General features: G+C 35.5%; 15 protein-coding genes and 1 pseudogene across 27 annotated transcripts in view; 8 read left to right on the forward strand and 8 right to left on the reverse strand.

Moving 5' to 3' along the window:
• The first annotated feature begins 1,214 nt into the window (after positions 1-1,214).
• On the forward strand, positions 1,215-10,753 carry LOC109017411 (LOB domain-containing protein 22-like). 3 transcript variants are annotated; one of them, XM_035683684.1, is made up of 3 exons: positions 1,273-2,125; positions 2,732-2,838; positions 10,112-10,753. In XM_035683684.1, the coding sequence occupies exons 1-3, from the start codon at positions 1,377-1,379 to the stop codon at positions 10,123-10,125; spliced, it is 870 nt and encodes a 289-aa protein (XP_035539577.1). In that variant the 5' UTR covers positions 1,273-1,376; the 3' UTR covers positions 10,126-10,753. The 3 variants fall into 3 exon arrangements, with proteins under 3 accessions (XP_035539576.1, XP_035539578.1, XP_035539577.1); XM_035683683.1 differs by lacking the exon at positions 10,112-10,753 and having other exon boundaries at positions 1,215-2,125; positions 2,732-3,086; XM_035683685.1 differs by lacking the exon at positions 10,112-10,753 and having other exon boundaries at positions 1,241-2,125; positions 2,692-2,990.
• A 1,248-nt stretch (positions 10,754-12,001) lies between these two features.
• Positions 12,002-13,353, reverse strand: LOC109011741 (NDR1/HIN1-like protein 6). The gene has a single exon (XM_035683251.1). The coding sequence runs from the start codon at positions 12,972-12,974 to the stop codon at positions 12,210-12,212; it is 765 nt and encodes a 254-aa protein (XP_035539144.1). The 5' UTR covers positions 12,975-13,353; the 3' UTR covers positions 12,002-12,209.
• Positions 13,354-18,728: 5,375 nt separating this feature from the next.
• Positions 18,729-25,010, reverse strand: LOC109011743. 5 transcript variants are annotated; one of them, XR_004797733.1, is made up of 7 exons: positions 24,559-25,010; positions 23,397-23,799; positions 21,219-21,323; positions 21,016-21,119; positions 20,862-20,918; positions 19,738-20,149; positions 18,729-19,206 (listed from the first exon to the last, which is right to left on the reverse strand). XR_004797733.1 is itself a non-coding variant. In XM_035683272.1 (7 exons), the coding sequence occupies exons 4-7, from the start codon at positions 21,098-21,100 to the stop codon at positions 18,967-18,969; spliced, it is 534 nt and encodes a 177-aa protein (XP_035539165.1). In that variant the 5' UTR covers positions 21,101-21,119; positions 21,219-21,323; positions 23,397-23,799; positions 24,559-25,010; the 3' UTR covers positions 18,729-18,966. The 5 variants fall into 5 exon arrangements, 2 of the variants coding, with proteins under 2 accessions (XP_035539165.1, XP_035539164.1); XM_035683272.1 differs by having other exon boundaries at positions 19,998-20,149; XR_004797734.1 differs by having other exon boundaries at positions 18,729-19,203; positions 21,016-21,323.
• Positions 25,011-27,704: 2,694 nt separating this feature from the next.
• On the reverse strand, positions 27,705-32,494 carry LOC109011744 (protein HOTHEAD-like). The gene is made up of 6 exons (XM_018993055.2): positions 32,318-32,494; positions 31,644-32,040; positions 29,732-30,042; positions 29,261-29,646; positions 28,277-28,845; positions 27,705-28,167 (listed from the first exon to the last, which is right to left on the reverse strand). The coding sequence occupies exons 1-6, from the start codon at positions 32,391-32,393 to the stop codon at positions 28,113-28,115; spliced, it is 1,794 nt and encodes a 597-aa protein (XP_018848600.2). The 5' UTR covers positions 32,394-32,494; the 3' UTR covers positions 27,705-28,112.
• A 3,104-nt stretch (positions 32,495-35,598) lies between these two features.
• LOC109007925 (protein ROOT HAIR DEFECTIVE 3-like) lies at positions 35,599-50,336 on the reverse strand. The gene is made up of 23 exons (XM_035683395.1): positions 50,155-50,336; positions 49,054-49,203; positions 48,320-48,386; positions 48,133-48,235; positions 47,381-47,451; positions 47,195-47,258; positions 47,042-47,107; positions 46,828-46,875; positions 46,668-46,730; positions 46,537-46,593; positions 46,140-46,298; positions 45,993-46,061; positions 45,811-45,902; positions 44,863-44,941; positions 40,141-40,306; positions 39,706-39,830; positions 38,765-39,027; positions 38,584-38,680; positions 38,342-38,506; positions 37,561-37,665; positions 37,270-37,364; positions 37,040-37,136; positions 35,599-36,284 (listed from the first exon to the last, which is right to left on the reverse strand). Exons 1-23 carry the CDS (start codon positions 50,156-50,158, stop codon positions 36,057-36,059), a joined length of 2,433 nt encoding a protein of 810 aa, XP_035539288.1. The 5' UTR covers positions 50,159-50,336; the 3' UTR covers positions 35,599-36,056.
• A 4,919-nt stretch (positions 50,337-55,255) lies between these two features.
• Positions 55,256-61,712, forward strand: LOC109007921 (WD-40 repeat-containing protein MSI4-like). Its single transcript, XM_018987830.2, has 15 exons — positions 55,256-55,578; positions 56,435-56,498; positions 57,074-57,160; positions 57,287-57,349; positions 57,465-57,530; positions 57,709-57,783; positions 58,065-58,140; positions 58,473-58,698; positions 59,022-59,103; positions 59,372-59,445; positions 59,576-59,687; positions 59,770-59,844; positions 60,549-60,628; positions 60,807-60,906; positions 61,310-61,712. Exons 1-15 carry the CDS (start codon positions 55,451-55,453, stop codon positions 61,403-61,405), a joined length of 1,404 nt encoding a protein of 467 aa, XP_018843375.1. The 5' UTR covers positions 55,256-55,450; the 3' UTR covers positions 61,406-61,712.
• A 1,117-nt stretch (positions 61,713-62,829) lies between these two features.
• On the forward strand, positions 62,830-73,683 carry LOC109007829 (transmembrane 9 superfamily member 7). 2 transcript variants are annotated; one of them, XM_035683594.1, is made up of 7 exons: positions 62,830-63,146; positions 64,306-64,470; positions 64,593-64,702; positions 64,873-64,981; positions 65,055-65,167; positions 71,953-72,103; positions 72,204-73,683. In XM_035683594.1, the coding sequence occupies exons 1-7, from the start codon at positions 63,033-63,035 to the stop codon at positions 73,359-73,361; spliced, it is 1,920 nt and encodes a 639-aa protein (XP_035539487.1). In that variant the 5' UTR covers positions 62,830-63,032; the 3' UTR covers positions 73,362-73,683. The 2 variants fall into 2 exon arrangements, with proteins under 2 accessions (XP_035539487.1, XP_035539488.1); XM_035683595.1 differs by having other exon boundaries at positions 62,864-63,146; positions 64,306-64,441.
• A 1,040-nt stretch (positions 73,684-74,723) lies between these two features.
• On the reverse strand, positions 74,724-76,352 carry LOC109007828 (annotated as a pseudogene).
• A 142-nt stretch (positions 76,353-76,494) lies between these two features.
• Positions 76,495-77,584, forward strand: LOC109007827. The gene is made up of 2 exons (XM_018987680.2): positions 76,495-76,887; positions 77,012-77,584. Exons 1-2 carry the CDS (start codon positions 76,495-76,497, stop codon positions 77,582-77,584), a joined length of 966 nt encoding a protein of 321 aa, XP_018843225.2.
• A 1,724-nt stretch (positions 77,585-79,308) lies between these two features.
• On the reverse strand, positions 79,309-82,318 carry LOC109007923. The gene is made up of 6 exons (XM_018987832.2): positions 81,502-82,318; positions 80,862-80,914; positions 80,430-80,517; positions 80,240-80,338; positions 79,917-80,044; positions 79,309-79,831 (listed from the first exon to the last, which is right to left on the reverse strand). Exons 1-6 carry the CDS (start codon positions 82,177-82,179, stop codon positions 79,780-79,782), a joined length of 1,098 nt encoding a protein of 365 aa, XP_018843377.1. The 5' UTR covers positions 82,180-82,318; the 3' UTR covers positions 79,309-79,779.
• Positions 82,319-83,187: 869 nt separating this feature from the next.
• LOC109007920 (beta-galactosidase 1-like) lies at positions 83,188-90,843 on the reverse strand. Its single transcript, XM_018987829.2, has 19 exons — positions 90,266-90,843; positions 89,961-90,056; positions 89,758-89,870; positions 89,589-89,655; positions 89,377-89,469; positions 89,078-89,221; positions 88,618-88,706; positions 88,372-88,477; positions 88,189-88,276; positions 87,148-87,266; positions 86,845-87,009; positions 86,459-86,637; positions 86,244-86,353; positions 85,926-86,035; positions 85,683-85,793; positions 85,496-85,606; positions 84,901-85,106; positions 84,388-84,724; positions 83,188-83,794 (listed from the first exon to the last, which is right to left on the reverse strand). Exons 1-19 carry the CDS (start codon positions 90,431-90,433, stop codon positions 83,684-83,686), a joined length of 2,523 nt encoding a protein of 840 aa, XP_018843374.1. The 5' UTR covers positions 90,434-90,843; the 3' UTR covers positions 83,188-83,683.
• Positions 90,844-102,106: 11,263 nt separating this feature from the next.
• On the reverse strand, positions 102,107-107,147 carry LOC109007826. The gene is made up of 7 exons (XM_035683214.1): positions 106,885-107,147; positions 106,378-106,508; positions 106,109-106,198; positions 105,538-105,590; positions 104,120-104,222; positions 103,630-103,735; positions 102,107-102,451 (listed from the first exon to the last, which is right to left on the reverse strand). Exons 1-7 carry the CDS (start codon positions 107,099-107,101, stop codon positions 102,435-102,437), a joined length of 717 nt encoding a protein of 238 aa, XP_035539107.1. The 5' UTR covers positions 107,102-107,147; the 3' UTR covers positions 102,107-102,434.
• Positions 107,148-111,529: 4,382 nt separating this feature from the next.
• Positions 111,530-117,350, forward strand: LOC109007912 (DEAD-box ATP-dependent RNA helicase 20). The gene is made up of 10 exons (XM_018987813.2): positions 111,530-111,803; positions 112,581-112,846; positions 113,697-113,876; positions 113,990-114,151; positions 114,351-114,505; positions 114,727-114,819; positions 115,330-115,415; positions 115,516-115,742; positions 116,575-116,805; positions 116,949-117,350. The coding sequence occupies exons 1-10, from the start codon at positions 111,748-111,750 to the stop codon at positions 117,005-117,007; spliced, it is 1,515 nt and encodes a 504-aa protein (XP_018843358.2). The 5' UTR covers positions 111,530-111,747; the 3' UTR covers positions 117,008-117,350.
• Positions 117,351-118,014: 664 nt separating this feature from the next.
• On the forward strand, positions 118,015-122,576 carry LOC109007919. The gene is made up of 3 exons (XM_018987828.2): positions 118,015-118,142; positions 118,304-118,486; positions 122,120-122,576. Exons 1-3 carry the CDS (start codon positions 118,100-118,102, stop codon positions 122,425-122,427), a joined length of 534 nt encoding a protein of 177 aa, XP_018843373.1. The 5' UTR covers positions 118,015-118,099; the 3' UTR covers positions 122,428-122,576.
• Positions 122,577-124,851: 2,275 nt separating this feature from the next.
• Positions 124,852-130,471, forward strand: LOC109007914 (3-epi-6-deoxocathasterone 23-monooxygenase CYP90D1-like). Of its 2 annotated transcripts, XM_018987814.2 has the most exons (8): positions 124,852-125,253; positions 125,515-125,839; positions 126,300-126,449; positions 126,550-126,798; positions 127,509-127,598; positions 127,712-127,897; positions 128,175-128,302; positions 129,945-130,471. In XM_018987814.2, the coding sequence occupies exons 1-8, from the start codon at positions 125,042-125,044 to the stop codon at positions 130,042-130,044; spliced, it is 1,440 nt and encodes a 479-aa protein (XP_018843359.2). In that variant the 5' UTR covers positions 124,852-125,041; the 3' UTR covers positions 130,045-130,471. The 2 variants fall into 2 exon arrangements, with proteins under 2 accessions (XP_018843359.2, XP_018843360.2); XM_018987815.2 differs by lacking the exon at positions 129,945-130,471 and having other exon boundaries at positions 128,138-128,290.
• Positions 130,472-132,332: 1,861 nt separating this feature from the next.
• LOC109007915 (protein FLX-like 3) overlaps positions 132,333-140,144 on the forward strand; it is an 8,491-nt gene continuing 679 nt past the window's right edge. The window contains exons 1-6 of one of the 5 annotated variants that reach the window (XR_001998870.2): positions 132,333-132,549; positions 132,873-133,425; positions 133,530-133,675; positions 135,492-135,571; positions 135,688-135,856; positions 140,056-140,144. The exon at positions 140,056-140,144 is cut by the window's right edge and continues 675 nt beyond it. Coding sequence is in view for 3 of the 5 variants with exons in the window: in XM_018987819.2 (XP_018843364.1) it covers positions 132,884-133,425; positions 133,530-133,675; positions 135,492-135,571; positions 135,688-135,771 (852 nt within the window). In the remaining 2 variants the exon portion in view is untranslated. Of the gene's footprint in view, positions 132,550-132,703; positions 132,766-132,862; positions 133,426-133,529; positions 133,676-135,491; positions 135,572-135,687; positions 136,060-140,055 lie in introns of those variants that run through there. The other 4 variants (XR_001998869.2, XM_018987819.2, XM_018987818.2 and 1 more) reach the window with 4 other exon arrangements.

The raw sequence follows: 140,144 nt of genomic DNA on the forward strand, positions 1-140,144 counted from the left end.
ACGTACGAGCTTCGTCACTACGTACTAGGGCTGTAAAATTTTTGGTCTAGACTGGCAAAACCGATTGAATCGTAGGCCATTATTAATAATTATGATTTATGAATTCTAAAGTTCAGCTATAACTATCAACATCATAAATATAATTTTAATTAAATATTTTTTTAATTACATAATCTACATTAAGAATTAACTTAATTTTAATTTTAGTAATTTAAATCATTTTTTTATTAATTTATCTACTAAAATAATTTATTTATTTGCTATTGATCCGGAACAATAATTAATCGTCTTGTCCGGTCTATATATGGGTATTCGGTCCGGTCTATAATAGGAAAATCTTGGACTAAAGGGGCTATGTTTCAAAAACTCTCTATGGATCCACTAGATCGGACTGAATTCACCCCTGTTACTTACGTTAATTACGTTAATTGTGGAACGCTACAATTTGTAATAATAATATATATCATGTACATGCCTTTATATATATATATATATATATATAATTATAAGCTCATGTGACAAATTAAGTTTTGTGCTCATGATTATGACTGTATCAATCCGAGTTACTAGCTTTTTGTTAGATCCTCCAATGCATTATATATAAATGTTCTTGACCATATCAAAGCAGATCAAAGCTTACAGTACTCATGATCTGGCTAAATTTTATCTTTCATTTGGAAAAGGTCAAAAACTCCTCCGCGTTTTGCGATTTTCTGTTTGATTAATTACCATTTTCTTAATTATTATTTGAAAGAAGAAAATGAATTCTGAAAACAAAGAGCATGCATGATCATGATCAGCATCCAAATTAATTAAGCTAATACACGAATATTGAATCATCCAGTTAGATATAAATTTATATATTTGACTTAATTCATTTTGTTTTTACTCAAGATCATCGCACGAAAAAATAACGTGGAACTTTTTTTTTTAGTTTCTTTTATTTCCTGCATGGTCAAATGAGAGAACATTTACAATCATAGGGCTAGTGGTAATACAAATGGCATTAATCCGAGTGACTTTCCCTTTGCAAATTAAGGGAAATAAATTTGAGCCAATTACGACAAATTAATTTAATTATTTTTCACATCCTATTTTCAGTTGACATTGTCAAGAGACATCTAAAACACAACTCTTTCATGCACACAATATTTTCGTAATTAGGATATAAATATATAAATATATATATTCTCTCTTTGATAATATATATTAATTTGTTTTACCTTCTCCTCTCATTTCTCCCCGTCTCACATTTGAGAGAAAAGAACCAGATCGAAAACCAAGCCCCATCATCAAGCCAAAAAAGCTGCAATTCGATCCATACCCGCCGGAAACGCAGCCGATATCTCCACCACTCCCAATACGTAGGACCCAACATGTACAACAAGAAACAAACGTACAGCCTACAAGGCATGAACCTTCGTCCAAGACATGGTAACGGCACCACCCAAGCTTGCGCTGCGTGTAGGTACCAACGCAGGAAGTGCGCTCCCGACTGCATTCTCGCCCCTTATTTTCCTCACGATCGCCAAAAACAGTTCCTCAACGCACATAAATTGTTTGGAGTCAGCAACATCATCAAGATCATCAAGAATCTTGACCAACCCGACAAGGAAGAGGCTATGCGCACCATCATTTTCCAGTCCAACGTCCGTGCCAATGATCCTGTCGGTGGATGTTGCAGAATGATACGGGATTTGCAGCGTTTGATCGATTACAACAAGGCCGAGCTCGATATTGTTCTTCACCAACTTGCCATATGCCGAGCTCAGGCTCATGATCAACAGCCTGATCACTCCCAAATTCCAAACGTATTAGATGCTGCATTCAACTCCGAGAATGATTATATTAATATTAGTGCAGATCCGACTCTGGGTTCATGCAACGCATCAGTACTGCAATATCATTATCTTGGACAGCATCAAGAACCATACTTTGTTATTAATAATGATAGTTTGCAAGAAGATGTTAATGCATGGGCCGTGCAAGATTCTTTGTCGATGTCATCTTTGCACATTAAGCATGGCGCAGACGATGAATGCGATGATACCAAACCAGTTTTTGAGAGATCTTGTGAAAGAAACGAGATGAAGTTCGAGGCTGAAGATCAAAGAGTCGAAAGGAGGTTTGTACCATTGACCATAGTACTCTAGCTAGAATATAATGAATCGATATACATATAGTTAAAGATCGTGAGTATTAAGTGTCGTGCAGTTATTTTGAAAAAAATGAATAAATATAAGAGTCACGTAGAAATAAATTAATTTTTTATAAGTGAACTTCACTCTTTTTCAAAACGACTATATAACATTTACACATTTCACAACTGTATGTAGTATTATTCATAATTAAATACAACAGATTTTCACTGCCAATAGCTTAATTTGCATGCATGCATGATCATCTTCTTATTGATCGTTTGACATAAACAAGTACTGATCTTAAGAGTCGATAAATGGTGGCCTCTGCTCGATCGGAAATTATATTTAGATGCTACGTACTAGAAAGATCTAGCTAGGCAGACGCCCTCAATTCCCCCTATATAGCTCTAGGATGATCTTCTTCAAGATTTGAATTAAATATTACTCCTGGTTTTATTAATGTAATTGCCTTGAAGGAGACACCTTTTTTTTTTCAATAAAAAAAAAAGGATTATTTTCAGATCATAACTCATGACTTTGTCGCTTTCAGTTCTTATTAGAACTCAAGAATCCGAAAAAATTGGTTGCAGTTACGAGGGCATGTTAAGGATAGGCAATGCAGAAGATGGCTCCTGCATCCAGCAAGCTCATGATCACGATGATATTAATGATGATGATCAGGACCATGATCTAAAAGGTGCAGCTACTTTATTTACCCTCACAAATTAATGTAATAGTTTAGAAATTAGTAAGTCGTACGTACGTGTATTAATTAAATAATACGCGTATATATACAATATAGCATGCAGGATATATATATGGTAATGTTAGAGAGAAATTATTAAAGCAGTGCATATTTTACATTTATTATATGCATAGTTATTTTTAATTGATTGTTTCTAATACTCATTTGAGAAGATATATGATCTAGATAATGTCACATCATATATATAAAATAGATATATTTAATAGTAATTTTTATCTATATTTATTCATAAATCAGAGAGCAATAGTAACAATTAAACCCCATATATAATCATTTTGTTATCAGTACGTAGAGCATCATGACTACTAGCTAGCTAGAATATTGATGAACAGTATGTATGTACGTTCGTTCGTTCGTTCGTATACAGTACTTTTTTGTGATATAATTAATTTGACCAAATAACTAGTGCATATATATAATTGGATGATTTTTTTTTTTGAAATAAGATCACTTTCATTAAACAACATCAGAGATTACAACATCCAAACTATCTGGACTAACAACCAATTCAACAACCTCCGCAGGAATTGAAAGTGCAGCTTTTGCAAGTTGATGAGCAAAAACATTAGCTGCACGTTTAACAAAATTAACTTCCCAACTAGCTAGACCTGAAAGATTAGACTTAATATCATTTAGAATCATCCCCACCCGATCCCATCTATCCACTGGTTGTGCTAAGTATTTGACAACTGATAGAGAATCACCCTCCAGAATGATTGAACTGCATCCCAACTCTATTGCTAGATCAGCTGCATACAAAGCCCCTTGAGCTTCAGCAAGTAGAGGATCAAATAAGCTTGGCCTAGAAAATTTTTTGGACACTATCACATTTCCTTGAGAATCACGAGCTACTAAACCAAAACCAGCTCTGCCTTGTCCTTCATTTAATCCTGCATCCCAGTTGATCTTAGTAACCCCTGGTGGAGGAGGTTTCCAATGCCAATCCTCTATTATCGTCCTTTGAGAAGGTGAAGGAAGCTTTGTTTGAGCAGCTTTGAATTCAACCAGAGATTTCTTGGCTGTCTGCATAACTTCACGTGGATGAATAAAAGAATTCTCAAAGATAACCATGTTCCTCCTATGCCAAATGTTCCTAGCTGCAACAGCAAATAATTCAATGGTATCTCGATCACAGATTGAGATTAGAGCCTTTACCAGATCACCAAAAGTTCCAGTCTAATAGAGCATTTCTGCAAAACAGCTGGGCCTTGACTCCATACGTCCATAGCAGATGGGCAGTTCCATAAGATATGGATCACAGTTTCAGCTTCATTCAAGCAAATAGGGCACTTAGAAGATTCACAAATTTGCTTCTTAACAAGATTAGATCTTGTAGGTAATGACTCAAGACAAGCTCTCCATAAAAATGTTTTGACAGCATTTGGAATTAGAAACTTCCAACATTCAGTCCACTCAATTTTGTTTGTAATAGCAGAAGAGGATTGTCCATACCTTAGTGCATTTAGCTCCTTTTGGAGGTGATATGCACTCTTTACTGTAAAACCTCCATCTTTGGTAGCTGCCCATATTAATTTATCCTCTGCACCAGTGGAACTGATTGGGATTTTAAGGATTGTATCAGCTTCAGCTTCTCTAAATATCTCCCTTACCAAATCCTGCTTCCATTCTTTCACTGTATGGTTGATAATAGAAGCTACCTTAGCTTCTCCTTGAAGAATTTGTGGAGCAGATTGGACTTTATAACTAGTGGGAATAGGTAACCACCTATCTTGCCAAATAAGAGTATTCTGACCATTACCAATTCTCCAAATGGACCCCTTTTCAATTAATTGTCTTGCTGAACAAATGCTTCTCCAGATGTATGATGGAGTGCCACCAACCTTTGCCTTCATGAATTCTGTTGTAGGAAAATATTTCACTTTAAGAACTTGAGATGCTAGGGACAAAGGTTTTTGTATAATTCTCCAAGCTTGTTTAGCTAATAGGGCAGTGTTGAAGCTTTCAAATTCTCTGAAACCCAGCCCTCCAACAGATTTTGCTTTTCCCATTTGTTGCCAGGAAACCCAATGAGTCTTCCTCTCCCTTTCTTGTTGTCCCCACCAGAAATTGTGCATGATTCTATTAAGTTCACTGATTAGAGCCTTAGGCAGTTTAAAAACTCCCATACAGTAGGTAGGGAGTGCTTGAATAATAGATTTAAGTAAGATCTCTTTTCCAGCTTGAGAAAGAAGCCTATTCTTCCAATTGCTAGCTCTAGCTCTTACTCTATCCAAGATCCCTTTAAAGGCTTGTATCCTTGATCTGCCAATGAGAACAGGTAGACCAAGATACTTCTCATAGCTTGAGGTAGCTCTAATCCCAGCCATAGACATGATGTACTCTCTAGTTTCCCTCCTAGTATTGGCACTGAAAAAGATAGAAGTTTTATCTTTGTTTAGTTTCTGACCAGAGCCCCTTTCATACAAATCAAGAAGAGAAATAAGCTTAGCCCATTCTACACCATTTGCACGACAAAAGAGCAAGCTATCATCTGCAAAAAGCAGATGGTTAATACTCAAATTGCTTCTGCCAAATTGGAATCCATGTATTTGCTTAGAATCTTCAGCATGGAATAATATTGAGCTCAAGACTTCAGAAACAAGGATAAAAAGGTAGGGAGACAAAGGGTCTCCCTGCCTCAGTCCCCTAGTGGGTTGAAACCAAGGTTGAGGAACACCATTGATGAGGATAGAATAAGAAACAGTAGAAATACACCCCATCACCAATTCAATCCATCTAGAGTTGAATCCCATCTTCTCCATAGTTGCTCTCAAAAAAATCCATTCAACCCTATCGTAGGCTTTACTCATGTCAAGCTTCAAAGACATATATCCTTGCCTCCCTTTGGTCTTACTACTCATGGAATGCATAGCCTCAAAAGCCACAATAACATTATCAAGAATTAATCTACCTGGTACAAAAGCACTTTGTGTAGGAGATATGATCTGAGGCAATATGAGTTTGAGTCTGTTAGCTAGAGCTTTAGAGATAATCTTGTAAATAACATTGCAAAGAGAAATAGGTCTGAAATCAGTCAATAATTGAGCCTTTTTCACCTTGGGAATCAGAACTATATAAGTCTGATTTATGCATGACATGTCCCCATTAGAATTAAGGATCTCTAGAACAGCTCGAGTGATATCTTCTCCCACAATATCCCAATGATTATGGTAAAAAACAGCTGGAAATCCATCAGGACCCGGAGATCCTAATGGATTCATTTGAAATAAAGCTGTCCTAACCTCAGCAGCAGTGAATGCCTTTGATAGCAGATTGTTCATGTGCTCATCCACCCTCTTCTCTACATACATCAAGCACTCATTAATCTTATCTGGTTGAGAGGAAGAAAACAGGTTATTATAATGTATTTTGAAGATATCTGAAATGTCTTCTCTGCTGCAAGTCAAACTGCCATCTTCCTTCACAATATTAAGAATTTCATTAGTCCTTCTTCTCTGATTAGCAACTCTGTGGAAAAATTTGGTGTTTTTGTCTCCCTCTCTAAGCCATTTCTGCTTCGCCCTTTGCATCCACCTTACATTGTCTTCTTTTGATTGCATATCCATCGCCCTTTGCACTTGTTTTACTTCCTTGGTCATGGTACCAGTATTAGCATTCTGCAGGTTAGAAAGTAACTTGATTTTGTCTTGGGCCTGTCTCTTACATTTATCAATAGAAAGATACTTCCACCTGAGTAAAGAGTCCTTGCAGAATATAAGTTTATTGTGAATACCCCTCAGAAGAGATCCCTGCCATGAATCAGACTTAGACCAACTGTTTTGAATAATACCATTACAGTCTTCCCTTAAATCCCAGCTTGCCTCGTATCTGAAGATCTTTGTTCTTCCACCTCTACCATTTCTACTTCTTTCCCTCTCATTTTCCATGGAAAACACTAACAGGCAATGGTCTGAAGAATGTGCTGGAAGAGTTGTGACACAAGGATCAGAAAATTGGTTAATCCATTTGACATTTCCAAAAACTCGATCCAATCTTTCCTTAATGAAGTAGACTCCCTCCCTGCCATTATTCCAAGAATACTTAGTCCCATCATACCCTAAGTCACTCAAACCACTAGAATCCACTGCCTCCCTAAATCTTTCCATCTGGTTGTAAGGCCTTAGAGCAGCCCCTTGCTTCTCATGTTGATGCATCACTTCATTAAAATCCCCAAAATAAATCCAAGATTTATCTGAGTTAGGCTTAAGCACTTTCAATAACTGCCAAGTACTCTCCCTTTGTGCAGTGGAAGGATGTCCATAGAAACCAGTAACCAACATGTCCTCTTTGGTCTCCTCATTTTTAAAATTCAAAGATATGTGGTTATTTGAGTAGGTATCTAAAGAGAAATCATCAGTATTATTCCACAAAAAAGCTAGCCCTCCACTAAATCCTCTACTCTCCACTACAAAACTTCTATCAAAACCCACTAATTTCCTTACCTCTTCCACTTTCTTCCTCACACACTTAGTTTCCATTAGAAAGACCACCTTGGGACACTTAGACCTTACCCAAAATTGAAGTTCTCGAACTGTACTAGGGTTTCCAAGCCCTCTACAGTTCCAGCTAAGGCCTATCATTGCTGTTGGTGGAGCTGCAAAGCAGCCTCCACCAACCCAGTATCAAAACTGCAATTTTCCATTAAATCACTAATTTTCTGTTTTTTGCCAGTTATAAACTGATCACTATGCTGAATATTCCTACCTCTCTTATTACAACTTTGAGACTCATTTTCAAAATCCATAGACTGGTTACCTCTTGGTGCTCTGGCTCTTCTTTTCCAAGTGGACCCTTTAGCAGGAGTCCCCTTCACAGCAAGGCTTGTCTGATCTGAATCCTCTGTGACTCGAGATATGGTGAATGAAGACAAACCTGGATGAGAATCTTCCATATCCATAATCCCCTCATGACTGTCTTGTAGTAACTCTTCTGACTCATTGAACAAAGAGCATCCTTTTTTGTCCTTTACATGAAGTAAATTAACTAAGGCATCTCCCCTGCTATCCTTAAGGTTACTGATCATAGGGTTGTTCTCTTTCTCAGCAGCAAATTGTACTTCAGTTCTCACTGAATTCTCATGTTTAATGGCCTGTTTTTGAGCAGTCTCTAAATTTTCCTCTTGAGAACCTCCCATCCCATCAAAGATGTTTGCCTTAGCCTCATCTCTTTTACCAGTTCTTACCTCTGTCTCTGGCCTTGACTGAAACTTATTTGAACCTATTGTATCACCATATTTCCTTAGATCAAAAATATTTGTGTTCATTGGTTGAGCACGAAGCCAAGGACCAAATTGTTGTTTATACACTTCTTCTCTCATATGTTCACTCATGGGCCTATTACAACTCTTGCCTTGATGATTTAAAATACCACAGATGAAACAAAATGATTGTAATCTCTAATACTTGAAAGAAATCCAGTAATGATGCCCATTAAAATTCAGCCAACGACCTCTGAGTAAGGGCTTATGGATATCAATTGCTACTCTAACTCTAAGACATCTTCCCCATGCTGACCCATCAGAATCAGCATCTACCTTGATAATATGTCCAAGAGTTGCACCAAATTGAATACCTAATTCTTCAGACATGGCTGCTAACGGCAGGTTATGTAATTGAACCCAAAAAGGTTCAAATTTGAACTGTATAGAGTTTAGAACATCAGAGTCATCCACTTCTTGAACTGTCAGTAACTTTCTGTCAAAAAACCAAGGCCTACCACTTAGCACCTTATTTTTATCAATTAAGAACTGAAATTCAATAAGGAATTGATGATCCCCCAACTCCTTAAACCTAACCCACCCCTCCAGTCTCCACACTTGGGCCATAGTTTTCCTAAAGGCTTCATTGTTCAATCCTTTCTCAGTCAGCACTTTGCCTATGATACAATGTTTTCCATGAACTCCATGCTCCTGATCATTAGAAGCATGAAAAACTTCACTTTCTTCATTAGTAAGATTGAGATTTTCTCAATGTTTTGATAGACTTATCTCTTCCACCGCCATATTTTGTAAAGAAAACTACACTCTCTGCACAGAGAGACTAAACCCTTTGCCGAAGGGAAGGGAACCGCCTTACTTTTCTAGAGAGAAAAGAAGGACTCTGTCACTTGTATTTATATATAATTGGATGATCACAGCTCGTACTAGTGCTGCCAATCAATATATTAAAAAATTCGTTTTATTGGTCATTTTTTATTACTTTACATATAAAAAACATTTCATATTTTATAAAAAAAAATTATAAATATAAAATATAAAAATATCTCTATACTTAATATATAATACAGCACATCAACGGCATCTCTAAATTGTCCAATATATGGCCGGCAGATTGAAAAGTGGAATAATGACGTCCGCCATCTCATTAGTAGTGTATTCGATAGTACGAAGACACGTGTAAACCACGTATTCATATTCATCCTCAACTCATTTACTTTAAATGCAACTGTTAATATAAATATCAACTCACAAATTAATTGTTATGATTTGTAGGAAATAATAATGCTATATATAAGTTTCATATATACAATTTTTTTTATAAAAATTGTGAGCTCTATTAAGAAAAAATGAATTTTTTATATTTTTTTATTATGTGATCTATTTTTTTATAAAGAGATTGTGTAATTTATATATTTAAAATTTATATATTATTTATTTTTTGTATGATATATTAAATTTATTTTATAATAAAATTTAATTTATAAATAAGCGTGATGTAAATTTATAATTCGATAATTATCAGATCAAATAATGATGGAATAATTAGACCTATCAATCTTGATCTTATTAAGATTTGTGGACCGATGTGATTTGTAGCTTTTGATTTCCAAATTAAAAAGAATAATTATGGCTTCATCTTATTTTTTAAATACATATAATTTTTACTTACAAAAAAAAAAAATATTATCCTGGGGCCCTAGTGGCTAGTACTGCATGCAGTATATACGCAGTACTGCAATATTCACACCGGCCAACAACAATAATTCAAGCCTGCCGAATAAAAATCCCCACCGACGAAACTTACGCACTTCGATCCTTCTCTCTCCTAGTTCTCTTTCTCGGAAGCTTCTTGAAACTTACCGATCTTTCACGGGGCGGAGGGGGTTCGGAGTTTAGGCTCCGACCACCTCCTCCCTTAGCCAGCCTTAGAGACTTTTTAATGTCTATAGTTTATTTTCTATATTTTTTTTCTAACTTCTTTCTTAGGTTTTTCTCCTTAGCGCCGCTCCTCCCTGATCTACTGCTTTCTGATAACTTCCGACCAACATGCGACGCCGATTCAGCCTCTCTGGTCGTTAATCTTCAGGCTCATAGAAGAAGAATTCAATTCTGCCTGGTGAGTTTGATGCACGCGCGACCTCAACTATGCTGGTTTTTTAGTCACAGCTGCGTACCAAATGAGATTCGGCCGCCACGTGTGGCCCCATTGGACTCAGAGGCCTCAGATCTACTCGTTTGTTCACCTCCTCAGGTGACGCGTGTCATACACGCACCGCCACAGCCTGTGTTGGTCTATTGCCGCCGACTTGGCTTGGATTCCGACTGCTCTATATTACTGTTTTTCCTAACCGGTGATCTTGAAAGAGGGATAGTAAACATTTTCAAAAATCTATTCCAGACAATATATGACAGTGCACTCGCCACCATCACCACTTCTAGTATAGGAACTATAGTTCTATTATTCATTTTTTTGCAAACATTTTTCGTCTTTATGTAAGACGGCGTCTTCTTATAAGACAGGGATAATGACCAAAATATTAGTTCTAAATAAATCACACCCCCTCTCTATGTATTTAGCACTGTTTTCTATTACTTTAGAGTGGATGTTGAGAAATTTCACCCCCTCTTCATGTTTATGTTTAATGAAATTAACTTGTTTAAAAAAAAAATCCCCACCGACACAAAAAGATGAGATCATGCACACCATGCATGCACCAAGAAATGAGACCCACTAAACAATATTAAATAATTAAAGACTTTTGCAAGCTTTCGATCACAGCGACTTAATTAAAAGCCTATCAACCAGATCATGATCACCACCATTATTGCTAGCTACCGATATTATTAATATCAAAGATGAAGCTGGTGCCAGTTAATTATTTCTTTCTTCTTTTTTTCTCTGAAGAATTTTGGATTAATTAATTAGTTATTATATCACAATAAAATTGGTAGCTACCTCCATATAATATATGCAAGTTTAATTCGCTTCTATATATCTTCGAATCAGTCAAACTTTTTCCATCCACAAGAAAACGAATCATTTTTTTTTTTATATAAGTAAACAAGAAAACGAATCTTCTTGAATACAAACATTATTTGATTGTTTCTACCAATTTTTCTAATATTCTCTTTCGTTTTTTTCTATTTATGTAAAGAGAAATACTATAATTACAAAGAAATTTTATAAAAATAAATTTACAAACTTACGTAATGGTTTGATGTTATACATTAGATTATAAAACCATTTTTATTAAAAATTAAGTAAATCTAATATATTATATAAACTTTTTATATAAATCTTTATTAGTTTATTTTTATAAAATTTATTTATAATCGCTTGTATAACGTAATTTTATAATCTAACATATCTCATTAAATTATATAAATTTATAAATTTATTTTCATAAAATCTCTTTATAACCGTAATTACTTCTCGTGTTAAAATTTGGTTTATATTCATGTTCACGTCACCGTACTTACTTGCATGCAGTAACTGACCATTGGACCAAATTACATGTCATAGACAAATTAAATAGTTAAACCGACAACCATTACGTCAGTTTTCAGAAATTAATTTCCAATTATGTTATCCACGATATTTTTGTATACTCTTTATACATTTTATTAATATGACAAAACTCAAAATTTATTTTATATTAAAAAAAATATGATACAATCAATTATATTAATAAAATATAAAAAAATATATAAAAATACTGCAGATAAAATTTTTGATTAATTTGACACAAAAGTACGACTGTGCTGCTAAGTGCTAACAATACTATGCCCAGATTATATTAATAAATAAACTAAGTATATGTAGCCCAAAAGTGGCAATTAGTATGAGAAACATGAAAAGAAATTCTCCGGGCACTATTGTAAAGGCAAAATTAACAGACTTTGAAAAATAAGAAATTTCTGTCTCCTAATTATACAATCAACCCACCATTTTTTCTTCCATTTACTTGACCACAAAAAAAGAGGTAAGACTAAAGAATAATAGAAAATTATAAAAAAAGAAGAAGTAAAGAAAAAGAAAAGAAAATTAATTCACACCTAATTTCACTTTTCCGTTTACTGTCCCTCAGAAAGTCCATTTCCAGATCTTAATTCTGATATCAACCTTACACTTGGCGTTCGAAGTAGAAGCAGTCACCGCCGTCTTACCAGAAGGAACGGTAGCTTTAATGCCATCACAAGAAACCCTAATTCCAATCTTTGGGGTCTTGATTCCTCCCATCTTGGCCTTCACTTTTGTCTCGAGCTTTATCTTCAATGGCAGACCCTTGTTGCTCTTCATGCCCCTCTTCAAAGTAGCAACAGACTCGCTGTCCAGCTCTCTGCCACTGCTCGTAATAGTAGCCTTCAAAAGGGTTGTGTTCTTTTTGCCATGCACGAAGGAGGGAACAGTTCCGTCGCCAATATCGATATCGTTGGAGAGTATAGAGATGGTGACGGGGTTATAGATGAAAACGAGCTTCTTGTTCGGGTTCTTTGCGTTGATGTTGAGGTCGAGCTTGGAGTTGAGAGTAGAAGAGGAGGTGACGTTGAGGTAGGAGACTTTGAGGCTGGTGACCGAGAAAGACGGGCGGTGGGGGCGGTAAACAACGTAGAATATGGCGCCAGTGATGGCGACTAGGAGAAGGAGAAAAATGATGGTGAGGGTGAACCAGAGGCAGCAGGAGCACCAGCAGCTACGGCTGTGGCGACGGCGGTGGTGGGGTTGGGGGCGGTAGGCGGGGCGTGTGGCGCCGTATACTTGTGACTTGGTGGCCGGGAAGGTTTCGTTGGCAGCGGGGGCGGTGCCGTTGGTGGCGGGCTTGGAAGAGGGAAAGACCCTGTCTGTCATATTGGTGTCTGTACGGGCTTGGGAGAGGGAGAGAGAAGAGAGAGGGGAAGAAAAAGGTTGTAATGTTGGGTACCGTAAAAGGGAAGAGTATTTAAAGCTGCTTGCTTTGGTTGGTATAGAGATAAGAGAGAGAGAGAGAGAGAGAAAGAGAGAGAGAGGTCCTTCCTTTGGAGTTCGGAAAATAAAGACAACTACAGGTGTCTGGTTTTGTTCGGAGTATGTAAATAAAGGAAGGATCAGGGAGAGCCAGAGAGGTGAGACTGTGAGAGCTCTTTGTTTTGGTTCAGAGATGAGAGTAAGAGAGCTTGTTTTGGAGCCCAAATGGCCAAAAGGTGTTTGTTTTGACTAGAGAGATAGAGAGAGAGAGAGAGAGTGGAATTAAGTGTGTGAAGTGATGAAAGGGGTGGAATATGAAATGGTGAGTCGGTGACAGAGAGACAACAACATGATAACAACAACCAAGGACGACCATCCCACGTTCTTACGGCAGCTTTAATTTGCAACTTGCACACAACCTCATCGGTAAAAATTAATTATAAATAAAGAAATATTCTATTTACAATCTTATAATTTAGATGTATAAATCTATCACCTCAACTATTAATATAAATCTTATTATTTATACACAATTAATGAAAAGAACAGCTAGCGTCACACAAATGAAAATTCGTACCCAAAAAACAATTTTTACATGAAAATTCGAAAGTTTATCTGAATTTATCTAATTATTATAATTTTTTTAAAATTTTTACATAAAATAGAATAAATGATTTAACTTTTTTAAATCATAAAATAATAATAATATTAAAAAATATATATTTAAATAATATTTTATTTAATTTTAAATTTTTATATCAATTTAAAGAAAAAATTATTTTAAAATTTAAATTTAAATTAAAAAAAATAAATTATTTATTATATTTTATATAATAATTTAAAAAAATTATAATAATAAGATAAGATTCTCTTTCAATCCAATTATTTAATTTTGGGTTTTCCCGATGTTTGGTAAATGACCTAATTCCCAGGTGAACGTGGATCTATACCGACCCTCAACAAACTCAGATGTCTCCATCTCACCAGCTTTGGGCTCACTCTCGCTCGCTCGCTCTCTCTCTCTCTACGGTACGTCAAACACGCGGAATAATTTAATTAGGAAGTGGAGGCCCATGTTTTTCATGACCCTAAATTCTTAAGGTCTTGTTCAAATAAATACAGGTTTTAAATATCTTGAAAAATAATAAAGAAATATATAGATCCAGTAGTTTATAAGTTTTGAGAATATATATAATATATATATATAGTTGTTGTAATGTCGATCATATAAGGTTGACAACAAATTAAGAAAGACTAATTAAAGTCGTGTATAAATAAAATCCCAGCAGTACTACTACTCTATTTAATTTAATTTCTCTCCATTAATTAATGAAAGTGGGAAAAAAAAAACCAGCAAATTGATTCCTTGCTAAGTGTTAAGAGATATTCTTGGATTGATGGAGATGCGACGAGAGAGACATGAGCCAAATGAAATAACGACCATGCTTGGTGTTTTGTCTGAGATCAAATGGTTCAAATTAAGCAGTACTATGGCTAGCTAGCGCTCATCTATATCGATATATCTTCTGGGAGTGGGGAGGGCTGGGTGCTTGGGATGAAGCTCATCATCATGAGCAGTTGATTGAGATCAGTATGCCTCACATGAAGGTTAACGCGGGATATTAATTAATCTCGAGTTCTTTTCTGCTCGCATATTGTGGATGCATGCATGCTTGCTTGCTTGCTAGCTAGCTCTACCGATGTTATGAGGGCCGAGAGAGTACTAATTAATAAATTAATTAAGCAGTCAAAGTGGAACCACAAAATGATGGAAATTTTTTTTTTTTTTTTTTTTTTTTTTTCTAATCAAGCATTTTATAAATAACAAATTACAAAAGTTTAAGGTGGATCTTTTCCACTGTCAAGATACAAAAAACAGCTAGGAATGATGGAAATTAAGTATACATGTCATGTTGAGAAATTTCATGTATGCCATAGATGAAAGGTGGAGAGATCATTGCGCATTCATTTGATCCTCTCATTAATTTTCTCCTAAGCCCACGTGTATGCGTTACTAATTTACCATAACCATAAGCATGCAGGCATATTGTACGTGTTTGGAAAATGGAACGAGGCAAAAGTGTAGAATTATGCAGAATAAAGAGAAACGAAATTTGACAATATGCTGACACTCCCATGAGGATATTTGTCATACAAGTTGGTGATGAACAAAATAAACTGAGTGAATTGATTTGTGTATCAATGACTCCTATTTATAGGTCATCATGCATTGATTGGCAAAGTACACAATCATTGGTAACCCAATAGTTAGCAAATAACACGACCTTAAGAAGTGACATAACCTTTTGACTCAATCAAAAGGTTGTGTCTTTTGATACTTCACTAGTCACACACAATCTTTTGATTTAGTTAAAAAATTGTGTCTCCTAACACTTCCTTAACCATCACCCCTCATGAGAACTAGCATCATATAGAGGGTGACATTCTAAGGAGTACACCATTTGGTGATCACACCCCTTAGAATTACAAAAAGATCATTAGTTAGAGAGGTTGAAAGTGCTCCTCGATCTTATCGAGGGTGTGTCAATCCTAGCAAAGGATTGAGGCAAACACAAATGATGCTCACTGGAATAGTAACAACATAGCTTCCAATAGCCGTGGCTGGAAAGAGATCAGCCAGAGAGAATGTGAAGGGAAAGGAAAAAGAAAATGGGTGGCTTCGAAGAATATTTGTCGTCCTATTGAAGAAGGTGGGTTGGGCATTAGGAATTTTGGAGATGTTCAGAAGGCTTTACACGTGAAACTAGCTTGGCATTTGATTTTGGGTCACTCCTTATAGGCATATTTTTTTAGAGGCAAGTATATTAGGGGCAATCATTTATCTCTTTTGGCGCCGAATAAGGGTACTCGTTTTTTGAGATCTATAGTCAATAGCATTCCCGATGTTCTTAATAACTCAAAATGGCTTGTGAGAAAGGATAATATCTCATTCTGACATGATAATTGGGAGGAGGGTGGTCCTCTTAATGTCCAATTTTCGATGATTGAACATCCTTTGATTAAGATTAAAGAGTGTCGCATTGAAAATGGTTGGGATGTTCCTCTCTTGGAAAGGCTTGTGGGTTAACAAAAAGCTACTAAATTATATTAGTTATTAGCTAGGCAGAAAGACTGGCATGATGTTTTAGTTTGGATGAAGGAGAATGATGTAACTTTTAGTACTAAAGTGCCTGAGATTGTATTAGGGTTCTGGCGTCTCCTTTACCTTGGGTCCATTAGATTTGGCACAATAACCTTCTTAAAAAAAATTCCATTATTAATTGGAATGCCTCTAATAATTGCTTGAATGTGGATAAAAAGGTTAGAATGTCTAGGATCCTTATGGTGTCTAAATGTAATTGTTGTTCTTTGGGCCAGATTGAGGATCTTAATCATGTCCTTTGCACGTGATTTTGCTAAATAAATTTGACGTATGACTTCTATTGAACTTGGTGTCTATATGGGTGAATTTTGTACTTGGAATGAGCAAATAGATTTTTGGTTTCATCGTGCTGGTAAATCATCTCAGGTTCGGACTATTTTTGGCCTCCTACCTTCTATTGTCTCAAGCTAAGGGTGATACAGTTGAGTCTGTTTGGCATGTTATCAAGCTTTGGATTCACTAAATTATGCAATTGAATATGATTATGAATACTTTGAGACTTCCTAGCCAAGATGTTGTCATTCTTAAGAGGTTGGATATTTTGATTTCGATTCCTAAAGCGAAGAAGGTTTCTATGTTGAAATGGACCTCGCCCCTGTAGAACTGGGTTAAACTTAATACTGATGGAAGCAGCTTGGGAAATCCTGGTTCGGCTGGAGCTGAGAGTGTCATTCGGGATGCCGGTAGTAAGATGTGTGCAACTTTTTTCGTTTCTTTAGGTCAATGTTCTAATAATTTTGCTAAGTTGAGAAGCTTGCTAGAAAGATTCTGGAGGTGCTATTAGCTGGGTATTTTTCGGGTTCATATTGAGATAGATTCTCAAATACTTGTTAATTGGATCAATAAGAGAGAGTGAAATATTTGGTATCTTGAGGATTATTGGGATGAGTTCAAATTTGCCTTGAATGCTTGGAATATAGAATGAGTCATGTCTTTCATGAAGGAAATGTTGTGACTGATTTTCTTGCGAAACAGGGAGTTAAGGGTCTTAATATGGATTGGATTGAAGATAGAGTTCCTTTACCAGTAAGTTAAGAGGTATTATTCGGATGGATAGAATTGATCTTTCTTATTTACAGATATCTTCGTGAGGTACTTATTATTTACAGTTGCTTTCTTTGTTATCTTATTATCTACATGTGCTGACTTTTTCTTGCAGGTTGTTGTGAAGGTTTATTTTCCTTGTCTTTATGTTGGTTATGACATCTTGTAATTTTGGTTTGGTGATTAGGATTTTTTAGAGCTTGGATTTTGGTCTTTCTTGAATATTCGTAACATCCAGGTTTCTGAAAAAAAAAACTACAAATGATAAAGACCATTCCCATTTGTCTTCTTTGTACGCAGGATCATCTCTGTTAATTTCTGAAATAACCTCAAGCAGTACCAAGTCTAACTGAGTTATTTTCGCACTTCTTAAATGCACAGCAGCTAAAATTGTTCAAAGATTTCGGGGCGTGTTATCTCATAATCAAAAGTAATAAAATGATTTGAATAAAAGTATTTTATTGAATTTTTTTTTTAAAAAAAAAAGAGAAAAAAGTTAAGAGTAAAAATATCATAAAGTTAACAAATTATTTTATTATATTTTTAAATGTTATTTCTATTTTAAAATTTATAAAAGTTGTATTAATATTTATGTTAGAAGGCTGAATCACGTCAAGACGAATGATAATTATTCCATTCTATCCCTTAGGCCTCCTCTTTGGATACACAATTGGTCTCATTCCATCACAATTATTCCACGATTGTATTCTGTATGTAACATTACTCATATCTAAATAAGAAATGATACTTGCAGTCGTGAGTGTGCAATGGCCGTGCAGTCGCTTTGAAAAAAGTGAATAAATATGAGATCCACATGAAAAAAAAAATTTAATTTTTTAATAATAGATTTCACTCTTTTTCAAAACGACTACACGGCATTTACGCATTCCACAACTGTATGTAGCATTACTAATATCTAAATACTACTCAAACACAAACACTTTTCAACTTCTCTTTCATACTTTTTCATCTAATCATTACAACTTTCACAAACTTTCACATAAAACATAAAAAATAATTCAACATTTTCAAATTTCAAAACAAAAATAATATTTTAATAATATTTTAACTTTATAATATTTTTATTTAATTTTTTTTCTTTTATTTTTCAAAATCTAATAAAAATATGAACTCAAATGATTTTATTATTATTCACAGATTTTTCATCTCTTCTTATTGACTATCCAAACGAAGCTTTAAAAGTCTCGGAGATCGAAGTTTAAAAGCTTGACGGAATCATGAGAGATCGGATAACCAAAAACTTGCAAGGGGCAGGGCAGGGGCATCTTGACATCCCAAAAATAATTTCACGGTGAACTTTATTTTACAAGGCATCTAAACAGAGTGGTAAGGGGGATACGAAAGCATCGGGTTAGTCCTACAGATATTCCAAACTGCCCTCAAGATATCCACCAAAAAGTTCAAAAAACACGTAAACTTGGCAACAAGAGTTCAAATCCAAACAGATTAATAGTGCTTACATTATATTTGAAATCAATGCTACAAGAGAGAGGGAGAAGATATACAGTAAAACTGCAAAATAAGCAGCATATACGAATTCTGAAGAGCAACGGAGGCTGTTGACATCCTTTTTGAATATTTTGGTTTTTCATCCCTAGAACAAATAAGAAAAAAACTATATTGGCTTGTAAAATCCAGCTAACCTAAAGATCTCCTGCTCCACCTCTTTCAGCCAGCTTTTCTCCGCCCCCGTCTTCTTGTGTGCCGAGGGAAACTTGACTTGGAAGGGGAACGTGATTTTACATTAGATTGAACCTTGGGTATCGCTGTCTCTGCGGGCAGGTCTTGAGGAATGGTTGTCTGCTCTTCCAGCGGTACCTGAGGCTTCTCTATGAGCCAACCTCTGACTTCACCAAAATCATCCAACTCTTCCTTGGCAGCCTGATTATGTATCAGAATTCCTTCCTTCTACAGGCATAAAGAACAAATTAGTTGCGACATATAATAAAATGTTCAAGCAACTTTGGTGGTTCAATCAATATACAATTCACAGTCACAAATAACGGGTTCATTCGGGATCTGTAACTACCAAATGAACAGAGGTGCACCCACAGGATACCAGTGTCCCCACAGGTGCATGGATGAGTTACATTACAGGAAAACTCCAAAGACGAGAAACACCAGCAGCTAAATCACCGAAACTGTAACAACTTGAATAGCTTTCATGTACAGCAAAAATTGAACTTGTTCTATTTCACTGAGTGGCTGATAAAATGGGACAACTTTGAATAGTTTTATGGCACAAGATTATAACAAGTGAACTAATAACCAAAACCTCTTCTCATCCTCAGTTTGCTATCCATGGGCTACCCCAATGACAGGCAGAAAAGAAGTCTTATATGATCATAGTTACAACAATATTCTACAAACAAAAATTAAGCAGATACCTGTAAATCATGCCACAAAATAAACACTTGCATTTTCATATAAACCCCTCACCTGAGACTGGTCAATGCTTTCAATTATATTAGAAAGAGGGTTTGCCTCCCCAAGACTGAAAACTGCACTTTCAAACATAGGTACATCTCCCATGCTACCCTCAGATATAAGCCGAGAAGTAAATGGAGATTTAGCTGGCAATCTATGTCCATTATCAGGAGGAGAGGCAGGACTTTGATCAGAACGGGTCAAGCTTCAGATGGTACAGGTAAGCTCAACTTATTTATGGAACAGAACTTTCCAGGATTTTCAATGATCACCTTGTCAATTTGGGTCTTCAGCTTGCGAACTTGAGAATGTGCCACTTCAATCTTCCAGAGAATCTGTTCCAATGAATTATCACCATTTCCAAATTCATGAGATGACCATCCATCATTTATCCCAAACTCATTACTGCCATTAGCAATCTTATCTGCAGAAATCAGCATGAGAAAATTAGTGGTGATAAGTATTGGTGGAGAGAAAGTCTAAACAAAACGTTTTCAAAAGAACTCATGCTCACAAGGATTTTAGGTATATTTCCTCAAGGAAAATGGCTAGTGCAAGTCTAGGACATTCATGCCCCACCCAAGCCTTTTGAAAAAATATGGGACCTAGTGGGTCTCACTTTTTTCCCAAAGGACGTGAGACTTGCACACCATAGGATTGTATTTAGTGCTACTCAATAATAGATATGAATTTGTACAAGCTCATTCAAACAGGACCGAGCTTATACAAACCGAGCTCCTTTAATAAATGATTCAAAATATTAAAGCTCAGTTATTTTACCTAAGTGTACTGAAAGGTAGTTGATTTTATAAAAAACAAGCTAAATATTTTCATGGATGGTGCGGTTCATTTACAGCTATAATCAAAGATATATCTTTCATTAATTTGTTGCTCACACACACACCCGGGGACACACAATTCTATAGTTGCAAAATGCCACATAAAAGGCCATCTCTTCTTGTCTCATTAATATTTTGACCATCAAATGGTTTCAACTAATTAGATCGACCCTACCACATATACTAAACACAAGCAAATGCACATTTTTTTGTCAGTGACTAACGGAGCAAATGGACATTGATACAACATTCACAGCCTAACTAGTAGTCTATTAAATCGACTTTAGTACTTCTTACCTAGATTACCACAATAACCTTCTATAGGAGCACCATCAGCAATAGACCTCTTACTTTCTGGGGAAAAAAGAGAGAGAAGTTTAACAAAGAAACATGAATTATACTTATATGAGGTAAAATATTGCAGCAAACGTCAAAATTTTAAACTTCATACCATAGTAGGAGAACAGGTTATGTTGTGATATATATGGCGTGACATCAGCCGTCTCTTCAACTCTCTTTCTTTTCTTCCTCGTCATGACCTTATTTCTAAGTTGTCTGGAAAAGGGTAGAGACTTTGCATCAAAACCTTCTAAGGTGAAGTTTTCAAATTCAAACTGCTTTCTTTGATCATATACCACAAGTTCTCTATCATACTTTAGTGCCTGGGACTGAAGCTCCTTAATTTGAAGTTCTATTCATTTACAGCGCCACATAAGAGGATGTATAAACTTCCTCCAATGAACAGTTAACTTTTTCTTCCTGTTAGAAGCACAAATAAACCATGTGAATGTGAGAGAATTTTCAGTTAATAGAGGCAACAATATGTTCTCATGCATGGAAAGATAAATAATAAGAAAGAATAGGTATCCCATTCCCACTAGCTTTACGTGAACAGAGAAGAAGCAAGTACATTGTATCAGTCTAATTTGGCTGAGAAGGTTTTTGTGTTACTGTGGTCTGCAAACACTATGTTGGTTTGCGGCATGTAGTAGATGACATCGCAGTGGATGTAACAGGCCAAGGGCAGGAGAAATGGGATTGAGAAGAATAGAATAAAGAGATCTCACTTTGAGGGATTTTGAGAAGGTATCTCTTGAGATTTGACTATATTAACAGTTTAAATAACATCAGAAATCCCAGGAGATTTAAAAAAGAGAAGATTCGCATAAAATATGAAATTCATTAGTATGTACATGACCCTAAATACTCTTCACGCTAGTAATGGCAGAACGGTTCAAGGTGATGCATGAAAGTATGATGCCAGCCTATGGTTGACTTCTTTATAATAGTAATCATCAACCACAACCTTAATGAAATTAGAAATTATGAATATTGTGCATGAACATTCTGTCTTATTTTTAAAGGTCTTTGGGCACTAAATATTCATCATCCAAACTATATATCCCAGTTAGCTTAGTGGAATTGAGAAAGCTTGATCAACTGGGCTTGCCAGCTTAGTTAAAGTTCAGTTAGGGTGTATTTGCATGATCACAATGAACAATCCCATGAATGTAAAAAAATTGCGTTGGCATATTCAATGACAAAACTTGGTCTCATTCAATTGTAAATATGTTAAAGACATTCTAGACTGAAATTAGATCAGAAATTACAAAAATTGAGAGTTCACTAGACTCTCATTAGACACTCACTTGCCACATCGGACCTGCTTGTTGAGCCCAATTCCAACAAGTTCGCTAGATGTTTCGTGGGACCAGAAGTGAGAAAATTTTGCTATTTTGGGCTTGCTAGACGCATGTCAAGCACACATATTAGAATCCGAACATTTTTTTTATAAGTAGAATCCGAATGTTAGAAGCCAATTTTATAAAGTGGGTTTTTTTTTTAAACCTAAAACTTGGCAGACCAATTCGAGTTACTTGAACTACCTCGAACCAACCCAGATTCAACCAAACAACTTGGGAAAAACCATAAAGATCCATATCCATCCAAGAAAATTACAGAGCAGAAAAAAAAACATTTCACTGGAGGCACCCAGTGAGGTAAGGTTCTTAATGGTATCCATTCATTCGATTAAGTTTTCCTTTCCCCTCCCCAAGAGAGAAGATAAATTCAAAAAAAAAAGAATGTAATGACTACAGTTAAATAACATCATTCTCTTCTAAGAAAGCAAGGAAATTTGCAAGAATCTCATCAGATTAGTTTATGATACCCAATTACAAAGAGTTTTGCTATAAATCTAAGACCAGCCAGAAAGACTCTGGCTCAAGTCCTGAAGTTGAAGATATCAAAGCGAACAAGCCCAGACAGGATAAAATGATATGGGTAGGCATGGAAGAAAACCACCATTTCACAAACCTTTTAGTTTTAGCACAAAAGTATCACTTTCCTTAAAAACTTGAAAGTATTACTCAACAACCGACATGAAAAGGGTTAATTACAATTCTCACCCCTAAACTACCACATCTTTCGCTTTGCACCCTACAGTATAAAAAGTTTCATTTTGCACCCAAACTATATATTTTTTTCCATTTGCACCATGAATACGATTTGGCCATTAAGATGAACGAAAAAATTGGTCACATGGCACAATCTTAACAGTTAGGTTTGAATGGAGGGGGCAAAGGGAAATATATTGGTAGCCTAGGGTGCTAATTGAAACTTTTCCAGCTCATAATGCACAATGAGAAAAGGGTGGTAATCTGTGGGTGAAAAGTGTGATTTCACCTCCAAAAATAAATAAAGTGGAAAAGGAAAAAACATCTCTCTAACTTTATATGGATACCATGATTTAAGCTCATGGACTCTATAACTGCTACTCAATAGATAAGAAATAAGCAATACATACAATAAATAATTCAGACCAGCAAGTACCTTATTTGAAAGGCATCAAAGTATCCATCATATAGTGATGCATTACTTGCACACACGTGTGACTCAATTTCGTCATCAGTCAACATCAAGCCACTCTCTGTCCTGGATTCTCTACCACCAAAAGAACTTGAATGCTCAGTCACATCTTCGCATTCACCTTTAACCGGTATAGCATCAATTGTATCAATAATGTCAGTTATATTAAGCTCCATATTCTCAATTCCATCATGTTCACCAGCTCGCTCGACTAATAATTCTTCCACGCCAAAGGTGTTGTCCTCACAATTACTTGCACATTGCAGAAGTTTTTCTTCTGAGCCTTCAGGGGCGATTACGTTGTCCTTACTAACTGAAAATTATAGCAGCTTTCGACTTTCCTTGGAGCTCTAAATCAGGGCCCATACTGCAACATGATACAAACTCAGTTCATTATTTTTGGCAGTCAAGATCTTACAATATACCAGCAGCACAATAAAAAACAATTATGTCAAAACTGAATTTACATGAATTCCAAATTAACTCAAAATGACCTATTAAAATGCTGAAAATTGTTGATAGCCCCACATATAATTCAAATGCTGAAAGTTGCAAGCTTTGTGACAACCTATCTTTATCAAACCAAATTCGGATTTCTTATGTTTCTTAATTTGGAATTTTTTTTTCCTCCCATTTAAATAGGCCTGGATCCCATTATTCTTGCTTAGGCATATCCTTGTTCTGTCGCGGGAGTAAAGCCAATGTTGTATCCCAACAAGCCCCATTCTGAGTTGTTATACATTTATTAATGATACATTTATATTGATTGATTGTAGGGTAGGTCATAGAATAGGCAAGTGTATCGTTGCACACAAAGAAAAGAGAAAGGAGCCAGGCAATATTGTCATCACTACAACTCTAATCCATACATGATAAAGTCCATCTGACTGACCAAGAGCCAGCAAAAAAATTAACAACCAACAAAAAAGCCAGTACAAAGATTGACAGATTCACAACCAGCAAAAAAATTACCACCCAATCACAGATTCAAGTAGCCAAAAAAAAAAAAAAATAATCGGTACACAGATTCAAGTGGCAAAGAAATTACCGAAGCCTTAAATCACAACCACCATATCAAAGATTCAGCAAAAAACCAAACATGGCGAGGGGCAGTGGAGGGACTTACTGTGGAGAATAAATTTCCAAAAATCTGGAAGCAAACTTGGGCGCGCAACACTGCAAGAAAACCCCAAGTCTGGAAGCAAAATAATGATATTCGTCTAGAAACGAAAATGGATTTCTTCACGGGTTAATTTACAGAGGCCCAAATCTGGAAGCAGATCGGCAGATGCGGAGCTTACGTGGTGAATGTCGCAGCAGATCGGAAGATTAGCTGTTCCCGTCCTTAGATGTTCACCAACTCAGGTAATGAGGAGAGAGAGGAGGCTAGTTCGGAGGAAGGGAGAGAATGAGGAGAGAAAAGAGGAACTTAGGATTAGAAGAGAAAAGTAGGGTTAGAGAGAGAATCCGACGATGAGGTGGGTGGAGGCCGACCAAGGGCTGGGTGGTGGCCGAGGACAACGGGCAGGGGCAGTGACGGCGACGGCAGAAGAGGAGGAATTTTGAGAGCCAGAGGGAATGACATGAGGTAGACGGTGTAACCACGTAAAACGGCGCCGTCTTACTCTCTAAAAACGGCGCCGTCTGACCCACTAAAACGACGCCGTTTTTCTGAGTTGTGCCTCTTTGTTGTGAGGATTTTGATCAAACGACGCCGTTTTAAACCTTTTGGGCTGCTGCCAGGATTTTGGGCATTTTTTTCTAAACCCTAAACCAATTTTCATTTTTGTTTCAAGCATAAGTTCTTTTATTTATAGATTTTATAATTTTTTTTCACCACTCTATTTAATTTTTAATATTGATTATTAATTATTATTATTTAACTTGTGTCTAATTACATGTTATTATATTATAATATTACATGTTATTAACTCATTATAATATTCTATACTGATGTCTAACTTATTCCTATTATAGACTTATACTATAGGGTATAATGTTTAATTATATGTTGTTATACTATAATATTACATGTTATTATACTAGTATGTAACTTATTTATAATCTAACTCTATGCTAGACATATTTATAGCATCTAATTACATGTTATTATACTATGGTATTACATGTTATTACAATATATTATTGTCTAACTTATTTATATACTAGATTTATTTCTAATGTCTAATTAGATATTATTATACATTAGTATTACACTTTATTATACTATAGTTAAACTATATTCTAACTTATTTATAACTTAATTATATACGAATAATGTTTGACCGACAGCCAGTTCATACGGAGAAAATGTCAGCTGTTGGAAGGGTAGTTGGAGTTGGCGCTTTGTTTCCAGATTCTCGAGCTAACGATCTCTCTCTTTCTCTGCGCATAGTTCTAACTTCTAACACATGAACCCGGAAATCCTATATCCCCAAAACTCGGGAACCAAAACCTCAAAAAACTTCGGACAAGATCCTGATGCTGGTGTAACTAAAAACCAGACACCCTCTTAACACCAATGGCTTGATCTCTACCACTACCAGCCATCCTTTTAGCCTAATCTGGGTATCAAGAAAAGAATTTACTTTGGGTTCTGATTCCTTTTAGCCTTATCTGGGTATCAAGAAACAGAAATCCGTATATAAGAAACTTATTTGACTTACTTTGTTGATTGATTGCTTATTGGTCAGAAAACAAAGCACAACAAAGACCTCGAGACTCTATTCTACCAAATTTATTTTCCTTCTTGGTGTAGCAAGTGACTGGAAAAGCAGTACGATTGTATGAAAAATAAAATTCTTTCATAGATAAGATAACCATTTCATCACACCAAGCTCGGTCTCTGTTCTCAAACATGACAGAAATTGCTCTTGGACTCACTCAAGTTAATTAATGGGTCCTAAATTAAAGCCAGATTTTGTGATATTATTGTTTTTGCTGTTTGCACAAACAATGGGTTTGTTGCACTCAACCAGAAATTAAGCTTTTGAGCAACACTACACACTAACACATTGAGCGGAACTCTATGCCAAGTCTGCAGTTAGTCACTTCTCCCTTTCAGCTCAAAACAAGTTGACCGGCCACTAGAGAAGCTAAAGGCGATATCCATCTAGATATCAGAAAGGATATGTGGATACCAAAAAGTTTAGAATCCTTGAAAACCTTTTCTGCTATACTGACATTTTATATTCATTTTGGGGCAGGCATTGGGGGTCACAAAATTCAGACCTTTTGAGCAATTAGTCTGGCTCTCAAGGATATTGCATGTATGGTAACCCCTGGGAGGGGAAGCCTAGGCGGGCTTCACTCGTTGCAACATATTCGGATTGAGCCATTAGTACTAACCCCTGGGAGGGGCAGCCTGTCACCGCAACCCCACTAAAGTGCCAGCATGCAAAGGTCCCAAAAACTGTAGTTCACTAGTTTTGTTAAGGCAAACCGTTTCGAAGTTATAACATCGGACAAGAGAGGAAAGAAGGATAGCCTAGCCTTTGCCAACTAGCTAGGCTACCACCTTGGTGGTGTATGGTATTATTTTTTAGTATATTATGTTTATGATTTATTCTCTGTTTGATAATAGATAAAAACTTTGAGCCCAATGTCTAGGCCATACATCTATGTCGACTTCTTTTTCCTTATCTGCAAATGGCACATAAGACTATATTCAGGGGACTGATCCCTCCAGGTGTAGACAGCTGCCTAGCTACCTCTCTGGGCATAAGATGATCTATATTATGTACCATGCACCATCTACTTCTACTTCCTAACCCTGAATATTCCAGTTTCGAATACCACCACCAATCTTCTATATATCAAAAGTCGACATAGTACTCTTCAATTTGCAATAGAAAAAAAATTGGAACCCACCAATAAAATAAGCTCTATTACGACTTATAGAACCACATCACTCCCTTTCATTGCCGCAATAGCATGTGATTAACAACAATAACAAATCCAACAAGCATTTAATGGTTAAGCAACAAATTGATGAAACTCAGTAGCATGTAGTAGATAGCCAAACTCATCATGTGGAAAATGTGGACCTGTCCTGCCTGGAGTACCCAGGGGGAGGAGGAATACAGGAGGAAACAAGTGGATTCGAACCTATATTTTTCCCCTGAATGCTATAAGCTTGCGATGAGCTTAGTTGAGACGTAGTTTTCGTTTCTTTTATATATTTTTCCCTTTTTATTTTACAAAACGAAGTCATATATATATATATATATATATATATTTATATAATAGCTCTTTCCCACAGTTTTCTCAGCATGCAACCAAAGGGACTGATCATGATCATGATAATGATATCAAAAGTTGTACAGAATACATAATAAAATCAAACATTTTTATTTTTCTCATCTTAAGTCACACGCCATTTAATGTGATGTATTTTAAGTGACTTTACAAATCATTAATCACTTAAATAAAAAAAGTCACTTAAAATATAACACATCAACTTATATGGTATGATTGAAGATAAGAAAATTTCAGATGAAGAACGATACTTAGGAACATTACAAAAGGCTAGCTAGCTAGGATGGATGCATTTCCTACATATATAGTACTACGGCTGCTTGCAAAGTACTAAAAAATACTAGATACATTAATTCCACCATTACCAGCCAACACTTGTCTCATCGGCCTCCTAGCTACCTGAACTACTTCCAAGCTGCTTCCTCATATGCCAGCTTCTCTTCCTAACCTGTCCCTTAAAATCTTCATTCCCATGTACCTGAATATCACCAAAAAAGCACGTTGAGAAAATTAAAATATATATATATATATAGCAGAAGACATTAGTACTATAAATACGTTGTGTTCTTTCTTGTAATTAATCTTACCTGCCCATCATCATGACAGTGGCTTGAGGATTTGTGCCTGGTGATTCGTTAAAGATTGAGCCATCAACAACGCGGAGCCCGTGAATGCCAAGGACATTGTACTCAGGGCTAACCACCTTACCCACGCGGCACCCACCATGGTAATGCCAAATTGTGATAACAGTATCCTTGCAGAACTGTTCTATGGACTTGGTGTCATTGGCATGTCTAGGGACGAGGTTAACATTAGCCCTGGCACTCATACCGAGTATCTTCTCCAGAGTTTCCTTGTTGCATTTTGTGTAGTTTGTGACGTGTTGAGACTGCACAATCCTCGTGGCCAGCCGAATCCCAGCAACGCAGCGTTGAAGATCGTAAGGATGCTTGAAGTAGTTGAAGGTGACAAAGGGGTTATCATCCACATTAGTGTTGTTCAATCTTAGCTTGCCTGTTGAAATGGGGTTTGCAATTTTTTCTAGAATGAAGCCTCCCCTGAATGCTTCATGGGGTAAATTTTTCTTGCTTTTGATGTAAGCTCGAATGGCCTCTGGTGTTCTTTGCTTTGGGGGAATCGTGGAGAGTTGTCCAATCTGGTCATGCAGTTCAGGAGGAGTATTAGATCAAGTTCCTAGACAATATTATAGCTCAAGTAGTACTTGATCAACAGCCCCATTGTTTTTGTTTTCCGTACTTAATGCTTTAGTTGTTTATGCGTTGCATTTTCATCATCCCATGATGTCATATTAGATAATTGGAGTCTAATGTCATATAATGCATGAATCAATCATTTATTAGTGTCACATCATAAGATGATGAGAAAAATGATGATAAATATATTTGTTGATAAAAATATAACTAGCAAGTTATTATGCCTTGTTGTTCGAATACATTAGATTATAAAATATTTTTATTATAAACTATATCTAATGTGTATAGACGTAGCAAGTCACCTCAGCTTGTGATTTTTATTCTTTTGTGAACCAAACATTTTTCTATGTTTCTTACCTCGGCAGACATGATGCCATGGTGGCAGTGAATGCTGTCGTTGGACTGTCCAAATCCACTGCTAGTTTCAATGTACACACCCTTCTTTGTAATCCCTACAGTTTGGATGAGAGACTGCTCAACTGGCCTATTAGTGGGAACGAAAATAGCGTTCATGGGATTGTCCGCCATGCCCTTCCCTACAAACTTGTTATCAAGCACTACAGGAATGTTCAACTTTTCAAGCTCAGCTTTTGGTCCAATACCACTCAGCAATAGCATTTGAGGGGTCCCGATTGCTCCGCAAGATAATATGATTTCACTCCCTGGCCTATTAACAAGAAGTGCCTGATGCTGGTCACCCTTCTCGTCTTTGAAAATGACCCCCACAGCCTTGGGTTGCTTTCCTGCATGTATCAGACATTACCGGTCTCATGAAATTAACTCTTAGCACAACTTGAACATATAGTAACATGAAATGCTTTAACGTACGTGTTTTTTGAAAAACAATATTCTGGACAGTCGCATGGACCAAGACAGTGAGCTTCTGAGGGTTGGCGGAAGCAAGGAGTTCGGCAGCGGTATGGCGGCGGCCAAACCTGTCGAAAATGGTGCCGCCAATCTTGGTTCCATATATGTGATCGTATGTGAATCCATTAAAAGGAGACACCCCAACGTCGAGAAGGCTGTCCCTTACTGCTCTCTGCCATGGCGCAAGCTTAGGGCGATGGACAATTTGCTTCTCGACCCAAGGGTATGACTCCTCAACTAGCTTCGCATCCCAGCCCATTTTCTCTATAAAACTGCGTATATAACACTACAATTGCTTAATCGAGCTGTATGTAATGTATGACCAAAAATGCATTATGTCTTCAAACGCCTTTTTTTTATCACATCAAGATGGCTAGATAAGCAGAAAGTTTCAGATGCCCAGTAATTTTTCAATTAAAAAACGTTATGCGCAGTCCGTTTTACGTATTTTTTTCTGTGTACTTCGTTAATGTAATTGATTGTATCACTTTTTTTTAATATAAAATAATTATTTTAATTAATCACACATTAATAAAGTGTACACCCAAAAATGACTAGAGGTAACAGAACTTTTTTCAATTTTACTCGTTATAAAATTTAAATTACATCAATCTTTGAATAGGATTCTATGGTTTGGGCCCATGTCACTTTTGAAGCACATGGCAAACGGCCCAATTCTGTCATTGTCAAACTTATGAACTTCATATAACTCAACCTTAATCTTTGGGCTCTGGTTCCCGGAATGTGAACGGACTTTACAAACCCCTTTTTGGGCTAAGCTTTTACACCGGGCTCGGCCTACCTCTTTAACACAAGGTCCGAGAACCCTCAACCCGGCCCAACACTAATATCGGAATTGAACTCTCTTATGCCTAGGTGTCAAAAAATTTAAAAGAATATTGCTACAGTTATAAAAAGATTATATAAAAATAATCTTATAAATTGACATAATTTTATATAGTCTATTAGATCTATTTTATAATAAAATTAATTTTATTATTTAATAAATCACATCAATTTATGAAATTATTTTTGTGTACTTCATTTGTAATTAGAATATTTTTTAATTTAAAATACCGTAGAAAATAAGTTTCATTAGCGGTTGAAATGGGTAGGTGCATAGAAAAAAGATAAAATAGGTAAGTGGATTGGTAGCAAAAAAAAAATTAAAAGTAGAGTTGAGTTGTAATATCCCAGGGACCACGTATCCAATAGGTCATGTTAAAAATTTATGACTGCCTTAAATGTTCAGTGTCCTCCTAGATCTAAAAAATAAACATTGCTGGAAAAATTGAGTGGAAAGGGACCATGACTAGCATCATAAATATTCTGTCACATGATACAGTGACATTGTCACGTATCTCAAAAAAAGAAAAATAGCATTGTCATGACCATATTCCAAACCATCAATACTTTTAGAAAATAATAATAACTATATTATTCCGAATTAGGCAATAAATTTTAATAATAAATACAATAGTTGGCTTGAGATCTAAAAATTTTTCTGTATGTATTATATCACGGATGTAACTTTTTTTTTATAAATGAATGAAGTCAATTTCTCATAAAAAAAAAAAAAAAAAAAAAGAGCCTCTCTAGTCTCCACCCACACCTACTTTCTTTTTGTGAGCCTTGCAACTACGGATAATTAATTTTTCCAGAGTCTAGTTGTAGACGCAGAGTTTCTAGTCACTGGGATCGGAATGCTAATTTCTCTATTTATAAAATAAAATTTATAAATTGACGTGATATATTATACGCAAATTATTTAAAAAAGAGATTTACGATACGATATAGTCACGTTAATTCATAAAATTATTTATTATGAGATGTGTTTGAGAATCATATATGTCCAGTAAAAAAACATATATACCTTGAGCTTGCTCTGGTGTAGAAGCCGGCATTGATGCAAGAACCACCACCCAAAACTCTAGCTCTAGCATTAATGACCCCATCTGTGGAAACAAAGGCTTGGGAAGCAGAAGTTGGAGAAGTGTCTGCTAGGGCAATGTGGAAGTTCCTTAGAAATGAGACATTGGCATTAGAGAAAGGAACACCCCCTCTTTCAAGCAACAGAACACTGAAGTTTTGAGACAGGGTGGCAGCCAAAGGACACCCGGCTGTGCCACCTCCCACGATTATGTAGTCATATGCTGCATTATTGTTGCCTCCACTCGGCGGCGATGATGATGATGATGGTGGTGATGATGATGAGAAAGAGCTCGCTCGTTTGATAAATGGATATCTGAATTCCAAGATATCCTCCTTACCTGCATTATAATTTCCATGCATTTCATATTTTCACTCAGGAAAATTTTCAGCTTCACTGCATTTTCAGTACAGCAGCTAGAACTTCATAATTAAAGGCAAAGAAAAGATACCCAGTAGTACTAAAGGAGATTTTGCTAGATAGTTATGAACAGAAAAAACAAAGAAGTATATATATATATATATATAATACTTTGAACACAGAGACATGGAAAACAGTATGGCCATAAGAAATTATATAGCTTGAGATGCTGAAAGAAATGTGAGCAAGCAGAAAACCTTGAGAATGAGAGTGTGAGCTCAAGAGACATAGAACCAAACAGAAAAAGAGCTTCCCTGCCCCAACTAAAGCCATTGAAACCGCAGACAAAGGTGACAAAGGCTCCCAGAATTAACTCTTACAGAAAGAAGGCTTTTGGTCTTTATGGCCTCAATGTGGCTGTCTCTGGTTGGCCTGTGTTTTATGAGTGTACACGGTATATATATATATATATATATATATATATATATATATATATATATATATATGTGTGTGTGTGTGTGACATGTCCGACCATATATATATACGTAAAAAAATATACAAAATTCAGCTGTCATTTCATGTAAGATGACCGAAATGAATGCCACAGTTGGAGTACTTATGAATTCGTAGCCGTTGGATAAACTCCTTTTGTAATGAGTAATGTGATCATGTCCGACCATGCATGTGACAGCTCACTCACCAGCCTACATTATGAGAAATATTGTATGTATTAATTTAGGCAGATAGATATATTTCTTGAAGAAGACTGGAGTAGGGAAAAATTATTATTAGGTACGTAATCCATAATTAAAATGATTTATATAAATTTTAATTTTAATTGATATGATATGATATGATATCTTGTGATAAAATGAAAATTCGTATATCATTTTGATTTTGCAGGGTTTGGAAAAAGGTTGATTAGTCAGAAAAGAATAGCTTAGAATTACCTCCAACTTTCTGCCATTGCCCCACTCATAGGCCCTGCTACAATTTTCAACTGTTTGTTTCTTCTGGCTCCGTAATACATTTATTGTAAAGTGACTTTTTATGGTTTAGTTTCTCAAGGTAATGCATAAGCGAGAATGTTAGAAACGATTGTGTAAGTATTATGTATTTTTTTTAAAAAAGAATTGAATCTATTCCTAAAATATTAACTTTTTCCGTGGTGTTTGCACATTTTATAGCTGTAAATATCATTTTTTGATGCCTAGATCTGTTAATTTATCAAAATTTTCAGAAATCGAGAGAAAATGCGAATTTAATATTTGATTTATATCTACAATTAGTAATTTTTTTTTGAAGTTATCTACAATTAGTAATTGAAATGTGGGAGTGAATTATTGGAATTCAAATGTTTCGTTTCAGATACTATGTTATGTTAAAGTCATTAATTGTCTCAAATGCTAAAACTGATGGAGATGGAAAAATGTGCCATTGTTATTATGTTGTCAACCTTTTGATATTTATATATATATATATATATATATATATATATATATAGGTTTGGTTCTGCATGGGATGGGTGGCATTTTCCGAAGCATTTGTTGTGTTACAGATCATTGCAGCAAAGCAATATATAGGATATCCATGAATTATCTACTGGTTGATGAAGTGTTCTTGGTGACTTTGACGCATGCATGAGTGAGTCTTTCAGATTGCAGCTTTGGAAACAGTGTTTTTCTTGTCTTTCAATCAGATTTTATTTTTTCACATCTTTATTCGTGGAGTGTTAGGATATTTTGGATTTATTATTTTTATCATTTATATTTTGCCGATTGTGTCAGTATATTATTTTTACGCTTTTTCTCGATATGCTTTTTCTCTTCTGCAGATTGTATATTTTGTCTTTTTAATAAAAAGTTAACAGAAAACAAGAATTTCCGTTTAATGGTCATTTGATAGCCACTTATATAATAGTAATAGATAAATATATATATATATATATATATATATATATATATATATATATATACTGACATTCACCATGCACATTCACATGCCGCTTGATGATATATCTAAATAAGCATTTGGAATTGGGAAATGCTAGGTTGCCCTCCAAATGTACCTCTTAGTGCATTTGTTTTTTTGCTTTTTTTTTTTAAATGTTAAAACAACACACATACACAAATTTACTAGTAGTTACTTTTTTAAACATTTAAAAAAATAAAAATAAAAATAAAATACACTAAGGGCACTTTTGGGAACACTTTTAGAGGGCAACCAGGCATTTTCTTTTGGAATTCTTGCATTTTCTACGTTTTTATTCATGTGTAAATCCCAATGCTCAGTGCAAAAGTCAAAGCTGATCTCTTTTGGTGTTTTAAGATCGTTCCCTCATCAAATAGAGAAGTTTGCAGTTCGTGCCTGCAGGTTCATTTATTTCATCCAATGCCTGGACCCAAACTTGACACCAATATTGCAGTTAACAATTTTGACAGCAAAAAGGGACCCTGTCTCATTGATGTACAGAGCAATCTGTAAATAGGACTGATCATTGTGGGGGGCTGTATGAAAAATGATGAGTGTCTCTAGATGAACATGAATTTCCCTTAACTTAAAGAGTATTTCTATTTGAAAATTGGTGTGTTTTACTCGTACAAATGTTACACCGTTGACACAACAAGATTTGATTTACGGATCAAATCAAATCATGTCATGTCAGTAACACGGAGTATGTAGCATCATCCATCCACACTGGCTTGCAAATATAATTATTCTTTACTATGAGCTTGTCAAAATCATTAGCTAAAATTTTAACATAGCAACACTACATTTGGACATGGTAGAAATTGTGGACCTGTATGCATCCAGAGCATGCATACAATCCTCAGCTACCTCCAGCTTACATATTTTTCTCACAAGAACAAGACAACATTGCCACGAATAGAGGTGCAGCAGCAAATTTATGAAATATCATGCTGGAAAATATATTTCATTTTATAGGTTTATTATCTATGCTGAAAGTGAAAGCCCCTGTTAAAACCACAAGGTCCCTACCTCACTTACCTTTCAGAAAATAATAAATTTTGTCTTGAATATGTCCTGGAAACAATAATATCAGAGCTCATGTTTTCATTTTTTTTATTTTTTATTTTTTATTTTTTATTTTGGTGTGTCACGTGGTGACATTGAAGAGATAAAAATTGGTACAAAATAGTATTTTCACCCCTACTTAATTTAATTTATTTTTTCAGAAAATTATGTTTTGATATTAATTTTGATTTATTTCAAATGCTCATCCCATTGTAAAGCAATCTTAATCCGAAAACAGGACTCTATTCCTTTTTCTTTTTTTTTTAATAAATATTTTTTTGGATAGTGAGAATTTTGCTGTATTCTGAAGAGTTCAAAGTTCAAACTAGTTGCAGAAGACTCAAAACTCTTTAACATTATCTTAACGGTCAAATGATGTAATATTATCATCATATGAAGATACAAAGCAATGTATACTGCTTAATTCAAGAGTTAAACAACATAGTAGTTGAATTAGAATTCCAGCCTTGAGGCCTGGAGTTTCAATTACACAGCTGTGAAGTTTATCAATAACTGATCTTTCTTGCATAATTATACTGCCAAATTTGTTTCCAGCTGGCTTCTGAATGAAGGAGAACAATACATAAGAGTATCATCATTTAACCAATTTCGGTAAATTACAATCACACAACATTACAACTCAGTACAAAATTGAATACAAACCAGCATAATGAACTACCATCAGCATGTGACAGAAGAGACCTGTTGCTTACCCAACAAATAAAAAATCATAATAGAGCACCTAACTTTTATGTAAAAACTAATAATGGGGCTTCCTTGCGGCAAACCCGCCCCCCCCTTCCGGCACATCAACAAAAATCAATGCCTTCAAAACCTATTCCTCTCGCTCTCACAGGCTCGTGAGAGTTGAACTTCATGGACCATACAGATGCAACAACCTGCCAAGGAGTAGGTAGAATGCCGAAGAAAATTGCTCCTTAATCAAAAGGATTAGTTCCCTTAGTCTTCTTTTGAGTTGCTGGAGTATTCAGATGAAGTTACTTCAGATGAAGCACTGGATGACGTATCACCGCTGGAGCTAACTCCATTCCTAAAGCTCTTTGATGCTAGTGCAGGGTTTCTTTGTGGATCATTAGCTGCAGGCACTTGCCCCTCCTCTGCTAATCTTTTAAGAAGATTCATTACCGTGGGAAGGAACTTTGAAGACAAGGAGATAAGACCAGGAAGCTGTTGAGTTACACAGTCACAGGTGAAACTTGTTAGAATCTTTTGCAAAAACACAAAATGAATTGTCAAAGACACAAAACTATACTCAAAAAGGCGTTTTTGTGATAATTGGAAGAAAAACGACTTCAACTTAATTGATATTCATGGCGCTTGCTTTTTGGTGTTGCTCTTGTATACGACGTGTATACAGGTGCTCCTTTCTGCGATTTCCTTAATGAAATATTATTACTTAATACTGGTTGCCTATAAACAGACTTTGTTGGTTAAAATCTCACTAAATCATTCAGAAACGGTCAACTAACCAGCAGAATCAACTTACGAAGGTATGTTCCATCAAATGATTTTTCTAAACCCTAATCTTCAGAGTAACAAACAGAAAAATGAGAGGAAAAATAAAATGACAACTACAAGCTGCTCATTCAAAACTGGTTTGAGTAAGAATTTCAATTATGTGATTTGCGCTTATCAGGTCTGAACTTTAATTCAAGAGCCTATTAGTATATGAAACAGAAATTAGTTGAATTAGAATTTGAGTCTCAAGTTCTTCCCTCTTTTTAATGATAGGTAAAATAAAATTTTATTGAATCAAGTAAATAGGCAAAAGCCAAGTACACAGGACTCGAGTTTTATTTTCCTGGTGCACTTTTAAGCAATTAACCAGCTTTAGAGCTTTCAAAAAACCAACATTGCTGGAACCAACCACAGATTAACAATAAAATGGGGCTTAAACAGTCACAGTAGAACATGATACTCACCGCACCATTACGGAATTCACCCGAAATATCCAGTTGCACCCATAAGGCTTTCATGAGTAGAAAAGCAACAAATATCACTCCCAAATACAAAGGATTTCTGCCATTAAAAAAAAATATCTCTATAAGTTAAATCATTTCCTTTTATAAGTAGTATGAATTAAATCATTGAACATAAGGATACAACATTAACCCGAACAATATAAAATTTCATAATACGTGAAAATATGTACCTTAGAAGCGTCATAAATTCATTGAATCCCAAGACTATCAAAGCAGCAATTGCCCATGGTGGCGGCAACCAGTTGTTACTGCGCTTGTTGGCTTCCTGAAAGAACCAATAAGAGTGAAACAGATTTATGATTGTTACCAACTTAAGCGAGAATGATTGATAAATTCGTCAGAAATTCATGTACACCTTCAACTAGCTGTCACACAGAGAGAGAGAGAGAGAGAGAGAGAGAGAGAGAGAACAGAATCAATATTTAAAATAAGAATCTCGGTTAATATGTAAAGTATCATGCCTGTGCAGCAATGGCCTGAGAGACACTATATTCAGTCTCTGCCTTGAATTGCCTCCACAAAGATTTGCACTGGACAGGTGTAATCAATGTTTTTGCGGGTGAAACCTGTATGGAAAAGAGCAATCACATTAACTAATTAGAGTTTTAAGGGTAAACCAATGGTATCAAACAATGAGATAAAGAAAAATGAGATAGAGAAATGGAATCATAATAAACCCTCAAGTCCACTCTCGTAGCTTGGTGGCCTTAAGTAATCAGTTTCCGAAATCAAGACCATATTTGTTTTTATTACTACAATTATCTTTATTTTATTTTATTTTCTGATAAGCAAGCATTTAAGTGTTATGTACTCAGCTCTCAACTCAAACTAAGCTTCAAACCCAATTTAATTGGGGTTGGCTACATAGATCCTTATCAACCAATTAGGGACAACCACATCTACTTTTTACTGTCATTCTATCCTATCCTTTGTGTAGACATACTGTGTACTAGGTTCATGCCCCTTATGATGATTCTTTAATGAATTATATTACTTAAAGAAAATACAAGTCGAAATTTGTGCTGAACTAGATTAACCCACTTGGCAGCATGGACCTGTTGACTTCAGCTGGAGCTAAAAGCACCAAAAATAGAGTCGTTTACAAATTTTCATAAGATTTTAGTCAAAAAAAGCTTTTAGAGTCAATTATATCTGTTTTATACCATCAAGGTTCAAGAATTAACTTGTCAGCACAGAATTATATAGTTTGGAAATAAGAACTTCAGCATAACCAAAAGTCACCTCTTCCCAAGTGCTTGACGCCAGTGGATCAAATGTTGTGGCACTCCTATCTTTAAGGGTAGCATTTGCAGAATCCACCAAAGCAACAGACAGAGTGTTCTCGATACTATCGTTATCATCATCATCCAAACGGATGACAGCCATAACAGACAGCAATTTTAAGGACTGGACAAGTTAATAGAAATAATTAACAAAAATACAATACAGATTCAAAAAAAAAAACTATATAAACTGTGGCATACTGCAGAGCGAGCAGTTTTGGTGATTGCACGAATGTCTTCCTTCCCAGTCCAAACCCGTGGCATTGAATCAGAATCATGACTAAACAATGTCGAAAACCTGTTTGCAACTTAAAGTCAGTCCCCACAAAATAATCTGAGAGAGAACAAACAATTGGATTTGGATGTTGCTAGGAGCTGCTACCTGTCCTTCATATGGATCAAGACCCTTCCAGCTTCTTCTCTCGCTTTTGCTTCAACCACCCCTCTTGCATAGTTTTCTATACTTCCAAGCATTTTATCCTTCGATTGTCCATCCATGTCAAAACCAGAAAGTGCACCAGAAAGCCCAGAGACAGCAGCTTCAGTCTCACGCCTAAAAAGTTTTCTTATTGCTGGCCAGGTGTCACTACTAGCTCCATCTAAAAGAGCTTCGACAGGTCCAGATAATGCCTCTTTCAATTTTGCCTGCAAATTTGAAAGGATCATCAGCAAGGCTTATAACGGCCTATTTTGCTAACTTTATATATCAATAGACTGAAGACCACTAAAACAAAGTTCACCATATGAAATGGTCATTAATCACAAAGGCACAACCAGTTGTGTGCAAGGACAGTGGCCTATTGAAATTCAAAAGGTAAAATTTGAAAGGGACTTGTTTGGCTTTAATCAAATTGATTACCAATGATGTTACTAGTAACTTATTGATTGGGCTAAAAACTTTCTAGCTCGTAGTTATTGAGTCAATACAAAAACGAATCTTCTTTTTTATAAGTAATCAAAATTCATTAAAACCCAAAGGGTGTACACAAGCACAGAGAATTTTATTTTTGATAGGTGAAATAAAATTTAAATAATAGAAGAGAGAAGGCGTTGCCCAGCATATACTTTTTGTCAGCAATAGAGACATTATCATGTCATAGTCATTAGTCTTTTCCAAGTGCTTTTTTCTTTTTCTTTGTTGGTCTAATGAACATTCTGGCTTAAACTTATAATTTACACTAGTGACCATACTATTTTAATATATTTTCCATCAACTGTAAATGTTACCAATTCACCAAATTCTGGAATCTTAGCATTGTCACTTAGCTTGACGACAGTCAGTTGAGTAAAAAAGGGTGAGTAAAAAAGGATAATGTAAACTACCTCATAGTGAGCAGTAATTTCAGCAAGCTTGGCAGTACGGACAGAAGTGATATGTGCATCTATATCGCGATGAAGTTTATCCCTGACTTTAGATGTGTCCCACTTCGCTTGTTCAATAACAACATCTGCAAGGCTAATGTGTTAATATACACATCGTTCACAAATAACTTATCCATAAAACCATCCAGAATACTAAACCTCTCTAGTCTCCAGATTTTATCACTTTCCTATAATTGATTCATAGAAATGAACCAAAGACCAAACTGTTTTGTTCAAAAACATGTTTCAAGGACTACAATGAATATTTCAACTTCTTTTGTCCTCATAGTTTTGTAATTTAAAAGCCTCGTAATTTTTTGCTTCTTTTGACCTTTGCTTTTGTGTTGATTCCAATCGATTTTAAATATGGAACAGAAGTTTCAAATTAAACCATACCTGCACATCCTTCATCAAATCGAGCCATACAAAACTGTGTGCAGTTACGAGATGCTGAAGAAAACCCTTCCCCCCCATTCAGAGCTTTGTCAAATACTTCCTTAAATTTTTCTAAAGTTTCCGACCTTAGGTGTCCAAGCATGGATTGGAATGCCGGTTGGATAAGCTAACAAATTAGGAAGTACAAGCAATGAGAAAATAGAACAAACTAAGTAATTAAATTAAGTAAATCTTGAATTAGAAGTATTATTGACCAAATCGGCCATGGGGTGGTTCCCCCGTCATAAAAAATAAATAAATAAATAAAAAGAAGTATTATTGACCAAAAAAAGAAGCATATAAACATTTTGTGCTCAATCAAAAGAAAATCATGCAACAGCAACTCACTTGCTCTTAAAAGACCAAGAAACTTCTTTTTTATAAGTAAATCTCTGCCATGAGTTGTCTTCGTAATCCAGTTGTTCAGTGATATTTGTCAAGATTGCTTGTTTTCTTATTGGTTGGTTGCAATGGGGTCATGTCAGAAGTTCCTTATTGATCAAAAGTTATTTGAGATGAAAAAGGAGAATGAGACATGGTGAAGAATTACGGAGAGCAGTCACCAAGTTGTGAAATTTATTTCCATTGATGTTGAAGCAATGGTGTGGTTGGTTTCAGCAGTGAGGGACTGTGCAGCCTCAATGGGTTATTCTGAGTTTCTTAGAACTCGAAGGAAAAGGAATCGCGTGCTGGGGGCGCAGAGGTGTCATAATAACTATGGTCGGTTTCTGTCGTTATCGAAGTTTGGTCACGAGAAAAGGCAATGCCTGATTGTGGTGCCGAAAGGGGAGAAGGGGGAGGGATGGAGGAAGTTCGGTGGAACTTTGAAGGAGGTGATATCGCCACCCTCTGTTTCGAGTGAGAAAAACAGAGTTATAGAAAGGTTAGTAGTTGTTTCAAGGGCGGTAGATGGACGGAAGGGTTTATATGCGGAGTCACTGAGAAAACCATCATCGTCGGGGCTGGTGACTAATAGGGAGGAGCGTGGGGGATGCAAGGGTAACTCGGTGAAGTTTCCTCAGAATTTAATGCAAGAGCCCGTTCGTATTCCTAAAGGAGATGAACAGTCTTTAACGAGTGTGTTGACTGGGGAAGGGGAGGTGATGTCGTGGAGGGCCATGCAGGAGGTGTTATTGGACTTGAATCATAAAGTGGATTGTTTGTTAAATTGGATGGACCTGGGTATGGGTATGGGTATGGGCTTCTCGGGCCATGAGAATTTGAGTAAGGCCCAAGTGGGTAGTATGAATGGAGAGAAGGGTTATGGGCTGGTCTCTGGTGTGGGCCGTAAGGAAGCGGTTGGAGTGAAAGGTAATTCAAAAGAAATTGGGTTGGGTTCCAATAAAGGCCCAAAGTGGGTATGGAAGGAGAAAGGCCGAGTTTCATCCGATATTTCGGTATCGGGTGTATCGGCTAAGGTTTTTATTTCTTCCTCATCAGAGCCGACACGTGAGTTGCCGGTTCCAGCTCTGACGGAGATAGTTTCGCCAATCGTCGTTGAACCTCATGGTGGGTTGGTGCAGCACTCTCGGCCGGAGGAAGTAGAAGATGGGGGGAGTTGGTAGAGTATTGTGACAGTGGGGAAGAGATAGATGGGGGGGGTTCCTTAAACCCAATAGTGATTACAAACCCTTTGTCTGATAGAGTTCATACAAGGGATCTATTTCCAAGTTTGGTAAAGTAGATTTCGCCAAAGGAGGAGGGGATTCGGCATCTAGAAATGGTTGGGGAGGTTGATGGAGTTCTCGGCGTATCATCAGCGGAATTGAATGGTGCTTTGCAGATGGCTAGTCCTTCACAACATGTGGTGACAAAAGCTAGCTTTCAGATGGTAGTCAGTGAGAAAGAGGGCGACAAGCTGGTTGGAGAGGCTGTTTGAAAAATTTGAGGTGTATCAAGTTGTGAGAGAAATGTGTAAAAGATAAAACTCCAGGTCTGGATGGTTTTTCTACGGCTTTTTCTCAAGAGTGTTGGGATATAGTGAGAGAAGAATTGATGTGGGTTTTCTAAGAATTTTCTTCTTGTCATAAGTTAGAGAAGTCTATAAATGCTATATTTATTGCCCTCATTCCGAAGATAGCTGGTGTCTATGAGTTGAAGGATTTCCGTCTTATTAGTTTGGTGGGCGGGATTTATAAAATTATATCAAAGGTGTTAGCTAACCGCATGAGTACGGTAATGGATAAAATCATTTCTAAACTTCAAAATGCTTTCGTTCGGGAATGGAAAATATTGGATTCAATTCTAATTACGAATAAATGTTTGGACAGCCGAATGAGGGAAGGTATCCCGAGGATTCTTTGCAAGCTTGACATGGAAAAGGCATATGACCACGTGTTGGGACTTTCTTTTTTATTTGCTAAGAAGATGTAGCTTTGGGAATAGGTGGTGTGGATGGGTTGAACAATGTGTTTCAACCGCTCGGTTTTCTGTTTTAGTAAATGGCAACTCTTGTGGCTTTTTTTAGAGTTCGAGGGGTTTGAGACAAGGGGATCCGTTATCCCCTTTTCTTTTTATTATAGTTATGGAGACGTTGAATCGTATGGTGGAGGCTGCAATAAGGGGTTTTTCTCTCTAGTTTCTCGGTGGGAAACAATAATAACGGTGTTATTTCAATTTCCCATTTACTATTTGCGGATGACACTCTTATTTTTTATAATGCTGATAGTGGACAGATTCAAGCTTTAAGGGTTGTATTATTATGTTTTGAAGCTGTCTTGGGCCTTAAGGTGAACTTGGGTAAGTCGGAATTGGTACCGGTGGGAGAAGTGAGGAATATTAACTACTTAGCGAATTTGTTGGGCTACAAAGTTGCTTTTCTTCCAATGAAATATCTTGAGCTTCAGTTGGGGGCATCTCTCAAAGCAAAGAATATTTGGGATGGTGTTGTAGAGAAGGTTGATTAAAGATTTTCGCGTTGGAAGAGGCTATATCTATCAAAAGGGGGGAGATTAACGCTTATTAAAAGCCTCTTTCCAATCTTCCTACATATTATCTTTCTTTATTCTCATTACCGCTTGGTGTGGCAAACCGGATTGCGAAATTGTTTAGAGCATTTTTGTGGGGTGGCATGAGAGAGGAGAATAAATTTCATCTTGTGAGTTGGCATAGGGTGTGCTATCCGATTGTGAATGGAGGTTTGGGGGTGAGAAATTTGAGTAATTTTAAAAAGGCACTACTAGGGAAGTGGTTGTGGAGGTATCAAATGGAAGGAGATTCATTGTGGAGAAAGGTTATTGATTGGAGTATGGATGTAATTGGGGGAGGGGGTGTTCTAAGGAGGGCAAGGGGTATTATGGTGTGTGCCTATGGAAATTTATCAAAAAGGGGTGGAATAGTTTTGAAAAACATAAAGTTAGAGGTTAAAAAGGGTGCAAGAATCCGTTTTTGGTTTGACGAATGGTGTGGTGAGAGAGCTCTTTTTACTGTTTTTCTGGTTGTTTTCAGCTTTGTTAAAATTCAGCAGGCTACGGTTTCAGAGGTGTTGTGTCATGCTAATGGGACTGTGCATTAGCATGTTATTTTCACTAGAAATGCTCTGGATTGGGAACTTGATGAGATTGCAGATTTTTTCAATTTCTTGTATTCTCTGAATATAAGAGGAGATGGGAGGGATCAAATGATGTGGATACACACGGGGAGCAAAAATTTTTCAGTTAAATCATATTATAAGGTGTTGGTTGTATAACAGCATATCTCTTTTCTGTGGAATAGTATTTGGAGGGTTTTTGTGCCGTCTAAAGTCACATTTTTTACTTGGACAGCTACACTTGAGAAGATCTTGACGGTTGACAATTTGGGAAAACGAGGTAATTGGTATGACTGTTATGAAGTGGTGCTTCATGTGTAAGAATAATGATGAATTGATTGATCATTTACTCTTACATTGTGAGGTGGCTAGGGCTGGTTGGTGTTCTTAGTAGAGCTGGGTTGAGTTAGGTTATGCCAAAGAGAGTGGTGGATCTACTTGCATGTTGGAATAGGCATCATAGTAGCTCTCAATTGGCAGCGGCATGGAGGACGATTCCTTTGTGCATAATGTGGTGTATATGGATGGAAAGGAACGAGAGGTGCTTTAACAACAAGGAGCGAGTTGTTGAGGATATCTAGAAATTTTTTGTGTCTTCTCTGCTTCAGTGGTTTTTTACTATTGTACTTGAGGGAGGGAATGTTCATGAGTTTTTGTTTTCTTTTCAGGTTTCTAGAATGTAATTAGGTGTTTCTTTTGTATACTACACGTGTACATGGGCTTCGCCTAGTTTCATTCGTTCAATAAAGTTTCTTACTAATAAAAAAAAAGGTAAAACAAAAGAGCTTTTTTAATAAAAAATAATAATAATAATAATCTATATAACAAAAGAGGGTGCAACCCTGGTACAAAGTATACAAGAGATCCACTTAACAATATCTGCTGCACAGGGTTTTCATTTGTATCAATTTAATAAATAAGCAATTATAAGTCACCAGCTCATGGGCAAATACAAGTCAATTTACCAACTCGAGTGAAATGTACTGCTAATAATCCAATATCCTAAATTCTCAGTTTCACTTTGATACTCCAGTCATCTACTGAACTTGACAGAATCAAGATCTAATCACAACTAATGGCGGCAGAAACACAAATGCCCAAAGCAGGTGGGAAACTGCCAAAGACTGCACAAGACTACAGCAGAGATGAATTACCTGTAGCAATTTTTCTTCCAGTTGCTTCCGCTTTGCAGATCTGACACCTTCATCAAAATATGCAGCTTCCGCATCATACCTAGAATGACAGGAATAATGTGCTCAATACTTAAAAAGAAAACCATATTTAACAATATTTCTACAGACACGAAAGAAGAGGGGGAAAGATGATTTTAAAGGATAGTTTTCAAACCTCAGTTTATAACTTGAAGATGGCATGAACAGATATAGTCATCGTGGTGGTATTAGGCAAGGTAACAAGACAGTCAACTCCACTCAAACCAACTAACCATAAGCACACTTAAGTAGGGGGTCAGCTATGGAACCTCATTAATTAATTGGAATCTTCTACCATGTATTCTTTTCCATCATTCCCTCCCATATAATGAACATATCCTTTTTCATACATTCAACCCATGTATTCTAATTCTTCCTCTACCACTTTTCACTCCATCATCTTGAATTAAATCAAACTTTCTCAATGGTAATTTACTTGGTCTCCTTCACACATGACCAAACAACCTGAATATCTACCATATGCCACCACCCTCGCTAATAATGCTTTAAGCCATATATCAGTTATACTTGAATATCAATTATCAATCTATATGAGTATATGAAAACATAGAAATAAACAAACAAAAGAGAACATGACCCATCAAAGTCAAAAGATAATTCAGTCAAGCATGTTAATTTGCTTTCTTCTTTGGGGGGTCCCTTTATGAATGACGAATACTCTTCTCCAAAGTTGACCACTTCACATTAGTGTTGGGAATGGTGAACACCAATTAGACAACACGCATTAACATACAACCACACAAATCCGTCAAATGTTCATGAGCACTGACCAGAAAGCCTCATCTATCATAAAATCTCATAACTCCTTTGCTATGGTGCTAAACCACCAATAACGTACATGAGATGATTAGGTACATGAGATACACTTACTTTGATAGAAAGTCATCAAGAATTGAACTGAGCTTTTTCCCAAAGCCAGGAATAAGACCAGATTGCACAGCCTCTTCCAAGTGGCACCAGTCCTGTGGTCATTTAAAGCAATTTGGATGTTGGTGGTTCACAATATTGACCAGGATTGTTTAAAAACATTGGATTATATGAACTGCAGGTACCTCATTTGCAGCAAAAGATGAATACTTTTCATTAGCGATCTCTTCACAGCGTACAGTAGCCACCATAACCTAAAAATGGATGGATCTTGCATGACATAAACAAGATAACAAACATGCACCAATGGGCCTCTGTTGAACAAATTTTACCTTGTGAGCGGGAAGGTCAAGGTCCTTGTTTTCCTTAATAACTTTCCAAATTTGCTGTGCACTAAAGGAAAACCCTGAAGCAGGAACTACACCACGTCGATCTCCCGCAAGCCCACCAGGCGCAATGGAATGAAAGAATCGTTGTCTTAAGTTAGCAACCTACATTACATGAGTGTATAAACAAAACACACACACATGAAGTTTTTAGATAAGTTCATCTGGCCAAAGTCTTTGCACAATGCTCCAGACTGACCCCAAGTTCTATACAGTAGGCAAAGAATATTTCTATTAGAATTCAACAACCAGACACTGGGAGAAAATCAAAAATAAATTATTTTATTTCAATAACTGAAAAAAAAAATATTAATCAGGGCAGTCTCAATAAGTGGATGCATACCTGCTCTTTAAATTGCTCTTCTTTTTCTTCATAACTAGAAAGAGCAACAACTTCAACCTGAAAATTCAATCATTAATAATATACACCATAAATGCATGAGAACCTATCTAAGCTAGACCATGACATCTTACATTGAAAAACTCATTTAGTGGAGTTTCCTTGTGCGCGTGGGGTTTAGAAACAGAGTCCCATATCTGCAGTTAAAGAGAATAAAGATAAAAATAGTGGTAATAGTAGCTTAAAGAGTCATCAAAGATCAACAAAATAAGAAAAAATGCACAAATCTCTTACCTTCTGAACATCTTCTCTTAGAACAGGTTCTAAATTTTCCAGTGGTGTCTAAAAAACACAAGGTTAAACACAATTAAAAACTCATCTCAACTAAACAGAGAAGCCTTGAACGCCTTAACCCAAAAATGACAGCACTAAAACATGAATGAGAGACCAAAAAAGAAAGATCTCCCTCGAGCTTCAGCATGAATTACACCAGAAGAGAGGAACACACCCTTGTTTTATCACGTATTACAAACATCAGAGTTGTTTTGCGTGGACTGAACAATCGCATCATGACCTGTAAGCAGATACCAGCATAAAGTTGTTTGAATGAGACTTTCAAAATTCTGAATAGCTGCTTATATTCGCAGGTCGACAGAGATACCTGGAATACAGTCTTTAGAAGAGGCTTATTTGCAGCTTGCTCACGACCGATATCATGACACCACCTGCATTAAAAAAAAAAAAGGCTCAAGAAAATAATTTATAAACTACAGAAGCCACCACGCAAAACACTTAACTAAACAGAAATAATCATAAGTTTTAGTAACTCTACACCAGAACAACTTACATGTTTATGAGCACTATATCTGAAACAGCAAGAGCGAAAAGGGCACTCTGCTTCTCGAATGCAGTATCATCCTGAAAAGAAGATAAAATATAATTAAACAGATGCACAAAGTTACTGCTATCCATATCTCTTCCCCTTTTGAGAATTACCTTCTCTTAACTTCAACGGAACAAAAATCAGGTAAGGATCAGTAAGCATCCATATACACACTCCTCAATTCAAACTCTATAATTATAATGTATTGAGAATGATCTCTACTTCCTTGTAAGAAAATTTGACAGATATTGAAGAATTCAGAAGTTCCTTACAAAAAACTACCAGGTCAGATACTTAAGAAATTTAAAATGTAATGTCAAATGGTGGATGGTAAAATAACTAAGTAAAAACTTAGTCCCAAATAAAGATTGCATGTAACAGTTTTAAAAACCTGCAACGAGTCTTACAACTTAATTATTAAATTGAAGAATTTATCGCCAAATGAAAACAAAATATGACTATATAAGCTTGATAAATTAAGGACACAATTGCTCCATAATTTAAGATGTTTTCTTGTTAAACTGCATGTATAGGGACAGGGGATGCACAGGGAATGCAAAATTAATTACTTACAAATGAGAGCGCATTCAAAAAGTGAATAGTGCATTTGTGAACAACCACTAATAAAAGAACTGCAAAGACAATAGGATGCATGCCATGATAGAAGCATTCGGAAATTGAAAGATTTATTTGGAAAATCAGGGACAAAAAGGCACCTCTCCACGTTCTCTTCCATCTGTACCCTCCAAATCCATAACAAGGGTGCAAGGCTCTATACCAGCACAATTTGCCAACCAAATACCTTTAGTTGTTTGGGACCTAAAAAAGCAGCAGATCCAGTCAGTCTAAGTTCTCCGATCAAAGTCTAAAGTAATACATATTAAGAAAACCGTGAAAGCATGCCTTCCTCTAAAAGCATCCATCTCCCTGAAGTTGGTACCAAACAAATGATTTAGTAGAGTGCTCTTCCCTGTTCAGATCATGGAAAATAGTGTGAAAATACTAATGTTCCGTGTGCTAAGACAGATGTAGGATGTGATTTACAGTTACAAATGAAGAAACAAATTAAATTTCCATCACAGCAAAAAGGTGAAATCCTAATATCTAAAAGCAAAAGACAAAAAGAAACTAAACCGTATTCAGTAACAGCTTGACAAAATCCGATAAGAAGAGATGTAACATTCAGGTGCCATTTGGATAGTAAGTTAAGATGAGATGAGTTGAAATGAAAGTTGAATAAAATATTGTTAGAATATTATTTTTTTAATATTATTATTGTTTTGGGAATTGAAAAAGTTAAATTATTTATTATATTTTATGTGAAAATTTAGAAAAGTTGTAATGATAAGATGAGATGAGATGAAACACTTTCACTATCCAAACGGAGCCTATTTCAGCATGGCAGCCATGCCTCAGATTCTGCAAGATTAAAGTAAACCCACTTCCAACTTATCATGCTTTATGAACGCACAAAGTCTCGTCCAAAAAACCCATTTCAATCACAAGAACAGCATTCTTAAAGCTCAAAAGATTAAAAGGAAAAAGCATTTTATTGCATGTAAATACATCCCTAAAAAGCATGACTGGTAAACGATAAAACTAAAGATCAATGGGCTTATAAAGAAAAGAATGCATACCGCTACTTTGTGGGCCCATGATTGAGACTACGGCATATGATAGTCCACATTCACCTAATCTCACCTCCTTGATAAAGCTTTCAATTCCAGTGGCATTGAATATGCCATCTCCATCAATAAGTTGAGTTGAATAACACTCGTCACTCCTTGCTGTATAACAAAATGGTTCATGTATCAGAGAAAAAAGTAAAAGTAAAGGTTCTGAAGCTTCAAATTAATCATACAAATGACTTGGCAGAAAATAAGTAAATTAAACGCATATAAACTATCCACCATCATCACAAGTATTGTTGTGATTCGTGAATTGAATTCATGAAGATTTTTTTATATAAGTAATTGAATTCATGAAGATTAGGCTGGCAAAACACTCCTGCCATCCTTTTCAATTCAAAAAGTGCAGCCATCTGATTATACAAGCCAATGATAACTACATCATTGCCTTCCCAGAATAGACAAGATAACCATGTCTATGTGCTAGGCCTTAAATCATTGCCATCTTCTGGCACCAACTAAATAAACAGGGCAATTACAATCACAGTATTTTCCACTTGACCCTATATTGAGTTGTGGAGAAAACTTAGAAACCCCCAGAACCCAGAATAAATTCAAATTTCAGCCAGTAGTTTGGTTCCTCGCTGATCCAAATAAATCATATTAGGAATTAGCCTTGCAATACCATACATGTAGTTCCACGACCTAAAAAGCAACAAATATTAAAACTCACTAACCCAGTTTCTTTTCCTACATTTTCTCAGTAACCAAACAAATAGAAATGCAAGAGTCTGTACGGCGACCCACAAGCAAATAATTAAAACTGCTCAAAAACCTTAAACCTATATTAAATTTTCCAAAAATTAATACCATCAATAACTAATCGGACCCATTAAATGAACCGGCTTCAAAACACCAACCAGACACTAAACCCAAATAAAACTTGACAAGCCCAAAGCGTATAGGTATTGTATTGTAACTTCAATTTTCCGTTACATTCGAAAGAAAATCCAATCGATCGGATGCACGGGAAACGTATAATTAATGAAAACTAGTCATAATTATGGGATTGTAGCATAAATCAGATGGATCAAAGACTCAGAAATTTACCCATGTCGTAGAGGTTGATTGAGCCTAGATTCCGAGCTCGGAAATGCGGGAGACAGAGATCGATTTAATTTACGGAGAGAGAAGGGGGGGTTGGACAGGGACCGATCCCAGAGGGAAATTGATCGCTTTTCTTCTCTGAAAAGAGTGGGCTTGACTGTCTTTGTCAAATTGTTCCTGGCTTCGTGCGATCAAATCACTAAAGTGGGATACAATAATTTCATTTCAATCGTATCGTTATTACAATTTTTAAAATTTTTTAAATAAAATATAATAAATAATTTAAATTTTTAAATTTAAAACGATAATAATATTTTATTTAATTTTTATCTAAAATCATTTTATTTTATCTTACTATTCAAAACATACCTAAAACATGTTGCATTTTTTTGCCTTTATTTTTTAAGTTTGAGATATGATATGAAATGATTTTAGATAAAAATTAAAAATTAAATAAAATATCATTAAATATAATTTTTTAATATTATTATTTTAAATTTTGAAAAAATTAAATTATTTATTATATTTTCTATAAAAATTTAAAAAAATTATAATAATTAGATGAAATAAAATCGTTTTTATATCCAAACGGATCTAAGAGTGTGGTAAATGTTTGGTTAAGAAAATTACTTATTTAGAATTTTTTTTTTAATTTTTGTCTATAAAATAAATTTTAAAAAATTGGATTATAAAAAAAAACAGACTTTTCACTATAAAAATAAATAAATAAATGCAAGGGAAAATCAAACTACAGTATTAAGTTCTAAAAGTGATAATAAATTTTCAAAAAACAATTTATCCATCAAAAAATCTTCACAACCTTCTAATATTTTACACTCTATATTATTTTTAATTTTTATTATTTTTTTCTTTTATCAAATATTTATTATATGAATAATAAATAGAAAATTTGAAATAATTTAAAAAAAATAAACTCAAAAAAATATTAAAAATTTAAAAAAATATAAAATGTGGAGTGTGCTTAAGGTTGTGTAACAAACCTCTTTATCCATAATAAGATTTGCCTAAAAACATAGAATTATTAGGATAATATATAAAAAAAAAAAAAGTGGGTGAATTAATCCAATTTAAAAGGTCAAAATATATCAACATTTGGATTATAAATTTATAAGTGGTCGTTAGTCATCAACTAATATATCAACATTGGGCCCCAAGGCGCAATGAACACCCCATTTGGTAATCCGAAGTTCCCAACTCCTGCGCTTCGAATACAATCGAATGTACCAGATCTTTTCCCATCACTTCATTGGGTGCTGACTTGGCAAGGATTCATTGGATGGATGATGGAGAGATAGTACGACCATGGCCAACATAAATTAAGAGAATTCCAGCTCAGAGAAAGTAAAAAATGAAAACAAAAAATAGGGAGGTTAGGTTGGTAATGGGCGGTTAGGTTTGGTACGCAAGACGATGGTACGTCTACTATCGTCCACCGACCTAATGGGGCCCACTGGCCGCCCTCGTATCCTTTCCCCAAAAAAAAAAAAAAAAGGACATGGGCGGTTTAAAAATCCACGCTCCACGGTGCTGCTTTCGGTCTTTAACTTCGCAGTGGATCCCACACGTGCGAATCTCGGATTACCATGCACAGAGTCACAGACCCTACGTACGTTCCTCTGCAAGAGAGAACAGGCAGTAACCCTAGGCCATCAAGTACTTGAATTACAAATATAAAATTAAGAATTTTGTTATCTATAAATAAGTTTATTATTATCTTCATATTCTAAATTTAAATTAATATTATTTTTAATAAAATATATTTTCTGATTAATCATACTAAATAAGTGTACATATTAATATACAAAATCACTTATAATTATATTTTTTTTAAAATCAATTGAACTGATGTGGTTTTTTTTTACCTACGATTGACACTAATAAATAGTGTTAATTTAAATAAGTACTGAGTCGGAAGGTCACGTACATATTTCATTTTTGTTTATGACTTTTCTCTCGTGCCATAAGATCTGATTTTTATTTTTATTTTTTATTTTTATTTTTTTAAAGATCTGATTTTTAATGAAAATAACTTGGGATGTTTTGAGTAATATAGGATTTATTATAGGGAATACATTTTATATAGTGATAAATCTTGAATATTATACAAACGCAACTTGTTTTATATCGAGTTAAATGTCGAATCACTCTAACATGTTCATATCATATAGATCGGGTCTGTCATTGACTTTTCACTTATGAAACGTAACTCAAATAATTCATGTGCATGCAACAGTTCAAATCTTGGATGGGACTCAATCTTTTGGTTCCGATCATTCTTTTTTCTTTTTTTCTAAAGTATTGTAATATATATTGGCTTTAGGAAAATTATAAGGAGCTCTTACTCCACCGAACTTATATCTTGCATCCGTTAGTTTATATAATAAATATTTCATTTGTTGAGAAAAAAAAAAATAATAATAATAAAAAAACATATCCTATTATCAAAGCCCTTACCACTCAAGTCAACCTCTGTTCATAGGCTTTTGTGGTGAAGAATATTTGGTTCCTAAAATACTAGCCCTTTCAATTTTTAATATAAGTTAGTATATATATAATTTGACGGTCAAAGAAAAATTTTATTCCGCTCTATAGAGTGATTGTATCATTTTTTCTTTTAATGTACTATTAGGGATGTACAAAATTCGGTCCGAACTGGACCGAAATCCCCCCTAGTCGGTCTCGGTCCCATATATTATGGATTGAATAAATTTAATTCGGTCTCATGGTCTATAATAATTTAATATATTATTTTTATATAGTAATCATATAATTTAATATAATTTTCATATAATTTATTATCAATGATCATATAAAATATAAAATAATATATGTTATCAATTAATAATATATCATAAATAATGTGATAAAAAATTAATGACAAATTGATAATTATTTATTAATAATATACAGAATATAAAAAGTTTAATATAGCTCATTATGTATTAACTATCATAATACATTTACATACTCTAAATTAATACCAAATTAACAATTAACATCATAAATATAATTAGAATTAACAATTTGTTTGATGAGTTAAATAGTTAATTACATAGTCTATATTAAATAGTTTACTTAACTTTAATTTTATTAATTTACGTGCAAAAAATATGATCAATCGAACTAATAGGGACCGATCCTGTTCAAAGTGAAAAAACTATGGATTGAAGAAATTCGATCTGATTCAAAAAACACCCTCTAAACTGACCAGACCGTACTGAATTCACCTCGTACTATCATTTGATTGATTATAACATTGGTTTTTAAGTACTTTCTATCAATATCATTATTCTTTCTTATTTGCTCAAGTCTTATAACTCGGATTAGAACCGATTAGACTAGTTGGATTGATATCAAGAATGTTTGTTTGGAAAAGAGACGATCTCATCTCATAATTTTTTTTAAATTTATATATAAAATATAATAAATAATTAATTAATTTTTTAATTATAAAATAATAATAATATTAAAAAATAAAAAAATATTCAATTAATATAAAAATTAACTATTCTCATTTCACCATCCAAACGATTACAAAATGGGCCAGATCCATGAACTTATCACCAAGGTCCAACGCGTGGTGTAGGTCCTAGGAGGTCTGTTTATCACGTTCAACAGTCCAGCGTCAATCTGTTCTTAATTCTCACGGCGCTAAGAAAATGCCAGTTTGTCTTTGATTTTGACCTGTGTATTTTATTTTTTTAATATTTACAAAGGTTACTGTAATAAATTTATATATATATATTTTGTAATGTTTAGAAAAATAAAAAATACAGAATGCCGAACCGTCACGCCAAGTTGCCAGCCAACGTTAAGTCTGTACGGCAAAATAGCATGATACTTTGAAAAATATGTCTTTTCAAATTGCCGTAACTTATCTTATCATGAACTTAACATTCATCTCAAGAAATAAAATATTTTATATCCTTAAATTACAAATTTTTACATTTTACATTAAAATAAATAAGATGTATGGTATTAATATAGACTAGCGTGACATGTACTTATAATTTAGAACAATATTACGTATAATCTTTATTTTAAAGACTGTAATGTAAGTTTAAATAATTTTATTTTTAAAATTATAAAAATATATTTCTTAAAATTATATTTTTTTTCATTTAATAAAATGTCTGCACATACAATCTCAAAATGAAGACTGTAAAGAAAATTTCTCTATAATTTGATATACAATACTCATAATAGACAAATTTTAAGTGAAAGATAAAGTGCATTAACTTAGGCATAGCTTAAATATTTTGTGTGCACGCGATAACTTTGTCATCTATTTTATCGTCTCCCTCTTCTACAAAAAATATATTTTATAATCTTGTAGAGATAAATAATGTACACAGTAACTTAGGTCGCTATAAATTATGGATATATGAACAAAATTGCATTAAAAACTTAGATAAGATATAAATAAATAATAAGAATATTTAAGAAAATGAAATGATTAATCTAAGGTGTGATTGAAGTTTAAGCGGATAGTTACAAATAAAAAACGAGTGAGATATTAGCAAGTTTTATGGGACGTTATTTCAGCCCTTATTTTATTTTTAGAAACATTAAATACAGTCTTGTAAATTTGTAACGCGCAAATTTCGTACATTTTATTTTAAATAATAGAGTTAATATTAAAAATAATTATTTTTCAAGTCGTAAATTTATTGAATTAAGATGTTGTTTGAATAGTAAATTGAGATTCATCGAAATGAAAATTAAATAAAATATTGTTAAAATATTATTTTTTAATATTAATATTATTTTTAAATTAAAAAAATTAAATTATTTATTATATTTCATATAAAAACTTAAAAAAATTATAATAATAAAATAAAATATTTTCACTGTCCAAACATGCCTAAGACGTTTTGGTAGTAAAATATTCTACTATTATTTATTATTTTTCACATAATTTTTTCTATGATGAGATTTTTTATTTATTTTATAATTAAGGAAATGTTTATTTATTTATTTTATAATTAAGGAAATACTTTTTGTATGAATTTTATTTTATTTTTTAAAAAATATATGTAAAAAAAGAGAAAAAAAAACATAAAATACACGAGCGGGAGGCGGGAGCGCCCAGCCGTGACTGTGTATCTTTTCTCCTTCTCCATTCGCGCCTCCGCACTGCATTACTGACAGACTGTAAAATAGGACAAATACACTGACAGTCAAGAGTCAAGACTCGAACACACTCGGATACTGAGGGAGGAGGAGGAGGCGAGAGAGCTACCGAGCTAGCGAGAGCGAGAGAGAATCGGGGAGTAAAATGAAGGACAGAGGTAAAGACACTGAACCATCGGTGGATGAGAGGTACACACAGTGGAAGTCCCTAGTGCCGGTGCTCTACGACTGGCTCGCCAACCACAACCTCGTCTGGCCTTCTCTTTCTTGCCGGTCCGTACAACTCACTTTAAAACCCCACCTTCTCCATTTTTCATCTCTCTAGGGTTTCACTTTTATCCCCCCCCCGCGGGTTAAAAGTCAGGTAATGTTGGGTTTCGGTATCTCTCTTGGAAGCTCGGAACTGTTTGGGGGGGGGGGGTTAGGAGGGAAGAAGAGGAAAGGAAAGTGAAGTAGATTGAAGCGGTGTTTGTTGGTTTTACGATGCGTTCGTTTTGGGAATTTGATGCAAACTTAGGAAGAAAGTGCAATGTAGCTGCTCCTTACGACTATCTATTGAGGGTTTTCTTTAAAGACGTCCTACTCTTTAAATGCATTTACTTTTCTGGGGGTTTTGTTTCGTAATGTTGATTTTTCTGTCTATTTGAATGCTGGGAAACGGTGGGTAAAGAAAAGAAAAATAGAAGAGAGGAAAATAGTTGGATGAGGAGCGTTGATTTTTTATTTAAAAAATTCTAGACATAAACTTCACACCTGCACCCTTACTTAAAAACATATTATTTTACTTTTTTTAACCACGTAATGAAAATGATTCTAGGTTGTAAGTTATGAGATATTGGTCTCTAAAATGGGAGGAGATGAGGAGTTGTCAAGACCCTCTTTATTTCTGTCTCTGGGTTTTCTTTATACTACCCAAACATGATTTCATTTATTTTCAGATTTTCGACGATAATTTACTTTTCGGAATGCTTACGAAAAAATTGGCAGATGGGAAAATGTGGGTAAAGGAAAGGATAAATGGTTTGTTATGGGAAATGCTCACTGTTTGTTAGGTGATGTGGCTATACTTCATTTATACTCAAGTCTAATAGATTTTAAACGATCCTTTCTATGGCTTTTGTATTGATAGATGGGGTCCGCAACTAGAGCAAGCCACTTACAAGAATCGTCAACGTCTTTACCTTTCTGAACAGGCAAGATGCTTTTCTCTTGTAGCGTTTGTATCTGCATCTCATTAATGATTGTGTCAGCGTTGTATTGATCTGCAATATTTGTTGTAAAGGAAAAGAGTAATTACCACTTAGTTGATTTAGTTATTATAATTTATGGGAATTAGTTCGATTTGTTTATTTTGGAAAATGAGTAAATCCGTAAGTAAAGTGCAGCCACAAGTCTTCTAGGAACTTGAAGCACCTACTTCTGGTGGCATATTTATGCAAAAAAAAGAAAAAAAAAAAGAAAAAACAGAAGAAGAAAAGAACCCATCACGAAAGTGCTTTGTTGAAAATATGTTATGCATTCTAGATTATACCATCCAACTTTCGAAGGTGTATCACAATTATGTGTGATATGAAAAATGGTCTGCTTTGTTGAACTTCTTGCGTGTATATCCAATAATAAAAAACATTTTTGTTGCCTGCTAATATGGGTTTGATGATATGTCACTGTGTGATATTGTTTTCTATTGTTGTGCATAATCTTTTTTAGACTGGAATTGTTTATGTGGATTTATTCTAGTGGATTTGTCTACCTTGGCCTTTTTACTCAGACTGATGGCAGTGTTCCAAATACTCTTGTCATAGCAAACTGTGAGGTTGTTAAACCTAGAGTTGCAGCTGCAGAGCACATATCACAGGTGATATACAGTCCAAATGCATTCATAATTCCACATCCCCCCCCCCTCCTTTTCCTTGTTCTTCCATGAAGATTTGATCTCATTTATTGGGTGCTCTTGGTATCCCCTGGTTGCTTGATCTCACAGTTCAATGAGGAAGCACGTTCTCCCTTTGTGAAGAAGTACAAAACTATTATACACCCTGGCGAGGTACTCATGGCTTTCAAATATAAGTACATTTTTTTAGAATGACGGAAAATGAAGGAGCTTTGAGTCCTTTTCTACAACAGAATATCAAATTATTATTATTATTATTTTTTTGCAGGTGAACAGAATCAGGGAACTCCCACAGAATAGTAAGATCGTGGCCACACACACTGACAGTCCTGATGTAAGTGTTTATTTTCATGCTCACTCGTTAACTCTCTCCCACTGTCTCTCTTCTTTCCCTTTTTATTGAGCATCGAGTATTTAAGGTTTCAAGCTATGTGTTATCTTTGAATTTGAAGTAAAAAAACTAGGGGAGCTCAATTCACATCTATGAATTAAGTTTTCATATGATGGGACAGGTTCTAATTTGGGATGTTGAGGCTCAACCAAATCGTCATGCTGTTCTGGGAGCTACAAATTCTCGTCCAGATCTGGTATGCCCTTTGTACATTACAGTTCTTAATATATTCTAATTTATTTAGATTGGCAATCTGAAATCCGCGCTAGCTGTTAGCTGTTAATGGCCATTAGTAAATTCTAGGATAGGTCTTATTTTTCTTTTTCAAATAAACTGGGAATTCGTTTCTTCTAATAGCTATGTTATTTGTTGTGTCTTTTTTTTTTTGGAGGCTGGTATTACAATTTAAGGCCGGCAATTATTCGCACTTTTTTATGACAGCAGGCAGTTATTAACTTTAAACACATCATCTTGCAGATATTGACTGGGCATCAAGATAATGCTGAATTTGCTCTGGCTATGTGCCCTACTGAACCCTTTGTGCTTTCTGGAGGTTTGATTTCTTTTAATATTGTCAATTCAACGATACATGATACAGCTTGATGAATTTATAGTTTATCTTGTGTCTTCGCTGATGCCATTTTGTTTCTAATTAGTGATGCCAACTTATTAACCACATGGTATGAACTTTTTCTCACTAATTTGTGGAGGGATGTCATAACGCCTTTGTAATTAAATAACTTTACTTCATATTTTCTCATATAGAATTAGAACTCACATCCCCTTTGTGATGTTGAACTGGAGTTGGTAATCTTTTTACTCTTTGTAACTTGTTAATTATTTTTTCTGAAATCATCTTATTGATTGGAGAATTTTTTGTGATAGGCAAGGACAAGTCTGTTGTTTTGTGGAGCATCCATGATCATATTTCTACTTTAGCAGCAGACACAGGAACTACAAAGTCTCCAGGGTCAGGTGGCACCAATAGTAAACATGCCTCTAAGGTTGGTGGGAGTGCAGATAAACCCATTGACAGCCCTTCTATTGGTCCAAGAGGTATCTACCAAGGGCACAACGATACTGTAGAAGATGTGCAGTTCTGCCCATCAAGGTAGCTCTCTTCAACCATGGTCAAATGCTTCAATTATGTATTGTTACATGGTTCTGTGTCCATTATTTTTTCTTCTTGGGGTATAGGTGTTCATATAATTGCAATTTTGCATTTTCAGTTGCTGATATAAGCATGCTCTTTATTTTCTTTTCATTTGATATCAATCACCTGAAAATTAACACGGTGAAGACATTTTGAGCATAAATGAAGATCTCCCCTATTTTGCGAATGTTATGTCCCTTTTTTTTCAACAGTTATGTTAGATAATGCTTTTTCCTTATTTTCTGATATGCATTTTGTTATTTTCCATGTGTGTGTTGAAGTGCACAGGAGTTCTGTAGTGTAGGTGACGATTCTTGTCTCATACTATGGGATGCCAGAGTGGGATCTACTCCAGTTGTCAAGGTTGCAATTCTCCCTTTTATGTGTATCAGTTTACTATGACCTGGAAAGCTGTGCTGCAGTACTAAAGCTTTTCTACATATGCATAGTTTTCCTGTACACGAGTTTCAGTTCTTTTCTTGTCTTGATCGTTTTAGTGATCTGATCCCACTTCCTTCTTTTATCAAGTAGGTTTTGTGTTGTAGAACTGAATATGCTATTGCCTTTTCTTCTCATAAGTTTGTGCTTGATGTTTGATTTGTCTCTGCATTGTTGGCTGTCATTTGGGCAGGTTGAGAAAGCTCATGGTGCTGATATACATTGTGTTGATTGGAATCCTCATGATGTAAATTTCATCCTGACAGGGTATTAAACTATCTCAGGCTTTGCATCTTTGTCAGTTTCTTAACTTATTTTAAGTTGGCATTTTTATTTGCCGAAATGGCCTATTTTCAGTTCTTTTGGTTTACTTACATTTTCTTTTTTCCCGTCTCAGGTCTGCTGATGCTACTGTTCACATGTTTGATCGCCGTAATCTCACTTCTGGAGATGTTGGATCACCTGTTCATAAATTTGAAGGTCACAATGCTGCTGTCCTCTGTGTACAGGTGACAGGAACATTTGGGCTTATTTTCTCAGCTTCATATTGCAAGTTTTTAATTTTAACAGAAATCATGCATTTGTTTCCAGTGGTCTCCAGACAAGTCATCGGTCTTTGGAAGTTCTGCTGAGGATGGCATTCTGAACATCTGGGATCATGAGAAGGTGGAAAGCTATGAATTGTATTTTATTACAGCTTTGTGTTCCCTCTCTCTCCCTCTCATGGATACCCAATTATTTAGTGACAGCAACGAGGAAAGTCATTATTTTTTTCATGGTAAAAAAAAGCAGTGTAATGATGGATCTACACATGGGAAGATTTGTAATGGGGGAATAACCGGTAAAAAAAAAAATATTTGTACTTGGGGAATATGGTGAAAACCTTCAAGTTCAAGCTGCTTTCCACTGACACAATTGTCTTATAAATGTGGCTTGAATTCTCTGTTGGAATTGGTCCTTGCACCAGCTGATTTCCTAAATAAGGCTGTTTTAACCATTGATTGGTATTGAGGGTGGTTTTTTCCCATGCTTATTCAGAGTGCTAATTTTCTGCTATTACCAAGCTCCTGGCAGTGTTGAAAATAATTTTGTTTAGTACATACACCGGATGCCGTGCTTTGATATCAAGGGTATCATTGAAAGGGGTGGGTAGTGGGGCGGAGTTGGGTGGGGGAAGGTGATAATTGTCCCCCAACTTCCTATTTCGTGTTCTTCAATTGTTTTTCAAGTGAGCTAATATGAACTTCCCCGTTTCCTTGAAGAATCAGGAAATGAACAATTTTTTGTTTGTTCATAGTTTGCTCATGCCTAGTCATTTTAACAATTAAGTTTCCCATTTTATATGAATAACTGATTCTATTGCCTTTCAGGTTGGTAAAAAGCATGACTCTATAGGATCAAAAATGCCAAATTTTCCTCCCGGCTTATTCTTCCGACATGCTGGGCATAGGTATGAACTTTTTGTATCTTCTGTGTATGTGTGTTTGGCTATCCATTAGACAAGGGATCTGTATTGAATTGTTTTACTACTTTTGGTCTTATTACTAGTTTATTTGATGAACAAGTACGTTGCGCTTTCTGACTAATGCTTCCATACTCAGTTGCTGACTTCTATTTAATGAATGTAGGGACAAGGTTGTTGACTTCCATTGGAATGCATCTGATCCATGGACTATTGTCAGTGTGTCTGATGATTGTGAAAGTACTGGAGGTGGTGGCACACTACAGGTAATCAACATATTTCTCAACTGTGATATCGGGATGTTTAAGAACTTGTAATTTTTTGCTTGGTAATGTAACAGCAAAAAGTATTAAAGGATAGCTTTAATAATAGGGTAAATACTAAGCCCTGTGTAGTCGCTTTAAAAAAGAGTGGAGTCCACAATTAAAAAATTAATTTTTTTCATGTGGGTTACTTATCAAAAAATTAATTTTTTTTCATGTGGGTCACTTATCTATTTATTTTTTTCAAAATGATTTTGCAGTGCTTGCGTACTCACGATTTCAACTATCATTTCTCTTAATAATATACGGCTTGATGAATACGAGAATGTACTCGAAGATAGGATAATCATTTAGGTTATGGAAACTGTACATTCCCTTTGATGAAAGAGTGATTGTTTTGGTGCAGATATGGCGGATGATAGATTTGATATACAGGCCCGAGGAAGAGGTTCTGGCTGAGCTGGATAAATTCAAGTCTCACATCTTAACATGTTCCTCATGATTTTAATAAAAGAAGTAAAAAAAAAAAGAAAAAACTTTGGATTTCTAATTTGCTCAGATCATTGACGTCCATGCATGTATGGAAGGAACCCTTGTTAGTATAGTATTTGGTTGGTTAGATTTTGTCATTGAAGTACCTCTCGCTTGGCTCGGTAGGTGCAAGAACTGCACTCAATTCTGTCATGATTCGTGTCTGTGAGATGGATCTTATTCCAATATTTTACTTTGATAAACGACTTGTTAATGTTGCTTTATCTCGGACTGCTCTGTTTGCGCTTATTTATATCATCTTTGATTATCTGTCAACAAAAAAAAGGTTTGCTCATGAACTTTTTTATATATTATTCTAATTTTGAAATGGAATACGAGTAAGAGAGCAAAACTATCGTTTTAGGTCCCGTTGAGGTATTTAAACGGTTTTATTTTATCTCATTATTATAATTTTTTTAAAATTTTATATTAAATATAATAAATAATTTAATTTTTTAAAATTTTGAAATAATAATAATATTAATCAAAAATATTTAATAAAATTTTATTCAATTTTTAACTTTTATTTAAAATTATCTTTATCTTATTAAACAGAGCTTTAGACTACGGCTTCGTTTGGTTGCTTATTTCTTTTCAATTCATCTCAATTTATTATTACAATTTTTTTAAATTTTAACATGAAATATAATAAATAATTTAATTTTTTCAAATTTCAAAATAATAATAATATTAAAAATAATATCCTAATAATATTTTATCGTCTCAACTCAATTCACTTCAACATCCAAACATAATCTACATCAATTTGGTGATGGGAATGGAAACAAGTGACGTGTGGACGCTTATCTGTTTTACGATAATTTCATCCTCTACAAATTGCTATGAAACTGCAAAATTTCATCCTCTACAAATTGCTATGAAACTGCAAAAATGATGTTTTTCTTCTTTAGATGCATCTCATGTAGATTGTACAGGTGATTTTAATAATCTGCGAGTCCCATTGATTTTATTTTTTTACACACCTATCACACTATTAATGTATAGATTTTTTTCATATCAACTATTTTAAAATATATTGATTTTTTTTTAAGTTATAATAAGTCATCGATAACACATCAACTTATATGCAACAAACTTAAAAAAAAACATATTGGCACCTTGAGTTGATCTCACACCCGAGTTAATTCAAATACAAATAAGTTAAATCGGCCAAAAAAGAAAGAGAAATGGTTTGTATAAGTTTAAAATAAACAAATCTTGCTCAGATTTTTGTAAAAATATGGACATTCTTAAAAAGTGTAAAATATTATTATTTTTTCGTAGAATTTATGTTTTTACAAAGGGACTGTATTCCTAGCATTGCCTAAAAAATAAAAAATAAACCGAAAAACAAAGCAACCAAACAAATAATAAAGGAAAAGAAAAAAAGGAGAAAAGAAAGCAAGCAAGAGAGAGAAGACGAACAGGAAAAAAAGAAAAGAAAAGGGAATAGGTGGAACCGTGGAGACAGTAGAAACCAATCCTGTACGTAGCAAAATCCATATATATCCCAATTATCCAATCTCTCTTCCCACTAATCACTCCAGAAATACCTCAGACCCTTTCACATCTTCCTCCCTCTCGCAGAAGACGAGGATATGGGTACTCTCCACTGCCATACGACGACGATTATTCTTTTCTTGGTTCTCCTGTTCGTCTCCTCAGCCTACTCCTTCTACCTCCCTGGCGTTGCTCCTCGCGATTTCTTAACTGTATTGTTCCCGAAATTCTAACCCCTTCATTATTTTTAATGTTTCGTTCTTTAAAGTCTGCTGATTCTTTCTTTGCTTGTTTTTTTGTCTATTGTGGGTTTCTTTAGTCTCTGTGTTTTGTTGCATTGTGGGTTCTCTCTGCTATGAGTGAGACGGTCTTGGATCTGGGTATGTGGGTTTGATCTAAATTTTATTGTTTTATTGTGTTATTGTATCCATGGGGTTGTTTTTTTTTTTTTTTTTTGGATTTTGTGTTTGTTTGGATCTGGGGGTTTTTTGAAGTTACTCGTTTGTTTGCCTTTACCGTGCCAGATGGACCTCGTGATTTAAGAATGGGGTTTTTTGAACGTTGTTCATTATTAGATCTAACAAATAAAGGACTAGTCTGATCTATGCGCATATTTTGATGCCACTTAACGCCATCCTTTATGGTTTTATTGGTGGAAAATTAAATATGCTGTAGAAATTGTGTGCAAGTTTCGTAAGAAGAAAAAAAGAAGAAGGTTCAATTAAGAGGCTGAATAAAACATAATAAAAAAAGACACAAAACTAGTACAAATCCGTAAATAGAAAGCATGGAAGCTATTTGGGATTTGACACTGTTGTTTATTCTTCTATTTTTCTTGTTTGAACAATGGAATCTAAGTGTTGAACATATTTCGTTGAAATGATGTGGTAGCATTGAAGGGTAATGCTTGGAGAATGAGCATCTCATGGATAAGATATTGAATGTGCATGGCTGGGAATTTAGCGTAGCCGTAGGACTTATTACTTATTAGCAATGTGGATGACTGTATGATGCATATGGTGGTGCCACCCAACAAACCCAAGAAAGGATATTATGCAGGTGGTAGGAGTATTAGTTTAGGTATCCTATCATATTTTTAGAGATTCCGTTGTCTTACATGGTACCTGAAGCCATTCTTATTGGAATGAATTTTACAAAATCAGTGCTATCATCACTATTGGCAGAATAAGATGCCTTTCTCAATATCTCATGATTTCAAGTGCACATTAAGTTGAACAAGTAGTTTGAATGTACATTGACTTATATATTTCGTGGTGTTCTTTCTGTCTTATATGAGGAAATATCCTTTTTTTTTTTGTGCCATCATTTGAATTTGGCTGCCTACATTGACTTACTGCTTACTTTGAACAGGGTGATCCACTGCCTGTCAAAGTGAACAAATTGTCATCTACTAAGACACAACTTCCATATGACTACTACTACTTAAAGTATTGCAAACCTCCAAAGATTTTGAACAATGCAGAAAATTTGGGGGAAGTTCTCCGAGGTGACCGCATCGAAAATTCTGTCTATACTGTGCGTATTAATACCATTTTTTGTGTTAAGAATGCGAATTGCAAAGAAAACATTTGCATATACTCAATTTTGGTTCTTGTTCAATGTTTATCATGGGTCTAAATTTATGAATTATACCCCAGTTCCAAATGAGGAAGGATCATTCGTGCAAAGTTGCATGCAAAAGTCATCTTGACGCTGGATCTGCCAAGAATTTTAAGGAAAAAATTGATGATGAATATCGCGTTAACATGTAAGCAATGAACATACTGCCTGTTTGATCTATACAACTTTTTTTGTCACCTTTGATGGTTTTCCACTGTTTTGTTATGGATTTTACTTGTTTTCATTGATGACAAGCATTAAATAATACAGAAATGCCTAATATATTCCCCTTTGTTCTGAAATCTCCAAAATGTGCAGGATTTTAGATAACCTTCCTGTTGCTGTTCTTAGACAGAGGAGGGATGGAAGTCAGTCAACAACATATGAACACGGTTTCCGTGTTGGGTTCAAAGGAAATTATATTGGGGTATGCTTTGGAATCCAATTTCCAGTTAGAATAAGTGCTTTTATGCTATCTTACACATTTATTTGTTCTACAGAGCAAAGAGGAGAAATATTTCATAAATAATCACTTGAGCTTTAGAGTCATGTATCACAAAGACCCAGAGACTGATTCTGCTCGGATAGTTGGTTTTGAGGTTACTCCATACAGGTCAGGTTCTTTTTTTCTTGCTTTTGTTGTTGGTTGGTGTTGCATTTTTCTTGCAGTGCAATATTAGTTTAGCTCTATTGAGTCTATGTTGTGTATGAGCAATGAGTAATTAACTGTGTTGACTGCTACTGCACCTTCAATTGATAAGTGCTATTAGATGGAAAATAAGAAAGTAAAGATGACTTCATTGTTGATTCTTCAGAGGGTCCTTTCATTCAAATGGAAAGGTTTTTGCTGTTATTGATGTGGACAAATGTAACATAAAGAAAGATACGTGAATGGGGATAATATAAATGATTTTCTTTTAGCATTTCCTAGCTCCTAGTCCCTAGCTTGTATTTAGGTGTGTCTGCTTGCATACTCCTTGTATACTTGGGCCAGGCCTATTTACTTACCTTAGGTTAGGACTATTTCCAAAGTTAGGACTATCTGAGTGAAAAGCTAAAGTTTTCTCTCCGTACATTTTTGGCTTTTCTTGGTTTCTGTTGATTTTTTTCTGTTCCTGTTTCTGGAGTTTGGGTTGTCAATGGTGATTTAGCATGTAGTCCTGTTGGTTGTTAGATTCAGATTGGTAGTCCAGTTTGGTGATTACCAACTTGGTGTTTTTTTGTTGTTGTTGGTTTCGATGGGAATGTGTAGAGATGTTTTCATTGAACAGAAGTTATTCTCGTTTAGGAAGGAGAATGATAGATGGTGGAGTATAACTGAGAGTAGCCGTCGGGTAGTGAAATATGTATCATTGGATCATGAAGCTTTGGGGTGGTTGGGCTTAACGGTGAAGGAATGTGCTGCTCCCTTGGTTTATTCTGACTTTCTAAGAACACATAGGAAAGGAAACTCAGTGTTAATGGTGCAGAGGGGATGCAACCACAATGGTAGTTTTTTCACCCTTTCGGAGTTTGGACACGATAAGAGGAGGGGTATGATAGTGGTACCGGAAGGGAGGAAGGGTGAGGGATGGAGGATTTTTGAAGACACTATTAAGGAGCTCACTTTCTCCTCCTCTGTTTGGAGTGGGAGAAACAGAGGAGCCTGTGTTCTGGGGCCTTCTCAGGCAGGCAAGATGAAGGGACACAAGGGAGGTGGAGATGCTCCTTTGTCGATGGCCTTGGGTTCTCGTTCGTACCGAGAGGTGGTGCAAAATGTACTGCCTCACGTAGTGGTCCCAGACACGTCCAGTACAGAGATCGTGCGAAGAAAGAAGGAAGATGGCAGTGAAATGTTGGGGCTAAATGAGGAAATGTTGTTACGGTCGTTGGCTGAAATGGAGGAGAAGATTGGGTTTCTTTTAGAAGATATTTTCAGTCTTAAATGATGCGTTAAAGGGAAAGAAATTATGAAGATGGGCTTGGGTCAGGTGGGTAAGATGTCTCATGCGCAGGAAGGGGCCGTAATGGGCCCTGGGCCTGGTCAACAGAGGTCTGGTCCAAAGAAAGCATGGGTATCTCGGGTGTCTCGGGCGCAGACCGAAATATCGGCCCAGTGCATCCCTCCTACGACGCCGATACGCATAGTGCCGGACTCCCCACCGGCACAGAAACTCTCGCCGGACGCCGTCGACCACCACGGTGAGTCTGTACAGGCACTACACTCCGGTACAGAAGTTGGCAAGTTGGTAGACACTGTCCAGACAGTGTGCTCCTCTCCAGCGACGCCGATATGGGTTTCGCCGGACTTCACACTGACACAGAAATTTCCGATGGACACTGTCGACCATCATGGTGAACCTGTTATCACAGACTCCGTGATTGGTGAGTCGGTAGAGGCGTCGGCTAAGGTTGGGTCTTTGTACGTTGACTCGCCGTTGTCGCCTGGGGTTTTGAAGACACAGAGTCAGTCGCACGGGGTGGGGGAAGGCACTGATGGGATGCTTGTGCTATCAAATATGTCGGAGCATGAAGTTTCAATACAGGGGCATGAAGTACTGCTGTCGCATGGGGTTTTGAAGATACAGAACCAATCGCACGAGGTGGGGGAAGGCTCTGATGCGCTGCTGGTGCTGTCGGAGCATGCACCAGTGGTGAACCATTTATTTTTGGCCGAATCTAGGGGTGAACCAGTTTTAACTTGTAGCTCGGAATTGGCTTTACTTTCTTCTGATAACATTGGAGAGGAGGGGGCTTCTCTAACTCCTCTGTGTACGCTTCCTCCTAAATATGGGAGTTGTCCATCAAATTGGGTCTTCAAGAAGGTAGAGGAGATTCAAGCAGTGATAGGGATTTCTTTTGGAGGTTATGAAGAACAATTCAAGGCCCTTCTTATAGCACTTGAAGCTAGCCATTCCAAATCAGCTTCAAAGCAGGATAGAGAACTTAAACGGCTAACTTGTTCTATTAATTATGATGCGAAGGAAGGGAGTGGAGGAAGGGATAGATTGAAAGGGAGGGGTAATCTAGGTTTCTTATGAAGCCTAAGATTTTATCATGGAATGTACGTGGGCTTAATGATCGCAATAAACGCCTTCGTATCAAATCTTTATTGCGGATGTGGAAGGGGGATGTGGTTTGCTTTCAAGAAACAAAGTTACAATTCATTGATAGAAGAATTGTACGAAGTTTATGGGGATGCTCGTATGTGGGTTGGGCTTATTTGGCTTCTTTGGGAGCCTCAGGAGGAGTTCTAATAATGTGGGATAAAAGAGTGGTAGAGGTGATTGAGGAGTGTATTGGAGATTTCTCGGTTGCGACGCGGTTTAAAAATGTGGTTGATGGATGGGAATGGGCGTTTGCAGGTTCCTATGGTCCTAATGTGGACTGGACAGGAGAAGGTTGTGGGAGGAGTTGGCGGGCGTATATTCACTATGGGAAGTGCCGTGGTGTTTGGGGGGTGATTTTAACATTACGAGGTTTCCTAGTGAACGTTCAGGGCATGTCCGAAATTCTGCGGCTATGGAGGATTTTTTTGAGTTTATCTTTGATCTAGACCTCATGGATCTCCCTCTGGTAGGAGGAGAATACACCTGGTCAAACGGGAGGGTTTGGTCGAGATTGGATAGATTCCTTGTCTCTCCTTCGTGGGAAGCCCATTATCCGGAAGTAAGCCAGAAACGGTTAGTTCGAGTTAGCTCAGATCATTTTCCTATTCTTCTAGACTGCGGGGGTATTCACAGGGGCCGCCGATATTTTAAGTTCGAAAATATGTGGCTATCAGCGGATGGGTTTGTAGAGAAGGTGAGTGCTTGGTGGTCATCATATCAGTTTGTTGGTACTTCAAGTTTCATTCTTGCAAGCAAGTTAAAGGCGCTGAAACAAGACTTGAAGAAGTGGAACTTGGAAGTGTTTGGTCACATTGACGATCAGAAGTCTGCAATGTTGGAGGAATTGCAAGAGTTAGAGCGCAAAGAATTAGGGGGAGATACCTCGGAGGAGGTGGTTTTGAGGAAGAGTATAGTTATGGCAAACCTGGAAAGAGTTCTGTTGGCAGAAGAGATTTCATGGCGTCAAAAATCCAGGGCCCTTTGGTTGAAAGAAGGGGATAGATGCACTAAGTTTTTTCACAAAGTGGCTAATTCACACCGGCGCAACAATGATATTGAGTCGCTTCAAGTAGACTCTCAGGTGATTTCTTCCCCTCCCGAGCTAGAAAACCATATAGTACACTATTATGAGAACCTTCTCACGGAATCCGAATCTTGGAGGCCGAAGCTTGATGCCTTGCCTTTCGAGGCAATTGACTCACAGAGAGCGTGTGATATAGAGAGGCCTTTTGCAGAAGAAGAGATTCACAAGGTCATCTCTGGGATGAATAAGGATAAAGCACCGGGTCCGGATGGTTTCTCAATAGGTTTTTTCCAAACTTGTTGGGATATTGTGAAATGTGATGTAATGCAGGTTTTTAATGAATTTCATTCTTCCCAAAAGTTTGAAAAATCTTTCAATGCGACTTTCATTGCTCTCATTCCCAAGAAACATGGGGCTTTGACTATTGAGGACTTCCGTCCAATAAGTCTGATCAGTTGCATGTATAAGATTATTGCGAAGGTTCTGGCCAACCGGCTTAGCCCGGTGTTAGAGCATATCATTTCCAAGACTCAGAACGCATTTATTCGGGGGAGACAAATTCTTGATTCGGTACTTATTGCAAATGAGTGTTTGGACCACAGACTTCGGGAGGGAGGATCAGGTGTTGTGTGCAAGCTTGACATGGAGAAGGCGTATGATCATGTGAACTGGGAATTTCTCTTATACTTGCTTGAGAGGTGTGGTTTTGGGGTTAGATGGAATTCATGGATGCGTCATTGTATATCCACGGCCCGATTCTCAGTTCTAGTCAACGGCACACCTGCTGGTTTCTTTGATAGTTCACGGGGTTTGCGGCAGGGAGATCCTCTATCCCCACTTTTATTTGTTATAGTTATGGAGGCACTAAGTAGGATGATGCAGGCTGTTGTTGGAGGAGGATTTCTAGCTGGTTTTCAGGTGGGCAATGGCTCGAGTGGCCCTATTATCATTTCACATCTCCTTTTTGCAGATGATACTTTAGTCTTTTGTGAAGCGGATAATAGCCAAATCCAAACAATACGAGCATTGTTACTTTGCTTCGAAGCAGTGTCAGGGCTCAAAGTGAACCTAGGTAAGTCTGAAATGGTTCCTGTGGGTGCGGTTCCTAATATCCTCAGTTTAGCAAGCTTGCTGGAATGCAAAGTGTCTTCTTTTCCAATGAAATATCTGGGCCTTCCATTGGGAGCAACGTTTAAGAATAGAGTTATTTGGGATGGGGTGATGGAGAAGATAGAGAAAAGATTGGCTGGATGGAAACGAGTATATTTATCAAAAGGGGGTCGCCTCACTCTTATTAAGAGTACACTCACTAACCTTCCCACATACTTTCTATCCTTATTTCCTATGCCTGCAGGGGTGGTAAATAGGATGGAGAAACTTTTTAGGGCATTCCTATGGGGAGGCATGGGGGAGGAGAAGAAATTTCATCTGGTTAGATGGAAAACAGTTTGTGTCTCAGTTGTGAATGGAGGGCTGGGAGTGTGTAACTTGAGGACTTTTAATAAAGCCTTATTGGGAAAATGGCTTTGGAGATATCACTTGGAGGAGGGAGCATTGTGGAAGGAAACTGTTGATGCTAGATATGGCGTCGCTAGGGGAGGGTGGTGTTCCAACGAAGTAAGAGGGGGATATGGTGTGGGTTTATGGAAGTTTATAAGGAAGGGGTGGCCATACTTTGCAAATCAAATCTGTTTTGTAATTGGTGAGGGCAATCGAATAAGTTTTTGGCGGGACATGTGGTGTGGAGATCAAACTTTGGAAAGGGCTTTTTCGGCACTATATCGTATTGCAGTTAATAAGGAGGCGTCAGTAGCGGAAGTGCGACTATTTTCTCATGGTTCGTATCAGTGGAACATTCTTTTTAGTAGAGACCTACATGACTGGGAATTATCTATTGTTGCAGATTTTTTCAGATTACTATATTCTACACGGATCCCTATAGCACAACATGATCGTTTGAAATGGAGATCTAACAATCATAAATTATGCACAGTGAAGGCGTATTATAACATCTTGACATCTCAAGATAATACTCCGTTTCCCTGGAAGAATATATGGAGGTCTCGTGTGCCTTCTAGAGTAGCCTTTTTTGTTTGGAGTGCCGCCCTTGAGAAGATATTGACCACGGATAACTTGAGAAAGAAAGGATGTGTAGTCATGGAGTGGTGCTACATGTGTAGAAAGAATGGTGAATCGGTGAACCATCTCTTACTACATTGTGAGGTAGCAAGGGCATTGTGGGCTGAGATTTTTCAAAGGGTTGATTTAGCTTGGGTTATGCCTATGAGAGTGGTGGACCTGTTGGGTTGTTGGAGGAAGATGCAAGGTTGTCATCAAGTGGCAATGGTATGGAAGATGATTCCGTCGTGCATCATGTGGTGTATTTGGACGGAAAGGAATGCGCGCTGCTTTGAAGATAAGGAACGCACACTGGCCGAGTTGAAGAAATATTTGTTCCACACATTATTGTCTTGGCTTTCCGCCATTGTGTTACAGGGGGGCAATGTTCATGATTTTTTGTCTTTAATCTATCGCACGTAGAATGTAATTAGGTGTTCCATGTATACTTCCTGTGTACATGGGCTATACTTACTTCACTCATATATATAATATTGATCTTTTACTTATCAAAAAAAAAAAAATAAAATCTCTTATTACATATAAAAAAAAAAACATAAAGAAAGATACATATGTTTGTCAGAAATACGAGAGGGAAAAGGTGGATGGATTTGATGATCCTACCAAGAGATGATTATTCAGAATTAGCTACTTCATAAATAAGGTTTGAACTAGGGAAGAGTTGTCTATGGAATGAAATGCTATAACTTTTCTCTGTTTGTTTACAGCTTTAGTGTCAAATTTAATTTGGAACTGAGCTAGCCTTAATCCCACAACATGTTCTTTTGTTTATTAGATGTTGCAATGTTGTTTGAAATATATTTTCCTTTCCTTTTTATATCATATTCTGTCATGCTACATTCTTTCCTGCTTTCAGTGTCTTTCATGTAATTTAATATTTCTTCTGATTTTAAGGAGTATGTGGGAGTTTCATTACAGATGCTTGTTTATGTTGCTTTTTTGCATGCGGTTTGCTGTATCTTTTTGGAGTGTCCTGCTGAACTTTATAGAAAAGATGAAATTTAGGCGTTCTATGTGATTCTGAGTTGAAAATAGATTACAGAATAAAATGTAGCAAACTTTTTATGAAGAATAATGCAAATTTGCCCGCTATCTGATGTAATAATTAGTTCTCTTCTCATTTGACGCTTGTAATGCTCCAAACAGCATTAATCATGAATACAAGGATTGGGATGATAAGAATCCTCAATTAGCAACATGCAACAAAGACACCAAAAATTTAGTGCAAGGTAACAATGTGCCACAAGAAGTTGACACAGATAAGGATGTTGTTTTTACATATGACGTTACGTTCAAGGTACCTGCTTATCACGCCCTTTTCCTATTTTCCTCCATTAGACATCTCCTTTGTCCCTAATTAGCAGGTATTAACTTGTGCTGCTCTTGTCTTTTCTCAGGAAAGTGAGATCAAATGGGCATCTCGTTGGGACACATACCTCCTCATGAATGATGATCAGATCCATTGGTTCTCCATCATAAACTCTCTGATGATTGTCCTCTTTCTTTCTGGCATGGTGGCAATGATCATGATGAGAACTTTATACAGAGATATTGCCAACTATAATCAATTGGAAACCCAAGATGAGGCTCAAGAAGAAACTGGATGGAAACTTGTCCATGGAGATGTTTTCAGGCCACCAATCAATTCTGGTTTACTCTGTGTCTATGTCGGTACAGGTGTTCAGATCTTTGCAATGACACTTGTGACAATGATATTTGCATTGCTTGGTTTCTTATCTCCTTCCAACAGAGGAGGGCTTATGACTGCCATGGTTCTGTTGTGGGTTTTCATGGGCTTGTTTGCTGGTTACTCCTCAGCACGTCTGTACAAAATGTTCAGGGGCACAGAGTGGAAGAGGAATACCTTGAAAACTGCATTTATGTTTCCAGGTATTCTTTTTGGAGTGTTCTTTGTTCTGAATGCCCTAATCTGGGGGGAACAATCTTCTGGGGCCGTGCCCTTTGGGACAATGTTTGCTCTTGTCTGCTTATGGTTTGGCATATCAGTTCCCTTGGTCTTTGTGGGTAGTTATTTGGGTTTCAAAAAACCAGCCATGGAAGACCCTGTGAAGACTAACAAAATTCCTAGGCAAATACCAGAGCAGGCATGGTACATGAAACCGATCTTCTCTATTCTCATTGGAGGCATTCTTCCATTCGGGGCTGTTTTCATTGAGCTCTTCTTCATCTTGACATCAATATGGTTGAACCAGTTCTATTACATATTCGGCTTTCTCTTTATAGTGTTCACAATCCTTCTAATCACTTGTGCGGAGATAACGGTTGTTCTATGCTACTTCCAGTTGTGCAGTGAAGACTACTACTGGTGGTGGAGATCTTACCTGACTGCTGGCTCCTCTGCACTCTATCTTTTCCTCTACTCTGTCTTCTACTTCTTGACCAAGTTGGAGATCACAAAGCTGGTTTCAGGCATCCTTTATTTTGGATACATGATAATTGTATCATACGCTTTCTTTGTCTTGACGGGTGCTATTGGCTTCTATGCATGCTTCTGGTTTGTTAGGAAGATCTACTCATCTGTTAAAATCGACTGATCAAAAGATGCAGTAATACGGGGAAGATGAATTCGTGACAATCAGTGAGCAGAGAAGGGATAAAGATTTAAGAGAGATTTTCTTCCCACTCGCCAAAAACCATTTCCATCTTGTTGATAGTAGCATGAGGCTTGGCCTTTTATTTTGTTTTACACCTTTGTTAATGTCATGAACTGTACATCAGTAGTTACCTTGCAAGCATCTTGAGCAGGGACCTTGATGTATGGATACTTGTACGATATCCATATGCTTACAACAATTATATGTCCGCTATCCATATGCTTACAACAATTATTAATACTGCTCTAGTGGCAAGCCGCTACCCAAGTTTGCGTTCGATGTGAATGGCATGCCGCTTAACCGAAGTTTGCAAACGACTTGGCAAGATTTTGTGTCACGGACGATTCAGTACAATAAGGGAGGGCTTACCTACCTTAGTCCTCAACTTGGCAGCAAACAAGAAATCACACCATAAATGTAACGTCGGCTACTTATTTCTGGCTACAATCAGCCCAGTATAAGAGTATTGGCATTGGCTTCTTCAAATAACTTTTCATCTCTAAATTTAAATAACTTTATCAATAATTGACCCACATTGAATTAGTTAAAGACTTTTCATCCTAAATATTATCTACAGTAAATTCATACTTTTCTTCAAAGATGAAAAGTACTGTTCCACATTCAAATGTATATTTTATTAATTTCGGCCCTCTCTCGCGCTCCCTTTCTCTTTCTTCTTCTCTTCTTTCCTCTCGCGCGTTTCTCCCTTTTCTTCTTCCTGGATTTCTCTCTCGCGTCTCTTCCGCCGTTGAAATTCTTCTATTTTTTTTTTTCTTTTCTTCTCTTCTTCCCTCTCCCGCTTCTCTTCCTTCTTTCTTTTCTTCTAGTTATTTTTTTTTCTCTTCTTCCCTCTTTCTCTTCTTCCCCATTTCTCTTCTCTCCCGCAACCATTCTCTCCCGCGACAGCACTCTCCAGCACGGCACCGCGACAGCGTTTCTCCACCACGACAAGCACACGGTAAGATTCTAAACCCTAACCTTGATTTTTATTGTTTGGGTTTGATTTTGTTGATTTTGTTGATGTTGTTTGGGTTTGATTCGAAGCCCTAGCTGTGATTCTACTCTTGATTTTATTGTTTGGGTTTGATTTTGTTGATGTTTGGGTTTGATTTTGTTGGTCTTGCTTGTCTTTCATGATGGTGCGATTTGGCCGTGCTGCACTTCCTCTGTTTTCATGCCTGGTTTTTGACTTTCAAATGCAACTTCGACGGCTCCTTGTCACTTTCATGTGTGTGTTTTATTCAAAAAGGCAAGAAAACTTTAACTATTACTACTTCTCTCAGAGTATTTTTTTTTTTACTCCTAAAGTCGTCTCACTGTAATGGAAGGAGCATATGTGCGAAAGAAAACCTGGGTCTTGCTTGAATTTAATTCAGTGTGTATCCAATGCAACACAGTTTCTATGGACCTCTGATATGCATGTTCTACTTCCATATCCATCTTCACCTCTTCACCGTCCTGAAAGTAACAGCCCATGAACAAAATATGTGGACTTTTTAATCTTTTCTCTAGCTAAAAGGGAAAAAAAAAAAAAAAGGAATTATGAGTTCAGTGAGTTCCAATGGTGCTCCAAACTACAACATGATTAAAGATATGTCTTGTCTCACTAGTAACATCCACCGACTCTGCCACACTACCTAACAATTAGCTTTCTCCTTCATACAATGTATTCAATCCCACATTCACAATTAATAAAGTGCAAAAGTCACATCAGAGATCTATTGAGTGAACTCATACATAGGAAAATCTCATTCCAATTAAAATTAAGATGATAGGATTTTGGGTCCATTTTGCCATTGAATTATAACTAAGATTGAAACCTTCTTTTTTTAGCTAAATTTTATAATGTTGGGGAGCTCTGGCAGGGGGCCTGCTCTGCAGTACAAGAAAAGGAGACCTGTAAAACTCCACAGTGCAGTTGAAGTCCTTAAACTTGAACACTAAGAATCCCTTGTGCTTTGTAATCGGGCTGCCATTTACTTCATATATTGAATCCTTGTTAAGAACTGCAAATGAGAGCATGCAGAGGAGAGACTCCCATTGGTTTCTCCCAATTGAGTCGCCAACAAACACCAGCCTTTTGTTTCGCAGTTTTTCCAACATCAATTTTGCATTAAACCTGTTTTAGAGACAATAAAATGACATCTGAATTAGAAATGAAAAGGTAATGGGTATCGTATAGTTAACCATGTAACATCACAATTTGTAAAGCATTAATGAATGAACATAAAGAAGTGCTTATTTGTAGAACCCATCAGATCTTTCTAAGCTTCTTTCTGATATAGAAACGAAAGTGGGACCTGATGTAGTAAACAGAAGTGGGACCTGATGTAGTAAGGAGAATTTGACCAAGCTGACTGTACACTGTGCATTAATCATGTTTAATAGACCTTCAGGATCAGTTCATGTTAGCAGGCAAATAATAAAAAAATTTTCCTAGAAAAATGCTTTAAAGCAGCTGTGTGTGGACTTGTGTATGGACCAAGATTTAATGGCTTTGTTCTTGTGAAGCCATTCAATCATCTCCAAACTGTTAAATTTTAGAAGTTTAAAGGTTTGATTACTTAGAAATTGCATCATTTTTTTAGTATTTCTGGTTTGTGGAGTAATGGAATATGGAGGTGTCTTGTTCCCCTTCTATCTTCTGAATGCGCCAACCTCCATATGAATGAAACTTTTGTAGATTTTTTTCTTTTTCATGTAGTTATTTTGAAGCTCAATGGTGCGATTCTCCAAGATGTTTAGCTATCTATACACTTTATAGACGTGTATAGACAAGAAAGTCAAGCCCTACATATAATACCCATAGACATGGAAATACCAGCACTTATCTAGAGATATTTTTTTATGGTGACACAAGAATATTCCAAGACTGTAAAATCTTTGCACTTAAATGATAGAAGTTTGCACCTAAATACCAGCACTGTGCATTGATGTTGCATATTTGTATGTGGCTACTGCTCAATGCTTCTATTGAGGATGATTTTAATTTCACTTGAACTTGTGGCTGCTATTTCAGTAGTACTGTTTTTGAGTGTAGTCCTAATTTTTGGATATTATACTTGAATCAAGGATGGATACCACATTTGATGAAGATCTCTTCTTTACCACTCTATTGCAAAGTGGTGAACAAGGTATATCCAGTACCCTAATGAGTGGCCATGAGAATATTGGACTCCAAGCAACACAATTGGAAGGTGAAAAAAGGCCACCTAGTATGAAAACACAACGAGGTGTGTCTTTCACCGTAGAGGAGGACAATCTCCTCGTGTCGGCTTGGCTCAATATTAGCATGGATGCTATACGGGAGACGGATCAAAAATACTCTCAAATGTGGGAGAGAATTATCAATTATTACAATGAGCATAAAAAACCTAGCATGGCAAATCGTTTAGGGGGGTCATTGACCAATCGATGGTCGGTGATCCAAAAATGCACAAATAAATTTTGTGCTGCTGTGGCTCAAGTAGAATCTTTGCATCCAAGTGGTGCGACAGAGTAGGATAAGGTATGAGTTTCTAACTAAATTTCATTCTAAATTTTGTTGCTGAAATTCTATTCTCACATTCTTGTTACATTTGCATATTTAGATTGAAAGAGCTAAAATCATGTATAGAGAGACTGAGAAGGCCACATACAACATGGAATATTGTTGGTGTCTATTGAGACACCAACCAAAATGGCAACAACACGTGTCCATATTGTCAAAGAGAAGGAAACCACATGGGAAACGCCTTGCTATGGCGGAGTCGACTCCACTAGGAGACGACACGATAAATGACAATGTAGAGGTCATTTTTGAGAGGCCTCCAGGCAAGAAGGCTGAGAAAGAAAGGGAGAGAAAAAGGAAGGCTGCAAAATCTTACGATGCAGAATTTGTTGAGGCCTTAACTTGCATGACAAATGATAGAGCTGCTTTCATGTATGAAAGAAGACAAGCGACTAGTAAATTGGATGCTGATAGGGCTCAATTATTAGCGGAGAAAAAGAGGAGAAATGATACGGAGAATAGGAAGATCGATATGGAGATAATGAGGATGGATCTTGCTGGCATGAATGGAATGCAACGAGAGTATTTCTTGAATCTTCAAAAAGAGGTTTTTGAGAAATCAATGAAGCGATTTTCATCTTCATCTCAATCTTCATCTTTTGAAGATGTGTAGCCTTTTGTTGGTGAAACATTTTGAGGTTGTTTTGTATATTGTGATTGTATTTGTTTTGGGGTTGTAGCCCATGATTATTTTGTGACTTTTTGTTATTTTGGATCACAAATGTGGGTGTTTGGTTGCATTGAAGATCGATGGAATTGTTTTGATAATATTGATATCGTGTGATGAAATTTTGTTTATTGGATTGTGAAAATGGAAATGAATATGATTGTTGGAAATTATAGGTGATTATAAGAGGTTATAAAAATAGAATTAATTAAAAAATAAAAATTAATTATAAAAATATAAAATAATAATATTTTATTATTATAGAGAGTGTGATGACTAATCCAATGTAGACTTTATGTTTTGAATGATTAGCTAAAAGTGAAAAAGTTACATATTAATCAAAATTTGAAGAGTAAAATAGCTAATCCAATGCCAAGACTCTAAGCAGAGGAATCTCATTATTTGGATGGGACTACTGCGGAGTGAAGGAAACGCGAGGTTTATTTCTTTAGTAAATGATTTACACACAATACATTGTATAATAATGTTATAAAATGATAATATTTTTTTGTAAAATGATGTTATTTTTATAAGTTATTTTATAAAAATATCTGTAATTTAAAATATAATTATATAAAATATTATAAAAAATATTATGTATAAATCATTTTTCTGATTTCTTTGTTGCTACCAACGACCTTTAGCATTCTAGTTTTGAGACAGGGTTATGTGGGGTCTCACTTTAAATTGTTCCAGCTTTCACTTCGTATCTTTTCATACTGGTGACAGTAACCCACTTACGTAATTGTCAAGTAATCCCACGGTATGAATAAGTGGTGTTCCTATCATATTATAATTATAATATTTCATGTCAATTAAATTTTTATTTTCTGATAATTACATTACATATCATGATGAGATAAGACTGCCACGCCTTCCATGATAATTACATTACATTACATATCATAATGAGATAATTACGTTACATTACATATAATAAAGAATAATTTTTTTACACTTTTTTAAATTGAGATCTATTTTTTTATAATAATTTGTATGAAATTTATCTATTTAGATTTATACAAACCATTTCTCTTTATTGATTTTCCTATGCACTACATGGTCATAGACTAACATAAGTAAGGATGACAATACGTGACACGGCCTATGAACTCAACATGAACACCATATGAAATTAACGGATTTTGATTTAATATAAATAAGTTTGAATCAAAACGGTTGATTCGTTAATATATGATTAATATACAAGTCAATAACGGGCCAACTCGCTTGATCCGAAATCAATTCACAATAACCAGTTCAAATTTTATTCCAAAATTATAGTTTTATTATTGTTGGGTTATAATAAGAATATTTCTTAATATGCTTATGTTTTTATTGTTGAGTTTGTAATTCTAGATTTGTGCTAATTTATTATTGTATAATTTGTAATATTAGTTTTATTATAGGTTAAAATTTGAAAAATATTGATATTTTTTGTTAGTAGATAACCTTATTTTTTTTTTAGATATTGTAGCTAATAATAAATTATGTTAATCAAATTAAATAGATTATGCGAGTTAATTCAATCTATTTAAATAAAATGGATTTCAATGAGTCGTATAGTGTTAACATATTTATAATTAATTATTAAATGAGTCAACAAGTGACACGACATGGGCCGTTATTTAAATGGATCATATTAAAATTTGAATGTTTGATCCGCTTAGCTTAAATGATCGAGTTCAGATTGATCCATATAATTGAATGTCTATTATTTGATACGACATAAACATGACCCACAAACATGAATTACACCTTATTACATGAGTTTTACCATGGCAGCCTTTCGAAAGCCGCAGATAATTTAGACGCGGGAATAATCCTTGCGAGATGGCTCTGTTGCATGGTCCCCTACAGGTAGTCTTTGTACAAGACACAAGTCAAATGCCTAAAACCCATACACAACTGGAAGCTCAATGCTTTCAATAGGAATAGAATGGACGCGGTATGCTACATTTCAGATACACAAGATTGACTAGCATCCACCGGAAATTCCAAAAAAAGAAAAATTTGAACACAAGAAGTTATGCCTATTTTCCTGTTTAAAAGAGTGACCAAAGAAGAACAGGCAGCCGAAAAGTCCCCGTTACGTAGCAGCATCAGATATACATACAATGGAACTGAATCTCGTGAGCAGATCAGCAAAACCGATATAGTTTTTGCCCCGAGCATGATCTCGATTTTCTTTGCCTGCACATGTGATGGAAAATGCATTTATATAAGCACGGTCCAAACAAGGGAGGGGGGCAGGGGAAAAACCATCACTTGAGCATACCAAAATGTATCCTTCTTTTCTCGTTCTAATAACTCTTCAAATGAAATGTCAGCAAAGTCGGCATCTGTGGTTTCCATCAGCTCACTAGATTTGGCCTTCGACTCCATGGAAGCACTAATTTCAAGCATCTTATGAAAGAGAGAAGGTCAGAATCATCAGACATCCTATCAGAATGGGTGTGGTAAAAGACATTGCAGACTTCATCTGGTTCAGTAGAAGTAGGAAAATATGGTAGTGAAAGGAGACAAGCTTCACTAACAATTGCTCGGCTACACAATTAACTTCTATAAGCAGACCATCTAGAAAAATAAAATTAAAACTACCTTCTTGTGTGCTGGAGAGAGTTTAAGCTGCTGTTGAAGCCAATTATAAACAAATGCATCATCTTCTAGTCTCCGTTGTTCTAGTTCTACTTTGTATATCTGAAACATCAATGCATTGATCCACTTATGGATTTGAATACAATACTTAATAACCTCAATTTCCCACCAAATTCAGAAAAAAGGTATTAACCTGCTGGTGAAGGCGGTCGAAGGATGATCTGTCTGCCCTGCATAGTAGAGCCTTTGTTATGGTGAACTTCCGTTGGATGACCTCGGCCCTGTTAGGAAAACAATTGTTGTTATGCATATAAGAAATAAAGATTATATTGTTCAAGGAATACTTTGGGGATTAGAATTACTGGGAAACTATGATGTCAAAGTATGGTATTCAGTACTAGTAAAAGTTCAAACATTTGGAAAACCTCAACAACAACAAAAAAGTTGTACTGTAATCACGAAAAATTTGAAAATTACTGAACGGAAAATAACAGTCCAGGTTACATATACTTAAAAGAAATTATACAGGCTAGGATGATTCTACAACAATGGTTGCAAACAACATTTACAGAATGAGAAGTGTAAGAATACAAACTCAGTTTCCTAGAAATGATTTCGAACATACTTGTGCTGTAGCTCATTTCTAGCTTCAATCAAGCAATTAGCAAACTCTCCAACCTGCAATATGAGAGTACAACATGAATAATAACATTGAAGATGCCGGTGTGCTTAAATCAACAATATTCAAACTTTCGAATTTTTGCACGAGTCTCCTGAACAACAATAAATGTTCAATATATGTTGTAGGACCTAGTTTATATGTCAATGAATTCTAGGGATCGTGATCCTAATTCCAATTAATTTGATCCAACAACTATTCTAGGTGCATTAACAATCAATCTGGTTGAAAGTCAAACAACTCGCTCCAAAAACGGACCGGGCTATCATGTCAAACAACTCTCTTCTTGTTTTGGGTTAACGTAGAAGAAGAATTCCTTTTCTATCACAATATTCAACATTGGTAGTGAGCCCAGCACAAAAACAAACACCATCCCACCAATGAACGTATTACAAAGTAACAAACACCCACTTAGATATAAAAAAGAAGAAAGTAACAAAGACCCAATGCTCTTAAAAATGCAGTCTTTACACAACAAAATATAAAACAAAATCAATTTTAAGTTATCTAATAGCAAATGTATTCAACAAAAAGATTTAAAAAGTAAAACTTTTTTTAACCACATATCGGGTAGAAATTAGAAAACCTGGGCCAGTGTTAGTCCTTTGTTCTCATTGCACTTCACAAGCTCATCGTACCGTTGCTTGATCCTCCTCTGCATAGCACTACTTGACGAGGTAAACGGATAGAGGCAAACCAAATCATTATTGACCCGATAACCCGAATCCAAAATTTCTCTTCCCACGCACCTGTCTTCACCACCCTCTTCAGCTTGCAAATTCAACCTCTTCTTCTTGGCCCTCTTCTTCTTCTTCTTCTTCTTCTTCTTCTTCGCCGTCTGATCTCCAATCGACTCCACCCCCTTGTCATGCAAACACGACCCGTCTGAATCCTGGTCACCACTCTTTTCTTCACTGAACAAACACTCTCCATTCGGGGAAACAGAGGGCAAGATCTCCAAAAGCAGCGGAAGGCCCCAATGGGTCGGGTCTTGTTCACGGCTTTTACCCACAGTTTCTGCCGAATGTCGCTCCAATCTCAAAGGCTCGCTCGAAATTGGATTGTGGATATGTACTTCGTCCAGCTTCTGCTCGGTTTTCTGTAGTCTTTTGTACAAAGGGTAAGAGAAAATGAAGAGAACTAAGGTGAAAAAAAAGACCAAGAAGCAAAAGTAGAACATAGTTTCGTATATTTGTGAGAGATTCTCCATTGCGAATAGAAAAACGGATTCAAAATTTAACATGAGCGAATGTATAGCCGCCATTATAGAGCGTCACTTGCAGAGATTGAGTGAGAGAAAATTTTGTGGGTGGTGTTGGAATCGTTGAACTTTGAGATTATTATATGCGCGAGGCAGGGTTCAAACTTCAGATGAGAGTGAAATTATGTTCCTCGTACGCAATGCTATGAAGGTTCTTTCCGTGAATTATGTTTAAAAATCCATCCTTTTTAATGCAGTTATGCGAGACGATACGTTGTTTTAATATTAATTTTATTTTTAATCACGTGTATACAGAATTCAATTTTAGTTATAATAACAATGAAGCTTTCAATAATTAAAGTTAAAAAGAGGAATCGTGCATGAAACTTTAGAAACTCCTAATCCTATCCACACCTCTCGACTATTAAATAAAAAACTGAGGGTTGTGTGTGCATGAGTCATGACCAATCAATGGGTCATGGCGTCATGCAGTCAAAGATCTGTCTCCATGTACTCATTCGGGAGGGAGGGGATAATGTCTGTCTAATAACGTTTTATTAACCTTGACCCTTAAATGTGTCACATCCTATAAAACTAGGCATTCGATTACGATGTTAAAAGTAGAGTCCAATTGGTTAACGTTTTGGAAAGCATTTATGGTATTATTAACGTCAATGGCCCACGGGAACACGACCACCTAATGCAAGCGACTTTCCTCAGATATTATATAATAGGTCGAAATTGCAGTGAGAAAGACGCAATGTCTTCTTATGTTAAAAACGGTGTTAATCTGTTGCATTACGGAATCTCTAGATTTGTTGTCATTGTTGCCCTTCGAAAGCTCAGGCTGCTGAAAGAGTGGACTTTTAGCACATGCAATAGTCAAGGTAAGTTTACAGAAAACTAAGGCTGCGTTTGGATGTTGAGCTGAACTCAATGCTAACTAAAAGTGGCATGCATGAGGAATGGGGTTTGGTTTTTGGATAGAGCCACTTCATCTTTTGTGTAATGTTTTGAGTGTCCCTTCATGTGCAAAGACATGCCCAACAAATATATCTACAAGTTTCAACATCATTATAAGATGCTCAACACACAATTTCATATAAGCTTTATAACATTATTTGCTTCGAGGCCATTCTTACAAGAGAATCCGATGAAACAATTGCTTCCAAGAAAGTTGCAAGGGAATTCAAATATATATAGCATTACTGGAACCAGAGGCTTCCAGATTCTAAAACTAAGAGGTTGCACATGGACTCAATCTTTTTGTATCATCTCAATGTGCTTTGACTAAACGCTTTCTCTTCTACTTTCATATAGCTTGCAGGTCATCAATCAAAGTAATGCTGCTATATGCATATAAAGCTTATCCACAATCATTTTAACAATCTGTATAGGCTTTCAACCAGATGGTGTGTTGTATATTTGTACAACTTCACCTTGGAAACGCCAAAATGAATGGTCATGCTGATCTGGATGTGTTGATAATTTATCTGAAAATAGATGGACTGAAGATGATCTATTGGAGTCCCAAGAAAATCAATCTACGACCTTTATCTCATTTACTTCAACTGCAAATGGCCTCCACAGAAAGTTTCTTCATGACATTTGGACATGGATCTCCTCCGAAAATTTCAGGTGCCACAGTTACTGAGCAGGAGTTCTGCCCAACACAATTCTGCAAGAAGCAGTCATTGTTTAGTATGCATCCAGGATGGGAAAAAGGACATAAGTACAAGAACCAGGTAGGAAAGCATGATAAATGAGTAGAGATAAAAAAGTTCAGTTGGCCTGAAGATTCTACATTTTAGAGGATTCAAAGGTTGAAAGTTTTAAGAAGTTTTGCCTCATAACTCGGTCCTGTTGGAGCATTTGTTCGAGCATTAAAAGTAGAAGTATAGAAGACCTATTATAGCATACTTCTAAAAATATGAGTTTGATGAGCAGAGGCAAGAAACCCATCTCTCAAACTTGATACACCCAACAGGGATTTTGAGGTTAAGTTACAGATAAGCTAATCGATTCTCCTGCTAGAAATATGGGGGGATTGAGGATTTTTTTCTCCAGGTCTCTGTATCGCTGGATAGCAGCATCCTCAAATTTTTCCAACTTCACTTTTTCAGAGTGTTTTATTTTCAATTTTTTTTCACTCTCCACCCAGGTGTTTCTAATGTATATAGTGTACCTGGTTGCACCTTTTGCTCATTGCTAAAATTATCTTACTTATCGACAAGTATAGATGACATAAGTAGTGAAAGGTTGTAGTCATACCCTTTGAAAAGCATCGTATGATTTGTGGGCATGACAGCTTCCCTCCCGGAAGCTTCCACAAACCCCTTCTGGTGTTCCAAAGCTAGCAAACTTTATCGATGAAATTTTCTGCCCAGGGCCACACCATAAATGAGCTTTAGGTCTGAGAGGTTTATTGACTTTGCCAGACGCTTGCATCTGCCAATTCATGAGGGTTGGCTGCCACTCGTAGATATTAGCACATACACTATCCATTTCTCTTCTAACCAGAAAGATCCCATTTGGGTCTCCACCCCATTCTTCAAAAACAACCAGCAGATTCCCGGTTGGTTTTAGCCACGAACGAGGAACATGATACCTGAAATTATTAGCCATTATTCAGTTCGCTAACAATTCATTACCAGCATAACAAAGTTCTAAGATGGGCAATATTTCAGGAGGGAGTATGGTTTGAACTATTGATTTCCATAATTGGAAGCAAGCAGTTATCACTGCAAATACTAGCTTGGCTCATTATTAGAGTTTTTCTCTTACCATCTTTGGGAAGCCTCCCCACAATTGCTTAAGCACTTCTTCTCATTATATGTTCCAGCATAATTGCATTCACCACAAGTACCAGATGCTTCATATGCAGGCCAGTAGCGGCCAAGACTCTGCCCATTTATCCACACTTGACCTTTACCCATGCTGCTCATATCCAAGGCTAATGGAGAATTTCCAGCAGGAGCATTGAACATAGTCTGAAACATGGAAGGATGTCAAATCTAGCCTTAACAGAAAAGTGCAGCTTAAAAGGATGTGCTTGGATGCACTTTCTCATGTGTAGATAGATTTCGACCTTAATTATTATTTTCTTTTTCAAGACAAGCAAATTTTGACAGCTGTAAGTCACCCCTGGCTTAAATGGCAAACATATATGTTTCTGTTTTAAGAACCTTTCTTATAGGTATGTTTTTGTTTTAAGAGCTAAAACCAAGATATAAGAAAGTGCCAAGTCAAGAATGACGCAACTATCCAAATAAATATATTTTGATGCAACCCTAAGTAACAGCTGACAAAGTTCACATGCATTTCATTTCCAGCCTCAGAAGAGTAACAAGAAGCTTTGCTTAAGGTTTCGGGTGCTTACTTTGTACCACATCATAGGCTGCCTTCGGGCAACAAGTGACCCCTCAACCCACTCGACTGAGGAACTCCCGCTAAGTGAATGAAGACTCAAGGATTCTCCTTTAAGACCAATCTGATGACAAAGATGCAATCAAATGATTCTGTATAATGTCAGGGAAAGAAGACAGTATATATCTTTGAAAACAAACCTTGTAAGACCATTTCTGCCATGACAAGTCTCTTCTCCCATCATTGAGGCCATTCAATGTTATTGGGCCGAGAACACCAGCATTCCATCTCTCAAAATGTGGACCGACATTCTGAACTTAGATCAGACAGGAGAAAGAATAAATAGGACAGTTAATTCAAAATCCCATGTCACAGAAAATCATATGTGTGGATGAGTGTGTGGGTGTGGGAGAGAGACAGACAGGGAGAGGAAGGGGACAAACCGGGAGACCAACAGCAACACTTAGAAGTGAGATTTTGTTAATTCCAGTTCTCAGCTTCACACCCTCACTATATGTTACTTTAGGAAATCCTAAACTTCCATAGGCGGTTCCTGATCAAAAAAATAAAGATAGTAACACGGAGGCAGAAATGGTCAAGCTATAAACAAGCACTCCTGATTGAAGTCATGAAATAAAATAGGTTAAAACCTTCCAGTGGCCACGGAAATAATTTCTATCTATAGATGTTGATTAAAGAAAGTCCTGAAACTACCGATCAAAAAAGGAAAGAATGCCCTGAAACTGGCTAAGTGCAGCTACCTGATAGTTGACCGTTGATGAAAACATGCAGTGCATGACCAGCAGATAAGACTGTAAGAACAGGATATTTTCCGGTCTTCAAAAATTCTTCATTGGAGTCAATCTTAACACTGGGGATTAAGGGGCATAAAATTTATAAGAAAATATTTAGTGAAAAGAATCACAAGGAAAATAATGGAAAAAAAAAAAAGGATGAATAGATTTATGTTACTCACTCTGTTGAGTACCACAAATAGTCAGAAGCATCTCTTGTTGTATTTATCTGCTCCAACAACCCAACCGTCGTGAATGAACTGTCATCATAGGAGGTTGTCTCTTCATCGTATGCCTGCCAAGAGAATCCTCCATGAACAGGAACACGAGTCATCTTCATCTGTGCACTTTGTGCACCAACCTGTATGTGAATTTTGGTACATAATGTCAAAAATGCATCTTCCAAGGCAAGATCCTCTTTTTCTTTTTTGACGAAGAATATGACAAATAAAAAACCACCAAACATTTAGACACTAAACATGACAATCATGACTAAAGAAACTTAACTAAGAGAGAAAGTGGAAGAGGGAAAAGAGAGTACAATTTATCACAAGGTATTTTTTCTCACCCTGGCAGTGTTGTATACAGTGTTCTTGCAGTCTGGAAGAATGCTGATAGACCAAGGAGGCAGATTGTAGTGCAAATTCCCAAATGCCACTTTTGCAAAAGATCTTGGATTGTAATTTGCAAGGAATGCAGCACAAGCTCCAGACTTTGACTTGAATACATGAGCCTGTGAGCCAATAACGAAATTTTTTAAGCATGCTTTGGTTCCAAAGTAATTTAAAGTTGGCTGGATGATTCTTGGAAAACAGAAGTTAGTTTAACCTCTCTTAAAAAAAAAAAAAAAAAAAAAAAAAACAGGTTTAACCTCTTGATAATTTCCAAGTGGTGTCACAGTGGGCTCTCCATATACTAAAGCTGGTTCACACAACTTTATTGCTCTATGCAAATCTTTCAAATGACCCCATTTAGGTTGTCTCAAAAGTCCTGCATGGAGAGAGAAATAGCAACCTTCAATTCATGCAGAAACTACAAAGCTTTTCAGACTTTTTTATGCAGTTAGTCTTAGATAGGAAAAAGATTATGAAGAAAACATAAGGGAGGATTTTTCTTTCTTTCATTATTTTTGGGTGGAAAATGGTTAAATAGTCAAAGAACTTTCAAATATGCTCAATGCAAATAAAAAAAATATTCTAAAAATATAATGAAAACTATTTTTGATCATTTGACAGCTGAAGGACCCACGGATGACGGGTAGCATCCATCCAAAATTTTGCAGTCATATCATAGTAAGTTCTTGAGCCATCACAAACTTCAGTCATCTTTGGCAAACTTTGGTCACAAGATGATTATATAATCGAAGGCTGAAGAGGAAAAATATAACCAGGCCAGTTGCAGTCATCTTTGTTGAACTTTGCTTATTAGATAAATGGTTTCACCAATCAAATTTGGCATTTGTTTTGCTTACAAGATATATAGTGTCATCATTAAATTATTGTCACCTATTACAATGTCATTGATATCATCATAATATTGTCATCACAAGAACAACACATAATATGGACAGTTATAGTCCCTATTTCACTAGCACGAAAGTACTGAAAAACAGAATTGTGTCTTGTTTTTATGGTGAAGTGACAGCAGCACCTATTCCACCGTGATGTGACAGATACTCTTGGTGACAGCTTAAAAGCTAATCAAGTATGAAGGAACTTAACAATCAAATAAATCTACATAATATGAAGGAAAGATTTACGGAACATACAAATTCCAAATACGAAATAGTCAAGAAGAGGATAAGATGCCAAAAGCTTGATGTCAGCTTCTAAACATAACCTTTGAAGAAGAGAGCTACAAATGCTAATCGTAATAAACATTTCTTCTTTGATGCTAATTTCATTGTGCATACCATATTCGTCCAGAGGAGCATCATAATCATAACTAGTAGCAATGAAAGGACCACCAGCAGTTCGGCCAAAATTTGTTCCCCCATGATACTGCAAACATAAAAACAAAACAAAAAATGAACATCAGTTTAGTCAGTTGAATTATTCAGGCTATTGGGCCCACTCCGTACAAGCAATGAAGTTACCATATAATAATTAATGAATGATCCCCCCTTCTGTATAAATCTTGCAACTGAAAATGCCAAATCTTCTGCTGGTCGATAAGGAACTGGACCTCCAAACTCAGTAAACCTGAATGGGTGACAGGGAAAAGAAAGGATAAGCAATCAAAATTAGTTCTTGGTCAGTGGTACAAGGATAAGAAATCGATCTGTTCAACAGAGAACTAAGGAATATTGTGCGAAATTCAAGCTATAAGCACACGGAGTTACCAGCCAGTCCAGGCTTCTGTCCACATCTTGGGCTTATAAGCCTTGTTGGGAGAGAAATAGTCACAATAGAAACCATTGCAAGTGTTAATCTGTTTGGAAACATTAAAAAAATTAGGATGAATCAACCTGCAGAACCCGAACAGGTGATACAATTATGGTTTGAACAGCCAAATAAACATCACTCACACAAAGTGCATTATGAAAATATGGCTGGTTTTAAAGCTAGGGAAAGGTACAGGAATTTTTCATATGACCCACTAGTTAATGAAGTTCAAAAGTGCATGTGCGTGTAAATAATCAACTAGTAAACAGAGCCATCAATCTGTCATTGAAAAACTCAAATGTCAAAGGGAATTAAATAATGACAACAGTAACTGAGGACGGCTAAAGAGTGAATTTAGTGAACATGCTAAGAAGAAATAAAGATAATACTTAAAGGAATGAGCTTGGCTGCCCTTACAATAGGATCAGGGGCATCATCTTCCTTGCACATGATCCACGGGACACCGGTGCCAAGCCCCAGAGCCATCTGGGCTGCCCATTTGGTGTAAGCTTGACCAGGTGCGCCAATTTCATACTCCAGGGGTCCATATTCATTTTCAATCTGTATCAAACATTTGCAGAGAAAGATAATTCTCTGAGTTTAATAGCTCATGATGGTATTGATGAAGTTAGAAAAGTCTGACTCAAATTCAATTGGAAAAGATTATAGCAGTTCATTGGATTAAGAGAAAGACCAGAATAGAGTGCTATGCCAACCTGGGATAGAATAATTGGACCACCTTGAGACTCGAACAACCTTTCAGCTTTCATCATATCGACAATCTTCTTTGTGAATTTTTGCATTTGAAACTGCATTATAGCAAACGAAAAACCAAATTCAGTACAGAAAATAAATCACAACCGACGACAACAGAGAGAAAATGACATCCATTACGTAACATAAGGTGTAAGAATCGGAAGTCTCTAACCTTGAAAGGCCCATTGTCTGTTCTGAAATTGATACCTCGAATGTACTTCAGCCAAACAGGGAATCCCCTGAGAAAGAGAAAAAAATAGAAACTTCTGCTTATTTTTCAAAACTTCACAGTAAATTAAGAGAAATTTTCAAACTTGCAAATCAGACAATTATAATATTACCCAAAGTTCCACTCAGCACAAACGTAAGGACCAATCCTGAGATTAACATAAAGGCCAGCTTGCTTCACTAACTTGATAAATTTAACCAGATCATAGTTCCCCTCAAAATAATACTACAACAAATAAGAACTGTCAGTAAAAATAAATGACAATGCAAATAAAATTTCAAGCGCATAAAAGAGAAAGCTACCATTATCCAGTACCTGGCCAGGTGAAGGCTCATGCCCATTCCAGAAGACATAAGTTTGAATCACGTCCAAACCTCCTTCCTTTGCCTTCTGAATAAGATCTGGCCACATCTGCAACAACCCAAAAGATTCAAAACTTAAAAAACAAAATAAAACAAAAGAGAGAAAATCTGAACCATTTTTAAGAATACAAAATGACAAACTAAAAGGGTGGAAATTTAAGAGGTACCCAGTTAAAGAAGAAACAACACAAGACGAGAAAAACTGGGAAAAAAAACCAGAAAATCACTGAAACCTGGTAAGCACGTTTGGAGTACTACCTCAGGGGAGCTTCTTGGATAGTGAATGGATCCAGAAATGAGAATCCTTCTCTGCCCATTGATGGTGATAGCCTTAGAGTCATAGGACACAGAGGCTTTGGCAGAACCAAACCATACACCAAACAAAACCACCGTTATCACATCCCACACTACATGCTTCAAGGCCATGGTGACCGTGAAAAAGCAGCCCCTCTTTGTTGGGCTTCACAAAACAATGTTGTTATTCTTTCTTTCTCTCAGCACTTTATTCTAAGCTTCTTTTACTGAAGATAGAAAGAGGAAGACAAGGAAACCAAGCCAGCTGGTTATCTTTCTTGGCTCCTTACCTTTTCTTTTATTTTCCTTTCCTCCACGGAAAACTGAGCAGGGAGGAAGAGATACAGAAAATGAATGAGAAAGTTTCAGTGCTTCACACTCATACTAACCAAAACACCGAAAAACGAGTTTCCGACTGCATAATCAGAGCACATTACCGTGGGTTTTGCGCTGCGATTAGATATGGTTCGGCAACTTCGCAAAATGAAGATGCTCTCTGGCTGGCTTTTAAACACTGAAGCCTGAAAGTGAAAGTGGGGCCTACTTTGAAGGTGCTTTCTGAACTCTCACAATTAATATATGAGAAAATATAAATGTAAATCTACTGTTTATGGAAGCGGACACATACCTAGTGCATTGAGTATATATATATATATATATATATATATATATATATATATTTGGACTCACGCAGATGACGCGGAGCTTCATCCAATGAACTTTAATTTTTCTATTAATTAAAAAAGGAAATATTTTTTGGAGTAATATAACAATAATAATTAGTAAAGACCAAATTTTTGTTCGGCAGTTTGTTAACGTTTTGACAACGCAAAATAATAATAATAATAATAATTCTCAGCCCAATTTCGAAACATTTGTAATTTCAAAAAATAATCCGTTTATGAATATGTAAGTGTCCTATAATTTTTTTAAAAAAATTAATAAATTTAAGATATGTATAATAAATTAATTTTTAATAATAAATTTTATTTTATAACTAACATTACCCGTAAATTTATGAAATCCTTTTTTATATATGTTTTTGTAGGTTGCCATCATATCCCCACGCAACTTTTTTTATGTTTTTTGAAGGCTAATAGAATATTTTAATCGGCGTGGCTTTAACATGCAATTGCCATGTTAATAATTACACAAGTGGTTGATTTTGTTGGACACGGATCTGATTTCTGCAGTAAAGTTGAGGTCCAGATGTATATGCGTGTAACTAAAAAACAAAATCAAACATTAAACAATATCTTTACCGGTAATTACGTTCCAATGTTTTTGTTTCAATCTTTTCGGTTTATCATTGAATTTCATTTTACAATTAATCATTACAAACACGACATGAATTTCAATTTTATAAAATTCCACCTAATGATAGCTCGATATATAAGTGATCATACATACAGGCTAGGGATCTAATCAAATAAGAACAAATCTAAAGTAGATACTGTCGTAGGCAATGTGGCACACACGTTAGAGATCACCATCTTATAATATTTAAATAATCCCATGTATTTTAATTATATATATATTAGCGGTTCAAATTATGATCCTAATTAATTACAATGGATATATATATATATATATTTATATCCTGATCTCTATATCTATCTGATCATCTCAAACAGTACTGAAGATTTGATAAACACAATCGAAAATGCATGCATGCTCATGTCATGATCTTAATTCATTGATCAGCCATAAAGGAAAACGGAGGAATCTTTCGCTTTCATGAGAAACCTGCATAAAGGAATAGATAGCTTACTTGCCGAGAGAAGAAAGAGAAAAGGATATATATCAAATAATTAAAAGGAATGAAAAGCAAATTCTAGAAAGTGCATATATGCTAGCTTAATAAATAGAATTTACCCAATGAGATTGCATACGCAATCTCTTATTTAGGACTGTAATATAATTTATCTAATAAATATATATATACAGCATCTCTAAAATATTGTCTGTTAGGAACTTAGGAGTTAGGACTTAGGAGTCCCACAACCAAAGCAAGGCAAAACAAATAATATATATATATATAAGGTCTCGTTTGGATTGAAAAAATATTTCATCTCATCTCATTATTACAAATTTTTTTAATTTTTTTACAAAATATAATAAATAATTCAACTTTTTCAAATTCTAATTCAACTTTTTAAAATCTCAAAACAATAATAATATTCTAATAATTTTTTTTTTAACTTTTATTTTTCATCTAAAACTTAATTTCATCTCATCTCTAAATTCAAACCAACCATATTATATATGTGTGTGTCTATATATATATATATATATATATATATATATATATATATCTTAATTGCATGCACTTCCCCCCAACTCAGCCGTGCATGATTACTAACACCTAGCTACCTCCATATATACATGATCTCCCAAGTTTTCCCGCAACGCAAACCTTGATTTTTGATGACATAAAACATATTTTTTTATGTGTTTGAAGAACAAGAACGCGTTAATTAATTTGATGAATCTTTTAGCTAGCTAGCTCATGTAAATTCATATATATGGGAACTCTTGTTCAGATGAAATTATTGATATCAAAACAATGCGGAAATTTCATTTCTACAACGATAAATAATAGTTACAGTCGTGAGTGCGCAAACGTCGTGCAATCATTTTGAAAAAAGTAAATAAATACAAGATTCATATAAAAAATAATAATTTTTTAATTGTAAACTTTACTCTTTTTTAAAACGACTGTATGACACTTACGCACTCCACAACAATATGTAGCATTACTATTTTAATATTTATTATCTTTTGTCTAGCTAGATATATAGGAGTACTGCACTGCACTAAAAAATACGTAATGGGACAAGAACAAGCTAGTTAGGAAAGCTGTATTGTGAATTAAGGAACCATAAAAAGGTGAGTAAAGTATATTAATTTACGTATTAAAGTGGAAGAGTTAATGACACATGATATCTTGCAAGGGAGATCATCTAAACACTAGCTTGTGATATGCATCATGGATCGGAGTACTTTAATGCATGCAGCCTGGAGTACTCCCCAACCGTGGCATTACCAACCGTTTATAATTGCATTAGGTAGGCATTTTTCATTGTGGGTGGCACCACAATTAATCATTGAACACCATATATATAATTGCATGAAAATTTTCCTTCACTACTACTTCAGAGAGGAGGAAAACATTAAATATTTACTAAGACGCGTATATGAAGACTAATTAATGTCTCGCTCGGACATGAATCATGTGTCGACGACGATGATCAAACAACGTTGGTCCCCGGCCAACCGGAGTACGTATCAACATCTTTTAGTACATACCACGAACGTGTAGCATGCATTCATGTCTAGCTCTGAACCATATAACTTTATGATCATGCATGCAAAGTCTCGTGAAGTTTTGATGAATGTGCATCAAAATGGCATAATAAAAAGGGGCACGAACATGATCTTTACCCAAAACCAAGGCGTCTTGGTCAGTGGCAAAACCTTGTCAGACAGGCGGCAATGCATGCTGCTCTGCTAGCTAGATCCGACCTTACAAACGGAATGATATTTTGCTGCGGACATAAAAATATATCGATGGATTAGAAATATATATAAGATCATGTTATTACTTAAAGAAATTAGGAATTTTTTAGTTTTGGTTTCTTCTGAAATTGCAATGGTGATCATGACAAACAATATTAGGTTTGGTTTGAATATTAGAAGTATTTTATCTTATTTTATTTTATTTTATTATTGTAATTTTTTTAAATTTTTATATAAAATATAATAAATAATTTAATTTTTTTAAATTTTAAAATAATAATAATAATAATAATATATTTTAATAATATTTTATAAAATTTTTAATTTATATCTTAATTTATATCATCTAAATTTATTATCTGAACAGCATCTTAATGTTCTTTCACATGCGTGTAATAATTCAAGGGTAACAGTACTCAACAGTACAAAGTTATATATAGGACGCGAACGGTTCACGTGCTAACCTACGAACTAATTAAAAAGTTCCAAATGATCATGATCAAAAAAAAAAAAAAAAATACGGAGGGACAAAAGAAAGGTTAATCGGTCAAACAAAACTGCGCAGCGCTTTGTCGCCGGCGTCCGAGTGTTTAAAAACGGACGGATTTTGGCATTACTTACTTTTTTTTCCCTCGTTCCGAGTGCTAGGATTTACGACTTTCCAAGTATAGTTACGCTTCGGATGAGTGTGACGCGTCAAACGTGTCTTTTCACCGTCTAATAGAAATATATCATGTAGATATTTTATGGAAGAGTAAGGCAGGTTTGAGGTTGGATTGAGATATAAAATTTTTATTTTATTATTATATTTTTTAAAATTTTTATATAAAATAAAATAAAATTTTAATTTAATTTTTTTAAATTTTAATATAATAATAATATTTAAATATAATATTTAAACACTAAAATAAAACATAAAATTCTTATCTCGCCTTTCAAACATGTCTATAAATGAAGTAAAATATTAGATCTTGTCTTATAATCGGAAGAATTAGGGTAGGTTTGGAAGGTGAGATGAGAATTTTGTATTTTATTTTAAAGTTTAAAATATTAAATTTTAATATTATTATTATTTTGAGATTTGAAAAATGTATATTAGAATTTGAAAAAATTAAATTATTTATTATATTTTATTTCAAAATTTAAAAAATATATAATGATGAGATAAAATAAAATAAAAATTTTATGTTTTATTTTATACCTCCAAACCTACCCTTACTTCTTTCCTTCTCTCCCTCTCCCTCCTGAATCTGAGGTGTCAAACAGAAAATCACCTCTTTTGACAAAATCTATCTACACAACGGAGCCAACCTTCTCGAGCCATCTGTGCTCCACTCCACCACGCCGAAAGTCCCAAAAAATAATCTGCAAATTGAAAGGTAGATAAAATTTGTGTTCTTACAATAATCTTGCATAATGAAGCCAGCCTTCTTAACGAGAGAGAGGGAGAGGGAGAGGGAGAGAGAATGAGAGAAGTGATTTTGTATTTGGCTGATCGAAATGAACTCAGATTCGAGAGTGAGAGGGAGAGAGGAGAGAGGTAATGCTTCTAACTATAAGACAAGATCTAGTACATTTTACTTCATATTACTCTCCCATAGAATGTCTCTTGTGACATATTCTTATTTACAGGCAGGAAGACACATTTGGCACCCATTGGGCCTGAAGCTTTTTCTTCCAAGTAACTAATGTTTTGCAATTAGTGCTTGCTAATGCTCCCATAATTTATGGTATTGAGTTGGCAAATTAAGACTACCTTTAGATAAAAAAAATATTTTCACATATTCTTAAAATAATTTACTAATATTTATTATTTTATTATTATTTTTCATATATTTTTTATTACTATTTAATATTTTATTATTAATTTTTTATTACTATTCACAACTCTTTTCAACCTTTCTCATTGCCAAAACGTACCCTTAGCCTATGATCTTGCGTCTCAAAAGCTGAAAATATTATTCATGTACGTGGGACTGAGGATCCCTACAAGTTTTTGTTTGTTTTATACACTTATAGTACTTTTTATAATTCAGGAAGATGAATATTAGATCATTAAATCCATGATCACGTGGGTCTAAACTTTATGTCTATTTCTATTTAAATTGTAATAAATTATATTTGAGAGAGAAAATTATAAGATCATAATTCCCAATAGAATAAGCTGGACGCGGCTGCCTAGATATTGGATAATACAATAGATAGCTAGGCTAGGCTAGGCTAGCTGAACCGACCTTTCAATGCGTTCTTTTGATCATCATGTACAGTTCAGAAACTATCTTTAAAGCGTCTTTATGTAATTGTCAATTGGCCAAGACAAAATAATTTCAAATAAATGGATCATAGGGGTCTCGATCGTTTAGAACCTTTAATCATGGTAAGGCTTAGAAAATGACATTATGTTTAATTTACAAGACGATAGATATATATATATATATATATCGATCATAAATGGGCTATGAATTGCGATATATATATATTCTCTAACAAAACATTTTATCAATATAATTTAAAAGAAAAAATCTAAATAACACTCTACTGTTGGTAGAGTCCCCAGCACACTCAACGTGCTGGAGTGAAAAAAAAAAATTATGTGAGGTGTGTGGAGAATGTGATGTACAGTAGAGTGATTTGTAGCATTTCTCAATTTAAAGAGAAACAAATATACAAAATGTTTGGAGTATATTGAAAACAATTGTTCAAATGATATTTTTATTTTTCTATGTATACAAAATAATTAATTGTATTAATTAATTACCCAATAATATTAAAAATATTAAAGATTGATGATGTTGGCCGTAAAGTTTGATTAGTGTGGTTGTTTAAAAAAAGTCATGCCTTTGAATATATTGCACGGGTTGGTTAGCTAGGGAGTGCCAATTGATCAGCAATGATCTTGGGTGAATGATTATTATTCTTTTTCCTCGTGTACGTTAGTTTAATTTTGAAAAAACAGCCCATGCTTGATAATGGATGATAATTGAGAAGTACCATGCAAGCTGAATCATTAATAATCACTATAAGAAAATTACTTATTTGTAATCAGTTATTTATAATAAAATGATTATTTTTAACTAAAATGAATATGTTTTCATCGTAAATAATCTTTTTCATCTAAAAAAATGTCACAAATATTCATTTTTTTTTATAATAAGTTCAAACTTGAAAAAGAGTGTTGATCAACTTAATTTCTAGACTACCTTTTAGCCTCTTAATTAATTCAATGGATGATTGGATATATATATATATATATATATATATATATATAATTTCTAGTAGATCTATGTGACAGGATGGTCACGATCAATTAGTTGTCTTCCAACTTGCATAATTAGTTGTCATTGGTGTTATGTAATTCACAAACAAAGGCATCAATCATGTCGAGAAAATCTTGCAAACCCACATGAATATATTAAAGGCAAAATTTCCCCACCGTGGCCTCATTTTTTTCCTCTCTCTCTCTCTCTCTCTCTCATATTAGATTGAAATATGATCAGTAGTATTCCGAGTAGGAATATATATATGCGACGAATTCATATTGATTGATGCATGGGTCCCAAGTCTTGTGCAAAGGTCAATGCCAATTAAGCACCCTGTACGCTGTCTTCCATTAATTTTCATGGTTCGTTAATTGGTGTACCAATACTTCAGCATTGCATAATTTTATATATTTCGATTATCCAGGAGTCCTATATATTTGATGATATATATCAGTAACTTGGTTCTTGCTAATTTGTTCCATTTATCAAAATTTACAAAAGGTGTTGGAACATTTGTTTTGTTTTGGTTTTGTTTTTGTTTTTGTTTTTTTTTAATGTTTCTTATGTTTTCTAATTTTAGAAATAAAGGAGGGATCGGAGGCAGTTGGAGTTTGATGGAAAATGAATATATATATCTAGCAAAAGATAACACCCTAATTCTAAAGCACTATAAAATGATGAGAATGGCACGTCAGCATGCAACACAAATGAGACAGTGGGGCCACAAAGAGATGATCATGACACATCAGCACAATGCAACCAATGGGACCATTTATAAGATAACAGATTATCACATATTGATGTTACAATTTTTTTTTTTTTTTTTTTTATGAGTAGTTGCCGTTAACTACAGCTTAGAAATAGGATGATATCAGTATGATCAATCAAACCCAAAGAACAAGGAGATATCTGAATACTTGTTATGGATGAGTTTGCCACGTAATTGTTTAGCCATTTCTGTCACCTTTCTGCATGATGTACGTACGTATTGCATGGGGTCCTCCTCAATCCATTAAAATTTAAAACAACTGGTTATTACTAGAGTGTGATCTGGGCCTCTTACTCTCCAAAAAGATCAGAAAAGCATTTAGAGCGATAAGCATGATCTGCTACTTCATCCTAATGTGATGAGCTTTTAATGTGATGGAACCATGCATTTGATCTTATGGACATATGCACATGCAATATGTTCAAATGCTTAATCTAAAGTACTGGACGAGCTTTGAAGTTCCTTGTGTACGTGATGAATCACTTTTGACATGATAGAACCATTTGATTTGATATTATGGACCGGTCATCCGCACATGCATGCTCAATCTCATGTGTTGAATTATTATTAAAGTCAATTTGGATTCAAAACTTCATCACTTATTTCAAAATTTTAAATTAATAAGAATAGATAAATTTGATAATTATCTTATTATACTCTAGATAAAAAAATGTTACAAGAAAATCTTACATCATACATCTTCACCTAACCAATATGTGATTTATTATTTTTGTCATTTTTTTTAAACACATACATATTTAAGCAGTAAAATAGAAGAGAAAAAATAACAAATCACGTATTGATTAAGTAGAAGTGTATGATGTAAAGCTTCCATATAGAATTTTTCTGAACGACAAAACTAGATGTAAGCCATGAAACAATTTCATTTCTGCAGTCACTAAAAATGGCCCTGTATTTTTGCCTGATATATGCCCTTAAGCTAAAGATTTTCTGCCTAACTGGTGTATGCTAGAATGCTCCTAAAGAAAGAACAAAGCTGTTAGGTAGTTTTGAAGAGTACTATATTCGATTAGAAAATTGTGCACTACGTATATAAAAAGAAACAGATGGGTTTGAGACAGCTAAAATAGCAGGTTTACTTAATTGCGGGATTAAGGTCTCCGAAAGTTGGGATTAAAACCTGTGAGTCTTAAATAGAAAAGAGATAGACACGTAAAATAAATCTTACACCATTTATTACTCATTTAATGTTGTTTATAAATATCCGAAAGTTGGGATTAAAACTTACGATTCTTAAATGAAAAAGAGGTAGACACATAAAGAAAGTCTTACACTATTTATTACTCATTTAATGTTGTTTATAAATACCCGAAAGTTGGAATTAAAATTTGCGAGTCTTATATTAAAAAGAGGTAGACACATAAAATAAGCCTTATACCATTTATTACTCATTTAATGTTGTTCAAAATATTTATACAGATAATAATAAACATATATTGTAAAATTTATTTCATACATCCTTCTCTTTCGGCCACTTAAAAAAAAAAAAAAATTCATAGAAGCTTTTTCGATTGCTAGCAAGTAGAGAAGCAGCCATGCATACAAGCGACGTTCGGTTCAGAGGTCCATTCCAACAACAAACTCAGTGTTAATTAAATACTTAATTTATTGAGAAAATACGTAATCCATGGACGTGTACTTAATTGTCCTCGATCGAGTTCCACACAGCAATCAAAACGGTTAAAAAAAGGGGCAAACAACACGATGTTTTCCCCATTATTATAATTTATATGGAGCAACCATTGGTACATATATACGACATAATCTCTGACGTCAGCGTTGTCGTAGGGCTATTATAAGGATTGTTTTGTCCAACCTCAGACGTGTTCGTCTTTGTCATTATCTTCTAACATCCATTAATTAATATTTTCTTTAAAGGTGTACTTGCATGCAGGAGTACTTTGCTTTAGAATAATTTGAATTAAGCTTGATCACTCTGTCTCTTTTGTTCCAATTGATTGTGGGAATTTCGATCCTTACCGGCTTCATCAAGCGCATTGCAGTTTTTTTGATAGTTTGAAAATGATTGAAACGTTGATAACTCGAGAGACGATTGCAAATTGGATGGTCGTTTGAGCAAAGAAACATTGTCAAGCAAGATTGTGCTCATTTTCGATGTTTTGGTCTTATTCTGTTGATGGGATATATTCTGATTAAATAGTAATACTACTCATTATCTTAATTTTTATCATTTTAAAATGTGACATTGGATGATTGGAGAATATTTATTATATTTCACTTGTGAACTTATCATCTAATAATACATCATGAGATAATAAGAAGATAATAAATAGATTTTTTCCTAATCAAAACCTTCTTTCAATCACCAGGACTAGAGAATTACCTTTTGGTCATACTAATACTAGGTAGAGAAGATCTCAATTAAGATCTGATCATCACCACCACCTTAATTATTTACCATTTAACCTATGGTTTTGGAAACATTTAAGACCAATTTAACTTCATAAATGCAAATCCAACAAACCATTTTGTCATTTCCATAACATTTTCTAGATTGTGTGCACTTTTGGTCAAACTTTGCAAGCATTAGGGACCAAGCTGGTCTCAAACACCAAGCCCCATAGGACAGTATTATTAGCAACCTCAGCAGCAGAACGTAGAATAGGCTAAACAATAAGTTAAGCTATGGGCTTGACCACCATAGATTCTCTCATGTCTTTGTGCGGCAAAAAGGGTCCAACCATTTGCCTGTACGGCCCTACGTCGTGGACCCGTGGTCCACCTTATCAAATCTATCCAAATCCTAAAGCTTTTTTTCTGAAGCATATATCATGTATATATCAAAATGAATGAAAAAAAAAAAAAGAAAGAAAAAAAAGGATAATGTTACTCGTTATCACACCAATTGATATCACACGTTTTTAGTAGTTTCATAATTCAATAATTTAAATATATCATATCAACTGTATTACTGAGAATCATTAAAATTAAAGATGAAGAATAGTATATTTTAAAACTAAATATCTAAGTCAAGTGTTTTTTCGAATAATCATCGAAGCTAATTGAACTAGCCGCTAATTTTTGCTGACTATTTTTGTGAACAAGGCCTACTTAATCAGAAGATGAGCATGACACCTAAGCTTATCTATATAGAGAATAAGCCCCTACTTCTCTATCACCAAACAAGATAATGTTTTTGCTTTCATGTATGCAACTTGTTGGCAGTTATCCCTTTTTAAAATCATACAGTTTCAGTGGTAGTGACTAGTGATATAAGATAAATGGATAGGCCCTATCAGCCAACACGAGAGAGATCTGTTATTTTCACTATTTCAAGTTGCGTTTGGATGTTGAACTGAGTTGAGATGAGATGAGTTGAGTTAATTTCTTTATGAATAGTAGTGAGTTGAGATGGTGAAATAAGTTTTGTGAAGCCCACTTAAGATGAGTTTAGATTTTAAAATGAGTTTATATATATTTATGAGAATTTAAAAAAGATTGTGAGTTCCGCGTGTAAAGTGGTATTGAATTGAAAAAGGTTAAGAGTCCCACGTATAAATAGATTTTGAGTTAAGATGAGTTTAGTGATTTAAGAGTTGAATGTTTAGATATTAGACTCACTTTAAAATTAGACTGAACTAAGTTGATTTCAATACAGTCCAACAACTAAACGGGGCTTAGTGTGTTGGAATTTTTCAAAAGCTTAATTAGTTTAAAAGCTTGAAAATGAGTGTAAAGTTGATCATGCTCTTATACTATTGATCGACTTTATAGAATCAAGTTCAGATACTGCTATGGATAACGTGCAAACGAAGAATCGGACTTATTTTTGCATATGGATCGTATCGCCACATATTCAATCAGCTCATTTCCATAAGCCATATCCATAATGCTTGTGCTCTGGCCCTACATTATCATACTAAAATGGTTCTAAGGTGTACAATTCTCTAACACTCTTTAAAAAAATATGGTCTACCATAAAAAAATTAATTTTTTTTTTTATGGATCCCATACTAATCCATTTTTTTAAAAAAAAAAATACGCAAAACTTGCACACTTTAAGACTGCAAATATCATTTCTCTATATTTTTAAATATCCTCGATCAGTCGATTGAATACAAATAGCTCAAAACCAAAACCCCCGGTTTTTAACCTTTTGTGTACTACTCTTCTTGTTAAAGATATATTTGGACCTAAATGCGAAAAACTACATGCATTTTGTTTTGTTGTTTAGATGATGTTAGTTCGATAGAACATGAAAGAAAAACAAGCGTCTTTCAACTTGAGAAATTGTGCAAGATAAATAACTTGGATTACAGGGCAACACTATTACATGTAACTGCAAACTCACCGAATATGCTCTTCTCGCACCAAAAAACATGGACACCATGACCATACCATCTAATTTACTACTAGGAAACTCAACAATTATTATACCATGCGGTTATCTTTAAATAATCTCATAGACAGTATGATGCCAAATAAGCCATTTTTTTGCATGATATACAGAGTTTCCAAATTGCTAGCAAAAGTCAACAAACTAATATTAATACGGGTCTATCAGCACTCCTTGTAACTTGGGATTCAATGCCCTCTTCATCCACTATCCTACTTGCTTGCCTGGAAGGGAGAAGGGATAACAAGACAGACAAAGAGTCAATCTAGTGAATCAGATAGCCATGGACCAGCCAAGAGATCTGGCCAATTAATAAAGCTAGCCACAGTTGGAATAATCACTTTAACAGGATAGAGGATGCACCTTGAATAGATGCACTAAAAATCCCATTCAAGGTAGTTTTGCTACCCTGCTTTTTTACTAAGCAATTTCCAAATATAAACTTTTTCAATGCTATTGTATTTCTTTTTTTTATATAAGTAAATAGATAGCTTTATTGAATAGAATGAAACTAGGCAATGATGCTATTGTTTTTCTACAGGATAAATGTCTAGAGATATGCGCAAAAGCTTTTGAATTAACATATAATGTAAACAGTGCTGTGGAACATTGTCAGGAGTCTGCTAATTGTTGGCAAATAGCAATATTCGTCCAAATTTGACTGTTAAGATGAAGAAAGATAGGCAATGTGGAGCAATCTTATCATTAGAGCTTAATGGAGGGTGCAATTTGACAGTCAACTGTAGTTGGGGGTTACAATGTGTCAATTTTAGTAGTTTGTAATACAAAGCATAAAACACCTGGGATTTTTGGGTAAAAATGCAAAATCCCAAAATTGTTGAAAAATTTGGGAACATTTGGAAAGAGAAAAAAAGAAAAGAAAAGAAAACAATACAGAAACTCTGTTTTTTTATTGGCACCAGGTGTCTAAGATAAAGTCTCAACTAATTCTGGGAGTGCACAGGCCCTTGGTAAGAAGTTTCTTGCAAGTGCACAACTACACAGGAACTCTCATATCTAAGCTAACCACTTTATCAATTATTTGAGAGAATCACCATACAAGATTAAAAAACCTATGCAATGCTCAAAAAGTTCTAGCAAGTGTTTAAAAAATGGCTGTTCTCTTGAAATGAATTCCCAAAGGAAACAAAGTGTTACTTCATGATTCAGATGCAACTTTGATTCAAAGGAAATCTGAAATGGCATTAGGGTGAAATTGTCAATATAAAAACAAGAGAGAAGCATAAGTTACTACACAGGAGTAGGTGTATATAAAACGTCAGGAGGTTAAGAGTACCGTGTAAGAAGAGCACTGCAAAATAGCTAGGATACTTGATATGAATCCTCCCATGAAAGGAAAAAGAAAAAGAAAAACTGTACTCTGAGATAACTGTTAGCTTACTCTTTGCTTCCTCCAAAATCAACTGCATAGAAGAATCTGTTGTGAATCCCAATTTTAGCATGATTTCTTCCAAGCGCTTCACATTTTTCAAGTAGAGATAACCAACCTACAAAGTATATAATTGCTTGGTTAAGAAGTGAAAACAATTTCCTGATCACCACTTGACTTCTCAAAACATCAAAAATTGGATCACAAGAACATCTCTTTCTTGCCACAGCGAAAATAAATGATGTAGTCAGGTTCATTTGTAAAGTTTCCCCAAGTGAAGATACAAATAACATGCTACAAATAGATATATCTCAACACAACATGTCAAGCTGAAAACAACATTGATGGTCAACTTCCTTGCTGAAATTTCTTATCACTTATAAAAAAAACTTCCTTGCTGAACTGACAACTTTCAAAATAATAAAGCAACTGTCAACCAAATGTGCATTTTAATATAGATCAGTATTATCCGAATAAGGCCACAAAGGAACAAGAAACAGACTAATGTTTCCAGTGAAGATGCTCTATTATAAACTGCAGCACCAGCACGTCTCTTTGTCCGTGTTTTAGCTGAACCAATATTCTTTCCCCAGCGAAGAACATCCCTGCAATTTAAATCATAAATTTTGCAAGTTAATGTTGTGGTCTGTTACACACAAAGAACATGCCTTCATAGTTTTAGCAAATAGCAATAAACTTTTCTGATCGGTAAAAGGAGTTTTAGCAATAAACTCATAAATGATTTAAGCAGGTGTGTTTTTAAAGATTATACAAAGCATAGAACATACATAATCGTTCTTAGGGCAGAACAAATATGATTTTGTTGGTGAATGGATCAATCCTACTCTTGAATACTCCCCAACTTTTGCCACACAACGTGCTGCTATTTTTGTATTGTAGATATAACACCCACGTTACTAATGGCACATTTTCAAAATTGTGGAATCCCTGAAAGTCATTCTTCCAACCAATCTGCCAAACCTTGTACTTCACCTATTACCCTCAAAGACGACCACGCACAAATTAATGAAGTATTAGTATTTACTATGTGCCACAACGTCTTTGGAGGTGCTTTCAATTGAGTTTTAGAGAGGTATCAATACTTGAATCTCAATCAAAATATTACATGTATGAAGGCTAGCATCAAATCCGAGTGACAATTGAGCTTAAAATTCATGAAATCATTCTTAGTTGCTTCTGAAGAACCCAACCTCAATAGTGAACCTATTGAGCTTAAAAGCCTTGTCACTTATAATCACATATGCCATGAGGGACAATGTGAACTTCTGACACTTCCAAAATTACCTCCATCAATCATGTCACTGACAATATATTTCCCCATAAATAGCACCATCTAAATAAGCTATGGACTATCTACTTATTTATAAACAGATTATGGAGTTCACTGATGCTTGCAAATCATTTTTCTACGAGAACTTCATCTACTTCTTTTGGGAATGACTCTAAATGATCTCCTTAAGCCACGAGATGCTTCAAAATTACATGCTCTCCTTAGTTTTAACTAGTAAACTAGGTGCCCAAGTTGTCCATTCATTTTCAATCCATACTCATTCAGTCATTCTCATCTTCCACAAAACAAATTTTCCTTCAATTCAATTCCTTGACTTTAACTCAAATCTCTTCTTCCTACTTCCACTCACTAACGATTCAATATTCGACCTATTCCTGTCCTTGGAAACTCCTTGAAATAAGATGAGATGGTTTGTGTTTCCAATGACAGGAATAGGTCGAATATTGAACGTCCTTGGAAACTTTTTTCTGCCAGACTATTCTTTTCCGGCTGTCAACATGGAGAACAGGCATAAAAGAGAAATTTCGACTTTCATAATTCTTTACAAGACGAAGGTTCATGGCGGCAAAAGTAGAGTAAGATGATAAAGACCATAAATCTTCTAGTACCTTTCTTCTTCTGATAAGTATTTCTCACTAAGAAGTTTCTGGAGCAATGCATCCTGAAAGAAGAAACACCAATGTTAACATCTTTTGTCTATTTTCATCCGCCCAACAGAGAAAATGCAGAACTTAATTTTTTTTTAAAATTAAAAATCACATAACAGCAGCATAAAAAGATTCAGGAATGAGGAAACAGTCCTATACAAGTTAGTAGTCATAAAGAAATGGAACTGGACAGCTACAGGTTAGCCTGAAAATCAATAGCAGAAAACATAAAGGGCAACCGCACCCTATTACTTCCATCTCCCCAAGACATCTATTGGGAGCGAGCCCACATCTGACTCTAACAAAGATGACTTCTAGAAGAAACAAGATGTTTTACATGTTGAGGAGAGTGGGAGTTAGGGTATAGAAAAAGAGTAAACTGCATTAGACAGCAAAATCATCTTCAGCGCAGGAAGCTCAAGTAACAATTATATGTAAAAATCCCAATCCAAAAAAAAGAAAGGTTCATAACACCCCCATGATCATGCTTATTCAACTCAAATGTTCAAACAATGCCGGAACAAAATCTTACTTGTGCTTCACAACGTACAACTGCTGTCACACGATCATTGTATTCTTCAATATTCAGTGGAGGAAACAAAAAGTGCCTGCGAGCATACAGCTGCATATTTTCAGAATTAGTGGAAGTAAGATGTACAGGAAGATAAAATTCAACAGAAAATAAATCATATTAGTCGTTATATTGCAAACTTCACATTTTCATTAAATGTGCCTTTAAACAAATTTCTATAGCAGCAAATCGTAGTTACCACATGTCAACCACCAGAATTATAAACGAACCTCATAGATGCAATCACCAATATATGCTAATGACGCTGCATTAAACGCGGATCGAGGCTTCTGCACTTTTGGAGGACTCGGTAACCACCGCTCGTATCCCATATAACATTCATCCCGTTCCACAATTTCTTCTACAAATCGGTATTCAATTAAAAAACCATTACGAGAATACTTTGTTTATATCATGGTGAAAAACGTATTCAAAGAATTTGACTGCAACTTAAAATATCAAACCATTATCATCTGTTTCTTTCTAATAACTATTGTTTATAGAAAAACAAATATACTTTTTTAAAAAGAAACAAGCGCTAACATGAAGAAAAACGGAACAGACAAAAAGATTAAAAAAAGAAAAGAATGATGCAGGAAATTGGATTGCATGGGACTTCTCGAAATTCAACATTCTCCATCACCGTTTATTTCCCTTCCCACAAATTTTTCAGCCACCCAAAACAACGCAGAAGAAAAAGCTCACTAAAATACCAAATATGTACAGAGAGTAATCACCTACACTGCTGGGGCGCTTGGGGAGGTCCAAAACGGAGGGTTCAGAACGGGTCGTTGCGACAGATAAGGTAACGCTTGGTAGGGTTTTAGGCTTAGATGTGGTGTTAGGGTTTTTCGGGGGTTTTCGTGGGGCGTTGGGGTTGTAAGATAGCCTCTGGTGCGTGTCCCATGAGGCTCTGACCGCCACTCTCGGCGAAGGCACGGATAGTGTTTGCATTCTTCTTCTGGGTGTGGAGTGCTTCCTAAACCCAACGGCCGCGTTAAGCCCTTGATTGGATAACGTGCTTCAAAACATTTTATAATTTCCGAATAATATAAAATATCTTTTAATTTCGAATCTTAATTTTTTTTTATCTAATTATTATCTACACACAAAATTCACAGCTCATTCAAACTTCTATATAAAAAAAAATGCAACTTTTTTAAATTTTAAATAAAAATTTTTATAATTTTATAATATTTTTACTCAAATTATATGACTTTGTTATGTTTTGAAGATTCCAATGAAATTATCTCCAACTCTGATAAATCGGGTGGTAGGGTGCGTCCAGAGTGGCAGATGCAAGATTTTAGACATGTTATTAATTATTGCCAATTCCATGGGTTAAACACAACGGATTAACTGTTTACTTGGAATAATTTTCAAGAGAGTTATGCATATGTTAAGGAGACACTTATTCCGCTTTGAAGCCATGCGGGTAGGGTCCTTGGGCTGCGAGGAAACCATAGCTGCAGCTTGGAATTACTCAAGAAATGATACTTCTGTGCGTAATCTGATTGACTCTTTAAAAACTCGTGGTAAGCAACTTACTAGATGGAGTTGATTTCATTTTGGGAATCATTTCTACGGTGGACCAAGGACATAGTTCTTGTGGACAGTTTCATGACATGTTTTGGGAAAAAAATCTGGAATTTGAATCTTCCTACCAACCAAACAAAATTTAGTGACTGGCTACATTCTTGGTAATGCAGTGTGTGAATTCTGTTAGATGGCAGTAAAGAGTGCTCTCCATGCTTTGTTTAGTTGTTCTATTATATTTAGGTTGTAGATGACTTTTCTTGAAGATAATAGTTTCAATTTTCATAAGCATTGATGTTTTGATTTGTTGGTTTGGAAAGTGATGCAGATTGCTGACCAGTCTTTCCTTGAAAGGTTCCTAACTATAGCATGGAGTATGTGGAAGTATCAAAACATAAGGTTGTTTAATGAATTTGTTGTTGAACCTTATGATCTTGTTGTTAATAATCTCGATTATGTGGGTAGTTTCCATCAAGTTAAATCTTATCATGGGTTAGTAAACAACTCCTAGTGCTATGTTGGAAGCCTCCTCCATGTGGTAAATGTATGCTTAACTTTGATGGCTTTAATTTTCTTTCGTTACAAAAATATGGTGTGGGTGCTGTACAAAGGAATGAAAAATGTGATATGCTTATGGCAATGTGTCTTAAGAGGAGGGAATTTATGGGGTTGAAGACATTGAGGCTTTAGCAGCATTGCGGGGCATCCAAATGACAATATCCATAGAGATTTTAGACTTGAATCTTGAAGGTGGTCAAGAGATTATTGTGGAGGTCTTGTGTTATGAGAAAGAGTCTTTCTTGTTTTATGTAGGGGTGGGCAGCGGAACCTGCACTTTGCTGGGCCCCTAGCGGGGGCGGGGATATATATTTATACTATACATATTTATAAATATTTATTATTTGTACTATATACAAATATAGTAATATGTATTAATTATAACTTTTACTTAATATTTTGTGTAAGTTGTAGTGTGGTAGAATGACCCTTTTATAGATTGTTTTCATAATACAAGTCTCACAATATGAGACTCTTGTATTACATTGGCAATCTATAAAAAGAATATCCTAATACATTACAATTTATACAAAATATGCACTGTCAAGTTTTTAAATTATAGTCATATTTATAAATTTAAATTTACAATTTAGATTCAAAAATATATTTTTTTATCACTTTTTGATTTAGAAATAATTTTTAAGCCTAATAGAATATAGTCTATTATTGAAGTGGGCGGGCGTGGGAAAAGGGCTACCTCCCACCGTATGGTGCGAGTAGCACTATTGTGAAGTTTGTTTATATTGATGTATTTGTCTACGTTTATGTAACTAAATGACATGTTTTTTTAAAAGAATATTTCACAATTATTTATAAATTATTTTATTAATTATAAAATATTATAAAATGTCCAAACGAGTCCACGGCATACACGGATGAAAAAACAGGCTTCTTATTTATTTATTATTATTTTTTTTTATGTTGTTGTAAATTCAACGGCCCACGTTTTATTCATAGTACGTGTTAATTTTTTCTTGGCTCATTTGACATATGATGTCATATATTAACTAACCATAGATTGATAACTTGATATTCGATATTGGACCACATTACAATCTTTCGATAGTTTTCTAACGAAAGATTGACAAAATATTTAATTGATCCCATATATACGATGACATACTAATGCCACATATTGGCCAAATAAAAATTAATATGTGACATTAGAATATAAATAACTTTCTTAAAAGCTCGGGTTTTCATTTTTGAAAATATGAGATCCTAGGTACTGGTTTTGCTATTAATCATGTAAATAACAAAACTTTTATGCCTTTTTTGGAAACAGAAACGGTTTCATCTTATCTCATTATTACAATTTTCTTAAATTTCTATACAAAATATAATAAACAATTTAACTTTTTCAAATATCAAAATAATAATAATATAAAAAATAACATTCTAATAATATTTTATTCAACTTTCAACTTTTATCTCTAACTATCTCATCTCATCTCATTATCTAAATGGAACCTTAGTGTATGTGCAAGGCTCAAGCCTTGTCTATGCATGTTTATTATAGGAAATAGAGCTTTTCACAATGAGGGTTGTTAGAGACAGAAAAAAGATATCACAAAAAAATCTCACGTACTGATGTAGCACACTAGCAGCAGTGTACCACGTCACTTTTTTTTTTCCTCTCTCTCCCCCCTCCCCGTGCCTCCCCCATTCCCTCTCTATTTATCCCCCTTTCCCTCCTCGTTGGCGTTGTATGTCCTACCGGGATGGTTCTAGACCACCATAGATGGCCAAAGAACAAGCCGTCAGCTCAGATCCCACCACCCCAACCACCTAGCAGCGTGTGGTCAACCACGCACATAGTGTGCGAAATGTGGTCCCCAACCACCAACGTGCACGGCGAGCTGCCGTGAGTTCTATGCTGATGATTCCACTTGGATCGTTGGTGTATTTTGCCCATCCTAAGGTGGTCGGGGCACCATGGCCGGTATGGAGATAGAGCATGGGGAGAGGGCAGGTGTGGCGGCATGGGGAGAGGGCAGGTGTGGAGAGAGGGGAGAAAGAAAGAAAAACAAAATAGGGGGAGACGTGGCACACTAGCATCAATGTGTGAGATCTCTTTGTAGGATTATTTTGTGTCTATAATATTTTCCTTTCACAATAAATCATTTAATTATAGAGCTTTCTAAAAAGTTTTACTATAAAAAATTTGTTTATTGCTCAATAAACATTCACTTAAAAAGTTTTTAAAGTTAGTTATAGTAAAAAAAATACGTTAGTTACAGTGGTTTTTAAAAATGAGTCGGGCTACTCTGTTGCTTAGAGTAGCTCGCTCAAGTTAACCGATTGTGCTATTTAATTTTTATTTTCAAAATTTTTTAATATATTTAAATATTTTTTTAAAAAAATACACCAATACACTAATCACTAAGATATTTTTTTTTTCTCCTAGCAATACACTTGAGCGGTACTATTGGGGCGGCAAAATAGCTTCTCTCTTTAAAAATATAGTATTATTTGTGGAAAACTTTTCAACAAAAGTTTCAATTTGGTTATTTCGAAAAAAGTAGAATTTTACTTTTGTATAATAATAGGTTGTGTTTGGGTAGTGGAATTATTCAATATTTTATCATTACTTTTCACATATTTTTATTATATTTTATTATTATTTTATATTTTTTCATTATTTTTTACTACTATTCACGTGCCATTTGAGATCAGCTCATTATCCAAACCCAACCAAATTGAAATCACTACTATAAAATGTTTTTTATAAATTTACCAAGCATACCCTTTTTTCCTTTATTTTTTCATATAAATATCTTTTCTTTTCTTTTTTTCAAATGGCCAATGCAAGGATAAATTATTAGATACTATGAAAGAACAAATGCTACTTATCATCTATGTACTATCACATTAATATATAATTTATTATTTTTATTCTTATATTTAAACATGCATATATACACATTAATATATTTATATTTAAATAAAATGATAAATCTTATTTTAATGTGTGGTTCTCCCATTTAAATAATAACATGTCATTAAAATTACTTATATATTCAATTTTTAATTGAAAAACTTTATATGTAAATCTCATACTTCTATATATAATTTAAAAATATATTATTTTATTTTTTTATTTATGAAATTTAAAATATAAAATTTGAAGATAAAAAAATAAAATTTTATATTTTTAAATAACGTATAGAATGTGAAATTTCGGTCCAGCGGACCAGCACCCCTCTTTTCAATTACACGTCAACTTGTAATAAATTTGAAGTAATGCGTACAGTATTCTGAAATGTACATCTGTCATCTTATTGCTGGAGGTTCTCCGCACTCGATACACAACGGCGTCGTGTTAGCGTACCGCGGAAAGCTCTAATTTCCCCCTTCGTTGGTCTACTTTCCTCGGAGCACCAGCTTGTTGCTTCTGCTTCTTCTACTTCTTTCTTTAGCATTCCGAATCCCCCGAGCAAATTCCCAATTCGATTCTGTAAAATTCAGAGTCTGATAACCTCACCACCGGTAGAAACACTCGCATCATGAGCCGCTATGACAGCCGCTCCGGCGACCCCACATCCTACCGTGACCGCAGAAGGTAACTCTCAGTGTCTCACCTTCATTTCTTTCAGACACGCATACATACAGTACTACGTGCCTACCTTTATGCGTTACCGGGATTAAACTACACGCGAGCTTCGTTTGATTTTTTGTAATTTCTTCTAATTTCATTTCATGTGAATTAAATTTTTTCCCCACTTATTATGAATATCTCTTCCTTTAATCTATTGTGTAGGTTTATTTTTTGCTTTGCTTGGATTTACGGGTGGACTTGATTTATATACATCAAACTTCTGGGTTTCTTGTTGTAATATGGATTTTAGGTTTACTCAGTGATTCTGGTTCTTCTATCTCTCGGTTAGGCCCAAATGAAAACTCTGTTTTGTTTTTTTGGAGTGTGTCTGAATGGCATTTACTCAATGACTAATTATCAAGTACAGTCTTGTTTTGTGAAATTTAATTTTGCTCGGTGACTATGAGTTTTGCACTCTCTGTCTCCATCTCTAACTATCTCTATTGACTCCAAAGTTAACTCTCCCTCCCCCCCCCCTCTCTCTCTCTCTCTCTCTCTCTCTCCAAGTTTTGCGTGTTAGTTTTCTGAGCGCGACCATTTTACTGAACAGCTTAGTTTTGTTCGAATTTCATTCAGATTTGTAGTATGCCATATAGATGTGTTTGTCCAGTGACCCGTTGTCAAGTACTGACCTATTTTCTGGATATTAATTCTGTGAATCTTGGATTTTTCTTCCGGCTTACAGTAGCCACCACTTCTGGAATTGGTTGGATTTTTTTAACTAACTTTTTGTTGTTTTAGCGATTCGGGGTTCGGTGGGTCTGCAGGCAAAAGTGGCTCAGTTCGGTCCTCATCTAGCAGGAATACTTACGTTGGTCTGGAGCCACCGAAGAAGTTGGATTTGGATGGGTTGACTCCTTTTGAGAAGAACTTCTATGTCGAGTCGCCATCAGTGGCAGCAATGTCGGACAGGGAGGTTGATGAGTATCGAAAACGAAGGGAAATTACTGTTGAAGGCCGTGATGTTCCAAAACCTGTCAAGAGTTTTCGTGATATTGGATTTCCAGGTAGCTTGTTGAAGAAAAACTGGTTCTGTTCATTGCTTGAGGTTTTGTATATGTTTAACATAGAGACATCAGATGAACCTTTTTCGATATCTTGCATCTGTCTTGCATTTATTCAATCTATTAGGAATGAAAATGCACTTCCGTATGCATTGGTGTGCATTCCCATCAATTTCATCTCGAGAAAGAAAACCTTTGGCATCTGTCTTGCATTTATTTGACCTATTGGAATGAAAATGCATTCCGTATGTATTGGTGAACATTTCCCTCAATTACATCCCAAGGAAGAAAACCGCCAAAGGTGGAGGAACTGATCAGACATCAATTCTAAAATTAATGGATTTGATTCTATCTGCAATAGTGCAATGGGGAACCTGCCTCTTTCCATCAGAGGCGGTGGAAGCAGCACCAGCCCTTCTCAATGACTGCTTGTTGATCTCAACCTTTCTCCTGCTCCTGAGCCAGAGCCTGCCCTACCTTCGAAACTTTTAGAAAAGGAATAACAAAGCGGCGATGCGTAGCAAAAAAGTAAAGGAGTTGATAGAGCATATCAACTTTTGTATTTTCAACAATATGAGCAACACATTTTTATGGAAATTACGTCTAGATATTGCTTGGAGAGGGCAGGCTATATGAACTCGTAATTATCTCGTCTATGTTCAGTGTGCCGTATCGTTTGTTGAAATTTAGTGAACCTTACCTCAATTTGCAGAATTTTATTTTGGATGATGAGACAATTTGAATTGCTCCTGTGCACTCTCGGGATTAGTCGAGAGACGCTGTTCCCAGACACCTGGTGCCTATTAAAAAAATTGAATTGCTTACTTATTTGGATGTACCTTCTTCACAACAGATTATGTCATGCAAGAGATTACGAAAGCTGGCTTTGTGGAACCCACTCCTATTCAAGCTCAAGGATGGCCAATGGCTTTGGAGGGCCGTGATCTCATTGGTATTGCTGAAACAGGGTCAGGGAAGACACTTGCCTACTTGTTGCCTGCCATTGTCCATGTTAATGCCCAGCCAATTCTAGGTAAGGACATAAAATTTGGATTGATTGAATCTTTCAATCTGAACTTTATGTGCCTCTGTTCTGTTTGCAATTCTTGAGAATAACTTTCTCTAATTTCCATATTGTTTTGTCAGCTCCTGGAGATGGCCCAATTGTGTTAGTATTAGCTCCAACACGTGAACTTGCTGTCCAAATACAAAATGAAGCAACTAAATTTGGTGCATCATCAAAGATTAAAAACACGTGCATATATGGTGGGGTTCCGAAGGGACCTCAAGTGCGTGATCTCCAGAAAGGTAGGTTGCCAATTAAGTTCTAAATGACTTGTCTTATTGTATTTATATTTCTATGAATGTGGGCCATATTGTTGTAGGTAGTTATCATGTGAGATGACTTAGCCATTAATTATTACTTTCATATACAGGTTTTTGGTTATTATAATTGCTTATTCTTCTTATTGACGTTAAAGTTGAATTTATTCTGTTTCTGGATCAGGTGTTGAAATTGTTATTGCTACACCGGGGAGGTTGATTGATATGTTGGAATCACATCATACAAACTTGCGGAGGGTTACGTATCTTGTGTTGGATGAGGCAGACCGGATGCTAGACATGGGTTTTGAGCCTCAAATTCGAAAACTTGTTTCTCAGGTTTGAATTTCTTTCTTGATAAACCAGTCATCTATATGTTTGAGAAGATAGATGAATGGCCTGGTTCTGGGGAACTGATTGCTTTTGATCACATTGATAATGCATATGCTTGGCAAGTGATAGAAGTATAACATATGGAAGATACCAGCTAGCCCATTGGCACATATCAATGGCAATGCAATGGGACCTTTTCTTCCCTTCTAATGTTTTTCTCTATGCAGATTCGCCCAGACCGTCAGACTTTATACTGGAGTGCCACCTGGCCTAAGGAGGTTGAACAACTTGCTAGGCAGTTCCTTTACAACCCGTACAAGGTATGAACTTGGTTTTGTTACCATATAGTGGGATCTCTTGTATGGGGTTCTTTAATGCAATTCGGTTTTTATTTTACTTTTAATTTATGTAATTCTAGTGATGATATGTCATTTTACTCCGCTTTTTGAGGGTGCTGTGTTCTGTTGCTTTGGTACCTCCACTTTTTATCTTGAAACTATGGGTAATTTTCCTGCAATAATGGCTTGGTTTGTTATTGCTAGAGTTCTGGAGTTATGCCCCTTTTCAAAGCTCTATCTATCGTGCTATATGTGTGATTATTTAACAGCTCGTTTGGATAGTGAGATGAGATGGTTTTAGATGAGTTGAATAAAATATTGCTAAAATATTATTTTTTAATATTATTATTGTTTTGAGATTTGAAAAAATTGAATTGTTTATTATATTTTGTGTGAAAATTTGGGAAAGTTGTAATGATGAGATAAGATGAGATGAAACCATCTCTGAATCCAAATAGGGCCTAATTGTCTCTTATCTTGGACTTTGTATAGGTGACAATAGGGTCTTCGGATTTGAAAGCTAACCATGCCATACGCCAGCATGTGGACATTGTTTCTGAGAATCAGAAATATAACAAGTAAGCACCATTGCCATTGTGTTCTTGTAGATTCCAGTTTTTTTCAATATGCCATATGGGATTTGATGTGGTCATGTTACTGACAAGCTTTATTTTCAAGATTGGTGAAGTTGCTGGAGGATATCATGGATGGCAGCCGGATACTGATCTTCATGGATACAAAGAAAGGATGTGATCAGATCACTCGGCAGCTTCGCATGGATGGTTGGCCAGCCCTCTCAATTCATGGAGATAAAAGTCAGGCAGAAAGGGATTGGGTCCTGTCGGAGTTTAAAGCTGGCAAGAGTCCTATAATGACTGCAACAGATGTTGCAGCTCGTGGTTTAGGTATGAAGATAAAAAAATAAATGCTTGTTCTCAGACTCTGTAGAGATTTACATTCAGTAAAAGAAATTGTGTTGTAACAACAATTGACAGCACCAATCATCTTCTCTTAGAGGAAAAGAAATCTCCATATCTTCATCTTCTTGTCAACCCTGTTTAAGCATTCTCTCAATTTTATTGGATGGCTTTATGGTCCTAATATATATCCTGTTTAAGAAATTGTGTTTACCTTTTAAGTAGGGATGCCCTTTTTGTTTGAGCATTATGTAATATTGCTTTCGTTTATAAAAAAAAAAAAAAAAATATTGCTTTCGTTGATTAAAAACCGATGCAGAACATTTCCTGTGGCTCTTTGTTGTTGTGTATTATCTATTGGGGGCCCACCTTTATTTTTAATTTTCTTTTTTTTTTGCGCTCATCTGTATATTTGTCCATCCGGAATTCCAGATGCTGCTGCTTGTTCATTATAACAAACTCTATTTAGTTATTGCCTTGCGTAATTAGTTGCCTGTAAATTGTACTGCAAGCATTCTTTTTATCTAAGTTCGGGTTATTTATCACATCGATGCTGCTTGTATGACTATTTCAGAACTTATTTTCATGCTTATGGATATTGCCCTCTTATTCCTCCCCTACAGGCATAATTGACTCAATACTTGTTGACTATTCATCTGACCTTTTATGTTGATACGTGCTACCACTAGACTGTGTATACTCTGGCATGCAAGCAGAATTCTGTTGGGCTATTGGTTCTCTATTCAAAATGAACTTCTGAAGTGATGTTGTGAGCCTATGACATTTCTTTTACGTGTAATGTGCTTTCATTTTGTGGCAGATGTGAAGGACGTGAAATATGTGATAAACTACGACTTTCCAGGTTCACTTGAGGACTATGTTCATCGAATTGGTCGAACGGGAAGGGCTGGGGCAAAAGGAACTGCATACACTTTCTTCACAGCTTCAAATGCCAGATTTGCGAAGGAACTCATTAGCATACTGGAGGAAGCTGGTCAGAAGGTCAGTCCTGAATTGGCAGCAATGGGGAGTGGTGCACCTCCCCCGATAGGTTAGTTGACTAGCTTGATCTTGGAGAACACACACGCTCTTTTACGCACCCACCCATCCCCACACTTGTGGGCGCATGATCTGCATTTATTTTAATGAATTTGATTACTGAAAGTATGTTTCCATTGATAATCAATCAATCAGGTCATGGGAATTTCCGAGATCGGGGGAGGGGTTATGGTGGTGGTCGCTCTTGGAACTAATTAATGAAGGTCAACTATGAGCTTGATGGCTATGGAGAAAAGCTTCGCTACAAGCGGCGAAGCCTGGCACGTTGTACTTGGTGTGGCAGAACTAAGGATGATTTGTGTGACTGGAGCCTGGAGGGCAGGAGTTTAGTTTCCATGTCTGTCCATTGGACCTCCATTTCCTGTTGATTTTTTGGTCAACTCCTAGGAGACTAACTTTAGGGTCTCTCTCTCTCTCTCTCCATTCACTGTAGGTTGTATTCGAGCGTGAAAGACAAACATTTGTTTATATCAGCGAATTGAAGTTTTTGAGGACGAATGCAATAGAACTTGGAAAAAATAGTCTTTCTAGTTTCAAGCACATTTCTCAAACTTGCTGTTTTCAGTTTCTGCAAGCCTGGTATTAGTTTTTTCTTTTCTCCCATTGATTGCCATGAATATACGAAACTTGTGTTTCTTATTCACAAATCCATTTATATGCGCTCCTGACCCCCTCGATTTGGTATTATTTCTTCTTCATTTTGTTACTGAGGATGGAGGAAACTCATTATCAAATGCTTGGCTGATGATAACTTGCTTAAAGAAAGAGAAAAAATAATAAAGAAATCATGATTTACCTACAACATTCTCTGATCGAATCTAATTACTTATCGATTCTTCCATCGACCAGAGGAAAGATGTTGTAAAATTGCAATCTATGAAATTATCATTTTTGTGCAGAAATTGTCTATATATTTCTCTTCTAAAAAACAAACGTGATATTTGCTTTTTTTATTTATTATTATTTTAATAATCATTTGATGCGAGAACAATGAAATGATGTCATTTAAAATGACAACAACTAGTACTTTTCATAAAAAAAAAAATTCGATAAAAGTAATTCATGTCTCATATTTTCCGTTAAATAAATGGGCAGAGCGTTTTTTAAGAATTACATGTTGTTGTTGGTGGTTTTTTTTTTTTTTCGTTAAGAAAATTAGCCAAATTCATAAACAAGTGGGTTTATTAAAGAATCAGAAGCGTCAGCTTTGTATGTTTTTTTTTTGGTAAGAGAGAGCGTCACTGTGACAAAAGTAGATTGGCGATCAAGAAAGTGAAGCTAAAACGATGAGCGAAGCTCCAAAGCTTTACACCAACAAACCCAAAAAGGGTAAACAAAATTTTCATTTTTTTTCCTCTCAAATTTTGCCTTCTGTTTCTGAAAAAAATACACATATGGATTTGTCATCTGCCATAAAAAATCTCCTGCTATTGTTTTTGCGGGGTTTGGTATCTGACTTTTGATTGATTGCTTGTGAATTTTGTGAACAGCGCAACTGAAACAATTTCAAGAGCAGCAACAGAAAGCCCAGGAGTTCCCTTCATCGTCGTCGTCGTCATCAATGGGGCCTCAGTCTTCAGCTCCGCCTCCTCAGCAGCCCCCAAAAGAGTCATTTGCTCGGCGCTACAAGTTTGTCTGGCCCATGCTCTTGGCTGTGAATGTTGCTGTTGGAGGTCCATTTCTTCAATTCTTCAGCCATGTGATAAAGTTTCTTTTTCTTTTTTCAATTTCCAATAAACATAAGTGTATTATATAGTGTTTTGTTTTTTCTGTATAAAATAGTGTAATTGATTTTTATATTTCAGCTTGAAAGACTGAATTTTGAGTTTCTTGAGTGCTTTTCTTGATGCTGTTATTGGCGGATATTCTGTCGTCTCGCTTTTCCGAGGATTCATTAATTGGTTCACTTTATGATCATGAGACATTTGATGTTTTTTCTTCTATGGGTGGGAGGCTGATTAATGGTTATGGATGAAAGGGAATGTGTTAAGAGGGGTTCCAGTGGTGGGCTTCTGTGGGATATATGATTCTCCTAAGTCTAGAAATGGTGCGAGAATGTGATGACCTTTAGATCTGAATTGGAATTCAAGCGGAAGAGTGGTGGTGAATTTGGGGTTAATAAGTAAACATTGTACTTTGAGAATGGTAATTCATGGCTCTTGCTCCTGTTTTATAAGTGGTGAGAGTGTGAGTTGTGTTACAATATATGGGTAGCACTGTAGCACGAGAAAAACAGTAAGTAAAAAAGTGCCAGTCATCTCAAAATAACTTTCAAAGCAACTTAGTTATGTTAGATTTGGGTAAATCTAACATATTAGTGAATGGCAATCCGGTTGGCTTTTTTAACAGCTCTCGGGGTTTGAGGCAAGGAGATCCCTTATCTCCTTTTCTATTTGTAATAGTGATGGATGCATTGAGTCGTATGCTTGAGGCGGCTGTCGAAGGAAGATTTATGTTGGGATTTGTGGTGGGTGATGAGACTCAGGATAGTATTTCAGTATCACGTTTGCTTTTTGCAGACGACACTTTGATTCTGTGTGATAACAATCGGGATCACCTTCGTAGAGCCTAACTGTTATGTTTCGAAGCTGTTTCTGGTTTAAGAATTAATCTTTCCATGTCTGAAATTGTTCCAGTGGGTACGGTCAAGAATATTTTGGATCTGGCCAATATTTTGAGATGTAAGGTAGCTTCGTTACCTATGAGATACCTTGGACTACCTTTGGGTGCCCCTCACAATTTAGTTTCTATTTGGGATGGGGTGATTGAGAAGATTAGGAGGAGGTTAGCTGGCTGGAAAAAATTATATTTGTCTAAAGGTGGAAGAGTTACCTTGATTAAGAGCACATTGACTAATCTCCCTACTTATTACCTCTCTCTCTTTCCTTTACCAGTTGGGGTTGCTAAAAGAATTGAGAGGATTTTTAGGAATTTTCTGTGGGATGGTAATGGGGAGGAAAGAAAGTTTCATTTGGTGAGTTGGAAAGGGTTTGTCTTCCGGTGTCCTGTGGAGGGTTGGGAGTGCGAAATTTAAGGGTGAGTTTGGTTACCAAACTCATCTCAACTCATCATTACAACTTTTTCAAATTCCAATACAAAATATAATAAACAATTCAACTTTTTCAAATCCCAAAATAATAATAATATTAAAAAATAATATTCTAATAATATTTTATTATCTCAACTCAACTCAACTCACTTCAACATCCAAACACAACCTAAGACTTTTCAACAAAACTCTCCTTGGGAAATGACTTTGGAGGTACAGTAATGATAGTAATGCATTTTGGAGAAATATTATGGATGTTAAATATGGGAGGATGTGGGGGAATTGGTGCACGAATGAAGTTAGAGGGATGTTTGGGGTGGGTTTGTGGAAGTCTATTCAGCTGGGATGGGGGGACGTTGTCAAGAATTCCAAATTCAAGGTGGGGGATGGGGCAAATATCTATTTTTGGCATGACACCTGGTGTGGGGATTCACCTCTTGAGGTTGTTTACCCTAGCCTTTTCAGGATTGCTAGAGACAAAGGGGCTGCAGTGGCTGATTCCTATCACTTTTCTAACAATTTGATTTGCTGGTCTGTGGAATTTATTAGAGATGTGCAGGATTGGGAAGTATGTGAAGTTTCTGATTTTTTAGGAAGATTATATGAGATGAAGCTTGATCAGAACTGGGAGGACAGTCTGCTGTGGGCGCATACAGTTAATTCCAGATTTTCTGTGAGTTCTTTTTATAAGGTGTTAACCAGTCATGGGATCAAAGACTATCCCTGGAAATGTATTTGGAGAGCCAAGGTGCCTAGTAAGGTTGCCTTTTTCTGCTGGCTGGTGTCCCTTGGGAAAATATTAACCACAGACAACTTGAGGAAGAGAGGTTTTCAGGTGATTGAATGGTGTTTTATGTGTAAGAATGAAGGTGAGTCTATTGATCATCTTTTTCTTCATTTTAAGGTAGCGACATCATTGTGAAATGAGATTTTTGCAAGGGCTGGCATTTTATGGGTGATGTCTATGCGTGTGGCAGATTTCTTTGCATGTTGGCAAGGTATTGAGGGGAGAAGTAACAGCACTGCAGTGTTGAAGATGATCCCCCTGTGTTTACTTTGGTGTTTATGGTTAGAGAGGAATGGAAGTGCTTTGACAATTGTGAACGTTCTATAGGGGAACTTAGGGAGTATTTCCTTAGTACTTTAAGCTTTTGGGTGAAGAATCTTGTAAGGAATGGGAATGATTGTAATGTTTTGCTTTGGTTATATTCTGTTTTAGCTTGTAAGTAGGTGTTCTCATTTGTATACATCATGTGTACTTGGGCTATGTCTATTTACTTGGAATAAAAATTTCTCTTATTAATTATAAAAAAAAAAGTTATGTTAGATTTGGGACTATTCATCTAGTCATCATGCTTGTTTATTGTCCATGTATTAGGACTCATGGAAACACCTGAATCATTAAAATGTATAACTTCTACCTCTCTTCATCCTACAATCCAAAATAGTTCTGCATGTTTTTGGACATCCACTTTACTGAACTTGAATATCCATAAATCCATGGAACATAAGAGTAATGTAAAAGGTTGTCTTGAGGAAATCGTTCTAAACCCCCAATGATCAAAGGCACATTCATATTTAACACAATTGTTTGGCGTGTTTGAGCTATCCATGGAGAGAGAGTAGAAGAGAATAAACTACTAGTTTCAACATCAGTAAGCCAGAGTTCAATCAGATCTTGCAATAATCTCCAGCAATTGAAGCTAAAACACTGTGCCTTGTGTATAAACATTTTAGAGGTTGTAGATTTTGTCTTGGAGCTCAAAAGAGTACTCCTTGAAAATAAATATTAATAGTACAGGTGATTAAAAATAGTTTTTGTTTGCCCCAAGTTCGCTCGCCTACTTAACTAATTGCTGAGCAAATATTGATTGCTTTAACATATAGGACCTGCATCAGGCGATCATATTTGAATCATGTCTGGTATCTGGGGCTGATTTGAGATAGGTCACTGAGGCATGCAAGAAGACTTCAAGGGTGGTAAACTTGTTTCATTACATTGACATGTAAGCAGAATGAATAGATTCTTATGAAGGGAATATATTCTTAACATGTTTTAGTCCTCTATTTGTTTGAGAAGTATTCATAGTTTTGTGGCCTGACTTTTTCTTCTCTGTTTCTAGTGTAAGTTTCTTTTTATTTATTTAAAGTTAGTGAATTTCTGTCTTGAAACTTTTGATTTAGTCACTTGACAAAATTATCTATAGTGCCCTTAACGTGCTTCTTATCAGTTTGAGGTTTGTGTGAACTTTTATAGCGTACTTCGTTACGAGGACAAAGAAGAAACAGACAGATGTAGAGGAAGAGGTTGCGGCGACGCCTGTTTCAACAAAGGCTGCAACAACTACTCTTGTTCCTGAAAAACCCTTACCCTTTCCAACCATCACAGAGGCTGTGAAATCAAGGGAACCCATTCCAGAGGATCAGCAGCGCGAACTTTTCAAGTGGTTATTGGAAGAGAAAAGGAAGATCAAAACAAAAGATCCTGAAGAAAAAAAGCGCATTGATGAAGAGAAAGCCATTCTCAAACAATTTATTCGAGCAAAATCTATACCGAGTATCTAAGTATTGAACATTCACTATCAACTTTAGAGACGACTAGAAAGTATCATCTTTTGGTTTCCTTTTTCCATGTTAATTGACATTGAATGTAGTTTATACTCATGTTGAATATCAATGGATTCCCAACTCTGTTTGAATTATATCTTTAAAAACTTCATCTAATTCCATCCATGTTCTTGAAGTCATTGTTGTTTAAGTGCAATACAAGAATTCCTAGAAAATAACAAGCTATAATTTTTATGGGAAAGTTTGAAACAAGCTGAAAGTCTGCAAACAGAAAATGATTTTGTCAAGAAGAATCGACTACGACACAGTTAGATCCTTTATGGAGCTATCAGAAACATAGACCCTATGTTAAGATGGAAATAACATGGAAGCATCTTTTTTCACTTGAAAGTTTTTTGTTGTCTTTGTAATTTCTATACCCTAATGTGAACCATGCAACTTTTCCTGTCATATCTGCCTGTATCTGTTGGCTTATGAAAACCGGGTCGGGACTAGGGATTCAAAAGTAATTAGGCCAAGTGTTTGTTCCTGAACGACCAAAATAGAAAGACAGTAATGAGGAAAGGAATATTTTCCTTTGATTTTTGTTTCGTTTACTGCTCTATTTGGGACGTTTCCAAGTTTGTGCAAACCGTCAGCTTTAAGGTGCGGTTTGGATGGTAAGATAAAATGAGAAGATTTTATATTAAAATTAAAAATAAAATAAAATATTATTAAAATATTATTTTTTAATATTATTATTAATTTAAGATTTGAAAAAATTAAATTATTTATTATATTTTGTATAAAAATTTTAAAAAATTATAATGATAAAATAAAACAAAATACTTTCACTATCCAAACAGGCCACAAGCTTCCAACACCAACAGGCGTACTAAAAGGTTTTCCACCACTTGCAAGCTTCCAACACCAAACTACCACTCCCAAAACAGGCTCCAATTAAGCTTTCCTCTTCTAAAATTACACATAGGTCATTAAATTTATATATTATTATAATATCTGAAGGTTCACAAATTCAGACCTTTCAATTAATATATAAATATATCTACAATATTCTCAGGATTCTCATAGATATGGTTGAATGAATAAATAAAACTCAAAAACAAACACAATAGCGTGGGGGAGAGAGAAGCAATACGATGCAATGATGATATTTGATTAAAGTACAAATTTTTAAGCAAGATACTTAATCATAAGTTAGGTAGTTTGAACAAAGAGATAAAGAAAAGCAGAGGAATGGAAGCTTAGCATTTTAAAAACATAAGCAATCAGAAATGGGCCATTTCTGAGAATTTAATATTATTTTGAAACGGTCAAAGAGAGATCTTGAAATGGCGAATTTACTTCACATTTGGGCACCATTTTTGTGCTCATAGAAATGTATGGCCAATTACTCTTCAGCTTTGATTAAGAGATTTAGATATGATTAACAGCATTTTCCTGGCAAGGAGGTGGAGATACATGTGGCCTCTACCATATAAAATGAGAAAATGATGGGGAATGAATGTGACATGAGAGGTTGGCCTTCTCTGTATTTGTGTGTGTGTCTGTGTGAGAGAGAGAGAGAGAGAGAGAGATGATGATGGAGGATTGTGGTTGGATTTATTGAATCTCACATGAATGCACGAGGCCGCCCAGCTGCCACTGCCAAAGGGGGGTGGGGGGACTCCACAAGAACAATCATGCACTTGTGGGGGCTTCTCACTCTTAGTATATTTCTGTTCTGAACAAACTTATCATAATATCCTCGAAAGCATTTCTTAGTCATTGCTCTCTGTACTTTTTATAACCTCAGCATAAATGTACGATACTGAAACCGAAACCCAACCGAAATATCAAAACTCAGATATGTTGTATTCACTGTTTCATTTCGAAAAAATTTATTAATTAATTATTTATTTATTACCTTCTTATTATTTCATGACGTGATATTAGATGATAAATTCGTAAGTAAAATATAATAAATAATCTCAAATCATCTAATATCATATTATGAGATGATGAGAAGATGATAAAAATTAAAATGATGAATAACATTACTCATTTCATTTCTGGGTTACTGTATATATGGTCTACTCAATTGGATTATTGGTCAAAATGACAAAAGTTAGCGTTATCTTAAACTGAAGTCTTACTTTTTGATCGGACTGCATGAATAAGTAGGAAAAGTTGTCCTGTCTCAGATAAAAGATATTCTGGGTCTGGCTGCCAATCAATCCATAAAACCCGGCTAAGCTTCAAACCCAAGTTTTATTATGATAAAAAAAAATGTTCTTGAATACAGTTCTTACCGTTGATAAAAAAACGAGAATATAAGAGAAAACCTCCAACCTTAGGTAAACCCAGCAACAAGACAAAGCCTGCTTATAGAAAACAACTCAAGGCAATTCTTCCAAATCTATGCCTGTCCCAATACAAATATTCCATGTTCTACATTAGCTTGGCCCCAACCTCTCTCTCTCTCTCTCTTTCGCACGCGTGCGCATGCACGCTCGTTCTTTCATCACGAAAATGTTAGTCATGGCTGTAGTCACCATGATTAAGCATACTTAAGGCAAAGCATAGAGAGAGAGAGAGAGAGAGAGAGAGCGTGCATGCGGGAAATTTATCCATGGTGGACATGAGTATGTGGATTGTGTTAGGGACAGCAATTTTCTTGTCCACCATGATTCTCTATAGGAAAAGGTTTAGACTCAGATCGTTACAGAGAAGCACACTTCCTTTAGGGACTCTTGGATGGCCTTTTATCGGGGAAACAATTGAGTTTGTGTCTTGTGCTTACTCTGACCGCCCTGAGACATTCATGGATAAACGTTGCCGCATGTAAGTGGGATTAGCATAAGCAGTACCCAGATCATTACTCTCTATTAATTGCACCCGCGTCAAATCTTGTATTATTTCCTAATGATTTAGCTTTACATTCAAATCTACGCTTTAGTATAACCACCATATATGTAATCAGACACTGTTGATTCTTGTTTTCGTTTTGTTACTTCTTTTGTGCATTAACAACACAAGAATACTTTTATTTTGCTGGTGATGATAAAGGGATGTGAGTAATAAATATTCTTTGGGTTTTTACAGATATGGCAAGGTGTTTAAGTCACATATATTTGGAAGCCCGACCATTGTTTCGACGGATGCAGAAGTGAGTAAATTTGCTCTTCAAAGTGATGCAAAGACTTTTGTGCCGTCTTACCCCAAATCTCTCACGGAATTGATGGGGGAATCTTCCATTTTACTCATCAATGGGAGCCTACAAAGGAAAATCCATGGACTTATTGGAGCCTTCTTCAAGTCCCCACATCTCAAGGCTCAAATTACCAAAGATATGCACAAGTATGTTCAGGAATCGATGGAAACTTGGAAAGATGACCATCCCATATACGTACAAGATGAAGCCAAAAACGTTAGCTCTCTCTCTCTCTCTCTCTCTCTCAGCCAATCTATACGGATTAGGGAAGCTAGTTCCTGCCGTTTAAGTTGGATTAATCTAGCTATATTTTGCTTCTTCTAAGTTTGATCAGGTGAGAGTTCTAATTAGACACGAGACAAAACAAAAGATGCCATGCATCTCTCTTAATTAGATCTATATTATGGCTTCTTCTACTGTGTTTAACATGTTTTATAAGAAAGTAAAAGCCTCATGAATAGGAATCGTCCAGGTGTGAATGATTCCCTTGCTCCTACACAAGTTTGAAGATGATTTCGGTTTAAATTAAGAAACCCAGTTGTCTATGTGGTGTGATTCATAACAATTCTGCATGAAAATCGTACTTGTCGGGAGAATTAGATTCATAATTATTACGTTACCTAGTACTTTTGAAAGGTAACTAAGAATTAGTCGGCCGGACTTTCTGCCTCTCCAGATTGCGTTTCAGGTACTTGTCAAGGCATTGATTAGTTTGGATCCAGGTGAAGAAATGGAGCTTCTAAAGAAACAGTTCCAAGAATTCATCTCTGGACTCATGTCTTTACCCATAAACATTCCGGGAACTCAGCTTTATCGATCACTAAAGGCATGAAAGTAATTTATAATTAGTCTATAACTTGCCTATAATTTGTAATTTGCATACTACTGATTTCTCATTTTCTCAATGATCGCATGATGAATTTCAGGCAAAGAAGAAAGTGGCTAAGTTGGTACAAAATATAATCCAAGCTAGAAGAAAAAATGGCATCTCGGCCAGGGTTCCAAAAGATGTGTTGGATGTTTTACTCAATGATTCAAGCGAGCAATTAACGGACGATCTACTTGCAGATAACATAATTGACATGATGATTCCAGGAGAGGATTCAGTGCCGGTTCTTATGACTCTTGCAGTGAAATACCTCTCGGATTGCCCCTCTGCTCTGCAGCAATTAACGGTACGTACGTACGAAGTTAATTTTCTTCCGTTTAATGGATTTATAACCAAATTATGCTCTCAGAATTACTATCATTCGGCTTGATTTCAGCAATTTGCTTGCTTTTTTCCAAATTTGCGAGATCATGTGATTCAATTTTCATGACTTGTACTAGTAGTACTGTACATGATGATCATCATCATGAGACATGAGGTGTACGTCATTTTCGATATCGCTTTGTCATTTCTAGGCCGAGTCCTTTTGGATTGATTTTGTCAAAGGTCTAATAGTAGAAGCGGACTAGCTAATAGCTATATATATATATATATATATTTATATCTATATTTGTAGGAATAGTATTTTTTTATATATATTAAAAAAGATATTTATAATTTAAATTGTATAATCATCACGTAATTAATTTAAAATAAATGAATAAAACATGAGATCCATATTAAAAAAAATATAACTTTCTTTATAGGATGCGTATACTAATATTGATAGCTAGCTAGCTTGTGCATCGACATGAATTGGTTGGCCCGAATATTATTGGGTTAGTGAGATGTCATTTGCATGTGTGACTGCTTATCATGTATATATATATCATGTACATGCATGTATTAAAAAATATTGGTACAATGTATTAGTACTTATTATATATATTTAGTTAGTTCTTATGTTGTAATCTAAATAATTAGTGTTGATCTTAAATATCTGATCATCATTGTCAGGAGGAAAACTTGGAGCTGAAAAAACTCAAAGCTCAGCTTGGACAGCCTTTGTGTTGGAGTGATTACTTATCATTGCCATTTACACAAACCGTAAGTACTACTTGTATATACATATAATAATAATATATCTTCTAAAAGCTCATCAAGAAATTAGGAAATTAATTAAATTAATTAATAAATGATGTTGTCTTAATAATTTATAGGTGATTACGGAAACCTTAAGGATGGGAAACATTATAATTGGTGTGATGCGAAAGGCAATGAAAGACGTAGAGATAAAAGGGTATTTGATACCAAAAGGATGGTGTTTTTTCGCATATTTTAGATCGATTCATCTGGATGAAAATCACTACGACTGGCCTTACAAGTTCAATCCATGGAGGTGGCAGGTAATTAATTAATTAATTAATTAATTATGAGACATAATATTATAAAAAAAATACTTATTTGTGATCGATTATTTATGATCGAAATGACCATATATTTGCAATGGAAATGAGTCTATTTTCGTAATAAATAACCGTTTTCGTCCCAAATACCTAATGAACCATAATCAAGTGTTTTTCTTCCAAAAATGTTTTAATTAATCATGTTGTTATAGCATCTTTTGTTATATCTTTAAATTTTAGGTTTTTAGTGATGGATTTAATTTGGGGGGCCGGACAGGACAAAGACACGAGCACTACTTGTAATTATTTCACTCCTTTCGGAGGTGGCCAAAGGCTGTGTCCAGGCCTTGATTTAGCCAGGCTGGAAGCTTCCATCTTCCTACACCACTTGGTCACTCGGTTCAGGTAATAATTATGAGAATTTCCCCCCAATTTAATCATTTTACAATAATATCAGAGGATGTTACATTATTAAAAATGAATTATTATAAAAGTAATTTCGGTCCTGTACATGATAAAGCAAATTAAATATCACTGATTTAGATTTAAAAATGAGTTGAGATGGATTGAGATAGTTTATAAATAGTAAAATAAAAATTGAATTATTTATTATATTTTATGTGAAAATTTAAAAAAATTAAATTATTTATTATATTTTGTGTGAGAATTTAAAAAAATTATAATAATAAAATGAGATGAATTGAAATAGATTGAGATAAATTACGAATACAAACAGACCTAAAACTACCCTTAAAGTACGGGAGAAATGGGCGGAGGAGGATCAAGTCCTTGACCTTTGCGCGTAGTGTCGCGACCAAAACAACCTGCATTTGTTTCTACAATTTTGCACATGATTAAAGACAAAACATAGCCAAAATAATAATAATAATAAATAAATAAATAAAAATAGATTCCACAGATTTTTCCAAGTGGGCCTGGACAGGCGACAAACCGGTCAAGATTAATTTGTCTGGATGCACATTACCAGATACATGATCTTTAATTTACTGCAGAGGATCATGAGTACCATGGATAAGATCAAAATTACTAAAGCCTTGTAGCTAGACACCATCAGAGAGGCCATCACATGCATGCAGATGTTTAACATACATTTTAATTCATGACAGTACAGACCCTCATGTCCCAATTGGATTTTCAGATAGTGATGTATGCAGCATAAGATATTGAGTACTTCACTTGGACTTATATTTAATTTAGAGCGGTGCTGCTCACAGTGGACCGCTCTATTTTACTGTTAGTTTAAAATTTTATTTATATTTTTTTATTTATATTTTTTTATCATTTTAAAATATTTTTAAAAAATATAAAAATATATCAATATACTAATAGTCACTTTCTTAATTATTAAGTATTTTTAAAAAAAAAATACATAAAGTGTCAAAATGAAGAGATAAATAGAATGGATAAAGTAGTATTTTTCATTTAATTTTGGACCACTGAGTTTGTGCATTACCTCTCTTTAAATCTATTGAGATATCCAATTAAGAAACATTCGACCGGTTCGAAACAGTACGATTCTCGAACAAACTTATATCCTAATGCATGCCTTTTCTTATATGATCATGCATGTCTTCGTGATCTTTTTCCATAAAGTGCATGGGCCTGTAATCCTCGTAGCAGGCCAGCCAGCCAGCAGTGTACATCTTTCGAAATGTATATATATTATATATATGGTCAATCTATAGTTAACTCAACATAGAATATTGTCCCGATTAATCTAGTCGATCTAGATGTTCTGCTCTAGCTATCAGCATGGAAAAACCGCATGATCTGTGCTCATGTGTTAATTGTTCTACCTAGTACTCCATTGACTAATTCCTTTGTTTTAAACAAATTACCAATAAATAATAATCCAATAATGTCTTCAACAATTCAGGGTTAGACCAAAATCAATTCACAATTAGGGTTTGCTAGCTAGCTAGGGTTGCATTTATATATATATATATACCTCGGCATGCATGCAGTACGCGTACTATATTTTAAGAGTTTTGAATATATATTAATTTTGATCTTCTCCAAGCTGCAGTTGGGAGGCAGAGGAAGATACAGTTGTTAACTTCCCCACAGTAAGAATGAAGAGGAGGATGCCAATATGGGTAAAAACCAAAAGGAGAGGTGACCCTTAATATATAATCATCAGCCAGCTGCTTTGGCCCCAGAGGAGATATATATATATATATATATATATATATATATTCGAAGTAATCTCAATACAACGATGCAGCAAAGGCATCGTACATGAAAACAGATAGAAATGAAAGTGATAAGGAGTTTGGCCTCAGTGCACACGTGTGGGGGGAATCACAAGCTGATATATATATATATATATATATATATTCGTCCTCTTCCATAGTCATAATTTGCACGTACGTACATATATATCGACATGAACAGATCAATCAATACAAACTTTTGTAGGACCCAGCTAGTTATTCACCGATTCTTTTCTCTTTCAACCTTTTCTTCTTCTTCGTCTTCTTGCTTGTAATTTGGTCAAGAAATTCCCTCTAATATTAGCTTGTCTGTAAAAATGGGAATCAAGGGGGAACCAAGCATGCATGCAAGCTCACTTTTGGCTTTTCTTTTTGTTTTTCCTTTTTCAAATTCGTTCAAACTGTTTGCGACATTAATTAACTCATGCTTATACAGCTTTTGAAAAGGTAGTAACCGGAAATAAAGAAAGAAATACAGCTTGATGTACACATAGTCACAAGTACGTATTTAACTTAATTAGCCATTATTCGTGAAAGATGGGATGATTTTGGGTGTAGCTGATAATCTGGCTCTTTTGTATGTTGAGGTGATTATTTGATCAGTAAGTAGTAGTATTTTATGAATAGATATATTTAAATGTAAATAAATTAAAATATATATTTAAATGTATAAAATAAATTGATAAGTTTTGATTTTTTATGAAAAATTAAAAAAGTAATAGATTTCATCATTACTACCACAATTGATTTGAGATAGATTGAAATGATCTTGACATCTAAATATAGTCTAGGACTTCATTTAGATGTTACAAATAAAAGTTAAAAATTGAATAAAATATTATTATAATATATATAATTATTTTAATATAATTTTTATTTTAAAATTTGATTATTTATTATATTTTATATAAAAATTTAAAAAATTATAAATATAAATATAAAATAAAATAAGATAATTTATATAACCGAGGCGATAATATCTACCAACTTTGTCACTGAACTCACTCAATATGGGCCGAGTATTAGAAGGTATGTGATGTGACCCACCAATTCTTGAACATTAGAAAGAAAAGGCCTCAACCCATCAAACATTCTATTAGTATCTACGAGCTCATGATATAGGCCTACACAGGTAAAATCTTTAGACTCATGCATGAACTTGGGAAATATATTAAATCTAATTTTGAAGTTGGATGTAAAAATCTTGAATCAATATATCATGACTCTCTCTCCAGTTTTCGAGTGTCTAGACCCATAAAATTAGTCTTACAATATTACTATGATAAAATTAGTAAGAATTTCAAAAATAATTAAACATGTCTATCAATTCGTCATAATCATGAAATAAATATGTACGTTCCTTCTTACTCTCTTATATTTGTTTTCTTGGTCAAGGCTCAAAAGATAAGTATATATGGACAATACTAGTGTAAATAGTTTTTTTCTTTCTTTTTTTTTTTTTTATTGAAAATTGCTACAGATATAAATATATTATATAAAAGTAAACTCACAAACTGACGTGATTTCACGTCATGCGTTAAATCTGCTTTACAATAAAAATAACTTTATAATTTGATGTACTATATCAAGTTATGTCAGTTTGTAGATTTACTTTTATGTAATTCCTTTATGATTAAAATATTTTTATTTTATTTTATTTTATTTTTAAATATTTTTTAAACATCCTTAATCATTAAAAAAAATATAAATTCATTAATAGTCACTTCATTAACCATTAAAAAAATTATAAAAAAAATGAGTTGGCATATTTGGAAATATTCATATATACTAATCTAATACCACATCTCTATTGGGTTTTGTTTGGGTTGTGTCTTTTTTTTTTATTATTATTAGAAGTTTGGGTTGTGTTTTTTTTTTATATTGGATGCGTTAAATATGAGATATATGTATGCCTCGTATCCAGCGGATCTATTTACAGTAAGAATTTTTACTGAAGCTAATTAAAACTAGCCCTGAAAACCTGTATTTTCAACCTTATTAAAGCGACTTAATAGATTTTTATGGCCCTATGGACACTTCAACTCGGTGTTTAGTAGAGCTTTCTGCAGCCTCTTGGTGTTGTTCGTCCATATAGGAGCGACTCATATCGACTTAAAAAGTTGAAAACAATGTTCACCTTTTAATTTTTTTTTAAAAACGACCCTCACAAAACCCTGACAAAAACACCGACAAGCTGTAGCCAACACCCCCAATCAGACAATCTACACGACGCCGCATAATATATTCCATCGCCTGCATCAAATACAAGCAGTCCTCGCAATTCGCAAATTGCAGAATCGTCTGATTGTTGTCTTCAAAAGCCACTCGAGCCGAGCCCTTGCACAGACCAGATTCAACAGGCGGCTCAAAGTCTCTCCCATCTCTCTCGTTTTTTGGCATAGAACTTGCGTTTGTGAAGTAAGTTGTAACCTTCTTATCTGTAATCTGGAAGTTAATAACATATAGATAGGTTAAGTGAGTTAGGTTTGTATGAGTATTGATTATTTTTATTTTTTATTTTAGTGCTAAATTCTTTGTTTGGTTGAAATTCTTGGTTGCCGGAATATGGTAGGTAAACGAGAAAAAGAGGGAGTTGGAAATATCGTTCTCTAGCTCTTAAAAGCCACGCGAAACGTATCATTCAGAAACATAATCTGTTTCGAATTTAAAAATTTCTCAGTTAGCAAACGTTACCTGCAAGGATTTTTGGTTTCATATTTACTGTTTTTAGTATTTCTTAGGGCAATTTGATATGGCTGGGAGAAACCGCGGTCCCCGTGAAACCTTCAATGACAGGCATGGTTACGCACTTGAAGGGCCTTTCATTCGGGGACCTCCAATGCCTAGGCCTCCTCCTCCTCCTCCTCGTCATCCTGCTTTGTTGGAGGAAGAGCTTGAAATGCAGCATGCTGAGATGCGGAGGCTCTTAGCCGATAATAGGATGCTGGTTGAAGACCGTATGGCTCTGCATCGAGAGCTTGGTGCTACCAAGGAGGAGCTTCATCGCATGAATATCGTCGTTGCTGATGTCCGTGCAGAACAAGAAATCCGCTGTAGGGAGCTCAGGGAGAAAGGTATGAAGCTAGAGGCTGATCTCCGAGCTGCTGAGCCTCTGAAAAATGAGGCTGCACAACTTCGCACAGAAGTTCAGAAGTTGAATAACCTTAGGCAGGACCTTGCAACGCAAGTTAAGAGCCTCACTCAAGACAGTGTAAGATTGCAAGCTGATAATCAACAGATTCCTCTTTTAAGGGCAGATATTGATGGGATGCACCAGGAGCTTATGCATGCTAGGTCTGTGTTAAGATTACATATGTAGCTTTCTTTACCTATCTTTTGTATCATGAAAACACTTTTAGCTTAACATTTTTAGGCTAATCGAAGGCTTTTTTCTGTAGAGCGGCACTTGATTATGAGAAGAAGGCAAACATTGAGCTGATGGAACAGAGACAGACAATGGAAAAGAACTTGGTTTCCATGGCTCGCGAAGTTGAGAGGCTACGTGCAGAATTTGCAAATGCTGACAGTAGGCCATGGGGTTCTGGTATTATTTGCTTGAGTCACTCCTCTCTAGAAGTTTTATTTTTCATTGGATATTGAACATTACTGAGATATTGTATTACACACTTTAATTTCTCTATGGACATTTATGTCATCATAGCTATGTTTTGTACCTACAAGTATAAACTGGCTGTTCTGTTTACTAGTGTTCTTTAATTTCACATGTCAATGTTATGGAGAGTAATAGTTATCATTTTTTTATTCTCGTAAAAATACTTATCCCTGCCGCAACTGAGAAGGAAAGAAAAAATAGCCTTTCAACTCTACCTTGAGCAATGTATTGTTTTTTTCTTCAATCACCTTGGCCCTTTGAAATTTCCTTGGGTTTTCATTTTTTTGTTGCACCTTAAAAACCATCACAGTGTGGTGCTAATTGGAATACATAAATATGTTTTGATTTGAATTTTCATTCTCATCTCATAGTTTTAGCACGATGTATGCAGTATGAAGCCATTCCACATTCGTTTTGAACAGACTTTAGCCTCTTTTTGCAAAGGGAGCACGCTTATCATATAAACTCCAGAGTATAATCACATTTGTTAGCCAGAAAAAAAAGTGTTAGGCATCCCTTGTGGCTTTTTTTTACAAGTAAGAAAGTATTTTATCCATCGAATGAAATAGGCAGCATACATGAAGTATACAAAAGAAAACACTTGATTACATTCTATAAAGAAGGAAACGAAAACAGGAAATCATGAACAGAATCTACATTAAGCACTATAGCTGAAAACCATTGACATAAAGAAAACACAAAGAATTTCCAGATTTCCTCCATAGTTCGCTCCTTGTTATTAAAACATCTCTCGTTCTTTTCCCACCAAATACACCACATAAGACACAAAGGAACTATCTTCCACACAGCAGCCACTTGAGGAGAACTTTGAATTCTGGTCCAACATGCAAGTAGATCCACTACTTTCATAGGCATCACCCAAGCCATCCCTTGTGATTTTTAATAACATTCAATATCGTTACTTAAATAAATAAAAAAGTGTTAGAATATTGAGACATCTTTGATGAGGAAAGCAAGGAGGGGGCTTTCATGTTACAGATTGCAGTGAATATGTTCTGCATTTGTTTCCTATCATGGATGGTGAGGAAAATTACTGGTTGTTTTCTATCGCAGATGGCTAGCCTACTCTCATTCTCATAGCTCGGGGTTCCCTTCGTAGATTATGGGTTTTATTTCACATTCTCTACGAGTTTCCAATTTCCAAGATCATTTTCTTCTCCTAATTCCTACCATTGAGCCTCCTTAGTATGCCAAGATTCATGTTATGCCTTTGGAACCTTGCTAGGGCCTGTGCACCCCCGGGATTAGTCAGGACGCTGTTCCTGGACACCCGGTGCCAATAAAAAATGTTATGCCTTTGGAAACGTGAGATTCCTTTTAAAATGGACCTATCAGTGGTAGAGAAAGAGACCAATGATCCCTTATCTTTCATTTTTTGGAAAATAAGTCCTTGAAGATCTAAGATACAATTAACTGCTAGGAAAACTGTTTTATAGCCCTTGCAATTGGTATCATGGTCAATTTTGTGTTTGTAGTCAATCTATGTTTGCTTGTTAGCATTTAAAGAATTTGGTCCTACTGCTAGTTTGGAGTGGTGGTTCGGACATTATAGTTTGTGATCTTTAAATTGAGACCAAACAGTCTTTTAATTGTTTCATTGCTTGTTCAGTGTTTGCAATCTCTTCCTAGATGTCATGCAATTGAACAACCTAGTAGAGCAAGCATATTATTTCCTTGACTTTTCACATTCGCTTCTAATATTTCTAATGATATCTGGTCTCTGCAGGTGGACCATATGGGACAAAATTCAGCAGCTCAGATAGCATCTTTTCTGCACCTTATGGAGATGGCTATGGGGTTCACCTGGTATGTGTGATCACATTAAGGAATTATCTTTATTGACCTTTTGAGGTCATTTAATTACTGTGTTAGTATTAAGTTTCTATTTTTGGTTTCCATATCTCATCTTTTATGTATCTCAGGGCACTGCTGACAAAGGTCCTCGGTATGGTCTGGGTCCAGCTTCATTGGGAGGACCTGACAAGCCTCGCACAACTCGTCGTTGAGATCTGGGTTATTACTGTTCGATTGGAGAATTGGCTTACCTGTTTCTTTTGACGTCCGTTATTCATATATAAATGGGCGAGAAGTGTTAGTTTTCATCTACGTTTGCATTCCATATCAAAAGTAATTTATCTTAATACATTTTTAGGTATCCTAAACTAACGTATATAGGATTATAATGTTGCTTTGAAGCATAGTTGGAATATGTGGCTCTATCACTCGCTAAATTTTGTGTCATATTACCACTATTATTTTGTCCAAGTCTCTTTATCCTGGGCACTTTATCTTGATGAAATTTGTCTCTCTGTTGGTTACTACAAGCTTAATATTCTGGAATAGTGTGGTAATATATCATGCCCATAAGATTTTCAAATTTCTGCGGTATTTGGTATATCAATCCCATCTTTCGCTGAGTTCTGGAGGCTGAAGTATTAATATGTTGTAAGGAATCAACAGTGAAGATCCATGATGCTGACTGATAGATAATATGATCTGCTGCTACAGTTGAGGCTCGGCTTTCAAGTTCTAATATGAATTACATTGTTATCTAGAATGATGATTGTAAATTAATTTGGTATTGGTGTATTCTTTCCCTGTTGGAAGTTTGTTGCTGAAGGTATTAAGATAATGCTTCTGGACATTGGTGGAGAGTGCAATTATATTGTTATGCATGACATTCTATTTGGGAAAAGAGAATCTGGAGTTTAAAGTCATTTACTCCATTGTAAGTTTTTCAGTGCCTTGTGGAATGACTTTTTCAGTCAATTGGGTCGTCTTGGGTTATGCTTAAAGGATGGTAATTATAGATCTCTTTGCCAATTGAAGAGAGTTATATGGCAACCCACAAATTGCAGCTGTGTGGGAGATGATCGCTATCTGTCTAGAGTGGTTTATTTGTAGGGAAAAGAATGATAGAATTTTAAGGATTATGCTTATCAAAAAAAGAACTTTTGAGGACTGCGAGTAGACGGTGGAGGAGCTTTAAATTTTCTTTCTTAATACTTCATTCCTTTGGGCAGCTTATATAGATTTTAACAGGCTGAGTTTACATTATTCTCTCTCTCTCTCTCTCTCATTTTTTAGTTAGGTAATCATCTAGTATACTTTATGTGTACTTGGGCTGCTATCATCTTAGATTTGGTGATCAGGAGTGATTTCTCATGGGTATTTGTGAAATTCTGTTGCTCGGGTGAAATTCTCAGCTTTGTTACAGTATCTGAAGTTTGTTGCTGCAGTAAATTTTGTAGTTCTGCAGTGAGGTGCACCAAGCAAATTTTTTTCCTTCTAAGCCCAAGCATCTCTTATTTGGTTAGATGAAAGGATGGATTAAAAGCAAATAGTTTCTTACAACTACTGTTAAGTACCAAGCTCTAGTGATTTTTTAAAGCTAGCATTTGAACAGGGCGTGCTGGGTTTTGGCAGCTGAAGTGGTCATGCTTTTAAAAATTCATTGAATGTAATGATGAATTCTGTTTTTGTCTTATTCATTTATCTGTCACAGATGGGTCTTGTTTTGTTGTTATCATAAATTGAGTGTACAAAATCACGGTACTTTTTTATGGAGACAAGACCAAGGAAGCACTGGCCACAACAAGCGTTCATGGGAAGATGATGTTGGAGCATCAAGCATGCAGGATGTATTTCTGTGTGAGGAATTTATGTGAAACTATGATGACAGGCTGCCATTGATCAGTCTTTCTTGATAGTGCTGGCTTCTCAAAATAATAGTTTGAGGGGTCCATCCTGGACAAAAACCAGAATATTTAGGCTAGCATGTAGACACTTAAGTCTCTAAACAGTCCGGATAGTCTAAGTCTCAGGCAAAGAGTTTTTAGAATCATAGCTCCGTATGTTTTAAATGGTAAGAGGAGAGAGTCTTAGTCGATTAAAAGAATAAAAAATGATAATATTTAAGGCTTACTTCTCTTCAAAGGATGTATCATCATGCTGTTACATATATATAAAAAAAGAGTGCATCAAAGGGCGGCTATCTCTGGTGTTTCTCCTGACAATACTGATGGTGGATTTACGTTTTACTCGATTCTGAAAATGAGTGAAGCTTCAGGCTTATGATACCTGATAAAATTGTTTGAAAGTGGGAATTTTTGCCCAAAATGGAGGGAGGAACTGGAGGCTGCATGTTCCTAATTTGTGCTTGTTTGTTGGAAGGGGATTATAAGGTTTGTTTCTTTCATCTGAATGAATAATTTTTTGGATCTGGATGATAGTGGATGTGGGTGGCATAATGGAGATAAGAATATATTAGACACAGGATTTAGAATTTCTTGGACTGCCTTCTTATGAGTGTTCTTCTATCATGGTTATATACCCTCTGCAAACAGGTTTGGAAATTTACGAGTTATACAATTCAGCTTGACTCGTCATTACAAAGTTTCTCTTTCTTTAGTTGGGTCTTAACCCTGTAAACTCTTCGGCAGTCAAGATATCTGGCCACTTCCATGAGTAAGAAATTGCTCCAACCATTGAAAGGACCTTGGGATGTCGGAAGAAATGATGGTGGCCATGCCATGTGAGAAGAGGCAGTGCTGATTTGAGCTTCATAGGCAAGTATTTTGCCCCTTTAACAGTTGCATGGGTCTGGATTTGTTTCTTTTCCTAACTAGACTTGTTATTGGTATGGAAGTACTGGTTGCGTGTCCCTATGGTGTCCTAAGGTTAGGGCCTCTGTGTTGCTTTCATATAGAACCATACTTTCAGTAGGCTCTTGGTTTTTGGTCGTTTTTGTGGCCTTTGTTTGTCCTAACATTTTAGCCTTTATAACTGCTATATACCGATTGACACATCAAATCTCACATTCAGTGGTATCAACTTTATAATAAGCTTCACCAGCCTTTTCACTGGACGAGCCTTATCTGTGCTCCTGATTCTGCTATTTTTGGGGTTATTTGGTCGTTAGCTTCACCAAGGATCCATAAAGATATTTTCATAGTTTGCTTTTGCACTGTACCACTGAACTTAAATGAGTTTATCAGGTTTTGATGAATTATTCACCTCTTAAATGTAATTAGAAGTAGTAGTATTGGAATAGCAGCTAAAATGTCAGTTCTTTGGAATTATTCAATTTCTTGCTGTGTTGCATAAATTGTTGGATTTATATATGTATATATATATATAAATATAAAGGAGCTGGGAGTTAGAAAAATAGTTTCTGTTTGAAGGAGAAATGTTCAGTATGTTCCGTGATAAACAGGCTGTTATGGTCTTAGCCTGTAAAGTGCACATCCAGATTAGTATGCCAAAGTTGTAGTTTATGAGGTTAAGATGGGAACTTTTGACCATTTTGATTGTTTATAATGGTCTCATTCTGCACTTCGGGTCTCCTTCTCATTTAGATCCAATAATTGTAGAGAGACGACTGTGTCTTCGAGTTTATTGAAACTGGTGGATGCCTGTTGTGTTTTTATGGTATCGGTGGCCAGTGGCAAAAGAATTTCCAAATTTCTGTACCATATAATCTTCAAAACGATCTGATGTTTGGCCGGAGATGCCTGACTACTGTAGAGCAGAAAACCGGTTCTTTTCACTGGTGGCTCTTTATTGTTCCAATTTTATCTGATGCATGAGCCTAGTTGTCTCACAAATGAAATTATAGATTGAGGAAGTGAAGACCATAATTTTAATATGGTATGGTTCAAGTTCAGCACTTAGACCTTAAATATTGGTAGTAGATGTGCTTTTTTAATATACATGCCCACTCTATTGACTTGGATCCATTAGGTAGATTAATTACATGCATCTAGCTTGTTACAATCTGATTGTTTGGTAACGAATGGTGGGTTGGTTTTGTTGCTTCATGGGGATTTTCGTCCTAGTGTAATCTGTTCAATATAGGTTTGAAGAGAGTGGTTTTATATGGTCACAATACATTTTTCACTATGGTGATCAAAGTAATTTGGTCGGATGTACTAGGAATTAGCATTAAATTAGCAAAAGTTGGGATTGTCCTTCTGGAATTTGATAGTCTCTGAGGCTCTTTGCATGGTAGGAGTCTTATGATCGGCTGACATGACTCGGATAATTCAGGATATATGAGCTATAAATTTTACTGTGGATATGGAACCAAATGGTATTGTGTGCATGTCTGGTGCCCACTAAGTTGGCTGCTTTACGTTTTACCCTTTAATACATTATTGTAGAATTATGGTAATTTGATGCCTAAATAAAGTTACATGCTTACTAGGAGTGCGTTTTTATAATTGTATGTAATTTGTTGATATTGCCAATTAGTGTATTTTCACTGATTTTATTAATATTGTGTGCTGCAGATAGAAGGCTGGTTCTTTTGCTTGGAAGGTAGGGGAAGGGAAAGGATGAGTCAGATAAACTTATGCGATGCTTGCTGAATGGTCTTTTA

The sequence above is a fragment of the Juglans regia genome, chromosome 12, assembly GCF_001411555.2.
Source record: "Juglans regia cultivar Chandler chromosome 12, Walnut 2.0, whole genome shotgun sequence".
Lineage (NCBI taxonomy): Eukaryota > Viridiplantae > Streptophyta > Magnoliopsida > Fagales > Juglandaceae > Juglans > Juglans regia.

What these genes read in the sequence shown, in the direction of transcription:
- LOC109007914 (XM_018987814.2), top strand. Translation starts at nt 125,042, where the DNA reads ATGGTGGACATGAGTATGTGGATTGTGTTAGGGACAGCAATTTTCTTG. An exon ending in AGCTTTATCGATCACTAAAG is followed by an intron (nt 126,450 to 126,549) that starts GCATGAAAGTAA and finishes GATGAATTTCAG; the next exon opens with GCAAAGAAGAAAGTGGCTAA. An exon ending in CATTGCCATTTACACAAACC is followed by an intron (nt 127,599 to 127,711) that starts GTAAGTACTACT and finishes AATAATTTATAG; the next exon opens with GTGATTACGGAAACCTTAAG.
- LOC109007919 (XM_018987828.2), top strand. Translation starts at nt 118,100, where the DNA reads ATGAGCGAAGCTCCAAAGCTTTACACCAACAAACCCAAAAAGG. An exon ending in CACCAACAAACCCAAAAAGG is followed by an intron (nt 118,143 to 118,303) that starts GTAAACAAAATT and finishes TTTTGTGAACAG; the next exon opens with CGCAACTGAAACAATTTCAA. An exon ending in TGTGAATGTTGCTGTTGGAG is followed by an intron (nt 118,487 to 122,119) that starts GTCCATTTCTTC and finishes GAACTTTTATAG; the next exon opens with CGTACTTCGTTACGAGGACA.
- LOC109007921 (XM_018987830.2), top strand. Translation starts at nt 55,451, where the DNA reads ATGAAGGACAGAGGTAAAGACACTGAACCATCGGTGGATGAGAGGTAC. An exon ending in GTAAATTTCATCCTGACAGG is followed by an intron (nt 59,446 to 59,575) that starts GTATTAAACTAT and finishes TTCCCGTCTCAG; the next exon opens with GTCTGCTGATGCTACTGTTC. An exon ending in CTGCTGTCCTCTGTGTACAG is followed by an intron (nt 59,688 to 59,769) that starts GTGACAGGAACA and finishes ATTTGTTTCCAG; the next exon opens with TGGTCTCCAGACAAGTCATC.
- LOC109011741 (XM_035683251.1), bottom strand. Translation starts at nt 12,974, where the DNA reads ATGACAGACAGGGTCTTTCCCTCTTCCAAGCCCGCCACCAACGGCACC.
- LOC109007912 (XM_018987813.2), top strand. Translation starts at nt 111,748, where the DNA reads ATGAGCCGCTATGACAGCCGCTCCGGCGACCCCACATCCTACCGTGAC. An exon ending in TCGTGATATTGGATTTCCAG is followed by an intron (nt 112,847 to 113,696) that starts GTAGCTTGTTGA and finishes TCTTCACAACAG; the next exon opens with ATTATGTCATGCAAGAGATT. An exon ending in TTCGAAAACTTGTTTCTCAG is followed by an intron (nt 114,506 to 114,726) that starts GTTTGAATTTCT and finishes TTCTCTATGCAG; the next exon opens with ATTCGCCCAGACCGTCAGAC.
- LOC109007829 (XM_035683594.1), top strand. Translation starts at nt 63,033, where the DNA reads ATGGGTACTCTCCACTGCCATACGACGACGATTATTCTTTTCTTGGTT. An exon ending in GATGAATATCGCGTTAACAT is followed by an intron (nt 64,703 to 64,872) that starts GTAAGCAATGAA and finishes CAAAATGTGCAG; the next exon opens with GATTTTAGATAACCTTCCTG. An exon ending in TCAAAGGAAATTATATTGGG is followed by an intron (nt 64,982 to 65,054) that starts GTATGCTTTGGA and finishes TTTGTTCTACAG; the next exon opens with AGCAAAGAGGAGAAATATTT.
- LOC109011743 (XM_035683272.1), bottom strand. Translation starts at nt 21,100, where the DNA reads ATGACGAGGAAGAAAAGAAAGAGAGTTGAAGAGACGGCTGATGTCACG. An exon ending in TAACCTGTTCTCCTACTATG is followed by an intron (nt 20,919 to 21,015) that starts GTATGAAGTTTA and finishes TTTTTTCCCCAG; the next exon opens with AAAGTAAGAGGTCTATTGCT. An exon ending in TGAAGACCCAAATTGACAAG is followed by an intron (nt 19,207 to 19,997) that starts GTGATCATTGAA and finishes TTATGCCTGTAG; the next exon opens with AAGGAAGGAATTCTGATACA.
- LOC109017411 (XM_035683683.1), top strand. Translation starts at nt 1,377, where the DNA reads ATGTACAACAAGAAACAAACGTACAGCCTACAAGGCATGAACCTTCGT. An exon ending in GATCAAAGAGTCGAAAGGAG is followed by an intron (nt 2,126 to 2,731) that starts GTTTGTACCATT and finishes AATTGGTTGCAG; the next exon opens with TTACGAGGGCATGTTAAGGA.
- LOC109007826 (XM_035683214.1), bottom strand. Translation starts at nt 107,101, where the DNA reads ATGCAAACACTATCCGTGCCTTCGCCGAGAGTGGCGGTCAGAGCCTCA. An exon ending in CAAGCGCCCCAGCAGTGTAG is followed by an intron (nt 106,509 to 106,884) that starts GTGATTACTCTC and finishes ACCGATTTGTAG; the next exon opens with AAGAAATTGTGGAACGGGAT. An exon ending in CATCTTCACTGGAAACATTA is followed by an intron (nt 103,736 to 104,119) that starts GTCTGTTTCTTG and finishes TATACTTTGTAG; the next exon opens with GTTGGTTATCTCTACTTGAA.
- LOC109007923 (XM_018987832.2), bottom strand. Translation starts at nt 82,179, where the DNA reads ATGGCGGCTATACATTCGCTCATGTTAAATTTTGAATCCGTTTTTCTA. An exon ending in AGAAATGAGCTACAGCACAA is followed by an intron (nt 80,518 to 80,861) that starts GTATGTTCGAAA and finishes TTTTCCTAACAG; the next exon opens with GGCCGAGGTCATCCAACGGA. An exon ending in TCGACCGCCTTCACCAGCAG is followed by an intron (nt 80,339 to 80,429) that starts GTTAATACCTTT and finishes TTGATGTTTCAG; the next exon opens with ATATACAAAGTAGAACTAGA.
- LOC109007925 (XM_035683395.1), bottom strand. An exon ending in ATGGATGCTTTTAGAGGAAG is followed by an intron (nt 48,236 to 48,319) that starts GCATGCTTTCAC and finishes CTGCTTTTTTAG; the next exon opens with GTCCCAAACAACTAAAGGTA. An exon ending in CCAAAACTGCTCGCTCTGCA is followed by an intron (nt 38,507 to 38,583) that starts GTATGCCACAGT and finishes TAACTTGTCCAG; the next exon opens with TCCTTAAAATTGCTGTCTGT.
- LOC109011744 (XM_018993055.2), bottom strand. Translation starts at nt 32,393, where the DNA reads ATGGCTTTAGTTGGGGCAGGGAAGCTCTTTTTCTGTTTGGTTCTATGT. An exon ending in TATTGTTTTTCAAAAAACAC is followed by an intron (nt 29,647 to 29,731) that starts GTACGTTAAAGC and finishes TGATACATGCAG; the next exon opens with GAAAGCAACCCAAGGCTGTG. An exon ending in ACTGTCATGATGATGGGCAG is followed by an intron (nt 28,168 to 28,276) that starts GTAAGATTAATT and finishes GGTGATATTCAG; the next exon opens with GTACATGGGAATGAAGATTT.
- LOC109007827 (XM_018987680.2), top strand. Translation starts at nt 76,495, where the DNA reads ATGGATACCACATTTGATGAAGATCTCTTCTTTACCACTCTATTGCAA. An exon ending in TTTGTGCTGCTGTGGCTCAA is followed by an intron (nt 76,888 to 77,011) that starts GTAGAATCTTTG and finishes TTGCATATTTAG; the next exon opens with ATTGAAAGAGCTAAAATCAT.
- LOC109007920 (XM_018987829.2), bottom strand. Translation starts at nt 90,433, where the DNA reads ATGGCCTTGAAGCATGTAGTGTGGGATGTGATAACGGTGGTTTTGTTT. An exon ending in ATGATGCCCCTGATCCTATT is followed by an intron (nt 88,707 to 89,077) that starts GTAAGGGCAGCC and finishes GTTTCCAAACAG; the next exon opens with ATTAACACTTGCAATGGTTT. An exon ending in CACTTGGAAATTATCAAGAG is followed by an intron (nt 87,010 to 87,147) that starts GTTAAACCTGTT and finishes ATTGGCTCACAG; the next exon opens with GCTCATGTATTCAAGTCAAA.